The sequence below is a fragment of the Bombina bombina genome, chromosome 9, assembly GCF_027579735.1.
Source record: "Bombina bombina isolate aBomBom1 chromosome 9, aBomBom1.pri, whole genome shotgun sequence".
NCBI classification, from domain to species: Eukaryota; Metazoa; Chordata; class Amphibia; order Anura; family Bombinatoridae; genus Bombina; species Bombina bombina.
Window position 1 is genome coordinate 189,749,327 of NC_069507.1, and position 144,179 is coordinate 189,893,505.

At 38.1% G+C, this 144,179-nt stretch overlaps 1 protein-coding gene and 1 long non-coding RNA gene across 3 annotated transcripts; one reads left to right on the forward strand and one right to left on the reverse strand.

Moving 5' to 3' along the window:
• Nucleotides 1–19,419: 19,419 nt before the first annotated feature.
• Nucleotides 19,420–98,257, reverse strand: ENTPD7 (ectonucleoside triphosphate diphosphohydrolase 7). Of its 2 annotated transcripts, none has more exons than XM_053692540.1 (13): nucleotides 98,204–98,257; nucleotides 93,603–93,705; nucleotides 91,916–92,098; nucleotides 66,868–67,073; nucleotides 56,378–56,528; nucleotides 52,502–52,605; nucleotides 43,816–43,872; nucleotides 32,058–32,176; nucleotides 31,473–31,639; nucleotides 31,055–31,379; nucleotides 30,892–30,977; nucleotides 28,161–28,322; nucleotides 19,420–21,519 (listed from the first exon to the last, which is right to left on the reverse strand). In XM_053692540.1, the coding sequence occupies exons 2-13, from the start codon at nucleotides 93,608–93,610 to the stop codon at nucleotides 21,300–21,302; spliced, it is 1,788 nt and encodes a 595-aa protein (XP_053548515.1). In that variant the 5' UTR covers nucleotides 93,611–93,705; nucleotides 98,204–98,257; the 3' UTR covers nucleotides 19,420–21,299. The 2 variants fall into 2 exon arrangements, with proteins under 2 accessions (XP_053548515.1, XP_053548514.1); XM_053692539.1 differs by having other exon boundaries at nucleotides 32,058–32,206.
• A 38,992-nt stretch (nucleotides 98,258–137,249) lies between these two features.
• Nucleotides 137,250–138,470, forward strand: LOC128639602 (uncharacterized). The gene is made up of 3 exons (XR_008399228.1): nucleotides 137,250–137,303; nucleotides 137,801–137,854; nucleotides 138,285–138,470. It is a non-coding gene; the product is annotated as an uncharacterized LOC128639602 (long non-coding RNA).
• The last annotated feature ends 5,709 nt before the right edge of the window (nucleotides 138,471–144,179 follow it).

Consider the following 144,179-nt stretch of genomic DNA (forward strand, 5'->3'; position numbering starts at 1 on the left):
TAAATGAAAGAAGTTTGGAACAACCAGGGCTCTTCCTAGTGCTGACTGCCCAGCCAAACTGATCAATCGGGGGAGAAGGGCATTGGTAAGAGATGACTACAAATAACCTAATGATCTTTATGGTTGAGCTCTAGAGCTCATGTATGGAGATAGGAGAAACTTGCAAAAAGGACAACCATAACTGCCACCCTCCACCGATCTTGGCTTTATGGCAGAGTGGCCATCAGAAAGACTCTCCTCAGTGCAAGACACATAAAAGCAAGCTTGTAATTTGCAAAAAAAAGTACCTAAATTACTCTCAGACTGTGAGAAACAAGATTCGCTGGTCTGATGAAATGAGGGTTGAACTGTTTGGTCTCAATTACAAGTATCATGTCTGCAGAAAACCAGGGATCATCTCAATAGAGAAGTGTGGTGGTAGCATCATGCTGTTAGGATGTTTTTCAGTGGCAGGGACTGGTCAGGATTGATGGAAAGCTAACCACAGCAAAATACAGAGATATCCTTAATGAAAACCTGGTCTAGAGCGTTTAGGACCTCAGAATGGGCTGAAGGTTCAACTTCCAACAGACCAATGACCCTAAGCACACAGTCAAGACAATGCAAGAGTGGCTTAGAGGCAACTCTGTGAATGTCATTGAGTTACCCAGCCATAGCCCGGACTTTAACTCAATCAAACATCTCTGGAGAGACCTGAAAATGTCTGTCCACTGAAGTCCCCATCCAACCTGACAGAGCTTGAAAGGATCTGCAGCAAAGAATGGCAGAAAATCCCTAAATGCAGGTGTGGAAAGCTTGTTGCATCATACCCAAAAAGACTTGAGACTGTAATCACTGCCAAAGGTGCTTCAATTAAGTTAATGATCTGAATACTTATGTCAATTTGATAATTCATATTTTTATTTTTAATCAATTTGCAAAGTTATAAAAAAAACATAATTTATGTAAGAACTTACCTGATAAATTCATTTCTTTCATATTAGCAAGAGTCCATGAGATAGTGACGTATGGGATATACATTCCTACCAGGAGGGGCAAAGTTTCCCAAACCTCAAAATGCCTATAAATACACCCCTCACCTCACCCACAAATCAGTTTAACGTATAGCCAAGAAGTGGGGTGATAAGAAAAAAGTGCAAAAGCATAAAAAAATAAGGAATTGGAATAATTGTGCTTTATACAAAAAAATCATAACCACCACAAAAGGGTGGTCCTCATGGACTCTTGCTAATATGAAAGAAATGAATTTATCAGGTAAGTTCTTACATAAATTATGTTTTCTTTCATGTAATTAGCAAGAGTCCATGAGCTAGTGACGTATGGGATAATGACTACCCAAGATGTGGATCTTCCACGCAAGAGTCACTAGAGAGGGAGGGATAAAATAAAGACAGCCAATTCCGCTGAAAATAATCCACACCCAAAATAAAGTTTAAATCTTATAATGAAAAAAACTGAAATTATAAGCAGAAGAATCAAACTGAAACAGCTGCCTGAAGTACTTTTCTACCAAAAACTGCTTCAGAAGAAGAAAACACATCAAAATGGTAGAATTTAGTAAAAGTATACAAAGAAGACCAAGTGGCTGCTTTGCAAATCTGATCAACTGAAGCTTCATTCCTATACGCCCAGGAAGTAGAAACTGACCTAGTAGAATGAGCTGTAATCCTTTGAGGCGGAGTTTTACCCGACTTGACATAGGCATGATGAAACAAAGATTTTAACCAAGATGCCAAAGAAAAGGCAGAAGCCTTCTGACCTTTCCTAGAACCGGAAAAGATAACAAATAGACTAGAAGTCTTTCGGAAATCCTTAGTAGCTTCAACATAATATTTCAAAGCTCTAACTACATCCAAAGAATGCAACGAGTTTTCCTTAGAATTCTTAGGATTAGGACACAATGAAGGAACCACAATTTCTCTACTAATGTTGTTAGAATTCACAACCTTAGGTCAAAATTTAAAAAGAAGTTCGCAACACCGCCTTATCCTGATGAAAAATCAGAAAAGGAGACTCACAAGAAAGAGCAGATAATTCAGAAACTCTTCTTAGCAGAAGAGATGGCCAAAAGAAACAAAACTTTCCAAGAAAGTAATTTAATGTCTAGCGAATGCATAGGTTCAAACGGAGGAGCTTGAAGCGCCCCCAGAACCAAATTCAAACTCCAAGGAGGAGAGATTGACTTAATAACAGGTTTTATACGAGCCAAAGCTTGTATAAAACAATGAATATCAGGAAGACTAGCAATCTTTCTGTGAAAAAAAGAACAGAAAGAGCAGAGATTTGACCTTTCAAGGAACTTGCAGACAAACCTTATCCAAACCATCCTGAAGAAACTGTAAAATTCTAGGAATTCTAAAAGAATGCCAAGAAAAAAGATGAGAAAAACACCAAGAAATGAAAATAATATATGATAATATATCTTCCTAGATACAGTTTTACGAGCCTGTAACATAGTATTAATCACAGAGTCAGAGAAACCTCTATGATTGAGAATCAAGCGTTCAATCTCCATACCTTCAAATTGAAGGATTTGAGAACCTGATGGAAAAAAGGACCTTGCGATAGAAGGTCTGGTCTTAACGGAAGAGTCCACGGTTGGCAAGTGGCCATCCGGACAAGATCCGCATACCAAAACCTGTGAGGCCATGCTGGAGCCACCAGCAGAATAAACGAACGTTCCTTAGAATCTTTGAAAAAGAAGTATAGGCGGAAAGATATAAGCAGGATGATACTTCCAAGGAAGTGACAATGCATCCACTACTTCCGCCTGAGGATCCCTGGATCTGGACAGATACCTGGGAAGCTTCTTGTTTAGATGAGAAGCCATCAGATCTATTTCTGGAAGTCCCCATATTTGAACAATCTGAAGAAATACCTCTGGGTGAAGAAACCATTCGCCCGGATGTAGTGTTTGGCGACTGAGATAAACTGATTTGTGGGTGTGGTGAGGGGTGTATTTATAGGCATTTTGAGGTTTGGGAAACTTTGCCCCTCCTGGTAGGAATGTATATCCCATACGTCACTAGCTCATAGACTCTTGCTAATTACATGAAAGAAACCTTGTTTTTGCTTTGTCACTATGGGGTATGGAGAGTAGATTGATGTAAAAAACAACAAAAAACAATTTAAACCATTTTAGCATAAGGCTGCAACATAACAAAATGTGGAAAAAAAAACAGAAGGGGTCTGAATACTTTCTGAATGTACTGTGTCTTTTCTTCACATACTTAAATTATGGAACGTCCCTTAATTAGAGACAACGTTATCAAGCTAAAGACTGCCTTTACAGCATCACCCTGGGGGACCTCATAGTACTGTTGAGGATTCTACTCAGACCAGAGTTTTAGAGAATTGTTCCGTAAAAGAGAAGTCAGGCTTAAAAATAAAAAAGGTAGTAATAGTATTGGTGAATATACCTAAGATTGTCTTCCATAGAGAGAGCAAATAAGGTTATAGTATAGTTCTATTAGACCTAGATGAAAAATGTAATGCTAGTGATCCTTTCTGTGTTTAGTTTACAAATACATTTATTTTATCATTTCAAGTTGTTTTTACCAGTTTATGTATCAGATCTCAATACTGAATTTACATGATTAGTGATATCTGATGCAAAAAACAAATGTAAAATTATATTTACTGGGTTTTAGCCCCATCTCGAATTCTATACTTAATAAACATCTACACATTATCAGGGATATCCAATGTAAAAAAACGAATATAAAATTACATTTACTGGGTTTTAGCCCTGTGTTGAGCTCTATACTGAACAAACATCTAATAGTGTATGATAAAATCCACTTGAAACAAAACAGTATGTATAAAATTAGGGATGCACCGAAATGAAAATTCTGGACCGAAACCGATACCGAAAATTCAGGATGCCCCTGGCTGAAAACGACTTTCTTCTTTTAACTACAGTGTGTGTGTAGCTGAGAGAGCTCCAACAAATGGGTGTGATCTGCAGTGAAACTGGTGGAGCTCTACAAGGGAGAGCGTGGTTATAGTCAAACAATACGAGGTGGACATGTGTTTTGTTTTTGGGTGGTTATCCTGCTATGGGCGTGGCTGCACCTGATTGTCTCTCATCGTATCTCCGCCTAGTTCCTGGTTCGGGTCTCAAACTGATCCATCAAATTATATGTCTGGAGCCCCAAATGGAGTCTGCCTGTCACCTATCACCAGACTTAGCTACGACCTTACGTGTGCTTTTTTTGTATATACTGTCTGGTGAGTGCTAATTTGTACCAACTGTGTGCGAGCTTGAGGCTTATGCATATATAGTGTGCACGCATATTTGCCTAAGGCGAATAGAATGTCTATGCACATAAGGTTGATGTATGAGCACTGTATATAAGGCTTATACATATTTACTGTGTGTGCTTAGGGCTGTGTCTGATAATATCAAGTGTTTATAAACTTATCCTCCTTTGAATACTGTATTCAGAACTTTGGTTTCCTTCTAAAAAAAAAAAAAAAAAAAAGGACACTGCTGGTTTCAAATATCATCATGTTATGGTACTTATGTGTGTGCTCTGTGTACCATGACAGTGCTGTGCTGCTCACCTTATGCTAAGGATAGACATTTAACTCAATAGAACAGGGGAGGGCTGTACATTTTTAGCCATTTTGGTCCTCTTTGGGCCGAAATTGGAATTGCACATTTTAGGCGGCCCAAATTTTAGTGCATTGCTAGTATTGTTCTTTATTTAGTTCTGTGTAACAGAATCAGATTTAACCGTTTTTTTTTTTTAATATCCAAATAAAGTATAGTCCTAGAAAACTATTATTATATGCAAAACAGTAAGTCAAGTAATGAACTCAAACAGCAGCTCTAGGCTGGCATCAAATTTGAAATATGATACACAATAATTTTACCGAAAATAATTTTAAATTTTTGGCCGAAACGTTTCTGCGGACGAAATTTCGTGCATCCCTATAAAATGACATAACGCCATTTTCATCTAAAAGTATAGATAGTCAATTGGATTAGAACAGCAGCATAGTGAAATAGTTATTACAAAAATCAGTTATTTGTAGAGCCCCAACAGATTCAACAGTGCTGTTAACGTAGCAGGAGAGCCATTTATTTATTCCTTTTAAATGTGGTCCATACTAAGATACATAATTTTACCTTTTTGCAGTTTAATGCTTCCAACACATCACATGACCACACAGGATTCTACTCAGAGTGCAATGTATTAATTTTGTAACTCTTCTAATACGCACGTAATTTTGTTACATAAAACAAAATCAAGATTAAAGGGACATGAAACCCCAACAAATTTCTTTCATGATTCAGATAGAGAACACAATTTTAAACAACTTTTCAATTTACTTCTATTATTTAATTTGCTTTTTTTCTTGTTATCCTTTGCTGAAAGATTTATCTAGGCCAGCTCACTTGCAGCAGAGAGCCTAGGCTCTAGCTGTTGATTGGTGGCTGCATATATATATATATATATATATATATATATATATATATATATATATATATATTGATTGTGATTGGCTCACCCATGAGTTCAGTTAGAAACCATTAGTGCATTGCTGCTCCTTCAACAAATTATACCAAGGGAATGAGGCAAATTAGATAATAGAAGTAATTTAGAAATGTGTTTAAAATTGTGTTCTCTATCTGTATCATGAAAGAAAAATCTGGATTTCATGTCCCTTTAAAGGGACACTGAACCCAAATTTTTTCTTTCGGGATTCAGAGAGCATGCAATTTTAAGCAACTTTCTAATTTACTCCTATTATAAATGTTCTTCATTCTCTTGGTATCTTTATTTGAAAAGCAAGAATGTAAAATTTAGATACCGGCCCATTTTTGGTAAACAATCTGGGTTGTTCTTGCTGATTGGTGGATAAATTCACCCACCAATAAACAAGTGCTGTCCAGGGTCTGAACTAAAAATTGCCTGGCTCCTTAGCTTAGATGCCTTCTTTTTCAAATAAAGATAACAAGAGAACGAAGAAAAATTGATAATAGGAGTAAATTAGAAAGTTGCTTAAAATTGCATGCTTTATCTGAATCACAAAATAAAAAATTGGGTTCAGTGTCCCTTTAAGCATTTCACTGCATGGCTCCTTTAATCAATCTTTCAAGACTGTCATAAGAAAAACAGAATTTATGTTTACCTGATAAATTTCTTTCTCCAACGGTGTGTCCGGTCCACGGCGTCATCCTTACTTGTGGGATATTCTCTTCCCCAACAGGAAATGGCAAAGAGCCCAGCAAAGCTGGTCACATGATCCCTCCTAGGCTCCGCCTACCCCAGTCATTCGACCGACGTTAAGGAGGAATATTTGCATAGGAGAAACCATATGGTACCGTGGTGACTGTAGTTAAAGAAAATAAATTATCAGACCTGATTAAAAAACCAGGGCGGGCCGTGGACCGGACACACCGTTGGAGAAAGAAATTTATCAGGTAAACATAAATTCTGTTTTCTCCAACATAGGTGTGTCCGGTCCACGGCGTCATCCTTACTTGTGGGAACCAATACCAAAGCTTTAGGACACGGATGAAGGGAGGGAGCAAATCAGGTCACCTAAATGGAAGGCACCACGGCTTGCAAAACCTTTCTCCCAAAAATAGCCTCAGAAGAAGCAAAAGTATCAAACTTGTAAAATTTGGTAAAAGTGTGCAGTGAAGACCAAGTCGCTGCCCTACATATCTGATCAACAGAAGCCTCGTTCTTGAAGGCCCATGTGGAAGCCACAGCCCTAGTGGAATGAGCTGTGATTCTTTCGGGAGGCTGCCGTCCGGCAGTCTCGTAAGCCAATCTGATGATGCTTTTAATCCAAAAAGAGAGAGAGGTAGAAGTTGCTTTTTGACCTCTCCTTTTACCTGAATAAACAACAAACAAGGAAGATGTTTGTCTAAAATCCTTTGTAGCATCTAAATAGAATTTTAGAGCGCGAACAACATCCAAATTGTGCAACAAACGTTCCTTCTTTGAAACTGGTTTCGGACACAGAGAAGGTACGATAATCTCCTGGTTAATGTTTTTGTTAGAAACAACTTTTGGAAGAAAACCAGGTTTAGTACGTAAAACCACCTTATCTGCATGGAACACCAGATAAGGAGGAGAACACTGCAGAGCAGATAATTCTGAGACTCTTCTAGCAGAAGAAATCGCAACTAAAAACAAAACTTTCCAAGATAATAACTTAATATCAACGGAATGTAAGGGTTCAAACGGAACCCCCTGAAGAACTGAAAGAACTAAATTGAGACTCCAAGGAGGAGTCAAAGGTTTGTAAACAGGCTTGATTCTAACCAGAGCCTGAACAAAGGCTTGAACATCTGGCACAGCTGCCAGCTTTTTGTGAAGTAATACCGACAAGGCAGAAATCTGTCCCTTCAGGGAACTTGCAGATAATCCTTTTTCCAATCCTTCTTGAAGGAAGGATAGAATCCTAGGAATCTTAACCTTGTCCCAAGGGAATCCTTTAGATTCACACCAACAGATATATTTTTTCCAAATTTTGTGGTAAATCTTTCTAGTTACAGGCTTTCTGGCCTGAACAAGAGTATCGATAACAGAATCTGAGAATCCTCGCTTCGATAAAATCAAGCGTTCAATCTCCAAGCAGTCAGCTGGAGTGAAACCAGATTCGGATGTTCGAACGGACCCTGAACAAGAAGGTCTCGTCTCAAAGGTAGCTTCCAAGGTGGAGCCGATGACATATTCACCAGATCTGCATACCAAGTCCTGCGTGGCCACGCAGGAGCTATCAAGATCACCGACGCCCTCTCCTGATTGATCCTGGCTACCAGCCTGGGGATGAGAGGAAATGGCGGGAACACATAAGCTAGTTTGAAGGTCCAAGGTGCTACTAGTGCATCCACTAGAGCCGCCTTGGGATCCCTGGATCTGGCCCCGTAGCAAGGAACTTTGAAGTTCTGACGAGAGGCCATCAGATCCATGTCTGGAATGCCCCACAGGTGAGTGACTTGGGCAAAGATTTCCGGATGGAGTTCCCACTCCCCCGGATGCAATGTCTGACGACTCAGAAAATCCGCTTCCCAATTTTCCACTCCTGGAATGTGGATAGCAGACAGGTGGCAGGAGTGAGACTCCGCCCATAGAATGATTTTGGTCACTTCTTCCATCGCTAGGGAACTCCTTGTTCCCCCCTGATGGTTGATGTACGCAACAGTTGTCATGGTGTCTGATTGAAACCGTATGAACTTGGTCCTCGCTAGCCGAGGCCAGGCCTTGAGAGCATTGAATATCGCTCTCAGTTCCAGAATATTTATCGGTAGAAGAGATTCTTCCCGAGACCAAAGACCCTGAGCTTTCAGGGATCCCCAGACCGCGCCCCAGCCCATCAGACTGGCGTCGGTCGTGACAATGACCCACTCTGGTCTGCGGAACGTCATCCCTTGAGACAGATTGTCCAGGGACAGCCACCAACGGAGTGAGTCTCTGGTCCTCTGATTTACTTGTATCTTCGGAGACAAGTCTGTATAGTCCCCATTCCACTGACTGAGCATGCACAGTTGTAATGGTCTTAGATGAATGCGCGCAAAAGGAACTATGTCCATCGCCGCTACCATCAACCCGATCACTTCCATGCACTGAGCTATGGAAGGAAGAGGAACGGAATGAAGTATCCGACAAGAGTCTAGAAGTTTTGTTTTTCTGGCCTCTGTTAGAAAGATCCTCATTTCTAAGGAGTCTATAATTGTTCCCAAGAAGGGAACCCTTGTAGACGGGGATAGAGAACTCTTTTCCACGTTCACTTTCCAGCCGTGAGATCTGAGAAAGGCCAGGACAATGTCCGTGTGAGCCTTTGCTTGAGGAAGGGACGACGCTTGAATCAGAATGTCGTCCAGGTAAGGTACTACTGCAATGCCCCTTGGTCTTAGCACCGCTAGAAGGGACCCTAGTACCTTTGTGAAAATCCTTGGAGCAGTGGCTAATCCGAAAGGAAGCGCCACGAACTGGTAATGTTTGTCCAGGAATGCAAACCTTAGGAACCGATGATGTTCCTTGTGGATAGGAATATGTAGATACGCATCCTTTAAATCCACCGTGGTCATGAATTGACCCTCCTGGATGGAAGGAAGAATAGTTCGAATGGTTTCCATCTTGAAAGATGGAACCTTGAGAAACTTGTTTAAGATCTTGAGATCTAAGATTGGTCTGAACGTTCCCTCTTTTTTGGGAACTATGAACAGATTGGAGTAGAACCCCATCCCTTGTTCTCTTATTGGAACAGGATGAATCACTCCCATTTTTAACAGGTCTTCTACACAATGTAAGAACGCCTGTCTTTTTATGTGGTCTGAAGACAACTGAGACCTGTGGAACCTCCCCCTTGGGGGAAGTCCCTTGAATTCCAGGAGATAACCCTGGGAGACTATTTCTAGCGCCCAAGGATCCAGAACATCTCTTGCCCAAGCCTGAGCGAAGAGAGAGAGTCTGCCCCCCACCAGATCCGGTCCCGGATCGGGGGCTAATATTTCATGCTGTCTTGGTAGCAGTGGCAGGCTTCTTGGCCTGCTTTCCCTTGTTCCAGCCTTGCATTGGTCTCCAAGCTGGCTTGGCTTGAGAAGTATTACCCTCTTGCTTAGAGGACGTAGCACTTTGGGCTGGTCCGTTTTTACGAAAGGGACGAAAATTAGGTCTATTTTTCGCCTTGAAAGGCCGATCCTGAGGAAGGGCGTGGCCCTTACCCCCAGTGATATCCGAGATAATCTCTTTCAAGTCAGGGCCAAACAGCGTTTTCCCCTTGAAAGGAATGTTTAGTAGCTTGTTCTTGGAAGACGCATCAGCCGACCAAGATTTCAACCAAAGCGCTCTGCGCGCCACAATAGCAAACCCAGAATTCTTAGCCGCTAACCTAGCCAATTGCAAAGTGGCGTCTAGGGTGAAAGAATTAGCCAATTTGAGAGCATTGATTCTGTCCATAATCTCCTCATAAGGAGGAGAATCACTATCGAGCGCCTTTATCAGCTCATCAAACCAGAAACATGCGGCTGTAGTGACAGGGACAATGCATGAAATTGGTTGTAGAAGGTAACCCTGCTGAACAAACATCTTTTTAAGCAAACCTTCTAATTTTTTATCCATAGGATCTTTGAAAGCACAACTATCCTCTATGGGTATAGTGGTGCGTTTGTTTAAAGTAGAAACCGCTCCCTCGACCTTGGGGACTGTCTGCCATAAGTCCTTTCTGGGGTCGACCATAGGAAACAATTTTTTAAATATGGGGGGAGGGACGAAAGGAATACCGGGCCTTTCCCATTCTTTATTAACAATGTCCGCCACCCGCTTGGGTATAGGAAAAGCTTCTGGGAGCTCCGGCACCTCTAGGAACTTGTCCATTTTACATAGTTTCTCTGGGATGACCAACTTTTCACAATCATCCAGAGTGGATAATACCTCCTTAAGCAGAATGCGGAGATGTTCCAACTTAAATTTAAATGCAATTACATCAGGTTCAGCCTGTTGAGAAATGTTCCCTGAATCAGTAATTTCTCCCTCAGACAAAACCTCCCTGGCCCCCTCAGATTGGGTTAGGGGCCCTTCAGAGATATTAATATCAGCGTCGTCATGCTCTTCAGTAACTAAAACAGAGCAGCCACGCTTACGCTGACAAGGGTTCATTTTGGCTAAAATGTTTTTGACAGAATTATCCATTACAGCCGTTAATTGTTGCATAGTAAGGAGTATTGGCGCGCTAGATGTACTAGGGGCCTCCTGAGTGGGCAAGACTCGTGTAGACGAAGGAGGGAATGATGCAGTACCATGCTTACTCCCCTCACTTGAGGAATCATCTTGGGCATCATTGTCATTATCACATAAATCACATTTATTTAAATGAACAGGAATTCTGGCTTCCCCACATTCAGAACACAGTCTATCTGGTAGTTCAGACATGTTAAACTGGCATAAACTTGATAATAAAGTACAAAAAACGTTTTAAAATAAAACCGTTACTGTCACTTTAAATTTTAAACTGAACACACTTTATTACTGCAATTGCGAAAAAACATGAAGGAATTGTACAAAATTCACCAAATTTTCACCACAGTGTCTTAAAGCCTTAAAAGTATTGCACACCAAATTTGGAAGCTTTAACTCTTAAAATAACGGAACCGGAGCCGTTTTAACACTTTAACCCCTTTACAGTCCCTGGTATCTGCTTTGCTGAGACCCAACCAAACCCAAAGGGGAATACGATACCAAATGACGCCTTCAGAAAGCCTTTTCTAAGTATCAGAGCTCCTCTCACATGCGACTGCATGCCATGCCTCTCAAAAACAAGTGCGCCACACCGGCGCGAAAATGAGGCTCTGCTTATGCTTTGGGAAAGCCCCAGAGAAATAAGGTGTCTAATACAGTGCCTGCCGATATTATAATATCAATATACCCAGATAAAATGATTCCTCAAGGCTAAATATGTTTTAAAAATGAATCGATTTAGCCCAGAAAAGTCTACATTCTTAATAAGCCCTTATGAAGCCCTTATTTACCATCGTAATAAACATGGCTTACCGGATCCCATAGGGAAAAATGACAGCTTCCAGCATTACATCGTCTTGTTAGAATGTGTCATACCTCAAGCAGCAAGAGACTGCACACTGTTCCCCCAACTGAAGTTAATTGCTCTCAACAGTCCTGTGTGGAACAGCCATGGATTTTAGTTACGGTGCTAAAATCATTTTCCTCATACAAACAGAAATCTTCATCTCTTTTCTGTTTCTGAGTAAATAGTACATACCAGCACTATTTTAAAATAACAAACTCTTGATTGAATAATAAAAACTACAGTTAAACACTAAAAAACTCTAAGCCATCTCCGTGGAGATGTTGCCTGTACAACGGCAAAGAGAATGACTGGGGTAGGCGGAGCCTAGGAGGGATCATGTGACCAGCTTTGCTGGGCTCTTTGCCATTTCCTGTTGGGGAAGAGAATATCCCACAAGTAAGGATGACGCCGTGGACCGGACACACCTATGTTGGAGAAATATTTAGTACTGGTAGGTGTAAAGTTTTGCAGCTTCCTGGAAAAGGTTAAAATCTCCCAGAAGTTTCCAGGGGTGCCACCCTTTCCTATATACTGTAACTTGCCCTCTCCTGCTAGCTAGTTAGGCAGGTGAGCTGTAGCTCTGCTAAATGTCTAGTGTGTTTTGTGTTTTGCTTATAGTCTTGTTCCCTTTATTGAGGATTGCTGTGGGTCATTTTCATTTCCATTTGGGTCTTTTATATTCTGCCTGGTCCCTTTCCAAGATCAGGTCTTGTTGCCCCTCGGCTAACAATCAGGAATCTATAAAACATCTTGATAAAGGGTTTCTCTGCAGAGGTGAAAGCTTTACACACTTCAGATATGATTCAGGATATTTTCTTACATCCATTTGGGTTTCAGGATATTATCCTGACATCAGTCCGTCAACAGTGTTTTTCCACATTCTTGGCGATATGATCACTAACCTAGAAATTATTCACTTTAATATGTTTAACATGAGATCACAGCAATTGAGTTTCCCAAAAAAATGGAAAACAGAATTTATGCTTACCTGATAAATTACTTTCTCCAACGGTGTGTCCGGTCCACGGCGTCATCCTTACTTGTGGGATATTCTCTTCCCCAACAGGAAATGGCAAAGAGTCCCAGCAAAGCTGGTCACATGATCCCTCCTAGGCTCCGCCCACCCCAGTCATTCGACCGACGGACAGGAGGAAATATATATAGGAGAAACCATATGATACCGTGGTGACTGTAGTTAGAGAAAATAATTCATCAGACCTGATTAAAAAACCAGGGCGGGCCGTGGACCGGACACACCGTTGGAGAAAGTAATTTATCAGGTAAGCATAAATTCTGTTTTCTCCAACATTGGTGTGTCCGGTCCACGGCGTCATCCTTACTTGTGGGAACCAATACCAAAGCTTTAGGACACGGATGAAGGGAGGGAGCAAATCAGGTCACCTAAATGGAAGGCACCACGGCTTGCAAAACCTTTCTCCCAAAAATAGCCTCCGAAGAAGCAAAAGTATCAAATTTGTAAAATTTGGCAAAAGTGTGCAGTGAAGACAAAGTCGCTGCCTTACCTATCTGGTCAACAGAAGCCTCGTTCTTGAAGGCCCATGTGGAAGCCACAGCCCTAGTGGAGTGAGCTGTGATTCTTTCAGGAGGCTGCCGTCCGGCAGTCTCATAAGCCAATCGGATAATACTTTTAAGCCAAAAGGAAAGAGAGGTAGAAGTCGCTTTTTGACCTCTCCTTTTACCAGAATAAACAACAAACAAGGAAGATGTTTGTCTGAAATCTTTAGTAGCCTCTAAATAGAATTTTAGAGCACGGACTACGTCCAAATTGTGTAACAAACGTTCCTTCTTTGAAACTGGATTCGGACACAAAGAAGGTACAACTATCTCCTGGTTAATATTTTTGTTGGAAACAACTTTCGGAAGAAAACCAGGCTTAGTACGCAAAACCACCTTATCTGCATGGAACACCAGATAGGGCGGAGAACACTGCAGAGCAGATAACTCTGAAACTCTTCTAGCAGAAGAAATTGCAACCAAAAACAAAACTTTCCAAGATAATAACTTAATATCTACGGAATGTAAGGGTTCAAACGGAACCCCTTGAAGAACTGAAAGAACTAGATTTAGACTCCAGGGAGGAGTCAAAGGTCTGTAAACAGGCTTGATCCTAACCAGAGCCTGAACAAATGCTTGAACATCTGGCACAGCTGCCAGTCTTTTGTGAAGTAAAACAGATAAAGCAGAGATCTGTCCCTTCAGAGAACTTGCAGATAATCCTTTCTCCAAACCTTCTTGTAGAAAGGATAGAATCTTAGGAATTTTTATCTTGTTCCATGGGAATCCTTTCGATTCACACCAACAGATATATTTTTTCCATATTTTATGGTAAATTTTTCTAGTTACAGGCTTTCTAGCCTGAATCAGAGTATCTATTACAGAATCTGAAAACCCACGCTTTGATAAAATCAAGCGTTCAATCTCCAAGCCGTCAGTTGGAGGGAAACCAGATTCGGATGTTCGAATGGACCCTGAACAAGAAGGTCCTGTCTCAAAGGTAGCTTCCATGGTGGAGCCGATGACATATTCACCAGGTCTGCATACCAAGTCCTGCGTGGCCACGCAGGAGCTATCAAGATCACCGAGGCCCTCTCCTGATTGATCCTGGCTACCAGCCTGGGGATGAGAGGAAACGGTGGGAATACATAAGCTAGGTTGAAGGTCCAAGGTGCTACTAGTGCATCTACTAGGGTCGCCTTGGGATCCCTGGATCTGGACCCGTATCAAGGAACCTTGAAGTTCTGACGAGACGCCATCAGATCCATGTCTGGAATGCCCCATAATTGAGTTATTTGGGCAAAGATTTCCGGATGGAGTTCCCACTCCCCCGGATGGAATGTCTGACGACTCAGAAAATCCGCTTCCCAATTTTCCACTCCTGGGATGTGGATCGCAGACAAGTGGCAGGAGTGATCCTCCGCCCATTGAATTATCTTGGTCACTTCTTTCATCGCCAGGGAAGTCCTTGTTCCCCCCTGATGATTGATATATGCAACGGTCGTCATGTTGTCTGACTGAAACCTTATGAATTTGGCCTTTGCTAGTTGAGGCCAAGCTCTGAGAGCATTGAATATCGCTCTCAGTTCCAGAATGTTTACCGGGAGAAGAGACTCTTCCCGAGAGCATAGACCCTGAGCTTTCAGGGATTCCCAGACCGCGCCCCAGCCCACTAGGCTGGCGTCGGTCGTGACAATGACCCACTCTGGTCTGCGGAAGCTCATTCCCTGTGACAGATTGTCCAGGGTCAGCCACCAACGGAGTGAATCTCTGGTCTTTTGATCTACTTGAATCGTCGGAGACAAGTCTGTATAATCCCCATTCCACTGTCTGAGCATGCACAGTTGTAATGGTCTTAGATGAATTCGTGCAAAAGGAATTATGTCCATTGTTGCAACCATCAATCCTATTACTTCCATGCACTGCGCTATGGAAGGACGAGGAACAGAATGAAGTACTTGACAAGAGCTTAGAAGTTTTGATTTTCTGACCTCTGTCAGAAAAATCCTCATTTCTAAGGAATCTATTATTGTTCCCAAGAAGGGAACTCTTGTTGACGGGGACAGAGAACTTTTTTCTTTGTTCACCTTCCATCCGTGAGATCTGAGAAAGGCTAGGACGATGTCCGTATGAGCCTTTGCTTTTGACAGGGACGACGCTTGAATCAGGATGTCGTCCAAGTAAGGTACTACTGCAATGCCCCTTGGTCTTAGAACCGCTAGAAGGGACCCTAGTACCTTTGTGAAAATCCTTGGAGCAGTGGCTAATCCAAATGGAAGTGCCATAAACTGGTAATGCTTGTCCAGAAAAGCGAACCTTAGGAACTGATGATGTTCCTTGTGGATAGGAATATGTAGGTACGCATCCTTTAAATCCACGGTAGTCATAAATTGATTTTCCTGGATAGTAGGTAGGATCGTTCGAATAGTTTCCATTTTGAACGATGGTACCCTGAGAAATTTGTTTAGGATCTTTAGATCCAAAATTGGTCTGAATGTTCCCTCTTTTTTGGGAACTATGAACAGATTGGAATAAAATCCCATTCCTTGTTCTCTTATTGGAACTGGATGTATCACTCCCATCTTTAACAGGTCTTCTACACAATGTAAGAATGCCTGTCTCTTTATTTGGTTTGAAGATAATTGAGACCTGTGGAACCTTCCCCTTGGGGGTAGTTCCTTGAATTCCAGGAGATAACCTTGAGAAACTATTTCTAGCGCCCAAGTATCCTGAACATCTCTTGCCCAAGCCTGAGCAAAGAGAGAAAGTCTGCCCCCCACTAGATCCGGTCCCGGATCGGGGGCTATCCCTTCATGCTGTTTTGGTAGCAGTGGTAGGCTTCTTGGCCTGCTTACCCTTGTTCCAGCCTTGCATTGGTTTCCAGGCTGGTTTGGGTTGTGAAGTATTACCCTCTTGCTTAGAGGATACAGAATTAGAGACTGGTCCGTTTCTGCGAAAGGGACGAAAATTAGGCTTATTATTAGCCTTAAAAGACCTATCCTGTGGGAGGGCGTGGCCCTTTCCCCCAGTGATGTCTGAAATAATCTCTTTCAAATCAGGTCCAAATAATGTTTTACCTTTGAAAGGAATGTTAAGCAATTTTGTCTTGGAAGACACATCCGCTGACCAAGACTTTAGCCAAAGCACTCTGCGCGCCACGACAGCAAACCCTGAATTTTTCGCCGCTAATCTAGCTAATTGCAAAGCGGCATCTAAAACAAAAGAGTTAGCCAATTTAAGTGCTTGAACTCTGTCCATAACCTCCTCATACGAAGATTCTTTACTGAGCGATTTTTCTAGTTCCTCGAATCAGAAACACGCTGCCGTAGTGACAGGAACAATGCATGAAATTGGTTGTAGAAGGTAACCTTGCTGTACAAAAATCTTTTTAAGCAAACCCTCTAATTTCTTATCCATAGGATCTTTGAAAGCACAACTATCTTCAATAGGAATAGTAGTGCGTTTGTTTAGAGTAGAAACCGCCCCCTCGACCTTGGGGACTGTCTGCCATAAGTCCTTTCTGGGGTCGACTATAGGAAATAATTTCTTAAATATAGGGGGGGGAACAAAAGGTATGCCGGGCCTTTCCCACTCTTTATTTACTATGTCCGCCACCCGCTTGGGTATAGGAAAAGCGTTGGGGGGCACCGGAACCTCTAGGAACTTGTCCATCTTACATAATTTCTCTGGAATGACCAAATTGTCACAATCATCCAGAGTAGATAACACCTCCTTAAGCAGTGCGCGGAGATGTTCTAATTTAAATTTAAATGTCACAACATCAGGTTCAGCTTGATGAGAAATTTTTCCTGAATCTGAAATTTCTCCATCAGACAAAACCTCCCTCATGGCCCCTTGAGATTGGTGTGAGGGTATGTCAGAACAGTTATCATCAGCGTCCTCTTGCTCTTCAGTGTTTAAAACAGAGCAATCGCGCTTTCTCTGATAAGTAGGCATTTTGGATAAAAGATTTGCTATGGAGTTATACATTACAGCCGTTAATTGTTGCATGGTAATAAGTATTGGAGCACTAGACGTACTAGGGGCCTCCTGTGTGGGCATAACTAGTGTAGACACAGTAGGGGATGATGTAGTATCATGTTTACTCCCCTCATTTGAGGAATCACCTTGGGCAATATCATTATCTGTTGCATTACTGTCCTTACTTTGTTTGGACACTATGGCACAATTATCACATACATTTAAATGGGGAGACACATTGGCTTTCATACATATAGAACATAGCTTATCTGATGGTACAGACATGTTAAACAGGCTTAAACTTGTCAACAAAGCACAAAAAACGTTTTAAAATAAAACCGTTAATGTCACTTTAAATTTCAAACTGAAAACACTTTATTACTGAATATGTGAAAAAGTATGAAGGAATTGTTCAAAATTCACCAAAATTTCACCACAGTGTCTTAAAGCATTAAAAGTATTGCACACCAAATTTCAGAGCTTTAACCCTTAAATTAACGGAACCGGAGCCGTTTTTACATTTAACCCCTATACAGTCCCAGAATGAGGCTCTGTCTATAACTAGAAAGGCCCCCATCTGAAAAAGGTGTCCAACACAGTGCCTGCCGTTTTTCTAAACGTTCCCCAAGATTATAATACCAATAATTAGTTAGAATCTGCATAATATGCCTAGTAAAGCAATTGTTTTAGCCCAGAAAAATGTCTACCAGTTTTTAAGCCCTTTTTGAAGCCCTTTATTCTTTTATGTTTAACTAAGAAAATGGCTTACCGGTCCCCATGAGGGGAAATGACTGCCTTCCAGCATTACATGGTCTTGTTAGAAATATGGCTAGTCATACCTTAAGCAGAAAAGACTGCTAACTGTTTCCCCCAACTGAAGTTACTTCATCTCAACAGTCCTGTGTGGAAACAGCAATCGATTTTAGTTACTGTCTGCTAAAAATCATCTTCCTCTTACAAACAGAAATCTTCATCCTTTTCCGTTTCAGAGTAAATAGTACATACCAGCACTATTTTAAAATAACAAACACTTGATAGAAGAATAAAACTACAAAAAACTCTTAACCATCTCCGTGGAGATGTTGCCTGTGCAACGGCAAAGAGAATGACTGGGGTGGGCGGAGCCTAGGAGGGATCATGTGACCAGCTTTGCTGGGACTCTTTGCCATTTCCTGTTGGGGAAGAGAATATCCCACAAGTAAGGATGACGCCGTGGACCGGACACACCAATGTTGGAGAAATAAAGATTTTTCACAGACGTTGTTATGGTTAGTTAGTTACGCCAGGTTGTTGGGGTGTGGTATATACCTTTATGGCACATCTGCTAGGAGATAGAGTCTTCAGGAGTAAAAATAATAGTAATAAATTAATCATTATTATAGTCATGAAGACCTGGGTACATAGACTACTGCAGTTTTGTGTTCAGGTTCAATCTAGCAATATACAGTACTATCTTACATACGCCATCAGATAGGTATTTGCAGCAAAGCCGCATTGAAATAAATGGCTTGCAACAAATTTTAATATGAGTATATGTATGACTAAGACTTAAAGGGATAGGAAAGTCAAAAGATAGATCATGTAATTTTAAGACACTTTGAAATTCAATTCTATTTTCAAATGTGCTTCGTTTTCTTGGTAACCCTTGTTGAAAACGGATACGCACATATCCTACACTAGTGGGAGCTAGCTGCAGATTGGTGCCTACACACATTTGTCTCTTGTGATTGGCTAACTAGATGTCTTCATCTTGCTGCCAGTAGTGCAATGCTGTTCCTCCAGCAAAGGGTAACAAGAGAATGAAGCAAATGGGAAAGTTGTTTAAAATTTTATGTTCTATGCAAATCATGAAAGAAAACTTTGGGGTTTCTTGTCCCTTTAACATTAACCGAAAGCCATTTTGTCTATGCATTTTTTAATTTTTTTTAATTTTTCAATATTAAAATGGACTACTATTTTAGCTAGTCCCATTCAAGTGATCTTTGTTTCAAGGTCACTAACATAATAATACGTTTATATATTTTACATGTCTCTCTTTTAATTGGATATTGCTAGGTTATTTGTTAACGGCAGGAATAGAATGGACCTATATATCAAGCGAGGCACCATGGAGACCACTGAAAGGTTTCTACTTAATCACAGGAACTACAAGACAGATACCAATGAGTCCAGAATATGATTCTACTACTAGTGTGAGGAAATTGATTTATCATGTCTGATATATCTGACATACTTGTACATTGTATTTGTTTTCCCTTTTTTATATGTATGAAACAGACTTTAAGGACATTTTTTATTTTTCAATTATTTTGCTACATATATTAACCAGAATTGTAACATGCTATTTTAAATTTTATACAATAAAGAAGAATATAACAAAAAATGGTTTTATTAGTAAACATACATTTGTGGTTTTTGTTGTGGTCATTTTAAATAAGATGAGGTATTTCAATTTAAAGGGAAATGAAACACAACATATTTCTTTCATGATTCAGACAGAGCATACAATAAAAAAGTGTTTATTTTACTTCTTTTATCAAATTTACTCCGTTCTCATTGTATTCTTTGTTGAAGAGATATCTAGATAGGTAGAGTGCACATTTCTGGAGCGGTACATGACAGAAAATTATGCTGCCATCTACTGTTCTTGCAATGTATAACATTGTTATGAAACTGCTGCCATATTGCTCTAGTCACATATACACCTTCCTATCAGCTTTTCAACAAAAGATACCAAGAGTACAAAGTCAGATTGATACTAGAAGTAAATTGGAAAGTTTTTTTTTTAACATAAAATCAAAACCAACTTCCAGGTGCTGAGGAAAAGATGTGAAGAACTGAGCAACTGTATAAAATCTTTTGCTTTAGCAAATAAAAATCTAATGTTATTGCATTGCTTTTAACACAAACTCCAGTTCCAAAGGAATCCAAGGTGCTTAGAATATAATATCTGGCAAAGGGGAAAAAAATCACTACAGTTTACCAGCTGGGGAAAAAGTTACTAAACCACTCTATATTAAACCCAATTTTGTACCAATACCTAGCTAGTGGACATTTCCAGCCCTGATTTTTAATTGGTCCATACTAAGCCCTTTAAGGAGACAGTCAACTCAAAATGTATTATTGTTTAAAAAAAATAGATAATCCCTTTATTACCCATTCCCCAGTTTTGCAAAGAAACATGGTTATATTAATACACCTTTTACCTCTGTGATTACCTTGTTTCTAAGCCTCTTCTGACAGCCCCCTGATCACATGATTATTTATCTATTGCCAATTAGAGCTGAGTCCTGCACAACTCCACTGTAAAGAGCACAATGTTATCTATATGGCCCACATGAACTAACAGTCTCCTGTTGTCTCCTGTTGTGAAAAGCAAATAAAAAAGCATGCGATAAGAGGCTGTCTGTGGTAACTTAGAAAAAGGCAGACATTTAGAGGCTTAAATGTTATAAAGTATATTAATATAGCAATGCTTGTTGTGCAAAGCTGGGGAATGGGTAGTAAAGGCGTTATCTATCTTTTTAAACAATAACAATTTTTGTGTTGACTGTCTAAGCCAAGCAGAGAAGTTCTTCAAATCTTGGTCTGTTCTAAGTCTACACATTTCAGGATTATTCGTCTGTATGAAGACAATGACCAGATAAATGTAACAACATATGTAGGTCGTTTAGAGATGCCCTGATTTTACTACTCCTTTATTGGTAATACTTTAAAAGCAAAAAACTCATTAAGTTCATTAATGAAGTATATTTTTTAAACCATTTTACACAAAGGAAGCACCTTCCAGTTTGTATAAAAAGTGAAGAGTTTATAGTATTGTCAAAAAAAACGGAGCTCAAAAAAAGAGCTGCTGCAATAAAACCAGCAATAAGGAGATCATCGCTGTAGAAACACTTAAATGAGAACCAGCTCTCGGCTAATACACAGGGGCATATTTAACAATGTGCGAGCGGACATGATACGAAGTAGCGTATCATGTCCGCTGCACATCGCTGCCCATCGCTAAATGCAGACAGCATACGCTGTCGGCATTTATCATTGCACCAGCAGTTCTTGTGAACTGCTTGGTGCAATGTCGCCCCCTGCAGATTTGCTAGCAGGGGGTGTCAATGAACCCGATCAAATTCTATCGGGTTGATTTCTGTCCGCCGCCTCACAGCAGGCAGACAAGTTATGGAGCAGCGGTATTTAGACTTCATAACTTCTTGATAACTTCTGTTTACGGAGCTTGATAAATATGCGCCACAGTCTTACTTTAATGATGTGGTTTCACCTTCCTCTATCAAAATCAAGAAGTCGTGTGCAGAGGCTCGAGCCTGTCTCCTGTGTATGCGTCTAAGCCTCAAAATGTACAGGACAATAGAGATTAAAACCACCAAGATGCAAGCAAAGAATAGATAGTAGTTAAAGACAAATGAAAGTCTGAAACAGCACCAGTGGGCAGGCCGGGAGCTTTCCTGGCGAATATCCCTGTAAGACCAATGAAACACAGTATTATATTAAAGAAAATATTAAGCAAACAAAACATAAAATAGTAAGATATAAAAGATAATATTTATTTAGGTAAAATATATGGCAAACTACATATTGCTGGAAAACAAGCACCACATAGTACTTAAAGGGACAGTCTACCATAGAATTGTTATTGTTTTAAAATATAGATATTCCCTTTATTACCCAGTGTTGCATAACCAACAGTTATATTAATGTACTTTTTACCTCTGTGATTACCTTGTATCTAGGAACCTTCTTCCAGCCCCTGATCACGACTGACTGTTTATTATCTATTGTCTTAAATTTAGCATTGTTTTGTGCTAAATCTTAAATAACCCCCTGTGCCTGAACACAGTGTTATCTATATGGCCCACGTGTACTTTCTGTCTCTTTGTGTTGAAAAGAGATTTAAAAAGCATGTGATAAGAGGCAGCCCTCAAAGGCTTAGACATTAGCATATGAGTCTGTCTAGGTTTAGATTCAACTAAGAATACCAAGAGAAAAAAGCAAATTTGATGATAAAAGTAAATTGGAAAGTTGATTAAAGTTACATGTCCTATCTGAATAATGAAAGTTTAATTTTGACTAGACTGTCCCTTTAAAGGGACATGAAACCACCATTTTTTCTTTCATGATTCAGATAGAGAATACAGTTTTTAAAAGCTTTTCAATCTACTTTAATTATCAAATTTGCTTTGTTCTCATGTTACTCTTTAAGAGATATCTAAATACATAGCGTGCACGTGTCTAGAGAACTACATGACAGGAAATAGTGCTGCCATCTAGTGCTCTAGCTAATGTATAACACTGCTACAAAACTGCTGCCATATAGTGATGCAGACACATGCACGCTCCTGAGCTTACCTTCCTGCTTTTCAACAAAGGATAACAAGAAAAAAAAATCTGATAATAGAAGTGCATTGGAAAGTTGTTTAAAATTGTATGTTCTATCTGAATTATGAAAGAAAAATGTTGAGTTTTATTTCCCTTTAACTTCCAGAAAGATTTCTAATTATGCATAATAACGTTTGCAATGTACTTTAATTATTCTGCCATCTTTTATTGATGTTTAACTATTAAAATTGTGTGTTAAACTTGTCTGCGGAGAGGCTGGAGTGGATCATGTAGAATTGTGAACCCTAACCCTGGAACATACCACACAGTGATCAGTACATGAGGCTCATTTATATCTGTCCCGAACTGGCTACAGCAAGGAATATAAGACAAACAATATTCAAAAAGGCTTTTAGGTGGTATGTTGCTAGACTGCAAAACATGCACATTTTGAAAACAAATTATTTGTTTTAAATAGGGATATGCAAATATTAGTGAAAAGAAATGCTGAAAAAGGCCTCAGTAAAAGTGCAATATTTGTGTTGCACTTTTACTCAAATGAGCCGAATGTTGCACCCACCGCAGAAGCTATTTACTGCATTCGTTACACTAATTTGGATTGTTTGAATAACCCTATTTTAAGATGCTTTCAAAGTGATGGTAAATCCTAGCATTTTTTTTTTTAAATATTAGTACTTACCATCACTAAAAATAAAGGCCACCTTCATTCATCAGTTTAAAAAAAACTTAAAATTATGCTTACCAGATAATTTTCTTTTCTTCTGACGGGGAAAGTCCACAGCTGCATTCATTACTTTTAGGAAATACAGAACCTGGCCACCAGGAGGAGGCAAAGACACGCCAGCCAAAGGCTTAAATACCTTCGCCACTTCCCTCATCCCCCAGTCATTCTGCCAAGGGAACAAGGAACAGTAGGAGAAATAGGGTGAAAAATGTGCCAGAAGAACAAAAAATCAAGGCCGCCCCAAGAAAAAACACGGACGGGGAGCTGTGGACCCTCCCCGTCAGAAGAAAAGAAAATGATCTGGTAAGCATAATTTAAGTTTTTCTTCTTAAACAGGGAGAGTCCACAGCTGCATTCACTACTTTTGAGAAATCAATACCCAAGCTTATAGAGGACACTGAATGCAAATGGGCAGGAACAAAAAAGGCGGCCCATTCTGATGGCACCACAGCCTGACACAACCCAGACTCACAATAAAAAAACTACTTCAACAGAAGCAGGAAGAACAAAAATATGGAGAGAGGACAAGGTAACTGCCCATCAATTAGAACCATAATGATCCCAGTTAGAGATCACTCTAAATTCTGGACTCCACTGAGCACAAAAGCCACTGAGAAGACAAAAGTCCCACTCTCTAGAAGCACACAAAACAATAACCTCTCCATGAACAATGGCAAGGGAAACAACAAACAACCTCCCACACCACATGCTCCCTAACTGAAAGAAGGGAAGAATCAGATAAGAATGTCCGAAAGAACCTCCAGAAACAATCTCCGAAGATTTAAGAACAAAACAGAGAGAGAAAACCCTAGCATAACTCAAAAAAAGCGGCGACCAGGCTGCAAGAGGACAAGGTCCCATATAAAATACTCTACCGACGGAGGAGAGCAAAGAAAGGAAAAATTCCAGATCACCTCCTACATGGATCCAAAAGCAACCAATATAAAGCCTTAACCTGAACCAAAGTCCCAGAAGGCACAAAAGGATGAAAGATAGAACAAGACTACCTTGCAATAGACAGCTACGTAGCACAGAGAAACTGAATCCCCGTAGGTCATAAAAAAAACCAAAAAAAACAGGAGCAGAACAGGAACGGAATAGTAACATCAGTTTACGCCACAAACGAAAGCCGCAGGCTTCCATCGGTAGGCAGTCCGACTAAACTTCAGTGCACCAGGACATCCCTGGAAAGGAACAAGAGAAAAAACACAGAAAGCAGGGCGGACCAACTCCTCCCCTACTAGAAGACGGGGCAAGGCAGGACAACCCCTGACAATTAAGGAAGAACCAACTACCCCCTAAGGGAAGGTTCCCGACCAACAGCAAGGCCTCCCAACCTAAGTAAGGGTCCTGCGGGAGACAAGATACGTGGGCGATGCCCAGACAGAGCAGTCAGAATTCCTGACCCGTACTCCGATCTAACAATCCTAACACCGAAGCGACTGTCAATGTCCCAAGGACCAGAGAGATTAAAAAATCCCAGCATCGATAAAGCCCAGAGAACACTAATGAATCTCCAACCACTAGTTCTTAAGGAAAAGAACAGGAAGAAGGCACCAACACCCATAGACTAACTCGGGATCCAAGTTACCTATCCTCATTACCCCTCAGAAACCCGAAGGTAGGGTACACTGCAAACAAGAGAAAACCTCGACCCACTGAACTCCTAGAGACAGATGAAGGAAAAACTACCTTAGGAGGAGTAAACTGTGTAGGCGCAGTAGACCAGATCCTTCCAAATAGAAGGAAAACTAAGAAATCAAAGAATATTCCAGTAAAGACATTTTTAGAAAAACCGCCCCAGTAGGAATAAGGAGAGTTACCCAGGCCTGGGAAACCAAACCTGCTACCGGACATATTCAAGACTATTAAAATCTGGAAGCAGAACAACCAAATGCCAAGTCAAAGACAAGGGCGAGGTTAAAAATCCGGACACCCAAAACCAGGAGCCGGTTTAAAAGACCAAAACCTTGCGGAACAACAGAACAGAATTTGGAAATTAATCCCTGATTGAGAAATATGAAAGTCTCTAAAGATCCAAACTGGATCAACCCCCGTAAAAACTATAGCATAAGGAATTAACGAATGAACAATCATCCTAAAAACTCCTAGAAGGCAACGGCAAGAGAGACTGCATAACGATCCCCTCCCAAGTATAAGGATCAAAAGAAGGATACTGCAAGGAAAAAACGGTCCCGAAGAACTGGGTCTCCTCACCAGAGGACCGGAAGTCCTACCCCAAAGACAAGGGGAAGCGAAAAAGGGCAGAAAACCTCAAAAAGAGGAGAAAAGCACTGGCGAAGGAGATCTTACAATAGGATAATTCGAGCCACAAAGGAGTACCAATAGAGGGGAACAATCACCCCTCATCAGGTACTGAAGATCTCCAAGCAGTCATCTGATCCCCCTCAGAAGAGAGGACTTCAGTTCCTGTCCAAAGGACCTCAGGAACTACAAATACACTGCCACAGCAAGATTCGTAAACCCAGCTAGCCATGCAAGCTATGCAGGGACAAAACACTTAGGATAGAATACAAACCAACGTCAGACGGCCCATCAAGATGAAACAAACTAGGACCGGCCTGACATCTAGAACAAGAAGTAAGCAAACTTAGTACCCTAACAGGACCAGCCTGTTGACAAGGATACAAAATGTCTGATACAGAACAGAGTGAACTAGTACCCAACCAGGACCAGCCTGCAGACCAGGGTACAACAAACTATTCAAGAGTTTAACTGAAAGTTCCAACCCCTGGCAGACTAGACTAAACAGACAGACAAACAACCGACAAATAAGCTCTGAGGCTTAAACGTTGTCTTAACATTGTTTTTTTTTTTGTGTGTGTGTGTGTGAGACTTCCTCCAGAAGCAACCACCATCTCGACCATAAAATCGCTAGTATCAAAATCCCAGAGAAGAAAAGAATTTCCAAAAGGAAGATTATAATAGTCTCGAGCTCCGGAAATAAAAGAAACACATCCTAACCGGATCAAAATAAAGTAGGCAGCACCAAAAAGGAATAGAAACACTAACAGGGCCTCAAGAGGTCAACTGGGATTAGATACACAAACAAAAGATAATCAGGAGTAGGATTCACATCCCTCCTCTTGTCTAGCACTGTTCACCTTCAGAATCAGAAAACTGAGGATCCGGAGGCAAATGGAGACTAAAAACCTCCCAAGCCTCCAGTACCTCCCGCAGCAATAAACGCAGGCACGTCAGACTGACTCGAAAGACAAAACTCATCTCCGGCGCGGCATCTGAAGGCCCCGATCCTGCCGGCTGTCCCCCTGAAGCCTCAGAGTGAACCGCTCCCCCCAGAGGAAAGACCCGCCAGGAAAAGAGGACACGGATAAGCTCTTTGCCGACGGCCCTCAAGAAGCTGTAAATGCGCCAACGCCACTAATATGGCCATGCGCAACCGAGCAGCAACCCCTGGTGGAAAGAAGCCTCCATCCGGAGAAGGGGTAACGGAATTTGGGACAAGTGCTTGCGTAGGAACAGAAAATTCCAGGGAACGTGCCTCATGGGACACAGCATCTTCAGAGGCGGATGGCTCAGCGGTCTCCAATCTCTCCACAGAGGGAAAAAAGAACACTATTACAACATACGGAATATAAATGATTGGGCTGGATTACCCGGGCCTCCACACAATCGAAGCAGGAAACAGAATCTGAGTCAGAAAAATCCTCCTCTGAAAAATCAGAATCCTCCATAACTTGACCAGACAAATTTGGACAAAAATAACTGGCACCTCACCCCCCCCAATGGCTGGGGCACTCACCACCTCCTATGACCCAGACAAGCAGAGAAACAGGTCCTCTCCACTGCCACTCCGTCACAATACAGAAATGGAGAATGAAAAACGTGACCATGCCCGGTCACAAGGTGCGACATGTAGGCCAAAGAAAAGCACGCCAGTCCACAAGAACTGCGTAGCTCGACATGTAGGCCAAATAAAAGCATGCCAGTCCACAAGAACTGCGTAGCTCTAAAAAATTGTACGTTCCATAATAGCCATGAGCCCCAACACTTCTACACATAAGCAGACAGAATCACATAACAAACATGATTAAAGTCCCCTACTGCTCAATAACCCCCTTTAGGAGATATTAACCCTTTATTCCATAAAGATAAAGGAGTCCCACTGAGACCCTGTCTTCTATAATTTACATTACATCCACAATGAAAGTAAATTAAAACGATTTTACCAGAATCTATGCCGTGGAACAGTAACACGGTCCTTCAAGTTTGACAGATAGTAGCGTCGCTTCTGACATGGACTTCAGTGAAGAAAGCAGGCAGGGAAACTCGTCAACGCTGATCGCTTATGGAGCTGTTTATATGAGTCGGGATGGTTTCGCAGAAAGATTCTCCCTGCATCTCCGGACTCTAACTTTCATCCATGCTCTCACTGAGAGGACTACTTAAAACTCCCGTCCCATTTCGAAGAGTACTACTCCGTAATCTTTTGACACTTCTCTGCCAACCTGTGACGAAAGGAAAAGAATGACTGGGGGATGAGGGAAGTGGGGGAGGTATTTAAGCCTTTGGCTGGGCTGTCTTTGCCTCCTCCTGGTGGCCAGGTTCTGTATTTCCCAAAAGTAATGAATGCAGCAGTGGACTCTCCCCGTTTAAGAAGAAAAAAAAAATAATGAAAAGGTGCCATTATTTCAATGAGATGACATTTCCACCTCTTAGCCAATAGCCATGCGTGCCTATCAGCATTATGCTGTAGGCACTCGCGGCTAAGAGGTCGAAAAGTCACTTCATTAAAAAAATAAATAGCACCGTGTGCCGCCGGAGCCGCTAGGCTTAGTAGTGAAACCGGGGCGAAATAAAGCCACTTTTTCATACATTTTTTATTTATTTTTTAAAACTGATGAATGAAGGTTATTTTTAGTGATGGTAAATCCTAGCATCACTTTAAAACACGTATTTCGTGTGCAGATCTTCTGTAATGCAGTACTATACTGCCGATACCTTCTATAAAATAAGATAACGCATGACTTAAATCTATTCTCTTCCTTGCTGTTACCTGAGTGGAAGGAATCGAGTTTTGTAGATCATCGCTCCAAGGGTCCATTGCACTTCCTTATCATACACTAAGTAAGCAGTCTTAAGGTTTGGATAGTCATATGGAAAATGGAAACCATCATGGAGAACTTTGTACATCCAGGCAGACTTAAAACATTGATACCTGAAAGAGTTAACATTTCTGGTTATTAAAGTAGGTAATATATAAAAAATATCTGGAGTAAATCAGAAGACAAAAAATCTTAATAAAACATCATCTGATGATCAGCACAAATGCAGCATTTTTTTCCTTCTATGTTCAGCATCATGGATGATCAAGAGAAATCACATATTACTGATTGAAAGGCGATTCAATATTTAAAATATGAAACCCAGTTACCCAAACAATTTATTTTGTGATTCGGACAGAGCATATTATTTTAAAAAGTTTCCAATTTTCTTCTTTTATCAAATTTGTTTTATTCCCATGATATTCTTTGTTGAAGAGATACCTAGGTTAGGCATCTGGAGCACTACATTGCAGGAAATAGTACTGCCATCTAGCACTCTTGCAATTGGATAACGTTCTTGCAAAGCTGCTGTCATATAGTGCTCCAGAAAAGCTTACGGCTCTGCTTTTCAACAAAAGATACCAAGAGAAGAAAGAAAAAAATGATAATAGAAGTAAAATCACATGCTATATCTGAATCATGAAAGAAAATGTTGGGGTTTCATATCCCTTTCATGTTTTTCAGTATGTCAAATCAGTGTTATGATACAAATGTACTGGGCTTACAAAATTAGGTAATTGAATCTCACATAGTGGAATTTCTCTTTCTTGGCATATTCTTAAAGGGACAGTCAACACCTGAATTTTTGTAGTTTATAAAGATAGCTAATCCCTTTATTACCCATTCCCCAGTTTTGCATAAACAACACAGTTATAATAATACAGTTTTTTCCTCTGTGATTACCTTGTATCTAAGCCTCTGCAGTTTGCCCCCTTATTTTAGTTCTTTTGACAGACTTGCATCTTAGCCAATCAGTGCTGACTCCTAGGTAATTCCACGTGCATGAGCACAGTGTTATCTAAATGACACACATGAACTAACGCCCTCTAGTGATGAAAAACTGTCATAATGCATTCTTAAAAGAGGCGGCCTTCAAGGTCTAAGAAATTAGCATATGAGCCTACCTAGGTTTAGTTTTCAACTAAGAATACCAAGAGAACAAAGCAAAATTGATGATAAAAGTAAATTGGAAAGTTGTTTAAAATTGCATGTCCTATCTGAATCATGAAAGTTTTTTTTGGACTTAACTGTCCCTTTAAAGCAGCATTCACCAAACCAGACCCTGTATCTCAAATTAGATCGACAAAAACTCTAGCACGACCTCTCATTCTATACAGTCCGTAATAAATATAAAACAGTACAAAATGTAAGGATTGGAAAAGAAATCTATAGGAAGTATACACAATATTTAAACACTCCAAGTTATTACTTTACCAGAGTGTCTAAATTTCACAGTGTACTATCTACTGTAGGGTGTTTAGCTCAAATAAAAACTAGAGGGTTATTTTACTACAATGAACGGAAACGGTAGCATAAATTAGACGTTGTTTCCTTTTGTTTTTTTCCCTTCTCCTCTCCCTTCCCTATTTTTTCTCTAATCTGACGTGTTGTATGTATGTGCGAGGAAGCAGCAAACGTAATTAATAATTTGTTCTTCCTTCTCTTCTTCATCTTGCTCTTTTTCGTCTCACTTTTCTCCTTTTTAATCCTTTTCTTTTTATCGTAATGTTCTATATACTATCAACAGCAAAAGCAGTTGCTCAGTGTTTCTCTCTCTCTCTCTCTCTCTCTCTCTCTCTCTCTCTCTCTCTCTCTCTCTCTCTCTCTCTCTCTCTCTCTCTCTCTCTCTCTCTCTCTCTCTCTCTCTCTCTCTCTCTCTCTCTCTCTCTCTCTCTCTCTCTCTCTCTCTCTCTCTCTCTCTCTCTCTCTCTCTCTCTCTCTCTCTCTCTCTCTCTCTCTCTCTCTCTCTCTCTCTCTCTCTCTCTCTCTCTCTCTCTCTATATATATATATATATATATATATATATATCGTATTGCCCATTTCTGGAATGTTTTATTTAAAAAGGCAATAAAAATATATTTTATAAAATTTTATATTTAAAATAAAAACCTAGAGGGTAATGGCTAAAAAGTGGACCGTTCTATCTCAATCATGGTTCCACTTCATTTAAAAGACTAATACTAAGCATCAGCTGAGGAATGGCAGTAAATGTGATAACAAAAAAATGGTACCAAGAGAATGAAGCAAATTTGATAATAGAAGTATATTGGGAAGTTGTGTAAAAAGTTATGCTCTATCTGAATCATACAAGAAAAATGCTGGGTTTCATGTACCTTTAAATAATGTTCATGCAACAGCTTTAAATACAACAAACTTGCTGCTTGCCTGAGTCTCTTTAAATATCAGTTAGCATAAATATAAATGACTGCATGAAACAAACTAGAACTGCACCACACTCTCAAAATAAAGCAATTTATTTACACAGTTTTATATTATCATAACATATCCATACTTTGTAGAGTATATTGCAATTATATTTGATGGAACTGAATGTAGAAGGAAGAAGATCTGGGCTTTTGCGTCCTATGAATTAGGAGACAGAAAGTGAGTGCACACCTCGTATCCAATAAGAGATAGGTTATATTACTATATTTTATCTAAAGCAAAATAACATGACTTACGTTAACCGATGCACATCAGCATGTGGAGAATACAGGTGATTGTTAAATCTCTCTTTTAAGGTTGTCCAGCTCATACTACAGAAATCCTGTAAGGACAAAGAAAGAATGTGAAACACAAGGTGTGTATAAAACCAATAAAACATTTGCTGAAATGACAAAATACCTTCGCTGCTTTAGAAAACTTGCGGCTGCTATATATACCGCCCATACGAAGAACATCATCTGTACAGTAATAGAATTCAGAAAAACCATAAAATTCACTGTTAGAAAAGTCTATGGGTGGCTGATAAACACCATTGAGATAGGCTTGAGAGTCATTGGACTTTAAAAGCAGAGGTTCCAGCAACTGCCCACATTTATTCCAATCTCCTTGCCCAAGAACATGAAGATCCTGCTCCTGTCTACGTATTTTATCTGTAAGACCAACAGGTAAACAAGGATCCAGAAGTGGTGAGTTGGAATTGGTGCCGGTCTGCTCCTCCAGTACTCTAGGATTAGGGAAGAAATATTAAGAGAAACATTAGCCCTTAAGTGCCAAATGCCATGGTTTTTCTTGCGGAGGCAAAAATGATATATTTTACCTGTTTTTGGCTACTGTGCCATTGAATAACATTTCTTCATAACGTACCCGTGCAAAGTTCCCTCCAAATCCCATAAATGTTTTAACATATACACGGTACACATGATCTGTATGCTGCAGGTCACAACCTAAGTTGAACTCTGCCAAAACGGTTTTTGCTTCTTCCTGCTAAATTATCAAACAGAACAGAAATTATTAGGTTATGGTTTATAATGAAGCATGTTATTTGTCTTATTTAAATCCGATTGATAATGCAATGATGTTCATCTTTACAGGTAGAATGAGATTCAGATTTAACCCCTTAATGACAGCCAACAAACGCTTTATGTTGGCTGCTGTTTGCGAATTTAGGGGTGTAATAGCGGGGGTCTCGCCTACAGTGGCAAGACCACAATATTTCTACATGCCTCAGGCAGACGCAGGTTAAATAAATAAGTCAGGTATGTAATCACTGGACATAATATCAACTAAAAAAAGTCAACAAAAAATTATTTCCTGACTTTTCACTTATAGTCAACAATTTGTATTGTTACCTTGTTACCCTGAAATTAGCACTTCTGGACTTACAAACTCTATAAAAACTTACATAGTGTGCAGAAGGGAAGGTCATGGTGGTTGGAACCTCATAAGCAATCTGAAGAGAACCGCCGCCCATGTCTAGGATGCCTACTGTCCGCTTGCGAATGATGGTTTCCTCTTGGTTGGCTATAGTCACAGCAACAACAGGATCATTGTCTTTGTAATAATAATTAAAACATGACATTAAAATATTACATATCAATTTTTCCACAAACCAGCAAAAACACAGCATATGGCTTGTCAACTATCAGATTATCTTTAGCATATGACTGTTTAGTACAGTGAGGGCCAACTTTTTAATAAATGGCAGCAGCAGATCAATATTTTAGAAACGTGAAGAGCCACCTATTAATTATGGATATTAAACACATAAGTAATAGATTTCCTAAAAATGTCTAGTGTCAAAGTGCTTACAGATTTAGGTAATGTTGCAGGGTACCCACTATCTGCTGATCTCCCCTTCAGAAGGCTCATTTGAGTTTGCCCACTAACCAGAAGTCCCCAAACCACATATATTTAGTTCTGCTTTTTCCTGGGACCACTAATACTATGGCACACATTCACATTTCTACTTTTTACATGGGGCCACAAAAACTAGTGCAAAGGGCCACATGTGGCCCAGGGGGCGCCAGTTGGCCACCCCTGATTTAGTATATACATGTAATTCAAAACGTTTATAACTTAGGACAACAGATACTATTTAAAAAATAGATTTTAAATGACACATTTATTTTGTAAGACATTAGCATAACATAAAATCCTAGCTGAAAACTGCTTAAAGGCACATTGAACTCAAAATGTAACTTTTATTATTCAGATAGTGCATGCAATACAAAAAAAAAGTGTTACAGTTTACTTCTATTAGACAATGTGCTAAGCTCTCGTGTGTCTGTGTCTTTAGTATTCTATGGCAGGAGTGTATGCAACAATGTTCAACACTGCTAAAAAAATTGTTAAAAACTGCTGCTATAGAGTCCTAAAAACAGATGTGTAATATAAATTTACTTCACAGATACTCAACTAATGATGTAACACGGAAATATGAAAACATTCTTCAATGTTCCTAGATTGGGAGAGCAGGATGATAGAATAGTCTTCAAATGAATAGAACAAAAACAAAATGTATTCTTACCTGATAAATTTCTTTCTTTCTTTCCGGATATGGAGAGTCCACAACGTCATTCAATTACTAGTGGGAATTTCACACCTGGCCAGCAGGAGGAGGCAAAGAGCACCACAGAAAAGCTGTTAAGTGTCACACCCCTACCTATAATCCCCAGTCATTCGACCAAAGGGAAATGGAAAAAGAATAACACAAAGGTGAAGAGGTGCTTGAGCTTTAGTAAAAAATAACTGTCTTAATAAAGGGTGGGGTCGTGGACTCTCCATATCCGGAAAGAAATGTATCAGGTAAGCATTAATTTTGTTTTCTTTCCTAAGATATGGAGAGTCCACAACATCATTCAATTACTAGTGGGAACCAATACCCAAGCTAGAGGACACAGAATGAACATGGAGGGAGAACAAGACTGGCAGACCTAAACAGAAGGCACCACCGCTTGAAGAACCTTTCTCCCAAAAGAGGCCTCAGCCGAGGCAAAAGTATCAAATTTGTAAAATTTGGAAAAAGTATGCAGAGAGGACCAAGCACAGAAGCTTAATTTTGAAAGCCCAAGAAGAGGAGACAGCCCTTGTGGAATGAGCTGTAATTCTCTCAGGAGGCTGCTATCCAGTAGTCTCATAAGCAAAACGAATCATACTTCTCAACCAGAGGGAAAGAGAAGTAGAAGTAACCTTCTGACCGTTACGCTTTCCTGAGAAACAAACAAACAGGGCAGAAGACTGGCGAAAATTCATAGTCGCCTGTAGGTAGAATTTTAGCGCATGCACAACATCCAAGTTGTGCAACAGACCTTCTTTTTGAGAAGAAGGATTGGGACAGAGAGAAGGAACAACAATTTCCTGATTAATATTTCTATCCGTAATCACTTTAGGAAGAAACCCCAATTTAGTACGAAGAACCACCTTATCCGCATGAAAGATAAGGCAAGGCGAATCACACTGCAAAGTCGAGAGTTCTGAAACTCTCTGAGCAGAAGAGATAGCAATAAGAAACAAAACTTTGCAAGATAGCAACTTAATATCTATGGAACACATTGGCTCAAACGGAGCCTGCTGCAAAACTTGAAGAACAAGATTAAGGCTCCAAGGAGGAGCAACAGGTTTAAACACAGGCATGATTCTGACCAGGGCCTGACAAAAAGATTGAACATCTGGCACATCCACCAGACGCTTGTGTAACAAAATAGATAATGCAGAAATCTGACCTTTCAGAGAACTGACTGACAACCCTTTCTCCAGACCTTCCTGGAGAAAAGACAAAATTCAAGGAATCCTGACCCTACTCCAAGAGTAGCCATTAGATTCACACCAATAAAAGGTATTTGCACCATACCTTACGGAAAAAAAATAGAGTAACAGGCTTGCGAGCCTGGTTCATGGTCTCAATGTTAGAAGATCCACGCTTAAACAGAACTAAGCGTTCAATCTCCAAGCAGTCAGCTTCAGAGAAACAAGATTTGGATGGAGGAATGGACCCTGAGTTAGAAGGTCCTTCCTCAGAGGAAACCTCCAAGGCGGTCGAGATGACATCTTCACTAGGTCTGCATACCAGATCCTGCGAGGCCATGCAGGAGCTATTAGAATTACTGATGCTCTCTCTTGTTTAATACGAGCAAAACCTTGTGGAAGGAAAGCAAACGGAGGAAACAGGTATACTAGACCGAACACCCAAGCAACCACCAGAGCATCTATCAGAGCGGCCTGATGATCTCTTGACCTTGAACCGTACCTTGGAAGCTTGGCGTTTTCCAGAAAAGCCATCAGATCTAACTCCGGCACCCCCCATTTGAGGGTTAACCTGGAGAACACCTCCGTATGGAGAGCCCACTCCCTGGGATGAAATGTCTGTCTGCTCAGGAAATCCGCTTCCCAGTTGTCTACTCCAGGAATGTGGATGGCAGATAGACAACAATTGTGAGCTTCAGCCCACTGAAAAATCTGTGCCACCTCCTTCATGGCTAAGGAACTCAGAGTTCCTCCCTGGTGGTTGATGTAAGCCACTGAGGTGATGTTGTCCGACTGAAACCTGATAAACCGGGCTAAATAAAATTGAGGCCAAGCCATCAGAGCATTGTAAATCTCTCTGAACTCCAAGATGTTTATGGGGAGAGCAGACTCCTCTCGAGTCCATAGTCCCTGCGCCTTTAACGAGTCCCAGACTGCTCCCCCAGCCTAGCAGGCTGGCGTCCATGGTCACAATCACCCAGGAAGGTCCCTGGAAGCATGTGCCCTGAGACAGATGGTCCTGAGAAAGCCATCACGGGAGAGAGTCCGATCCGAATGGTCTCCGTTCCATTGACTGAGCATGCATAATTGCAGAACTCTAAAATGGAATCAAGCAAAGGGAATGATGTCCATGGAAGCAACCATCAGACCAATTACCTCTATACATTGAGCCACTGCTGGCCGAACAGTAGACTGAAGAGAGGCAAGATGAGAGAATTTTTTATTTTTTGACCTCCGTCAGAAAAATTTTCATATATAGGGAATCTATTATAGTCCCTAAGAAAACCACCCTTGTAGCTGGAACAAGGGAACTCTTTTCCAGATTCACTTTCCAACCGTGGGAACGTAGAAAAGACAACAAGATCTCTGTATGAAAGTTTGCTTGTTGAAAAGATGGCACCTGAACCAATATGTCGTCCAGGTATGGTGCCACTGCAATTCCCCGAGACCTGATCACTGCCAAGAGAGTACGCAGAACCTTTGTGAAAATTCTGGGAGCTGTGGCAAGGCCAAACGGAAGAGCCACAAACTGAAAGTGTTTGTCCAGAAAGGCGAATCTCAGGAATTTTTGATGATCCATATGGATGGGAACATGAAGATATGCGTCCTTCAGGTCTATGGTCGTCATTAACTGACCCTCTTGGACCAAAGGAAGAATGGAACGAATGGTTTCCATTTTGAAGGACTGTACCCTGAGAAACTTGACACACTTTAGGTCTAAAATGGGTCGAAAAGTTCCCTCTTTTTTGGGAACAACAAACAGATTTGAATAGAATCCTAGACCTTGTTCCCTTACTGGAACTGGAACAATCACTCCCAGGGAGGAAAGGTCCTGAACGCAGTTCAAAAATGCCTCTCTTTTTACCTGGTCTGCACATAATCTTGAGAGGTGGAACCTGCCCCTGGGAGGGAAAGTTTTGAATTCTATTTTGTAACCCTGAGATACTATGTCCACAGCCCAAGGATCTGGGACATCTCCTCTCCACGCTTGACAAAACAAGGAAAGTCTGCCCCCCACTTGATCCGATCCTGGACCGGGGTCCGACCCTTCATGCTGACTTAAGACTCAGCTGAGGTTTTCTTTGATTGCTTCCCTTTATTCCAAGATTGATTATGCTTCCAAGAAGATTTGGACTGATCCTGCTTGGAAGAGGGAGAGGAACACTTTTGACCTTTGAAGTTACGAAAGGAAAGAAAATTACTTTGACGTCCTTTGAGTCTGTTCTTCTTGACCCTTTTCCACCCGTAATATCAGAAATTATTTCTGCCAGACCAGGTCCGAACAAGGTCTTACCCATGTAAGGAAGTGCCAGAAGCTTGGACTTAGAGGTAACATCAGCTGACCAAGATTTTAGCCACAATGAACAGACATCTTGGTTCCCAGTCTAATAACTTGCACGTTAGAATCAGAAATAGAATTGGCTAGTTTGAGAGCTTTAATCCTATCTTGTATCTCCTCCAACTGAGTTTTTACTAAAATTGATTTAGACAAGGCGTCGCACCAAAAAGATGTTGCACTTGCTACTGTGACAATACAAACTGCAGGTTGCCATTGAAGACCTTGATGAACATACATCTTCTTTAAAATAAGCTTCCAGCTTTTTGTTTATGGGATCCTTAAAGGAGCAGCTGTCCTCTATAGGGATTGTAGTTCTCTTAGCCAGAGTAGAAATAGCCCCTTCTACTTTAGGCACCGTGCGCCAAGAATCTTTAATGGAGTCAGCAACAGGCTGGCTTCTCCCATTGTGAAATAATCTCTGTCACACGGTCTGGGAAAAGAAAAAAATCCAGAGGAAAGAACATCATAGTATTTATTAAGTTTACTAGCCTTCTTAGGGTTGACAACGACAGAAGTATCTGAGTCGTCCAAAGTATCCAATACCTCCTTTAACAGTACACAAAAGGTGTTCATCTAATACTGAAGAAGTAAACTTCAGATTTAATCTTGAAGGAATAATACTGTCAGAATCTAAAATTTCCCTCTCAGAGGCTACCGACGTATCACCTCATCAGACTTATGAGGGAGGGCAACCTGCATAGCAGTAGGTGGAACAGAAACCTTACTATCTGAATGTCTAATTTTCCTCTTGCGTTTTCCAAGCATAGGAAAAGCAGATAATGCCGCAGATACAGCAGAAGATACATGTGCAGCAAAATCTGCAGGCAAATAAACTCCTCCAGGAGGCTGAGAGGAACTGCAGGGCACTGTATGTGACGCCATAGAGGCTTGGGACGTTTAAAGAGAAAGCTGTGGCATTGCCTGAACAGCATCATCCTGAGAGACATTGGGCTCAGAGGGCAATAATTTATCTTTAAATTGAAGTGTTCTAGCTAAACATGCAGCACAGAATTGCATAGGCAAAACAATTTGTGCCTCAAGGCATAACAAGCATTTATCAAAAGACACAGAGTCTTAGTCCATGTCCATAATACTAAAGAAAAAACTTCCCAAATTGTAGACATTTTTTAAAAACACAAGAGCTGCTGGTGCAATGCTGAATACGGAGAGCGTATTGCTCTCCGCATTCAGCAATGTCTGTCGGACCTGATCCGACAGACATTTGATAAATAGGCCTCCTAGTCTCAACATACATAATGTGCCTGCCCACTGCCAAAGAAAATCCTGTATAAAAGATTTTAAAAATGTCCCCATCTACTACATATGACATATTCTTCTGAAGTGCAAGTTTTCAAGACCTAGAAGACAAAAGCACTTACCTGCAGTCTAGCTGTCCGGCAGGAAGACAGCTCACAAGGCGTGAAAGGACACATACTCCTTACAGAGACCTGTAGAAAAAACAGAATTTATGTTTACCTGATAAATTTCTTTCTCCTACGGTGTATCCGGTCCACGGCTTCATTCTTACTTGTGGGATATTCTCAATCCCTAAAGGAAGTGGCAAAGAGAGCACACAGCAGAGCTGTCCATATAGCTCCCCTCAGGCTCCGCCCCCCCCAGTCATTCGACCGACGGTTAGGAGAAAAAGGAGAACCATAGGGTGCAGTGGTGACTGTAGTTTACAAAAAATAAATTTAAACCTGACCAAAATGCCAGGGCGGGCCGTGGACCGGATACACCGTAGGAGAAAGAAATTTATCAGGTAAACATAAATTCTGTTTTCTCCTACATTGGTGTATCCGGTCCACGGCTTCATCCTTACTTGTGGGAACCAATACCAAAGCTTTAGGACACGGATGAAGGGAGGGAACAAGTCAGGTAACCTAAACGGAAGGCACCACTGCTTGCAAAACCTTTCTCCCAAAAATAGCCTCAGAAGAAGCAAAAGTATCGAATTTGTAAAATTTGGCAAACGTATGCAGTGAAGGCCAAGTCGCTGCCTTACAAATCTGTTCAACAGAAGCCTCATTCTTGAAAGCCCATGTGGAAGCCACAGCTCTAGTAGAGTGAGCTGTAATTCGTTCAGGAGGCTGCCTTCCAGCAGTCTCATAAGCCAACCGGATGATGCTTTTCAGCCAGAAAGACAGAGAGGTCGCAGTCGCCTTTTGACCTCTCCTCTTGCCAGAATAGACGACAAACAAGGACGATGTTTGTCTGAAGTCTTTAGTTGCTTTGAGATAAAACTTTAAAGCACGAACCACATCAAGATTGTGTAACAGACGTTCCTTGTTAGAAACTGGATTAGGACACAGAGAAGGAACAACTATTTCCTGGTTGATATTCTTATTGGAAACCACTTTTGGAAGAAAACCAGGTTTGGTACGTAAAACGACCTTATCTGTATGAAACACCAGATAGGGTGAATTACACTGCAAAGCAGACAATTCAGAAACTCTTCTAGCAGAAGAAATAGCTACTAAAAACAAAACTTTCCAAGATAGTAACTTAATATCTATGGAAATGTAGAGGTTCAAACGGAACCCCTTGAAGAACTGAAAGAACTAAATTTAGACTCCATGGAGGAGCCACAGGTCTGTAGACAGGCTTGATTCTGACTAAAGCCTGTACAAACGCCTGAATATCTGGCATGGCTGCCAGACGCTTGTGTAACAAAACAGACAGAGCAGATATCTGTCCCTTTAAAGAACTAGCTGACAGACCTTTCTCCAATCCTTCTTGGAGAAAAGATAGTATCCTTGGAATCCTAATCTTACTCTATGAGTAACCCTTGGATTCGCACCAGCAAAGATATTTCCGCCATATCTTATGGTAAATTTTCCTGGTGACAGGCTTTCTAGCCTGGATCAGAGTATCTATAACTGATTCCGAAAACCCACGCTTAGCTAGAATCAAGCGTTCAATCTCCAAGCAGTCAGTTGCAGAGAAACTAGGTTTGGATGTTCGAATGGACCTTGAATTAGAAGGTCCTGCCTCAAAGGCAGCTTCCATGGTGGAACCGATGACATATTCACCAGGTCTGCATACCAAGTCCTGCGTGGCCACGCAGGAGCTATCAGAATTACCGAAGCCTTCTCCTGTTTGATCCTGGCTACTAGCCGGGGGAGAAGGGGAAACGGTGGAAAGACATAAGCTAGATTGAACGACCAAGGCGCTACTAAGGCATCTACCAATGTCGCCTTGGGATCCCTGGACCTGGAACCGTAACGTGTAACTTTGGAGTTCTGACGTGACGCCATCAGATCCAGATCTGGAATGCCCCATAGCTGGGTCAGCTGAGTAAAAACCTCCGGGTGGAGTTCTGACGACTCAGATAATCCGCTTCTCAGTTGTCCACTCCTGGGATGTGAATTGCTGATAGATGGCAGGAGTGATCCTCTGCCCATTTGATGATCTTGGATACCTCCCTCATCGCCAGGTAACTCTTTGTTCACCCCCTGATGATTGATGTACGCTACAGTCGTCATGTTTATCGGGAGAAGAGATTCTTCCCGAGACCATAGACCCTGAGCCTTCAGGGACTTCCAGACCGCGCCCCAGCCTAAGAGGCTAGCGTCGGTCGTGACAATGATCCACTCCGGTCTTCGGAAACTCATTCCCTGAGATAGGTGATCATGAGACAACCACCAGAGGAGTGAGTCTCTGGTTTGCTGGTCCATCTGAATCTGGGGAGACAAATCTGCATAATCCCCATTCCATTGTTTGAGCATGCACAGTTGCAATGGTCTTAAATGAATTTGAGCAAAAGGAACCACGTCCATTGCCGCAACCATTAGTCCTATTACCTCCATGCACTGAGTTATGGAGGGTTGAGGAATGGATTGAAGAACTCGACAAGTGTTCAAAAGTATTAATTTCCTGACCTCTGTCAGAAAGATTTTCATTTCTACCGAGTCTATTATTGTTCCCAGGAAGGGAACCCTTGTGAACGGGGACAGAGAACTTTTTTCTATGTTCACCTTCCACCCGTGAGACCTTAGAAAGGCTAGAACAATGTCTGTATGAGCCCTTGCTTTGTGAAAGGACGACGCCTGTATTAAAATGTAGTCTAGGTAAGGTGCTACTGCAATGCCCCTTGGCCTTAGCACCACTAGAAGGGACCCTAGCACCTTTGTGAAAATTCTGGGAGCAGTGGCCATTCCGAAGGGAAGAGCCACGAACTGGTAATGCTTGTCCAGAAAGGCGAACCTCAGAAACTGATGGTGATCTTTGTGGATAGGAATATGCAGGTACGAATCCTTTAAGTCCACGGTAGTCCTATATTGACCCTCCTGGATCATTGGTAAAATTGTCCGAATGGTTTCCATTTTGAATGATGGAACTCTGAGGAATTTGTTTAGGATCTTTAAATCCAGAATTGGCCTGAAAGTTCCTTCCTTTTTGGGAACTACAAACAGGTTTGAGTAAAATCCCAGTCCTTGTTCTGCTGTTGGAACTCGGTTTATCACTCCCATTTTTAAAAGGTCTTCTACGCAATGTAAGAATGCCTGTCTCTTTATTTTCTAAAGATAAGCGAGACATGTGGAAACTTCCCCTTGGAGGAAGGTCCTTGAATTCTAGAAGATACTCCTGAGAGACAAATTCTAGTGCCCAGGGGTCCGGAACATCTCTTGCCCAGGCCTGAGCAAAGAGAGAAAGTCTGCCCCCTACTAGATCCGGTCCCGGATCGGGGGCTACCCCTTCATGCTGTCTTGGTAGCAGCAGCAGGCTTTTTGGCCTGTTTACCCTTGTTCCAGCCTTGCAATGGTTTCCATGCTGGTTTGGGCTGGGGTGCGTTACCCTCTTGCCTAGTGGCTGTAGAGGTAGAAGCCGGTCCGTTCCTGAAATTGCGAAAGGAATGAAAATTAGACTTATTTTTAGCTTTGAAAGGTCTATCCCTGTGGAAGGGCATGGCCCTTTCCCCCAGTGATATCTGAAATAATTTCTTTCAACTCTGGCCCGAATAGGGTCTTACCCTTGAAAGGAATATTAAGCAATTTTGTTTTGGACAACACATCCGCCGACCACGATTTTAGCCAAAGCGCTCTACGCGCCACTATTGCGAAACCAGAATTTTTCGCCGCTAATTTAGTTAACTGAAAAGCAGCACCTGTAATGAAAGAATTAGCCAACTTCAGGGCGTGAATTCTATCCATGACTTCACCATAAGAAGTCTCCTTCTGGAGCGAGTTTTCTAATTCCTCAAACCAAAAAGCAGCTGCAGTGGTTACAGGAATAATGCAAGAAATTGGTTGAAGAAGAAAACCTTGTTGAACAAACATTTTCTTAAGTAAACCTTCTAATTTTTTATCCATAGGATCTTTGAAAGTGCAACTGTCTTATATTGGTATAGTTGTGCGCTTAGCTAGCGTTGAAACTGCCCCCTCTACCTTAGGGTCCGTCTGCCACGCGTCCCTTCTGGGGTCAACAATGGGGAACATTTTCTTAAATATAGGAGGGGGAACAAAAGGTACTATGCCACAGCTCCCACTGTGGACTTTACCTTCCTTAGGGATTATTTTAGTAGGAAATAAGCATCTCTCGAGTCTTTTCTGATGCCTCTGGACTCTCCACGTGAAGCTGCATGAACTGCCTAAGCAAAACAACTATGCAATTGAGGCTTGAAAATGAGGCCTCCTCCCTCTTCATTCCAGAGTGGAGGGGCCTTTCTGACTAGAATAGGTGTCCAAATAAATGCCAGGCGCAAAATAAAACCCCAAAAAGTGTTTTAAAGTCTGAAAAAACACCTTATTTATAGTGAAAACATGCTAAAAAGCAATCGATTTAGCCCACAATAGTGTCAACCAGCATAGAGCCCTTAATATAAGCCATAATTTTATACAGAGTCTAAGAAAAATGGCTTACCTATCCCAGAGGGGATTGCTGACAGTCTTCTAGCATTACTAGGTCTTGTTAGAAAAATGACTGATCATACCTGAAGCAGTTAAGTCTGCAAACTGTTCCCCTCAACTGAAGTTCTCTGGTTTCAACAGTCCTGCGTGGGAACAGCAATGGATTTTAGTTACTGCTGCTAAAATCATATTCCTCTCGGCAGAAATCTTCATCACTTTCTGCTGCAGAGTAAATAGTACAAGCCGGCACTATTTTAAAATAACAAACTCTTGATAGAAGAATAAAAAACTACAACTAAACACCACATACTCTTTACCACCCCCGTGGAGATGCTACTAGTTAGAGCGGCAAAGAGAATGACTGGGGGGCGGAGCCTGAGGGGAGCTATATGGACAGCTCTGCTGTGTGCTCTCTTTGCCACTTCCTGTAGGGATTGAGAATATCCCACAAGTAAGGATGAAGCCGTGGACCGGATACACCAATGTAGGAGAAAGAAAGAACAGAGTAATCAACTCTGGCTTTCTGTACCATGGGCAGCAATGTGTTAGGAAACAAAGCAAGGACTACCTCACAACTTCCTAACTGTTTAAAAGACACCACTACACTACTGAAGAGATTGACGTGGACTCAGCTAAACCCAAATCCTTGCTTGCAGGGAAAAGTACCCGAAAAAGTAATTCATTTCTTCAGACACCAAACTTCACCTCCTCCATTGACAGAGGCAAAGAGAATGAATGGGGATTATTGGTAGGGGAGTGACAATTAACAGCTTTGCTGTGGTGCTCTTTGCCTCCTCCTGCTGGCCAGGAGTGATATTCCCACTAGTATATGAATGACGTTGTGGACTATCCATATCTTAGGAAAGAAAGCTTTTATGTCATTGTACCATTCTGGGATATTTCAGGTAAATTATGCAGGGCCTAGCCCAGATCACTTTGCTATTATAAAATGCCAACCTATTGAATAAATAATAAGAAACCCTTGCCTGCCCCTCTCATCCCTGTGCAAAACTTTTAGCTAGGCCTTCATCAATAATACTACGGTTAGGTTCCACCTAAGCTAAGGAAGTGTCTGAGATATCACTGTAAGAGCAATGAGATATCATCTATAGTATTTAAGGAAATGTATAAAGCAAAGCTTAATTCAGAGAGACAAACAAGACAATCATTTAGTTATGAGCATTTAAACAATAACTTAATTCCGTAACTTTTTATATTATGTCACTCACCTTCAACGTGGTCAAAACGTCCAAGAACAAAGTTAATACTGATCCATGCATAAACTCCTAAAAGATACAATAACATGCTGTTTGTATTTATGTCTAAAGAAAAGGTAAAAAGAATTACAATTAGCATTAAAGCTTTTTTTGCATCTAAAAGAGGGTATTTTAAGTGTTATTTTTTTTATCACCCACAGAGCAATCAATCAAAGGGACAGTAAACGGAAAATACAGAGACTATGGTTTTACGGTCTCACGCTGTATATACCTCATAATTGTTCAGGGTTATAATGGTGAGTGCAGATTCTTTGTGCTTTTATCGTATGCATTTACTAAACAGAGTACACTATATCTGTCACTCTGTCCTCTTTTGGGAACTTTATTCCTGATCAGGTTTGAAGAAAAGGAATAATCCAAGGAGGTAATTATACTCCAGACAGCAAAGTAAAAAAAAAAAAATGAGTTCAGCAAATTGGATGACAATTGTCTGCCCCAATTGAGTTGTTATTGCACATGCGCCATCTCCAAGTACATAACATCCACTGTATAAATCACTGTGCCGGGTGGAGCATAAGTACTACACGCGCAAGCACAAACTGGGAGTGAGTGATAACAACTCATCTGGGACAGGCTGCCTATCTCTCTCATCTGTACTGCCCAGTACAGAAAAACACAAAATTAAAAAATCATGTGGTTATGGGGACAGCTGCAGGAGCCTTCCTGGACTAAGAAATCTTTTTCTTTTTTTACATTCAAAAATAGCAATTTATCTTATTAAGATAGATAAACTACTTAAAAACAACTTTATCAATATCTACAGTAACAATTTAAAGAGATGTACAGTTAAAAATGAAACTTTCAAGAGTCTGATAAAGCATGGAATTTTAAATAATTTGCTTCATTCTTGTGTTATCCTTTGTTGAAGAAACAGAAATGCACCACTGGGAGCAAGCTGAACACATTGGGTGAGCCAGTGACAAGAGACCCACACACACATACATATATATATATATATATATATATATAGATAGATAGATAGATAGATAGATAGATAGATAGAGCAGGCAATCGGCAGCTGGTTCCCAGTAATAAACAGCTGCCCCCCTAAGCCTACCTATGTATGCTTTTTAACAAACGATACCAAGAGAATGAAGCAAACTGGATAATAGAAAACAGTTAGTTTATTAAAATTGTGTGTTCTATCTGAAAAAAATGAAAATTTCATTTTGACTTTTCTGTACCATTAAGAATAAATAAATAAAGTACAAAAATCAAAAAAATTTTTTACAATATCATGCATAAAACATGATATCCTAATATATAAAATGTATGGAAAAGGGCATAGGATCATAGCATAAGGTATTTATCATATCAATTACATATTTTTTGTATATGTCTTCCATACATAAATACAAACTGACCTTTACATAAATAAATACGCACAAAGTAAGTGAATGCTGCAATTAAGTACAATTGAAAAAAAATGATGTATGAAGTTTGCACGAGGCAACGTGAACAATAAATCACATCATACAACAGGGAGATAACCCAGGTACTCTTCTATATGTTCTAGTCACTATTAAACTTGTAAAAGTCATATTGTTTTATAAATCTGCCTCGGTAGCTCATGTACAGGTGTTCATACCCAACTCTGGACGTCTGATGCCCATTGCTTGTTCAGCCAATAAACACTTTGGGCTAGATTACAAGTGAGGCGCAAACGGTTTTGCGCTAGTGCAATTGTGTTTTTGTGAGGCATTTTCATTGTGCTGATATAAGTGGAGCGAAATCCTTTCCAAAATCTCAGAGCTATGGATAACTGTTTTCCGAAACTATAAAAAGTTGCACAAAACATTTCAAAAATACATTACAAAGTACAGTTACGTTCATATTAACACTGTCTAAAAAATTATTTTAAAAAAAATTGCACAAAAAAAAGTTATAAGGGCACAAAGATTGGAGATCTTGGGAGTGGGTCAGTGAAGAAAAAAAAAAAGGCATGCAAATGGCTTTAACATAGAGATACATACATATACATGTCTGAAGATGTATTTGTTTGTGTATGTATGTATGTATGTATGTATGTATGTATGTATATATGTATATATATATATATGTGTGTGTGTGTGTGTGTGTGTGCATATATATTAATTTATTTATAGTGTATACATGTATTTACAGTCATATATACACATAGAAAAAACATAATTTATGTAAGAACTTACCTGATAAATTCATTTCTTTCATATTAGCAAGAGTCCATGAGCTAGTGACGTATGGGATATACATTCCTACCAGGAGGGGCAAAGTTTCCCAAACCTCAAAATGCCTATAAATACACCCCTCACCACACCCACAAATCAGTTTAACGAATAGCCAAGAAGTGGGGTGATAAGAAAAAAGTGCGAAAGCATAAAAAATAAGGAATTGGAATAATTGTGCTTTATACAAAAAAATCATAACCACCACAAAAAGGGTGGGCCTCATGGACTCTTGCTAATATGAAAGAAATGAATTTATCAGGTAAGTTCTTACATAAATTATGTTTTCTTTCATGTAATTAGCAAGAGTCCATGAGCTAGTGACGTATGGGATAATGACTACCCAAGATGTGGATCTTTCCACGCAAGAGTCACTAGAGAGGGAGGGATAAAATAAAGACAGCCAATTCCTGCTGAAAATAATCCACACCCAAAATAAAGTTTAATGAAAACATAAGCAGAAGATTCAAACTGAAACCGCTGCCTGAAGTACTTTTCTACCAAAAACTGCTTCAGAAGAAGAAAACACATCAAAATGGTAGAATTTAGTAAAAGTATGCAAAGAGGACCAAGTTGCTGCTTTGCAAATCTGATCAACCGAAGCTTCATTCCTAAACGCCCAGGAAGTAGAAACTGACCTAGTAGAATGAGCTGTAATCCTTTGAGGCTGAGTTTTACCCGACTCGACATAGGCATGATGAAATAAAGATTTCAACCAAGATGCCAAAGAAATGGCAGAAGCTTTCTGGCCTTTTCTAGAACCGGAAAAGATAACAAATAGACTAGAAGTCTTTCGGAAAGACTTAGTAGCTTCAACATAATATTTCAAAGCTCTAACAACATCCAAAGAATGCAACGATTTCTCCTTAGAATTCTTAGGATTAGGACATAATGAAGGAACCACAATTTCTCTACTAATGTTGTTGGCATTCACAACCTTAGGTAAAAATTGAAAAGAAGTTCGCAACACCGCCTTATCCTGATGAAAAATCAGAAAAGGAGACTCACAAGAAAGAGCAGATAATTCAGAGACTCTTCTGGCAGAAGAGATCGCCAAAAGGAACAAAACTTTCCAAGAAAGTAATTTAATGTCCAATGAATGCATGGGTTCAAAAGGAGGAGCTTGAAGAGCCCCCAGAACCAAATTCAAACTCCAAGGAGGAGAAATTGACTTAATAACAGGTTTTATACGAACCAAAGCTTGTACAAAACAATGAATATCAGGAAGATTAGCAATCTTTCTGTGAAAAAGAACAGAAAGAGCAGAGATTTGTCCTTTCAAGGAACTTGCGGACAAACCTTTATCTAAACCATCCTGAAGAAACTGTAAAATTCTCGGTATTCTAAAAGAATGCCAAGAAAAATGATGAGAAAGACACCAAGAAATATAAGTCTTCCAGACTCTATAATATATCTCTCTAGATACAGATTTACGAGCCTGTAACATAGTATTAATCACAGAGTCAGAGAAACCTCTTTGACCAAGAATCAAGCGTTCAATCTCCATACCTTTAAATTTAAGGATTTGAGATCCTGATGGAAAAAAAGGACCTTGCGACAGAAGGTCTGGTCTTAACGGAAGAGTCCACGGTTGGCAAGAGGCCATCCGGACAAGATCCGCATACCAAAACCTGTGAGGCCATGCCGGAGCTACCAGCAGAACAAACGAGCATTCCTTCAGAATCTTGGAGATTACTCTTGGAAGAAGAACTAGAGGCGGAAAGATATAGGCAGGATGATACTTCCAAGGAAGTGATAATGCATCCACTGCCTCCGCCTGAGGATCCCGGGATCTGGACAGATACCTGGGAAGTTTCTTGTTTAGATGAGACGCCATCAGATCTATTTCTGGAAGTTCCCACATTTGAACAATCTGAAGAAATACCTCTGGGTGAAGAGACCATTCGCCCGGATGCAACGTTTGGCGACTGAGATAATCCGCTTCCCAATTGTCTATACCTGGGATATGAACCGCAGAGATTAGACAGGAGCTGGAGTCCGCCCAAACCAGAATTCGAGATACTTCTTTCATAGTCCCTCCTTGATGATTGATGTATGCCACAGTTGTGACATTGTCTGTCTGAAAACAAATGAACGATTCTCTCTTCAGAAGAGGCCAAGACTGAAGAGCTCTGAAAATTGCACGGAGTTCCAAAATATTGATCGGTAATCTCACCTCCTGAGATTCCCAAACTCCTTGTGCCGTCAGAGATCCCCACACAGCTCCCCAACCTGTAAGACTTGCATCTGTTGAAATTACAGTCCAGGTCGGAAGAACAAAAGAAGCCCCCTGAATTAAACAATGGTGATCTGTCCACCACGTCAGAGAGTGTCGTACAATCGGTTTTAAAGATATTAATTGAGATATCTTTGTGTAATCCCTGCACCATTGATTCAGCATACAGAGCTGTAGAGGTCGCATGTGAAAACGAGCAAAGGGGATCGCGTCCGATGCAGCAGTCATAAGACCTAGAATTTCCATGCATAAGGCTACCGAAGGGAATGATTGTGACTGAAGGTTTCGACAAGCTGAAATCAATTTTAGACGTCTCTTGTTTGTCAAAGACAGAGTCATGGACACTGAATCTATCTGGAAACCCAGAAAGGTTACCCTTGTCTGAGGAATCAATTAACTTTTTAGTGAATTGATCCTCCAACCATGATCTTGAAGAAACAACACAAGTCGATTCGTATGAGATTCTGCTAAATGTAAAGACTGAGCAAGTACCAAGATATCGTCCAAATAAGGAAATACCACAATACCCTGTTCTCTGATTACAGACAGAAGGGCACCGAGAACCTTTGTAAAAATTCTTGGAGCTGTAGCTAGGCCAAACGGCAGAGCCACAAACTGGTAATGCTTGTCCAGGAAAGAGAATCTCAGGAACTGATAGTGATCTGGATGAATCGGAATATGCAGATATGCATCCTGTAAATCTATTGTGGACATATAATGCCCTTGCTGAACAAAAGGCAAGATAGTCCTTACAGTTACCATTTTGAATGTTGGTATCCTTAGTTAACGATTCAATATTTTTAGATCCAGAACTGGTCTGGTGGAATTCTCCTTCTTTGGTACAATGAAGAGATTCGAATAAAACCCCAACCCCTGTTCCAGAACTGGAACTGGCATAATTACTCCAGCCAACTCTAGATCTGAAACACATTTCAGAAATGCTTGAGCTTTCACTGGCTTTACTGGGACACGGGAAAGAAAAAATCTCTTTGCAGGAGGTCTTATCTTGAAACCAATTCTGTACCCTTCTGAAACGATGTTCTGAATACAAAGATTGTGAACAGAATTGATCCAAATTTCTTTGAAAAAACGTAACCTGCCCCCTACCAGCTGAGCTGGAATGAGGGCCGCACCTTCATGTGGACTTAGAAGCTGGCTTTGTTTTTCTAGAAGGCTTGGATTTATTCCAGACTGGAGATGGTTTCCAAACTGAAACTGCTCCTGAGGATGAAGGATCAGGCTTTTGTTCTTTGTTGAAACGAAAGGAACGAAAACGATTATTAGCCCTGTTTTTACCCTTAGATTTTTTATCCTGTGGTAAAAAAAGTTCCTTTCCCACCAGTAACAGTTGAGATAATAGAATCCAACTGAGAACCAAATAATTTGTTACCCTGGAAAGAAAGGGAAAGTAGAGTTGATTTAGAAGACATATCAGCATTCCAAGTTTTAAGCCATAAAGCTCTTCTAGCTAAAATAGCTAGAGACATAAACCTGACATCAACTCTGATAATATCAAAAATGGCATCACAGATAAAATTATTAGCATGTTGAAGAAGAATAATAATATTATGAGAATCATGATCTGTTACTTGTTGCGCTAAAGTTTCCAACCAAAAAGTTGAAGCTGCAGCAACATCAGCCAATGATATAGCAGGTCTAAGAAGATTACCTGAACACAGATAAGCTTTTCTTAGAAAGGATTCAATTTTCCTATCTAAAGGATCCTTAAACGAAGTACCATCTGCCGTAGGAATAGTAGTACGTTTAGCAAGGGTAGAAATAGCCCCATCAACTTTAGGGATTTTGTCCCAAAATTCTAATCTGTCAGACGGCACAGGATATAATTGCTTAAAACGTTTAGAAGGAGTAAATAAATTACCTAAATTATTCCACTCTCTGGAAATTACTTCAGAAATAGCACCAGGAACAGGAAAAACTTCTGGAATAACCACAGGAGATTTAAAGACCTTATCTAAATGTTTAGATTTAGTATCAAGAGGACCAGAATCCTCAATTTCTAAAGCAATTAGTACTTCTTTAAGTAAAGAACGAATAAATTCCATTTTAAATAAATATGAAGATTTATCAGCATCAACCTCTGAGACAGAATCCTCTGAACCAGAAGAGTCATTAGAATCAGAATGATGATGTTCATTTAAAAATTCATCTGTATAAAGAGAAGTTTTAAAAGATTTTTTATGTTTACTAGAAGGAGGAATAACAGACATAGCCTTCTTGATGGATTCAGAAACAAAATCTCTTATGTTATCAGGAACACTCTGAACATTAGATGTTGATGGAACTGCAACAGGTAATGGTACTTTACTAAAGGAAATATTATCTGCATTAACAAGTTTGTCATGACAATTAATACAAACAACAGCTGGAGGAACAGCTACCAAACGTTTACAGCAGATACACTTAGCTTTGGTAGTTCCAGCACCAGACAGCGATTTTCCTGAAGTATCTTCTGACTCAGATGCAACGTGAGACATCTTGCAATATGTAAGAGAAAAAACAACATATAAAGCAAAATTGATCAAATTCCTTAAATGACAGTTTCAGGAATGGGAAAAATGCCAAGGAACAAGCTTCTAGCAACCAGAAGCAATGAAAAATGAGACTTAAATAATGTGGAGACAAAAGCGACGCCCATATTTTTTTAGCGCCAAATAAGACGCCCACATTATTTGGCGCCTAAATGCTTTTGGCGCCAAAAATGACGCCACATCCGGAACGCCGACATTTTTGGCGCAAAAGAACGTCAAAAAATGACGCAACTTCCGGCGACACGTATGACGCCGGAAACAGAAAATATTTTTTGCGCCAAAAAAGTCCACGCCAAGAATGACGCAATAAAATGAAGCATTTTCAGCCCCCGCGAGCCTAACAGCCCACAGGGAAAAAAAGTCAAATTTTTTAAGGTAAGAAAAATGATTGATTCAAATGCATTATCCCAAATATGAAACTGACTGTCTGAAAATAAGGAATGTTGAACATCCTGAGTCAAGGCAAATAAATGTTTGAATACATATATTTAGAACTTTATTAAAAAAGTGCCCAACCATAGCTTAGAGTGTCACAGAAAATAAGACTTACTTACCCCAGGACACTCATCTACATGTTTGTAGAAAGCCAAACCAGTACTGAAACGAAAAACAGCAGAGGTAATGGTATATATATATAAGAGTATATCGTCGATCTGAAAAGGGAGGTAAGAGATGAATCTCTACGACCGATAACAGAGAACCTATGAAATAGACCCCGTAGAAGGAGATCATTGAATTCAAACAGGCAATACTCTCCTCACATCCCTCTGACATTCACTGCACGCTGAGAGGAAAACCGGGCTCCAACCTGCTGCGGAGCGCATATCAACGTAGAATCTAGCACAAACTTACTTCACCACCTCCATAGGAGGCAAAGTTTGTAAAACTGATTTGTGGGTGTGGTGAGGGGTGTATTTATAGGCATTTTGAGGTTTGGGAAACTTTGCCCCTCCTGGTAGGAATGTATATCCCATACGTCACTAGCTCATGGACTCTTGCTAATTACATGAAAGAAACCTTAATATATATATATATATATATATATATATATATATATATATATATATATATACACACATACATACACATATATAAGTCCATTATAGCCCTTTACCATTAAGCAGATAAAACATTTATGCAATAAATCATATTTAATAAAGATTTTAACTATGTATTTACTGTAAATATTTCACATTTACGAATACGCTATATTGTATTGTGATTTGTGTTTTTTCCAACAATTTGTTTTTTTTACATTGACTTCTATGGGGAATGCGCAAAGGCAATGGAGTTGGGTCTCGGGTGTTAGTTTTTTTCCAACTTTTTTTTCTCCATTGATCTCTAAATTTGTTAGGTTTTTCGCACTATTGGGGTTAACGCTAGCGCAAACTGTTTTTTTGGAAATTTTAATACGAACGCGACCCGACAAGTGAAAATCCCACCAGAGTTTTCCCTTACGCCAATTTTTAAAAAAAATACTGCGCCACTTGTAATTTAGCCCTTTATCTTTTATGTCTGTATGAACAAGCGTGTCCTTGTATTTGTATTTTGTATACTCTTATGTCAGATAGCAAGTATATCCTATGAATTAATAATCTCCACAAACCACAATATCATATCAGTTGATTAAAACATTATTTAGATCATACCTTCCTGTTTCCCTGAGATGACCTCAGCATGGGTCTCTGAAAAAATGAAGTCAAACTCCTGTGGTACGTCCTTTACCAAGTCCTGAAGGATTGCTGACTGTTGGCTGAAAAAAAACATAACTATATTCAAGCCCTTCATTTTCAGCACCATTTGTACATATTCATAATAAAAAAATAATAATTAATGCAAGGGAGAGATGGACACAACTTAAATGGACATACATACATTTTATTACAATTCAGTTTATTCCCACCTCTCTCTAGTCATGGGTCCTCCAGCCATGTTAAAATCTACCTTTCACTACATTCTAGTGCAGATGTGCAGTAACTACCCTTCAGATACCTGCAGTGTGACCAAGGTTCCAAAATGGCAGCACCTATAATTATAGGGAGTTGCATGAAATATATTTAAAGTGATGGAATGTGTGAATGCCGTATGGCTAGAATGCTGATTGGAGAACAATTCAAACTGTTAAATCACCAAAAAAAAAAAATACTTTTGAAGTGGGTGGCTGGAGCGCAGGTTTTTTCAATTTCAGCTCTACATTAAAAAGTAATTTAAAGCGCATCTTCATTAAAACAGATTAATTAAACTCCATCTAAAGTATTGCTAACTTTCCGAATCTGTTGACACAAAGAGGGAAGTTTACCATCACAGATATGACAAAGCTAATTAGCAAATTTTAATGCTGGGTCCAAACATTAAGATTTTCTACATACTTCTCTATATACTGTATAACCATTAGCTCCTAAAACATGTATAGATGGGATCTCCATATTCTAGGTGGCTTCTAAGATTCAAATAAATTTGAGTATGGATTTATAGGGCTCTATTTATTAACAAGTAGACAGACAAGGTTGCCAGCCAGGTTTACTGCCCACAGTAATCACTGTGCAAGAATTTTATTTTGCAGCCTTGGCCCCTGCTCCTGAGCAATAAACTGCATGGAAGCAGGGCTTGTCAACTATTCCAGACCGTGTGTAGAGTATTCCCTCAATCAGAATAATAATAAACTTAAAAGGTACCCCTCTCATATGGTTAGTGTGATCCAATACTCGATAAGAGCAAGATCAACCACATATGAGAGTGTAACAGTTTCAATTGCAACTACCACTACAGAAATATTTATAAGAGAGAATTGGACAATACTCATTGCAATATGTATATAACACTGGTTTATTTGAATATTAGATATTGTACTCAGCTGTTCCACTCATCTTTTTTAAAACCTTTTTATTGCGCTTTGTTATATACTGGACGTCCAGATAGATAGCTTCTCTTGTGTTTTAATTTTACTTTATATATATTATAGGTATTGTGCTTTTTTATGACCACACTTGGACAGAGTTCATATATTTTATATTATTAGCGACAGAGTATATAATAGAGTCTGTATATTAATTTATCAGTGTTAAGACCCTAACACTAATCATTAACCCCATTATTCTGATTGAGGGAATACTCTACACAAAGTGTTACTCAGCTACCTTTTATTATTACTATATAGGGATTTACTTATCAAGACTACACCTACCTATTGTAATTTGCTTGATCGAGCTCATCCTTAGAGTTAAGTTATTTTTATAAATTCCTCCTTATACACTACACTATATATATAAAATCTATTTATATGGTTATCCAGTGTTTTTATCTTTAATTTATAACTGTTCAGATTTTCTTATCCCTAATTGTATTAAAATTAAATACGGATATTAAATTTATATATTTAAGGAACTTGACCACTGTCTGTTTTAAATATTCATTTCTTTTATTGCTCTCTGGTACTTACTAGTATTTTTGGAATCTACCATAATATGAACTGAGAATTTCTCATATACATATAGATCACCTAACTTAGCTTTAAGCGCCAATACTACTTTCTATATCTATCCTCTACCCTTGGGCCTTTTTGAGAGGGACCTTCTTTGTATTTGGCTTAGGTTGAAATAAGCGCTGATTCTTTCCCCTTACTAAAACTATTCCAGACCGATCAGCCACAAGTGTTTTTGGTCTGCCACCTCTGTGATGGTGCAGAGTTTTGAAGAAATGTTCTTATGATTGCTTCTTAAAATTAGGCTCATGAGCGCGTTTGCACCACAAAGACTGCAAAGTTGCATCTGCAGCTTAATATATGGAGCCCATACAACAGGGGTTATCAACTTTGGAATGCCAGAGGTTTTAGAACTACATTCCCCATGATGCTCAGCCAGCCAAGTGTCTGAGCATCATGGAAAATGTAGTTCTAAAACCTCTGGAGTGCCAAAGTTGATCACCCTTGCCAAGGACCAAGCACAAACAAGCAATGGCTCTCTCTTTTCAACCACTCCTTTTTATATCCCTTATCAACTACACCCCTACCTAGTAGTTATACCCATGAAGCATGGCATCACACAGCCTAAAACCTATATTCGGTCCAGATCAGAAACGCTACTGGAATGGTAAAATAAACAAATGTAATTTATTAAAAGAAACACAAACTTTATTATATCTGCAAAATAAAGTCCTAAACATCCACATAAATTGTACAAAAACATTCTAGTTATCAAGTACATAATAACAAAATATGTACTGTGAGTGACAAATACATTGTGTAAAATGATTTATATACAACTAGTACTAAAGCCCGTGTACACGGGCCATTTTTTTCAGAACAGCGGTCCCACCCCTTGCTCTCTCCCCCCTTTCTTTTGCTCTCTCTTCCCCCCTCTCTTTTGCTTTCTTTCCCCCCTCTCTTTTGCTTTCTCTCCCCCCTCTCTTTTGCTCTCTCTCTCCCCTCTTTTGCTCTCTCTCTCCCCTCTTTGGCTCTCTCCATCCTTTCTTTTGCTCTCTCTCCCCCCTCTTTGGCTCTCCCCCCCCCCTCTTTGGCTCCCCCCCCCCTCTTTGGCTCTCCCCCCCCCCCCTCTTTGGCTCTCTCCCCTCTTTTGCTCTCTCTCTTCTTTGGCTCTCTCTCTCCCCTCTTTGGCACCCCCCCTTTGGCTCTCTCTCCCCCCTCTTTGGCTCTCTCTCCCCCCTCTTTGGCTCTCTCTCCTCTTTGGCTCTCTCTCTCCCCCCTCTTTGGCTCTCCCCTCCCCTTTGGCTCCCCCCTCCCCTTTGGCTCCCCCCCCCCTCTTTGGCTCTCCCCCCCCCCCTCTTTTGCTCTCCCCTCCCCTCTTTGGCTCTCTCCCCCCTCTTTTGTTCTCTCCCCCCCTCTTTGGCTCTCTCCCCCCCTCTTTGGCTCTCTCCCCCCCCTCTTTGGCTCTCCCCCCCCCCTCTTTGGCTCTCTCTCCCCCCCTCTTTGGCTCTCTCTCCCCCCCCTCTTTGGCTCTCTCTCCCCCCTCTTTGGCTCTCTCTCCCCCCTCTTTGGCTCTCTCTCTCCCCCCTCTTTGGCTCTCCCCCCCTTTGGCTCTCTCCCCCCCCGCCTTCTCTTTGGCGCTCTGTCTTCGCGGGACCCCGCCCGGCCACGCCCCATCGCGGCAACACCCGCCCGGCCACGCCCATCACGATGCCCGGTCACGCCCCTCGCGACGCCCGGCCACGCCCCTCGCGAAGCTCCCGTCGGCCACAAACAGCTGTGAGGTCTGGGGAGCGCGTTGCCGCTTCTCACACAGCAGACCTCACAGCTGTTGAGTAGCTCGCGCTCCCTATCTCACAGCTGCTTGTATGCTGTGTACCTCGCGCTCCCAATCTGTCAGCTGTCAGCTATGCCGAGGTGCGCGAGAATAGAATCTAAGGCCAAGTGTTTGTCTGTACTGCGCATGACGGCTTCAGACAAACACTTGTCTTTTATAATATAGGATTAATCAGTGTACTGTTTTATAGAAGCTTGGTTTTTTTTCATGGACAATAAAAACTATGCATTTTTTTATAAAGATAATCCGATATCGCTTGGTACTCACCTTTCAGGCAAAACCCTCATCCCAGCGGTGCACAGAATATATAACGGAGTCTCTTTGTGTTTTATTTTTGGGATATAAGATGCTGCAAAACTAAGTAAAGGTTTCATATAGTCACTGGCTTTTTCTGGAGTTAATGCCATGGTGGATATACCTGGAAAACAAATTAAAATGAAAGGTTATAAGAGACAGGATGATTAATTGGACAAACACCTAGTTAAAGTGAATGTCAAGTTTGATGAATCACTGCCCGATGAATCACTGCTGGAGCGGCTTTCAAGATTAAAAGGTAAGTATTTTAACAAAATGAGTGAAATGTAAAGTTTGATGAATGAAAGTGCCCCTGTTTTTAATAGGGTTTTTAAAAACCGGGCACTGATTCATCAAACTTGAGATTCACTTTAAAGTCAGTTATAGAGTGACAATGAACTAAACACAGCGGTGATTGGCGACTATGCACATATGCTCCTCCCCCTATTGGCTCACCACTCATGTTCAGCTCAAGACTGATGGTGCATTACCACTGCGGAGCTAACTATCTGAAAAAGGGTTAAACACACAGGGCTAGATTACAAGTGGAGTGCAACCAATAACGTGTTATCCTTAGTGCAATCCTGTGTAGCGCAGACATGAAATGTTCCATTTTATTAAATACACTCATGTTAAATTATGTAATTTATGTGTGTTTTGGATAGCAGAAAATGGTATAATATTAGAAAATATCACACTGCCCCCACTACTTCATAATGCCACCCGCTACTACATAATGCCACATTTTGCCATAATTGCTAGCAAAAGTTTCTGTGGAGAACACAGTGTATAATATATTAACATAAAAGTATTTAACTCATATTTATACATATTAAATGCAAAATAAAATATTATTGATATACAAGTTGTAACAAGGTGTTGGACTGGAAAGGGCTCAAATGTGTGTGTCTGTGTGTGTATATATGTATATGTATATATATATATATATATATATATATATATATATATATATATATATATATATACACACACACATACATACACACACACACACACGCACACACACATATATACATACACACGTCTCAAGCGCTAATATATTACTTTCAACTTGTAATAAGAGAGCAAAAACAAAAGCGCTATTGATTTAACTTGAGTGATGTTTGTGCACAATAGAGCTAATATTTTGGAGCTCACAATTTTGTACAAGCCACATTACATTAATAAAAGCACCATTTACAGTGGCCACAAGAGGGCACCACAAACCTATAAAATACATATTTGTCAAATGTCATGAGATTTCTAAGCCAGAGATAGGGCCAATATTTTCACAAACATGTTCACGTTGCCAAGAAAATAATACATGTTTAACAAAATTAAACACACAAAATTAAAATACAAAAAGGGACATTAAAAGGGAAAATATGTTCACAACTGATCCTGCATGCTCATTGGCTGAATGGGACAACTCCCATAGCTGTAATAATGGTGCACACAACCATGAAAAATAAGTTTACTGAACACACAAATATTTAATTAAAAAAAAAAAATATATACAACATACGATTTAAAACAACCACTTTGAGATGCAGCAAAATACTTTTCATCTATCTTTAAATACTTTGCGCTAGAGCACTAATTCAACGTGCAGCGGTAAATGGGCAATCACCTGTTTACGGACGCACGTTAAATAACCAGCCATTAAAAGTGTCTGGTTAATGCTACCACGAGTTTGCGGTAGCAATTAGCGCTCCGAAAATAAAATTAACTTGATGTTAGCAATTTTAGACACAATTAATGATCTTAGTTTGGCCACACCTAATCTTATCTCTCCTACCACTTTGGGATATACGGGTCCATATTAGACCTAGCAGCCAGTTTTTGTTTATCTCAGTCGTCATGGCAACAGACGATGTGATGCTGCATACTGCATTTTGGATAGGAGATATCATTACTCTATGGCTTTGTGGTAGACATACTATAATGTAGTCCTTTGCCTTTAGCTCATTCGGGTAAGTCTCTGCTGGGTCTTGGTCATATTTGCTCTTATCTCCACTACTTTGGGTTATTATGAGTCCATATTGTACTCAATAGCTGTGTTTTGTTTATTGCCGTTACCATGGTAACTAACGTTATGACGCACACTCCGCAATTTGGTAGGAGATATAGGCACTATATGGCTTCGTCCTTATTTCTTTTTGTTTTTAACTGCTGGTCATGATAGGGCTATACATTGTATATACTTTTGTAATTATTTTTGTTATGTTTATTTATTTACAGATGTCCGGATACACGTTGCCGGGGTGAGGATGTCAGTGGATGGGTGTGTCTACCCGGGAGTGTGTGGATTCCGGCACCTTGGTGTGTTTTCTACAAGTAAGGTGGTGGGTAAGATAGTTTGTACATTTTTATGTCCGAGGACGGACTAACTGTCTGAAAACGTTCACAGTAAAGTGACAATTCTGGAACAAATTCCCTGTGTATATGTGTAACAAAGGATGTGATTATTGACACAGGTGGTAGACAAATGGGAAGTTATAAAACGAACAACAAAGAGACAAGGACTTTACATATGCAAAGTACTTCACTCTTCCCAAGAAAGTCAGCTTGTCCCAAGTAAAGAGAGATCTCAGGATATAAACAGGACAACTGAGAGGGATAGAGGTCAGTTGGGATGGAAGGTTGGTAGGTATACACACACACACACTGACACTCTACACACACATGCACTCACATACACACACATGCAACCACACACACATGCAACCACTTACACAAACACACACATGCAACCACACACATGCAACCACTTACACAAACACACACATGCGACCACACACAGTCATTCTAGAAATGAAGAAAGGGTTTTGGTAAGTGCACACAGACACCCTGCAATAACTGATAGATAGAACACATTGTGTGTTTGGGAGTTTGACTGAAAACCTCTGTCTCTGTAGCATTTCTGTAATTTGGGCTAATTCTAATTAAAGCTCTCTCTCTGGTAAAGAACTGAGTGTCTGGAAAATCATTTAGCCTGGAATTACTATTAGTAGTATAGTGGCTATATTTCTGTGGAACTACACACACAATATTTACTGTGGTGGTAAAAAGTGAATAGTGCACAAGTGTGTAGTGAGGTGACACTAGGGGTTATTACACAACGCAGAGGACGTTATCCAGATCAGATCCAAAGTGGATTTATAGAATGTGGTCCTGTTGGATTAAAAAGGATAATTGTGCAATACGTGTATTAGCAAAAATGCTTCTAAAAAAAGCTGTATCTGTTTCAAAACTGTATTTAAATTAATAGAAAGGTCAAACATTAAAAGTGCATAAGTGCATTTACATTTGAAATAGAAGTATTTTTGCAATTTACTTCCAGTAGCAAAAATGCTTCTAATAAAAGTTCTGACTGTTTTTCTGTAACCTCCGCACATATGCTGTGAGGGACGTGCACCAGCATTTAAACCATGCACGCTGAGAGAGAGGTGTGTGTTCCTTATGAAGATGTAATCTGTGTCATACAAGCTACTACTGCCCTCTGAGCAGGTGAGGTGTTTGCATACTGGTGCAAGTGGCCCTCACAGAATACGTGCGTATGCTGACGAACATCACTAATATCTAGGGATGCACCAAAATGAAAATTCTGGACCGAAACCGATACCGAAAATTGAGGATGCCCCTGGCCGAAAACCGAAACAAAACCGAAATTTTTTTTTTTTTTCTTTTTTAACTACACAGTGTATGTGTGTAGCTGAGAGAGATTGTAGGCGGGAAAGCTCCAACAAATGGGCGTGGTCACTTGTACCGTAGGGCGTGATCTGCAGTGAAACTGGTGAAGCTCTACAAGGGAGAGCGTGGTTATAGCCAGACAACAATACGAGGTGGATATGTGTTTTGTTTTTTGGTGTAGTTATCTGTGCGATGGGCGTGGCTGCACCTGATCGTCTCTCATTGTATCTCCGCTTAGTTCCTGGTTTGGGTCTCACATTGACCCGTCAGATTATATGTCCGGAGCCCCAAATGGATGCCTATCACCAGGACCACCGGACTTAGCTACGACCTTACGTGCAAGGTGGTTATAGAAAGTTACTGTGCTTTTTTGTATACACTGTCTGGTGGGTGCCAATTTGTACCAACTGTGTGCGAGCTTGGGGCTTATGTATAGTGTGCACGCATATTTGCCTCGGGCAAATAGAAAGTCTACGCACAAGAGGCTGATGTATAAGCACTGTATATAAGGCTTATACATATTCACTGTGTGTGTGTGTTTAGGGCTGTGTCTGATAATATCAAGTGTTTATAAACATGTTACTTATCCTCCTTTGAATACTGTATTCAGAACTTTGGTTTCCTTCTAAAAAAAAAAAAAAAAAAAAAAAAAAAAGGGCACTGCTGGTTTCAAATATCATCATGTCATGGTACTTATGTGTGTGCTCTGCTGCCCACCTTATGCGAAGGATAGACATGTAACTCAAGAGAACAGGGGAGGGCTGTACATTTTTAGCCATTTTGCTCCTTTGGGCCGAAATTGGAGTTGCACATTTTCGGCGGGCCAAATTTTGGTGCATCGCTAGTATTATTCTTTATTTAGTTCTGTGTAACAGAATCAGATTTAACCGTTTTTTTCCCAATTATCAAAATAAAGTATAGTCCTAGAAAAGTATTATTATATGCAAAACAGTAAGTCAAGTAATTAACTCAAACACCAGTTCTAGGCTAGCATCAAATTTGAAATATGCTACACAATAATTTTACCGAAAGTAAAAGGCAAAAAAAACGAAAACCGAAATAACCAAAAATTCCATTTTCGGCCGAAACTTTCTGCGGCCGAAATTTCGGTGCATCCCTACTAATATCTTTTATTACAAGCATAATGCAAAAATGCTTCTATTGCAAATTGAAATGTACCTATGCACATTTTATTTGTGACCTTCCTATCCCTTTAAGTCTGCAATGTGCATCAGCATTGTAAACACAGTACTTGCTCAGAGAGCCTAAGGTGCTTGTACCGTTCTTTGTATCCCATACAGTAATCTATAATATACAGTTACCTATACTATGTACCTCTGTAAGATGATATACAGTAACCTATACTATGTACCTCTGTAAGATGATATACAGTAACCTATACTATGTACCTCTGTAAAATTATATACAGTAACCTATACTATGTACCTCTGTAAGATGATATACAGTAACCTATACTATGTACCTCTGTAAGATGATATACAGTAACCTATACTATGTACCTCTGTAAGATGATATACAGTAACCTATACTATGTACCTCTGTAAGATGATATACAGTAACCTATACTATGTACCTCTGTAAGATGATATACAGTAACCTATACTATGTACCTCTGTAAGATGATATACAGTAACCTATACTATGTACCTCTGTAAGATTATATACAGTAACCTATACTATGTACCTCTGTAAGATGATATACAGTAACCTATACTATGTACCTCTGTAAGATGATATACAGTAACCTATACTATGTACCTCTGTAAGATGATATACAGTAACCTATACTATGTACCTCTGTAAGATGATATACAGTAAGCTATACTATGTACCTCTGTAAGATATACAGTAACCTATACTATGTACCTCTGTAAGATGATATACAGTAACCTATACTATGTACCTCTGTAAGATGATATACAGTAACCTATACTATGTACCTCTGTAAAATTATATACAGTAACCTATACTATGTACCTCTGTAAGATGATATACAGTAACCTATACTATGTACCTCTGTAAAATTATATACAGTAACCTATACTATGTACCTCTGTAAGATGATATACAGTAACCTATACTATGTACCTCTGTAAGATGATATACAGTAACCTATACTATGTACCTCTGTAAGATGATATACAGTAACCTATACTATGTACCTCTGTAAGATGATTTACAGAGGTACATAGTATAGGTTACTGTATATAATCTTACAGAGGTACATAGTATAGGTTACTGTATATAATCTTACAGAGGTACATAGTATAGGTTACTGTATATAATTTTACAGAGGTACATAGTATAGGTTACTGTATATCATCTTACAGAGGTACATAGTATAGGTTACTGTATATCATCTTACAGAGGTACATAGTATAGGTTACTGTATGATGATATACAGTAACCTATACTATGTACCTCTGTAAGATGATATACAGTAACCTATACTATGTACCTCTGTAAAATTATATACAGTAACCTATACTATGTACCTCTGTAAGATTATATACAGTAACCTATACTATGTACCTCTGTAAGATTATATACAGTAACCTATACTATGTACCTCTGTAAAATGATATACAGTAACCTATACTATGTACCTCTGTAAGATGATATACAGTAACCTATACTATGTACCTCTGTAAAATGATATACAGTAACCTATACTATGTACCTCTGTAAGATGATATACAGTAACCTATACTATGTACCTCTGTAAGATGATATACAGTAACCTATACTATGTACCTCTGTAAGATGATATACAGTAACCTATACTATGTACCTCTGTAAGATGATATACAGTAACCTATACTATGTACCTCTGTAAGATGATATACAGTAACCTATACTATGTACCTCTGTAAGATGATATACAGTAAGCTATACTATGTACCTCTGTAAGATGATATACAGTAAGCTATACTATGTACCTCTGTAAGATGATATACAGTAAGCTATACTATGTACCTCTGTAAGATGATATACAGTAAGCTATACTATGTACCTCTGTAAGATGATATACAGTAAGCTATACTATGTACCTCTGTAAGATGATATACAGTAACCTATACTATGTACCTCTGTAAGATGATATACAGTAACCTATACTATGTACCTCTGTAAGATGATATACAGTAACCTATACTATGTACCTCTGTAAGATGATATACAGTAACCTATACTATGTACCTCTGTAAGATTATATACAGTAACCTATACTATGTACCTCTGTAAGATGATATACAGTAACCTATACTATGTACCTCTGTAAGATGATATACAGTAACCTATACTATGTACCTCTGTAAGATTATACAGTAACCTATACTATGTACCTCTGTAAGATGATATACAGTAACCTATACTATGTACCTCTGTAAGATGATATACAGTAACCTATACTATGTACCTCTGTAAGATTATATACAGTAACCTATACTATGTACCTCTGTAAGATGATATACAGTAACCTATACTATGTACCTCTGTAAGATGATATACAGTAACCTATACTATGTACCTCTGTAAGATGATATACAGTAACCTATACTATGTACCTCTGTAAGATTATACAGTAACCTATACTATGTACCTCTGTAAGATTATACAGTAACCTATACTATGTACCTCTGTAAAATGATATACAGTAACCTATACTATGTACCTCTGTAAGATGATATACAGTAACCTATACTATGTACCTCTGTAAAATGATATACAGTAACCTATACTATGTACCTCTGTAAGATGATATACAGTAAGCTATACTATGTACCTCTGTAAGATGATATACAGTAACCTATACTATGTACCTCTGTAAGATGATATACAGTAACCTATACTATGTACCTCTGTAAAATGATATACAGTAACCTATACTATGTACCTCTGTAAAATGATATACAGTAACCTATACTATGTACCTCTGTAAAATGATATACAGTAACCTATACTATGTACCTCTGTAAGATGATATACAGTAACCTATACTATGTACCTCTGTAAAATGATATACAGTAACCTATACTATGTACCTCTGTAAAATGATATACAGTAACCTATACTATGTACCTCTGTAAGATGATATACAGTAACCTATACTATGTACCTCTGTAAGATGATATACAGTAACCTATACTATGTACCTCTGTAAGATGATATACAGTAACCTATACTATGTACCTCTGTAAAATGATATACAGTAACCTATACTATGTACCTCTGTAAAGTTACACACAGTAACTCTAATCTATACTACTTTTCTCTGTAAAGATACATATGGTAACCTATTCCACATTCCCTTGTAAAGTTAATGAGGTAAACTATACTATGTCCCTCTGACAAGTTATTGAGGTGATCTGTACTATGTTCCTTTATAAAGTTAATGAGGTAACTTATATTATATTCCTCTATAAACCTGATGAGGTAACCTATACTATCTGTAAAATAAATAAGGTAACCTATACAATCTGTAAAGTCAATGAGGTAAACTATACTATGTTCCTCGGTCAAGTTATTGATGTGTTCTATACTATGTTCCTTTATAAAGTTAATGAGGTAACCTATACTGTCTGTAAAGTTAATGAGGTAACTTATACTATGTTCCTCTGTAAACTTAAAAGGGACAGTAAACACCAGAATTGTTGTTGTTTAAAAAGGTAGAGAATCCCTTTATTACCCATTCTCCAATATTGCATAACCAACACAGTTATAATAATATACTTTTTACCTCTGTGATTACCTTGTATCTATGGCTCTGCAAAATGCTCCCTTATTTCAGTTCTTTTGACAGACTTGCATTTTTAGCCAATCAGTGCTTGCTCTTAGGAGCTTCACGTGCCTGAGCTCAATGTTATCTATATGAAACACATGAACTAATGCCCTCTAGTGGTGAAAAACTGTTAAAATGCATTAAGATTAGAGGTGGCCTTCAAGGTATAAGGAATTAGCATATATACCTCCTAGATTTAGCTTTCAACTAAGAATACCAAGAGAACAAAGCAAAATTGGTAATAAAAGTAAATTGGAAAGTTGTTTAAAATTACATGCCCTGTTTAAATCATGAAAGTTTTTTTTTCTTGACTGTCCCTTTAACAGAAGAAAGTAGTATTGGTTACCTCATTATTTTATAGAGGAACATAGAATAGATTACCTTGTACCTTAACAGAAGAAAGTAGTATAGGTTACCTCATTATTTTATAGAGGAACATAGAATAGATTACCTTGTACCTTAACAGAAGGAAGTAGTATTGGTTACCTCAATGTTTTATAGAGGAACATAGAATAGATTACCTTGTACCTTAACAGAAGAAAGTAGTATAGGTTACCTCATTATTTTATAGAGGAACATAGAATAGATTACCTTGCACCTTAACAGAAGAAAGTAGTATAGGTTACCTCATTATTTTATAGAGGAACATAGAATAGATTACCTTGTACCTTAACAGAAGAAAGTAGTATAGGTTACCTCATTATTTTATAGAGGAACATAGAATAGATTACCTTGTACCTTAACAGAAGGAAGTAGTATTGGTTACCTCAATGTTTTATAGAGGAACATAGAATAGATTACCTTGTACCTTAACAGAAGGAAGTAGTATTGGTTACCTCAATGTTTTATAGAGGAACATAGAATAGATTACCTTGTACCTTAACAGAAGAAAGTAGTATAGGTTACCTCATTATTTTATAGAGGAACATAGAATAGATTACCTTGCACCTTAAAGGGACACTCAACTTAAATTAAATTTTCATGATTCAGATACAGCATGTAATTTTAAACAACTTTCCAATTTACTTCCATTAAAAAAAATATGCACAGTCTTTTATATTTACAATCTTGCAGTCACCAGATTCTACTGAGCATGTGCAAGAATTCACAGACTATACGTATATGCATTTGTGATTGGCTGATTGCCATCACATGGTACAAGGGGAGTGGAAATACATAACTTTGATATTTGTTATAAAAAAAATCTACTACTCATTTGAAGTTCAGACTAAGTGCTATTGCATTGTCTTGTTATCTTGCATTTGTTGATTATGCAAATCTAATATGTTGACTGGTCCTTTAAAGGGATAGTATACTGTAAAATAGTTTTTCCCTTAATGTGTTTACAATTGCTTTTTTTACCAACTGCAGAGTAAAAATGTATGAAAATTAGCTTTTTAAGGCTTATTTGTGTATATTAAAGCTCTGATTTTGTGTGTTGAAGCCACAACCTAATAAAATGGGTTGAGCTTGTAGGTATAATCAGATCTCATTACTGTATCACATTGTGTACATATACCTGCTTCTTTATCTTATATCTGTCCTTAAAACAATCACCAGTACTTTGAGAGAACAATGGAAAATCAACATTTTATTACCTTATCTCTGCTATATCCCACTGGGAGTGTAATTTCTTCTGCTGACTGTGTTTACAAAGCTTATCTATAGCTGGTACGCGCGGCCACAAACTTTCAGAATAGGTGGGGATACCACATGCAAAATCAACAATTTCAAATGCCAATATAAGGGCAAAGGAGCTACTTGTAAACAATTTAATACACTCCAGCAGGTAAAGTGGATCATTGGGAACAAATTAAACGGGAGAAAATTTTTGAGTAAACTGTCCCTTTAAGGTACAAGGTAATCTATTCTATGTTCCTCTATAAAATAATGAGGTAACCAATACTACTCCATCCCCCAGTTATGCTGCATATTCTGCAGTAGGAATATTCCAAACAAAAAAACGTACCTGGTCTGATCTTCTTAACTACAGGTTTGCTGCTGCGGTCTCTCATCTGCTTAATATCAAGAAGGTCATGAGGATCTCCATTGTGTGGGGGCCAAAAGTATACAAACACCCGGGAGCCACTGCTGCCGCAGTCAACAACAATGCCGTAGTTTAGTTTTGGGTCCTTTATATCTGTAGCTTCTAAATCCTCTATCTGATCCAATTGCCTGTTAAAGGGAAAATACAGATATAACCTTACTTCGTGCTGACATTTATGGAACCTGAAAAGGAGATCTAGAGGGGCAGTTATTCCTTAGGAATGGAAGATAAGGGATTACTTACGCTTACATATTACAAAGTAGTAATTACAAAAATGAAAACAATGCAATAAATGTCACATTCAGTTCTAAATTTAAAAAAATAATAATTTGACTGTTTAGGCAGATTAAAAGAGCAATAAATACAGTAGAATTGTATGATTGACAGAAACATAATAAAAAGACAATGCCCTTACTTTGAATTTCAAGAGTAGCATTTTTTTTTCTGGCAAATTTCAAAGTTTATTCCATTTTGCACTCCCTCCTATCATGTGACAGCTATGAGCCAATCACAATATGCATATATGTATCATCTGTGAAATCTTGCACATACTAAGTAGGAGCTGGTGCCTCAGAAAATGTGCACATAAAAAGATTGTGCACATTTTGATAATGTAAGTACATTGAATTTTTTTTTAAATTGGATTATCTATCTGAAGCATGAAAGTTTAATTTTGACCTTAGTGTTCCTTTAAAGGCACATTCAAGTAACTTTTTATGAAAAAAATAGAGCAGATGTTTTAAACAACACAATGTATGTGTCTTATCAAACTTGCTTTATTCTCTTGGTATCCTTTGTTTAAGGAGCAGCAATGCACAACTGGGAGCTAGCTGAGCACATTTGGTGAGCCAATGACAAGAGGCATATATGGGCAGACACCAATCAGCAGATAGCTCCTAGTAGTGCTTTACTGCTCCTTAGCACTACCTAGGTTTTAAATCACATGCTCCATCTAAATCACGAAAGAAACATTTTGGGTTTCATGTCCCTTTAACAATTTTTTTGAATAGTGAAGTAATTACTAAGTAATGTGGTAAATAAGACTTTAAGAAGCTTTTAGTATGAAGATAATACAATTTTAATTAATGAAAATTTGAAGAAATGTTTAATATTTTTGTGTGCAAGCCAGGGGCGCTGATGAGTTTATGGAACGAAGGGGCAGTGGCCAGAAAATGTTTGGGAACCGCTACTTTATACTTAGCTTTGACTACCTAAAAGCTTCTCTACAGCAGCTATATAACTGTTTAGGACTTGCTACAGGAAAGAGGTCAGTGGCAGCAATGAGGGCAGTAATAGGGTACTGTCATTATTACCCCAAAAAATTGTTTTGCGAAAGCGATATTTATGCTTCACTGGTATTACAAGTTTGCATTGCTGGGAAGCATTGTGCTCATGAGAGAGTGCTTCCATAGGCTCTAATGGGAGCCTCGTTCTCATGCCAGAGACACGGCTGAGACACGGCTAAGACACGGCTGAGACACGGCTAAGACACGGCTGAGACACGGCTGAGACACGGCTGAGACACGGCTGAGACACGGCTGAGACACGGCTGAGACACGGCTAAGACACGGCTGAGACACGGCTAAGACACGGCTGAGAAACTAGCACAGCGAAGGGGGTAGGTCGCGCAGCAATAGCAGAATATTATTAATATATATGCATATGCTTATATACATACTGTATGTATATATATATATATATACACACATTAACACAAATATATAAGCATATATACACACAGAGATAGATATAGATTATATATATACACAGAGATATATATATATATATATATATATATACACACACACATAGATACACATATATATATATATATATATATATATATATATATATATATATATATATATATATATATATATATATACACACACACACACATAGATATATATATATATATATATATATATATATATATATATATATATATACACACACACACACATAGATATATATATATATATATATATATATATATATATATATATATATATATATATATATAAAAATCAGGAGACAGCACTCACTGGTCTTGACAATACTGGATTTCGACTGAATAAATCCAGTATTGTCAAGACCAGTGAGTGCTGTCTCCTGATTTCCATATTCTAGCACCCTGGCATTTGGAACTAAAGTGTTAGTGAGAGTGCACCTGCCAATACCTGCTGTATATATGTGTATATAGATATACATACACATACACACACACACACACAGTTCCCATGGACTGCAATGTAAAGGCACTTTTCAGTGCTGTTTTTTTTTTTTTTTCTAACACCCTACAGTTGCCAACTTTAGCCCACAAAAACTGCTAAGTGCAGTTACTTTATTTAAATTTAAAAAAAAATCTACTCTTTATTTTTAGTAAAGTATATTACACTAGATTTCGGGGGCATTTGGTGGACATTTATAAAATTAACCATAGATCTGATCTTTGGTTAATTTTATAAGCGCTAATTGCTACCGCGAGCTTGCGGTACAATAACCAGCTACCTTTGCAAGAGTGTGATAAATTAGCGCTCCACTTGTAATCTAGGCCTGAATCGGATGTTGCGATCAGATTCATTGTTTACCTAGAATCGAGCCAAGAACATTGTGACTTGAAAGATTTAGCATTTTCAAAACAAAAAAGTCATTTCAATAATAAACTGAGGTAGAAAAACAAAATATTTTATTGCTTATTAGCCCACTTTATATTTTAAATTCAAATTTGAATATAGGACCGGCTTCGGACTGCGCATGTTATTGATGTCTATCATCTAAATTCTCTCCACCCACATTTTTTTCATCTGCTACTCCGTGACATGCAGAGCGGTCCTGCCCCCTCCACACATCACTAAAGAAGGGAAAAACAAAGAGGGCGGAAAGAAAGTAACGTATGACAGATTGAAATAATTTAAAAATAAATCAATATTTACAAACTATTAATAATACGATTTAAGTTACAATAACTATTGTAAACTATATACTTAGATTCATATTGTTGATCTTCACTTTCATTTTACTACAAATCGAATCTAATGGGGGTGCGTGACTCAGTCCGGCTGTCGTGAGAAATATGAAACAAAAATAAGCTATATTTTTTCAGGGGAGGGGGCTTCAGAGGTCAGCAGACTTCCTAGTGTCCAGGGCAGCACAAAAATGAAATACATCCCTGGTGGTACTAGGCCTACTTTATGGCAGGTAGTTAGTATAGGTAAAGTATATCTACCTAATGAGACATTATTTGGGTTTATTAAATGACTCATGGCACAAATATTGAAAGTTGAAAAAGGTGTGCTGATCTTAAAGGGGAAGTCAAAATTAAAATTCTTATTCAGAAAGATCATAACTGTCCAATTTACCTCTGATACTATATTTACTTTCTTATCTTTCTTATTATCTGTTATTTGTAGAGTGCCAGCAGATTTCTTGGAATCCTTTAGTTGAAGAGCAGACCAAAGTAAGGTCAGGAGCCTGCCCGTGTCCTGAGCACTCTATGGCAGCAGAGTTTTTAACATTGTTATGCATTGTTGTGCCTCGGAGGACAGCACTGTTTACAACATTATTTGTATTAATGTTATACATTGTTGTAAACACTGCTACTTTATAGAGCTGAAGACCATGTAGCTAACACCTACAAAGGGGTTAACACATAGTTAAAGGGACAGTCAACACCAGAATTATTGTCTAAAAATATAGATAATCCCTTTATTACCGATTCCCCAGTTTTGCATAACCAACACTGTTATATTAATATACTATTTACCTCTGTGATTACCTTGTATCTAAGCCTCTGCAAACTGCCCACTTTTGGCAGACTTGCATCTTAGCCAGTCAGTGTTGACTCATATATAACTCCTAGGTAACTTCATGTGCGTGAGCTCAATGTTATCTATATGACACACATGAACTAACGCCCCCTAGTTGTGAAAAATTGTCAAAATGCATTCACATAAGAGGCGGCCTTCAAGGTCTTAGAAATTAGCATATGAGAATACCTAGGTTTAGCTTTCAACTAAGAATACCAAGAGAACAAAGCAAAATTGGTGATAAACGTAAATTGGACATGCCCTATCTGAATCATGAAAGATTTTGGACTTGACTGTCCCTTTAATGTCAGCATCAGAGGAACAATATACTACTGGGAGCTAGCTGAACACATCTAGTGAGCCAATGATAAGAGACGCTCCCTGTAGTGCAATGATGCTTCTGAGCTGCTCCTCCTTTCCTCTTTTTACTCACCACCTTATCACCCTCCCTTTTCATATCCAATACACCCAACCTCTTTCTCCTGTGCGCTTAATTTCTTTATCACCCCATTTGCTTAAAAATTAAGGTATTATACTCAAAACTGAAACACAAAAGTTTAGATAGAAGCATTTTTGCAATATGCTTGTACTAGCAAAATGGTTCTAGTGTAGACTATCACTGTATAAGAGCTTTCTCTGCAACAGAGGATGGAGCATACTGAAATATGCTCTGTGAGCTGGCTGCTCTGAGAGGTGGCAGTGGCTTGTACCCTGCGGCCTATGACAGCACACTTAGATCCAGCACATACAATCTTACTGTCTGTCACCATTATGTCATCTGAATGAAATAAATACACTTGAGCTAAACAAACTACAGTATTATGATGCAACACGTCAGAAAATACGCAAATTAATTTCTTCTATCAGCTTGCTGACATTTCTTTTCTAAAACATCTGAGTTTGCAATGCCCTTGTATGTTTAAAGCTTTTATATCTAAGTGTATTTACATATCCCCTTGTGTTACACAGTAAATAGATTAATAACCTGTAGATTGTAAAATCTTCCTCTTCTATTGGTTTGTTTTGCTTATTTCATGAAGCTGTGCCTTTGTGTACTCCATACTCGTGTACCCAATACTATACAACCTAGCGGAACGTAACAAATGACAATAAAAAAACAATAGTAGTAACAGTAATAAGGAAAAACTGACACATCCAAACAAATTCTCTGGAGATTCTCATATGTGTCCCCAAAGAGATTTAAATGAACACTCAATGCAGTAGAACAGCATAATTAACACATGCATAATAAAAAGACAATGATTTAACACTAACTCTGAATTTCAAATAAGCAGTAGATATTTTTTTCTGACAACTTTATTTTTTTTCCCCATTTCCAGCCCCCTGTATCATGTGACAGACTTCAGCCAATCACAGACTAGTATACGTATACCCTGTGAGCTTGTGCACATGCTCAGTAGGACCTTGTTCCCAAGAAAGTGCGAATAAAGAACCGTGCAAAATTTGATAATGGAAGTAAATGAGAAAGTGTCTTAAAACGTCATGCTCTTTCTGAATCATAAAAGTTTGTTTTGACTTGAGTGTCCCTTTAAGTAGAGTAAAAACAGAATTTATGCTTACCTGATAAATTACTTTCTCCAACGGTGTGTCCGGTCCACGGCGTCATCCATAACTTGTGGGAACCAATACCAAAGCTTTAGGACAAGGATGAAGGGAGGGAGCCAATCAGGTTACCTAAACAGAAGGCACCACGGCTTGCAAAACCTCTCTCCCAAAAATAGCCTCCGAAGAAGCAAAAGTATCAAATTTGTAGAATTTGGCAAAAGTGTGCAGAGAAGACCAAGTCGCTGCCTTACATATCTGATCAACAGAAGCCTCGTTCTTGAAGGCCCATGAGGAAGCCACAGCCCTAGTAGAGTGAGCTGTGACTTGTTCAGGAGGCTGCCGTCCGGCAGTCTCGTAAGCCAATCGGATGATGCTTTTCAGCCAAAAGGAAAGAGGTAGCAGTAGCTTTTTGACCTCTCCTCTTGCCAGAATAAACGACAAACAGTGAAGACGTTTGTCTGAAATCCTTTGTTGCTTCTAAATAGAACTTTAAAGCACGGACTACATCTAAATTGTGTAACAAACGTTCCTTCTTTGAAACTGGATTCGGGCACAAAGAAGGAACAACTATTTCCTGGTTAATATTTTTGTTGGAAACAACTTTTGGAAGGAAACCAGGCTTAGTACGCAAAACAACCTTATCTGAATGGAACACCAGATAGGGTGGATTACACTGCAGAGCAGATAATTCAGAAACTCTTCTAGCAGAAGAAATAGCAACCAAAAACAGAACTTTCCAAGATAACAACTTGATATCTATGGAATGCAAGGGTTCAAACGGAACCCCTTGAAGAACTGAAAGAACTAAAAATTTAGACTCCAAGGAGGAGTCAAAGGTCTGTAAACAGGCTTGATCCTGACCAAAGCCTGTACAAAAGCTTGAACATCTGGCGCAGCTGCCAGTCGTTTGTGTAACAAGACAGATAGAGCAGAAATCTGTCCTTTTAGAGAACTCGCTGACAATCCCTTATCCAAACCTTCAATCTTAACCAAATTTTCACCACAGTGTCTTAAAGCATTCAAAGCATTGCACCCCAAATTTCAGGCTGTTAACCCTTAAAATGTGGAAACCGGAGCCTTTTACAGTTTTAACCCCCTTACAGTCCCAGCCCCAGCCTTTGCTGCGACTTCACCAAACCCAGGGGAGTATACGATACCAAATGAAGCCTTCTAGGAACCTTTTCAACTAATTCCAGACCCACACACATGCAGCTGCATGTACTGCTCTCAAAAGTAAATGCGCAGTAATGGCGCGAAAATGAGGCTCTGCCTACTACAGAGGAAGGCCCTTCCTGACTGGGAAGGTGTCTAAACCAGTGCCTGACGTAAAAAAACGGATGACGCCGTGGACCGGACACACCAATGTTGGAGAAAGAGGGTACAGTAAGAAAGACTTCTTCAACTCAGACTTGTTACTCAATGGGGAAGGGCTTGGTCACTTTGGAATAAATTGTGTCCAAACAACAAATAAAGATTTAAGTCTCAGATAAGATCAAACTTTAAGAATAAGCCAAATAGTGAACATCAGACTGCCTATAAATGGTCACCCCATTTAACTTTTTTTTTACCATTAATCTAGAAGCAAACAGTACATTTTATAATGAATTGAATAGCATTAAAACAAGCACTCCATTACCAATATATATAACATGCCATTTGTTGTATAGATTTTATAATGGTTATAATGCACATTACTAACAGCTATGAGAATGTAAAATACTCCACAGAGGACACTAACAGAGAGGAGATTATATTCTGCTTACATCTTCAGTGTGTCTGGCTCACCGTCAATGCTCATCTGTTATATTTAATGATTCTACTGAAAACAGAACCACTACAGCATTTGGGATTTGCTTAGTGTGCAGAAATTAAAATAGAGTCACTGAACAACTAAGAAAATTCAGAGAAAACAGACTGCATTTGTTATTAGTATAAACATAACACAATTAGGGTCCCACAGCACAATGTGATTATTGTAACCCAGGCATCAAGTTTCCTATCAGTAACAATTCTGACTCTCTCTAGGGTGTTGGGCAAAGAGCAATAACCAATCGTAAACCAATTGCACAACCATTCAGTGGTGACTTAACTGGAATTTACTTTCTCTGTGTCTCGCTCAAGAGTAAAACCACAATCAAGTTATGTTGTAGGAACTTGTTTCTGCAAGCAGAATTCAGACCACAGAGCAGGTAAGAGAGAAATACTTCATGACTGAGTGGTCTTTGTCTAATTGAATTAAACGAGAACCCATCTGGTGTTCAAACATGTTGTCAGTTCTCTTCCAAATGTTACTAAATCTGAGACTTAGCTGTCATCTTGTTACTTAGCTTGCACTCAGTGATAAACCATTGTGGGGCTGGTGTTCTTTGTTATTGCCTGTGCCAGTAACTCTTTATTTTGAGGTTATTATCACTGGCAAAGTAAAGATTGGGGAACAAATTCTTTAAATAAAAAAAAAATTATATATATATATTCTTACCTGATAAATTCCTTTCTTTCTTGGTAGTGAGTCCACAATACCTTACTCTTGGAAATTGCATCACCTCGCCACAAGGAGGCGGCAAACAAACCCTAAACAAGGACTTTAAGTATCCCTCCTACTTCCCCCTCCCTCCCAGTAGTATGTATAGCTAAGGATAGGATGAAAAGTAACAAAGACAGTAGGGTTAAGAGGTGCAAACAAGGACTGCTGCCACTAGAAAACATTTTGGGGCGAGTTCGTGGACTTTCACTACCAAGAAAGAATGGAATTAATCAGGTAAGAATAACTTTTGTTTTCTTTCTAAAAAGTAGTAGTGAGAGTCCACGAGACCTTACTCTTGGGAACCAATACTCAAGCTGTGGAGTCCAAGAAAATTTGGGTGGGATAATATAAAAGGCAAGCCCCAATTTACTAGAAACCACCGCCTGAAGGACCTTCTGGCCAAATGCTGCCTCCCCTGAAGTTTAAAACATTGAAATGATAAAACTTGGTAAAGGTATGCAAAGATGACCAAGTTGCAGCCTTGCATATTTGTTCCACAGAAGCCTCATTCTAGAAGGCCCAGGGAGTAGAGACAGAGCGAGTGAAATTAACAGTAATTCTGGTAGGAGGTTGTTGTCAAGCTCCTCAACCAATTGCCAAAGGCACTGCAGTAGCCTTTTGGCCCTTACGTTTACCAGAAAACAGGACAAACAGACTGGAAGACTGACAAAACAGCCTTATCCTAATGAAACACCAAATAAGGTGGATTAGAATAAAGAGCTGACCATTTAGAGACTCTGCGAACTGAGGAAAAAGCTAGCAAGAACACCACCGTCCAAGATAACATCTTGATATCCAACGAATGCATCAGTTCAAATAGAGGATGCTGTAAAACTTTGAGAACCAAATTAAAGTGAATGCAAATTTAGATGTTAAAGTGCCCGGTTTTAAAAAATCCGATTGAAAACAGGGGCACTTTAATTCATCAATATTTACATTTCACTCGTGTTGTGAAAATACTTAACTTTTAATCTTGACAGCCGCTCCAGCGATTCCCCCGGTCGTCACAAGCCTCTTCATAAGTCAGAAATGACAGATCGGTCATCCTCCAATCACAGCTTCCTCCCACGGGGGAATCAGTGTCTGATTCAACGTTGTGATTGGAGGAAGCTGGATTCTTCATTTTAGACCTGGGAAGAGGCTTTGCGACGGGTGGGGGAAGCGATGCAGCAGCTGTCAAGATTAAAAGGTATTTTCACAACACGAGTGAAATTTAAATTTTGATGAATTAATTAAAGTACACCTGTTTTTAATCGGATTTTTTAAAAACGGGCACTTTATCATCTAAATTTACATTCACTTTAAGACTCCAAGGAGGAGCAATAGCTTTAATTACTTGTCTAATTCTGACAAGAGCTTGCACAAAGGATTGAATATCTGGCAGACAAGCCAATTTCCGGTGGAACAGAATAAAAAAATATGGCTCTTAGTAGAACTTGCAGATCCAGGCCCTCCTGAAGAAACTGCCAAATCCGTGGGATTCTAACAGAATGCCAGGAGTAACCCCGATCGGAATACCAAGACAAATAAACCTTCCCACCTTATGATAAATAGGTCTGGTGGTAGGCTTACAAGCCTGAATCAAAGTATTAATTACAGAGTTTGAGAAACTTGGCTGCAAAATAATCAACCGTTCAATCTCCAAGCTGAGAGAGACTGCAGATTTTGATAAAAAAATGGTCCTTAAGCTAGAAGATCCGGTCTCTGAGGAAGGTACCACGGAGGATTGCTAGACATCTGCAATAAGTTGGCATACCAGGTTCTACTGTGCCATGCCAAAGCTATGAGAATTATGTGAGTAAGAGAATAATCAGAGAAAACAAATAAATCTAGCTAATACTACCAAGGAATCACTAAAGCATCTGTCAACTCCGACTGAGGATTCCTTTATCTCCACTCGTACCTTGCAATCTTGTGATTCAGAATAGATGCCATTAGAACTATGTCCGGAGAACCCCATCAGGCTACCAACTGATTGAAAATCTCCTGGTTGAAAGACCATTTCCCTGAGTGCAAGTGTTTGAGATGGAACATTGATTTTCCTCTGCCCAGTTCAGGATGCAAGACACTTCCTGCATTGCTAGTGGACTGCATGTGCCTCCTTCATTTATGTACGCTACCGTTGTTATGTTGTTGGATTGAAACCGGAAAAAACAGAATTGTGCGAAGCAAAGGCCATGCCAGTAAGGCATTGAAAATTACTCCAAGTTCCAAACAACTGATTGGCAAAGTCACTTCCTGGGATGATCAAAGACCTCTGAGAACCCCATAACACTCCCAAACATGACAGGTTGGCGTCTGTGGTAATTATTACCCACATTGGATGGTGGAACCCTATGCACCAAGATACCGGACCTGGAGACGTCCCCCAAGAAAGTGCTTGTCATGTGGGGGGGGGGGGAGTCTAAGTTAACCAATTGAGACAGATCGGAGTGCAAATGAAATGGCATCTGAGGCTGCCACTCTGAGGCTGCCACCATGAGGCCCATGACCTACATGCTCTGGGCAACTGAAGGAAATGGTAGCAACTGGAGGTTCCAACAGGCAGATTGAAGCTTGAGCCTGTGTTGATCTTTAAAGGAAAAGTTTTATAGCCACAAGTCTATGATTACTCCCAAAAAACACACTCTCGTTTGAGGTATGACAGAGCTCTTGGTGACATTGACCCTCCAACCATGACTGAAAAGTAACCAAAGTAACCTCTCGGTGTTCAGGCTTAAAGATGATGCCTGAACCAAGATATCTGGGAGCAGTAGCAAAACCAAATGGCAGAGAAGTGAATTGGTAAGGCCTGTTTAGAAAGGCACGTTGTAGGAACCGATAATGATGATGAACTGGGATGTGAAGATATGTATCCTCCAGGCCTACAGTTGTCATGAACTGACCCTGAAGCACCTAGGGAAGAATTGACCTGATAGTTTCCGTCTTGAAATAAACTTGTTCAGAATCTTGAGATCCAAAATGGGTCTTAATGTTCCCTCATGTTTTGTAATAATGAACATGTTTAAATAAAACCCTTTTCCCTGTTCTGCTAATGGTACAGGGACAATGACCCCCATGTCCTCCAAATCCTTTACGCATAGATGAAAAGCCTTCTCTTTTCTGGTCTTTTAGAAATGTGAGTCAGAATGAACCTACCCCATGGAGGCAGAGATTTAAATCCGATCCTGTACCCCTGAGCAACAATCTCCAGCACCCAAGGGTCCTGAATGGACTGAGCTCATGCCTCCTGAAAAAGGCTTAGTCTGCCCCCACCGGAGAAGAATCCGGATCAGAGGCCGCACCTTCATGCAGACTTGGAATCAGTGGCAGACATTTCAGGCTGCTTGGATGTGTTCCCAACTGGATTTGGTCTCCAGGTAGTTTGGATGGTTTGTTCTTCTGTGAAGATGAGGATCTCTAATTCTTGTTCTGGTGAAAGGAAAAAAAACGTCAACCAGGTTTACCCTTGGGCCTGGATTTCTTGTCCTGAGGTAAGAAAGCTCCCTTGCCTTCTGTCGCTGTAGAAATGATTGAATGCAAGCCAGGACCAAAAAAGATTCTTACCCTTAAAAGCAAAAGAAAGCAGACGAGATTTGGTTACCATGACAGCAGACCATGAATTGAGCCAAAGAGCCTATCAGGACAAGACAGCCAGGGTTGTGTTTTTGGCATTAATGCGAATTATCTAAATAATCACGTCACAAATAAAAGAGTTTGGTGTTTTCAAATACAGAATACAATCTTAAATTTCCTCTAAGGAGGATTCTAAAGAGAACAGATCAGATAGAGAATCACACCAGAATGCTGCAGCACCTGCAGTTGCAGCAATACTTACAGCAGATTGAAAAAGCAAGCCTTCTTAAAAAAAAGCCTTCCTAAGGTCCTTGAAAGACGTACCTTCTTCCAGAGGGATGGTAGTCCTCTAAGCAAAGGTAGAGATAGCACTGTCCACCTTTGGAATAGTACCCCATAGTTTCATATTGGACTCAGGTAAAGGGAAGAGCTTCTTAAACTTAGGTGAAGGAGTGAACGGGAAAACCAATTTTTCCCATTCCTTAGAATTGATATCAGAGACCAATGATGGAACCGTAAAGGTCTCAGGAACCCTAGACTTGGGTCTAAAAATTATGCCCACCTTGTGTACCGTTTTTTTCACAATCATATTCGAACCTTGAGCTCCTAAAGTTCTTAGTACTGCCTTAAAGGGATAGTAAACACCAAAAATGTTATTGTTTAAAAATCCCTTTTTTTTTTATACTAATCTCCAGTTTTGCATAACCAACCACGTTATAGAAATATACTTTTTACCTCTGTAATTACCTTGTAACTAAGCTTCTGCAGACTGCCTCCTTATCTCAGATATTTTGACAGACTTGCATTTCAGGCAATTAGTGCTGACTCTTACATAACTCCACGTGCGTGAGCACGTTATTTAATATGAAACACATGAACTAACACTCTCTAGCAGTGAAAACTGTAAAATGCATTCAGATAAGAGGCAGCCTTTAAGGCCTTAGAAATTAGCATATGAGCCTACCTAGGTTTAGCTTTCAAACTAAGAATACCAAGAGAACAAAGCAAATTTGATGATTAAATTAGATAAGTTGTTTAAAATGAAATGCCCTATCTGAATCATGAAAGTTTAATTTGGACTTTACTATCTCTTTAAGTGAGGAACACAGATATCTTAAACTGGAAAGAAAGATCCTCAGATTCCTTATCTAAACCTACAGAAGTCATCTAATGATAATTTATCCTCTGAATCAGAAGATGAATTGTCCAAATCAGGATCCTGAGATTGTCTGACAATCCAAGGGCCAGCAGGAGTGATATCCTTGGAAAAATAGCTTATTTGCGGGCGGCATTGCAGCAATCACCTCAGTAACAGCAGATTGTAGCAGAGTTTTAAATACTGGGTCAAATTCAGTCACCCTACCCTAAGTAGTATACATGGGTAGATGTCCCCCAGTAGCTATAGAGCTGGAACTCTGGGAATGATTCTGCAAAACAGACGCAAGGGAAGAGCTGCAAAGCTGGGCAGGAGGGCATACCATGACCAACTTGCATAACAAACATTTATCAGACGGAATAACAATATCTTAAGGACTACCCTCAGATGAAAGTAAATCAGTAGCTGTAGGCACCTCTTGCTCCATGATGGATAGCTAAAGTGAGAGACAGCACCATGATCAGGTTTCAGTAAAAAAGGTGGTTTAATTATCCTTAATAGACCCCCTTTTTAAATAAATATGTGTAAAAAGAAATAGTATTGCAATCCCAATAAGCTATATATTAAAGTAGTAGCAATGCACCAATGCTAAACTACCACGCAATTAGCCCAAAAATGACTGATAATATGTGCAGTAATGCTGTAGCACCCCCCCTTACTGCTTCAATATAGTGTCTCACAACCTCCTGATGTCCCTTAGAAGAATCGCTAGAGTGGTGCCATGACTTCCTGCTCCCACCGCTGAGTGAAGGGAAAGAGGCAGGGTGAGCTAAGCGCTCTCCTGTGGCGGGAAAGTAATTAACGCCCTCCCTGCCACAGGAAAGTCCAGCGCACAATGCTCCTAAATGACTCACCGCCGCTTCCTCAGTGCACAGGAATGTCTGACATGTGACCGAAGCGCTGAGGTACCGGAGCTGAAAGTGGAATTAAAGGGCCATGCCCCAAATAATTATAACTGTATAATAATAATAATTCACCAAGCACACCCCTTCATAGCCCGAGTGACCAAGAGCAGACCTTTAAAACCTTAAGACAAGGACCTGAAATAGTGAATTCACCCTGTGCACAATCCTACAACTGTGCACAAGCTGCTGAATTCTTCCTACCCTTGGGATCCTGCTCACCCAGGACATAATATGTGGCTAGAATAGGTATTTACTAACGACATCTGCCCTGAACCAGTTAAGCACAGTCTTCTTCTCTTGTCTGTCCCTGAAAGACAGATTTAATGCATTGGGGATAAGTTCTGTTCTGTAACAGACAGTGTAGGTCTTAAAGGGACATTGTACACTAAATTTTTCTTTACAATGTTAAATGTTTTGTAGATGATCCCTTTATATAGCCCATACAGGGTTTTTTGTTTTGTTTTGTAAAAATTTAATTATACTTATTTTTAAATAAGATTGTGCTGATTTTCAGCCTCTTAACCGAGTCCCAAAGTTTTACAAGTAGACTGTTGTCTACCAAATTTAGCTTGCTCCTGTTTGTGTAAAGGGTCTTTTCATATGCATGGAGGGGGGGTGTCTGCTTTTTTTTTTTGCTTTCCAGTCCATTTCAGTGGGTGTCCCAGCCTAACCTTTTCAACTGTGCTAAACTGGGAGCTGCTAATTAAGTTTTTAAAAGGTTTTATAATGGATTTTTAGATCAGTATCTGTAAATATTATTCTTTATAGTAGTGTCTATTACATGCAGTTATATGAAAATTGGTGTATACTGGTCCTTTAACTTGGAGAAGTACATACACCTGGCCAGAACAGGGGAATGCTTGGGAGCTTCCCAGCAACACCCTTGGCCTGCTTATGGGCAAGACTTTATGGAAGTGCTTTAATTTCCCCCGCTGTACACATTTGAACCCTCTCTTCCAGGAACTGCCCATTGAGGGAAAACAAGAGAATAAATATTCTCAAATTAAACTACAAATTGCAGAACACCTCTATCCATGCCCTCTCCTTGACGAGACAAACATCTAATGGAAGGGAATAGAAAGTAGGAGGGTTACGTAAAGATCTGGTGTAGGGTGTCTTTAGCTCCTCCTGGTGGCCAGGTGATGTAATTCCCAAGAGTAAGGTCTTGTGGACTCTCACTACCATTAGAAAGTGTGAGGGTGAGGGAGGTGTCTGGAACTCAGTAGGATTAAGCATCGGTAGGATAAGCATACCCAAGCATCACAGCAGAGGTCTTTGGTCTCAGCGGTAGGATAAGCATACCCAAGCATCACAGCAGAGGTCTTTGGTCTCAGCGGTAGGATAAGCATACCCAAGCATCACAGCAGAGGTCTTTGGTCTCAGCGGTAGGATAAGCATACCCAAGTATCACAGCAGAGGTCTTTGGTCTCAGCAGTAGGATAAGCATACACAAGTATGGACCTTCAGATAAGGAGCAGGAACAAAGTAATAAGGATCTTCTGAGGCAATAACTCAGTACAGAATGATGTACTGAGCAGCCTTTTATAGGAACTCCCACACCTGTGCCTACCAGGTGGGAGTCCTAACAATCAGAGGCTGTGCTTTTAAATCTAGGCAGCGTGCAGCCTTGCGCGATTAGAGAGCTGCAGCTATTGATCGGACTGGTCACGCCGTCTCTACACATGGGGCGCCGAAACGTAGCACCAGGGGCCCGCATTCGCCGCGGCAAGGGGCCAGGGTAAGGACCATGACAGAAGGAAATGGAAACTTGGGAAATATGTGGTTATAAAAAAAAAAATGGAAGGAGAAGAGAGCATGAGCAGAGCTACAATAAAGAACAGCAACAGGGACATTATTACAATGCTCATACCTGGTAAACATCTAGGCAGAAAGAATATAAACAGTACATAGATCTAATAGTTTTCTTCCAATAAGAAGTCTTAATGAATGATGCTCAGATTACTCTAATGTGATACATTTATGTTGTAATGCCCCAGAGTTCTCCACAGAAAATGTTGCCAGCCGAGTAGCATTGTCAAGTAGTTGAGTCAGGGGTAGTGTAATACTTCACAATATTATAAAATTTTCTGTTATTTATAAATGTTACTTAAAGTGAAGGTAAACTTTGATGAATGAAAGCCCGTTTTTTTTAAAAATACTATTAAAAACAGGGGCACTTTCATTCATCAAAGTTTACAAAGCAGCCGTACCTCTCTTCTTTTGCACAGTCAGAGCAGCTTCCCCACCCGGAGATCCTCTCTTCACACGTCATCAATGACTAATCCAGCTTCCTCCAATCACGGCTTTCCCCCCAGGGTAGTCATTGCCTGAGGCCATGCCGTGATTGGAGGAAACTGGATTAGTCATTGATGACATGTGAAGAGAGGATCTCCGGGTGGGGGAAGCTGCTCTGGCTGTGAAAAAAACAAAGGTAAGTTTTTATTCAAAACGGCTGCTTTCTAAACTTTGATGAATTAATTGATTAATAGTATTTTTTTTTTTAAAAAACGTGCTTTCATTCATCAAAGTTTACCTTCACTTTAAGCTATCCAAAGAACACATGAATGGCAGAATGCAACATAAATTGCTTTAATGATGCATTGAAATAATGTAATTTTTCACTTAATATTGGCTTAAAATATAGCCTGAAGATCAGTAAAATCAGCTGAGTGATGTTCCCATTAAACAGGGCCTGGGGACAACTACAATAAAACAAAACCTGTTGACAGGTAAGTGCTTACAAGTCAGCTATAATATACTGCATGCTGGATCCTCTTACTGCAAATAATCTCTCTCATAAACAACCTCCAGAGAGGTACCCAATTACTCTATACGCTTCACTCATTTATATAGCCTATCTGGGAGTATTTTTGTACCAAAGTATTGTTTATCTTATTTTTAAATAACATTGTGCTGATTTTCAGACTCCTAACCAAGCCCCAAAGTGTTAGATGTATACTGATGTCTACAGATTCAAGCTTGCTCCTGTTTGTCGAATAGGTATTTTCATATTAAATGAGGGGGGGGCCTGATCATCTTGTTTTCCCAGCCCCTTTCACTGGGTGTCCCAGCCTAACCTCATCATCAGTGCTAAACAGGGAGCTTCTAAGGAAGTTTTTAAAAGGTTTTATACTGGATTTTAACATTAGTATCTGTGCATATTCTTCTTTATAGTAGTGTCTATTACATGCAGTTATATGAAAATTGGTGTATACTGTCCCTTTAATATCCACATCAGAATTGTCAACATTGTCTTGTTAAAAGGACAACATTATTCAGAAAGAACATGCGATTGTAAACAACTTTCCAATTTACTTAAATTATACATTTTTGCTCAGTCTTTTTATAGGCACACATTATTAGTTACCTATTGAGCATGTGCAAGAGTTCTCAGTTTATACGTATACGAGTTTGTAATTGGCTGATGACTGTCACATGGTATTGTAGGCAGGGAAACGAAAACTGAAATTTCGCCGAACAAAAAATCTACTGATAATTTGAATGTCAAAAGTACATGCTGTAAAATAAAAATTTCTATCATGCATATAATATGAGAGCAATAACATAACTTTTTGATATTGAAGCTAACAGGAAGTGTGCAAGCTAAAAAAAAAGGTTTAAAAAAATAAATAAAAAATAAAAGTAATTTTTATGTGCAGCAAAGAAAAAAAATGACCTTTCATTAGCTGATAACAGAATTCCCCACTGTCTTATTTATGGATAACGACATACCTGTTGTTTTTACATTAAAGGGACACTCAGGTCAAAATAACCTTTTATGATTCAAATAGAGCATGCAGTTTTAAGACACTTTCCAATTTACTTCCATTATCAAATTTTGCACAGTCTTTTTATATTCACACTTTCTGGGGAACAAGATCCTACTGAGCATGTGCACAAACTCACAGGGTATACATATACTAGTCTGTGATTGGCTGATGTCTGTCACATGATACAGTTGGCCGGAATATAGGAGAAAAAAAAAAATTAATGTCGGAAACAAAATCCGCTGCTTATTTGAAATTCAGAGTATGTGTTATTGCATTGTCTTTTCATTATGTACTTGTTAACCCTTTAACGACGCATGTCATACAGGGTACGTCGCACACAACCTGGTCTTTAAAGGCCAGCGACGTACCCTGTACAACATCAGGGTTTAAAGCGGCTGGAAGTGATCCCGATCGCTTCCAGCCGCTTTCAAGGTTTGCTGTGATGCCTCGACATTGAGGCATCACTGCAATACCTTTTTTCCAAAACCGATGCAGAGAGAGCCACTCTGTGGCCCTCTCTGCACCGGTAGCGATGGGCCCGATCGTTGGTGGGTGGGAGCAGCTCCAGGGGAGGCGGGTGGGCGGCCCATCGCTACCCGGCATCTGGTTCCTGAATGTGCAATGTGCACGCCGGGAGCGTGCGGGGGCCTGCAGGGAGCACGCAATCGCACAACAGCCACTGCCACCAATGCATTAATGAATGGGAGAGAGGGAGAGGGGGAAATAATTGTCAAAAGGATCTGGGAGGGGGAGAGGGAGGAGGGTATTAGGGGGGGCATCTACACTACAGAAAATTTTTTAATTACATACAAAAAAATAAAAATAAACATTTTTGGAGGCAAATTGGGTACTGGCAGACAGCTGCCAGTACCCAAGATGGCAGCAAATAGGATGTGGGCAAGAGTTATAGAGCTGTTCGGGGGGGGGTCCATCACAGCTAAACAGATATTTAAAAAAAAAAAAAAAGCCTTTTATTTTAGTACTGGCACAATTGTGGGGTGGGGGAGGGAAGAGAGATGTTTGGGAGGGATCAGGGGGTGGGATCTCTCAGGTGGGAGGCTGATCTCTACACTAAAGCTAAAATTAACCCTGCAAGCTCCCTACAAGCTATCTAATTAACCCCTGCACTGCTGGGCATAATACATGTGTGATGCGCAGCAGCATTTAGCAGCCTTCTATTTACCAAAAAGCAACACAAAAGCCATACATGTCTGCTATTTCTGAACAAAGGGGATCCCAGAGAAGCATTTACAACCATTTATGCCATAATTGCACAAGTTGTTTGTAAATAATTTCAATGAGAAACCTAAAATTAACATTAAACCTAAAATTAACATTTTTTTATATTTGATCGCATTTGGCGGTGAAATGGTGGCATGAAATATACCAAGATGGGCCTAGATCAATACTTGGGGTTGTCTACTACACTACACTACACTAAAGCTAAAATTAACCCTAGAAGCTCCCTACATGCTACCTAATTAACCCCTTCACTGCTGGGCATAATACATGTGTGGTGCGCAGTGGCATTTAGCGGCCTTCTAATTACCAAAAAGCAATGCCAAAGCCATATATGTCTGCTATTTATGAACAAAGGGGATCCCAGAGAAGCGTTTACAACCATTTATGCCATAATTGCACAAGTTGTTTGCAAATAATTTCAGTGAGAAACATGAAGTTTGTGAAAAAAATTATGAAAAAGTGAATTTTTTCTTTATTTGATCTCATTTGGCAGTGAAATGGTGGCATGAAATATACCAAAATGGGCCTAGATCATTACTTTGGGATGTCTTCTAAAAAAAAAATATATACATGTCAAGGGATATTCAGGGATTCCTGAAAGATATCAGTGTTACAATGTAACTAGCGCTAATTTTGAAAAAAAGTGGTTTGGAAATAGCAAAGTGCTACTTGTACTTATTGCCCTATAACTTGCAAAAAAAAAGCAAAGAACATGTAAATATTGGGTATTTCTAAACTCAGGACAAAATTTAGAAACTATTTAGCATGGGTGTTTTTGGTGGTTGTAGATGTGTAACAGATTTTGGTGGTCAAAGTTAGAAAAAGTGTGTTTTTTCCCATTTTTTCCTCATATTTTATAAAAAAAAAATATAGTAAATTATAAGACATGATGAAAATAATGGTATCTTTAGAAAGTCCATTTAATGGCGAGAAAAATGGTATATAATATGTGTGGGTACAGTAAATGAGTTAGAGGAAAATTACAGCTAAACACAAACACAGCAGAAATGTAAAAATAGCCTTGGTCCTTAAGGGAAAGAAATTGAAAAATGGCCTTGTCCTTAAGGGGTTAATTATGCAATTCTACTGCAGCGAGTGGTCCTAGCATTAATTGCAGGGCTTTAAATCTAATATTATATAAAAACACATAGAATATATATTAAATTATAATATATTAAATTTCTAATGACACTTTTGAGAATGGCATGGAACCTAAATAATTTACTTCCCAATGACTTACATTGTATAACTGGATTCATTTTACACCATATTTTATTTTACAACTATTCCTTCAGGAACAGAAGCCCAGCATAAACTGAGAGCTACCTCTATGCATGTGTATATATACAGGGCTTGTAATTTCCACTAGTCCCAGATGAGTAAGATATTGCAGCAGACAAGTAAAAATGTTTTACCTTTTTCCTATCTTTAACATTGAGTGGACTAGTAACCTTTTCCCTCTCAGTTAGTAGCTTTTAACCCCTAAATAGTAAACTATAGTGATATTTTTTATACATACTAAGGTCACGGGTTAAAAGGTTACTAGTCCACTGTTATAACCCATTTAGGCAATATGCTTTCATTATTTATTTTGTGAATGTTCCCTGCAATGTCATTTCTGAATGCAACCAGATTCACAATATAATGGAAACAAATATATTCAAACTCTCATCCTTTCTAATCAGTGCACTTCTTGCAGGCGAGTATACAAAATCTCCATACTGAAAAACGTGGATATATTGTTTATCAATACTGAAACAATGTCTAGTGAGTTGAAAACTTTGCTAAGACCTTTTTAAAATGCCAACACCATGAAATCTTTGTATTAATGTTTTCAATATTTTCTTTTTTTGCACACAGCGATGAAAGAAATATAATGAGTTACTGTGGATAATTACCAAATGGCTCTAATCATATGTTTTAGGTTTTGCTTAGATCTAATGAGCCCTTCCTAAAACCTGCAGCTGCTGAACTCTGATTCACTGCAGCACGTCTCAGAGCTGGTATCTGGGATTGGATACATGTCTGACCTTGAAGGCAGCTGCATGCCTCACAAGTGGGCAGTGTGAACCTTAACACCTGGCATCCCGGAATCCCCCACAAGCTCATTAAAGTACAGGCTGATGTGCAGGGGAGGAATCCAGTCTTCTGAAAAGAGACTATAGAAGCTATTTCATATTATGTAACAGTACTGATCTGGCACTGTCACACAATCTCATTCATATCAGTGGGGATTTGCTTGCAGCAGCTGTGCCGATTTACACTCTATACTGTTCAACAGCTATATCAGTTATGAAATATAACCCCCTTCAATACTTTGGATTTTAGAGCTGTATACATTGGCACCAATTGCATTTCCGTATAGCCAGATACAATTTTGCAGAAAGGAATATCAGTTTATACAGACACCAGTGTTCTTCACAGAAAATATGTTCAGCCTGCTGGCATTATGAAGTAGTCAGGAGGGGGCAGTGTGATACTTGTGACATTTCCTGTTATTTATAAAATTCTACTTAAAGGGACAGTATACACTCATTTTTATATAACTGCATGTAATAGACACTACTATAAAGAATAAGATGCACAGATACCGATATAAAAATCCAGTATAAAACTGTTTAAAAACTTACTTAGAAGCTGTCAGTTTGGCTCTGTTGAAAAGGCAGCTGGAAAGTCCACTGCAAGTGGCAAATAAGACACTCCCCCCCTCCCCCTTCTTTTGCATATGAAAAGACCCTTTACACAAACAGGAGCAAGCTGGAGAAGGTAGCTGACGGTATTCACATAAAACTTTGGGGCTTGGTTAGGAGTCTGAAAATCAGAGCAATGTTCTTTAAAAATAAGCAAAACTATACATTTATTTAAAAAAAAACTTTATGGGCTATATAAATAGATCATCTACAAAACATTTATGCAAAGAAAAAAATGAGTGCATAATGTCCCTTTAAAGGGACACAAGTCAAAATTAAAATGATTCAGATACAGCATGCAATTTTAAACAACTTTCCAATTTACTTCCATTAACAAAAAGTGCACAGTCTTTTTATATTTACATGTTTTTGGTCACCAGCTCCCACTGAGCATGTGCAAGAATCCACAAAATATACCTATACGCATTTGTGATTGGCTGATGACTGTCACATGATACAGGTGTTGAAATAGACATTTATTTTTCTGACAAATTTTAAAATTATATCTACTACTCATTTGAAGTTCAGGTCTTGTTATCATGCAAATCTACTGTATTTACTGGTCCTTTAAGCAATCCAAAACACAAACAAAAATGTTTAGCCGGGTTGTCAGTAAAATCAGCCTAGTGCTGTGCCCATTACAAAATCCTGGGGAGAACACAGACACTGTAAATGTGAAATGAGTATTCCTTTCTGCAAAATTACAGCTGCTTATGTGAAAATAAAATATATCACAACATAATAATTGTATTTCAAAAGAATCACAAAACCTAGAACTGCTTTGCAGCTAAAATGATGTTGCTCGTTATACCTTGTAACTATCGTTTTCTATTAAAGGGACATTCCAGTCAAAATATAAATGCACATAGATTTATTGCATCTTTGAATAGAAACATTATTTGCAATATACATGTAATGGCAAAAATGCTTCTATTAAGAGTTATCACTGTTTTAGTGTTAACATTTTTCTCTGCACGTGCATGTGAAGCATAGCTATATATTTTCACTGCACCCATATTTTAAATAATGCAGCTGCTCAGATCATCAGCGGGGCTTGTAATCATGTCAGCAATTAACACATTGAGTCATTACCAGATGGTACAAGCACCTTAGGCTCTCTGAACAAGTGTTGTGTTTAAAATGCTGGTGCACGGTGCATACTTAAATACACTTTTGAAACAGCTATAGCTTTTATTAGAAGCCTTTTTGCCAATGCATTTATATTACAAAATCGCTTCTGTTTAATACCTAAATGCACCCATGTGGTTTCCAATTTTGGCTGGAATGTCCCTTTAACTAATTTCATTATTGAAGTGACAGTAAAATCACAATTAACCCTTTCATGTTTAAGACAGAGCATATAATTTACTTATATTATCAAAGTGGCTTGGTTCTCCTGGTATCCTTCTTTGAAGAATAAACCTAGCTAGTTTTATAGGACCTCGGGAGCGTGCACATGTCTTAAGCACTCTATGGCAGCTCATATTAGCCTACACAGAGTGGTAAAGACACATGTACGCTCCTGAGCTCCTGTGAGTCTGACTTGGTTTACTCTTTACTCTTTCAAAGGATTCCAACAAAACAAAGCAAATCTGAAAATAGTAAACTGGAAAAATGTTTTATATTGTATGCTCTGTCTTATCCATGAAAAGTAAATTTTTACTTTACTGTCCCTTTAAAGGGACCTTAAAGTCATTTTCTCATTTATGAATTGACAGATTTATACAATTACAAAACGATTACATACAACATACATGTTTAAAACCCATTTAAGACTGTAATTTTGTCGATAACATATGTACTGTTTTCCAGGTCGGGGATACACCCATTGAAAAGCCTCTAATTTCCCCTGCTGTGGCCAATTAGAGACAGATAAATAAGCTCATAAACATATCAACCAATCACTGTACAGAACATAGAAATGTCAGGGTTTTGCATTCCACAGAATGCACTCCAGCCTCTGCAGGGAGTGGGAAAATTTAAAGTGACAGTAAAGTCAAAATTCATGATAGAACATGCCATCTTAAACAACTTTGCAATGTATTTCTATTATCTAATTTGCTTTGTTCTATTGGTATTCTTTGTTGATAAGCATACCTAGGTAAGCTCAAGAGCAGCAATGCACTACATTGACCTGGCTGCTGATTGGTAGCTGTACATTTATGTCTCTTCTCACTGACCCACTTGTGTTCAGCTAGCTCCCAGTAGTGCATTGCTACTTCAACAAAAGATACCAAGAGAATGAAGAAAATCTGATAACAAGTAAATTGTTAAGTTGTTTAAAGGGCCATTGCGGGCTAAATTTACGTGCACATAGAAGAATTACATCTTTGAACAGAAACATATTTACAATACACATGTATTGTAAAAAAAATGCTTCTAGTAAAAGTTATCACCGTTTTCTTTCTCTGCACGTGCATGTGAAAAATAGCTAGAGATATTCTCAGTGCACTAGCTTTGTAAATATTGCAGCTGCTCAGAGCACCAGTGGAGCTTGTATCATGTCAGCAATTAGCAAACAGAGTCATTACCAGATGGTACAAGTACCTTTGCTCTCTAAGGAAGTGCTGTGTTTAGAATGCTGGTGCACGGTGCATACTTAAATACAATTTTGAAACAGCTATAGCTTTTATTAGATGCACTTTTGCTAATACATTTATATTACAAAGATACTTCTATTCAAAACTGAAATGCACCCATGTGGATTCCAATTTTGTCTGGAACATCCCTTTAAAATTGTGTGCTTCATCTGAATCATGACAGAAAAATTACAGAGATATTGGCAAATTAATAATGCAAAAGTTTTTAATTTTTTTTATTTTATACAACTAAAAATGTTATGGGGAATTGCATTTTAAAGGGACATGAAACCCGACATTTTTCTTTCATGATTTAGGTAGAACATACAATTTTAAACAACTTTCCAGTTTACTTCTAGTATCAAATTTGCTTCATTCTCTTGGCATCATTTGTTGAAGGAGCAGCAATGCGCTACTGGTTTCTAACTGAACACATAGGTGAGCCAATGACGACCGATATATATGCAGCCCCCAATCAGCAGCTAGAACCTAGGTTCTTTGCTGCTCCTGAGCAACAAGAGAAGGAAGCAAATTAAATAATAGAAGTAAATTGGAACGTTGTTTAAAATTGTATGCTCTGTCTAAATCATGAATGTCTAATGATGACTTCAGTGTCCCTTTATATGTAATGCAAGTACCATTGGATACATGAGTCAGGGTATATAATGACATTAATTCCTGGTGACATAGAAATATAGACACATAAAACAGACTAAACAAACACAAAAGGGTAAACTAGTTATATAACAATTTCAGATGTTTGCACCTACTTTCTTCTAACTAAAATCTACATAGATGTATTGTTATTTCCCAAAAAGAATTAAAAAATGTTTTTAAATTGCTTGTGGTCTTTTTTTTACTTTTCTGCAAATTCATCATATTCCTAGCATTACTCAGATATTACTTTTGTAAAGTACACGTCACAATCTAAAATTTGTACTTTAAGAATCATTACAGTATAATTGACAAATACATAGTAAAAACAATAAGCTAACAATTACTTTGAATTTCAAATGAACAGTTTGACAATTTTGAAATTTCTTCCATTTCGTTGCCCCTTGTAGCATAGATTTTAACTGCAGTTAAGAACCATACACCCAATAAATCTGCCTGTATTTCCTTTGAGTTTAATTTTACCTTTTCTTGTCCATGCATGATTTTAGATTATACTAACCTCCTGAATTGCTGATTCTGAAATGCTCCAGAGGTCCAAAGCCTGGGGTATAAAATCCCCACAACAATCAGTACAAGGACAAATAGAAGAATCACCAAAACATTCATTCGATGGCGAGAACAATTGATCACAGATGGCCAAATGACGTGCCATGATGTATGACACAAACAGGAAAACCAATTTCTGTTAAAAAGCAATAAAAGAATATCAGTATAATTACTAGACAGTACTATGCAAAGAACCTATATTTTATAACTTGTCTAAAAAATGATTTCTTTGTTTTAAGGGGACATGAATATGGCAAACAAAAAACAGTGAATTATAGTAGCATGCGTAAAGGTTCTAGTGTTATTTTTTAAGGCCAATTATAGTGAAAAATTACAAGCTCTAATGTGTGCGACTGCTGCTGACAACTACTCGAGACATTGTAGTACTGTGGGCCATACCAAATCAAGTTTTAGAATAAGCAAATCAATATAATTTACAAAAACTAAGCAACCTTGCAGTGTATTATTAGTTGGATTCGCAGTGATGAAAAAGTTAAAACATTACTTCCAAATCCTTTTAAGATCTGATTATATTAACAGCTTTTAAAACTCACTGTGTTTCTGGTAGTTTGTTGTGTGATGCAATCTAGGAACATGTATTACACACTGATAGCACAACACCTATGTGTATTTAGATACTAGTAAGAATAAGATCATAGATAGTCAATGAGCAAGGGGTATTTTAGGCAATTCATTCATATCTTATTGCACTAGAATTAAATTTCACTTCCTGAATTGAGGATGATACATCAAAACAATCCTATTTCATTTATGTTAAAGGCACTCAAATAATATCCACAATTGTAGGAGTCTGGATTTTTAAGCAACTGCAAAAATCATCTTTCATCTAAAATGTCCCTAGCATGGTGAACAGATCATCAACCTTGTTAATTTTAGGACATTTTAGGACACGTATATTTTCATGACTAATTTTAACAAACAAAAAATGATCCTCAGAATGTACCAGATGTTGGTTTACATCGTCAGATGGGTCAGCTTCAAAATAAATTGTTTTGAACTAGCCACAATACAAGGGACATAAAAAGGACACAAAGAAAATGCTGTAATGTGTTAGTATTTTATTATTGCTCTATTGCTTTCATATAACTACAGTTTAACCGTATAAAAAGGTTTAACACATAGTTAAATTCAGCTCCACGGGAGCAATGCACTGCATGGACCTACATGAACAGCTACAAGTACTGAATTGCTCCTCCTAAGCCTACCTAGGTAGGCTTTCCTCAAAAAGGTTTCTAAGAGAACAAAGTAAATTTGAAAATAGAAATTGAAAAGTTTCTCAATGTTGCATGATCTGAACTATGACATTTTATTTTTACTTGTATGTCCTTTTAACCTGTAAGCTTCCAAAGATTACCTGCCACACACTGTCGTTCGTACAAGCTGTTGCCGTTGCTCTTGCAGACATGGGGGGGGGGGGTGGGGGTTATACCTTAATTTTATAATGATGTTATGTAATCTAATTTACTTAGTTTGAACTGGTGGCCAATTTCCAATATGAAACCAATATTAAGGAAGTAATTATGAAAATGTTTTCTTTTCTAATGAATGTGCAATAAAAACTACTCTAAATTATATAAAATGTCAACTTCAGCTACCAACATAATAATAAAAAATATTACCTGTCCATAGGCAAATTTCTTTGCTGAGCCTCTGTTTCACATGTCACCTTTTGCTTAATCTGCCCCAGGAAAGCGAAGTCATAATGTCAAGCACTGCCTTCTCCTACGTAAAGGAACAGATTCAGATATTACACCTGTCACAGTAGGCCTAATCTTGCAATTCTTTTTTCCATGTAATACCTAATACTGACTGCCAGTTATGTAGATTATTAACTACAGAGATTAACTGTATTTATTGCTTAGCTGACCTATTGACTACAGTGAATAAGCACATCATCACATCCTTTTTCTTATATATAGGCATAGCATATATCAATGATTAAGTACTGCATTGCAAATGAATGAGATGTTTTAAAAGCAAGTAATACTGACGTTGTTAGTAACATTTACAAACGCAGGCGATGATAGTGGGAGCTCCACAGTCATATAGAGGAAGCCACTCTCCTTTTTGGACGCACTGATCTGTGTTGGAGTCCGTTTACATTGAAGCTCTTACGGGAGTTCTATGAGGAAAAGACTCAAAGCTGGGACCTTACATATTCTTTGTTTTTAGTGTCTACAACGTACACTTCATTGCTCACCAAACGATTGGAATCTAGACTCTACCCCTTTCAGGTCACTAAGATCGGGGTAGGTTAATTCTCTATGTCCACTAAGAGGCGGCTGATTATTTTACTGGATCTTTGCCTCAACTATACCCAGATGTGTTACTGTTTTATATATAGCCGTATTAACCCTCCGTAATACCAATATTGAACATTTAAACATCTGGTTATGATATTGCCATATTAAGATGTATTTAAATGTACTAAGTCTGTAAATAGATTAGCAAAGTTCTTACATAACTACATCTTTATCCAAATTGTGTAATTTTAGACAACTATGTCCAAACTGATAACCCCAGTTACACTTCATTAGTAGGCTATAGTTGTCTATAGTTTTATATTGTTAGATTTATGAACGCGATTCCGACTTTTGAGCCTTTCCTTAGACAAATATGAGTTGCTACCCTGATGGCTTAAAAGGGACATGAAACCCAAAATTGTTCTTTCGGGATTCAGATAAAGAACCACTTTCTAATTTACTTCTATTATCTAATTTGTTTCATTCTCTTGGTATCATTTGTTGAAGGAGCAGCAATGCACTACTGGTTTCTAACTGAACACATGGATGAGCCAACGACAATCAGTTTATATATGCAGCCACCAATCAGCAGCTAGAATCTAGGTTCTCTGCTGTTTATGAGCTTGCCTAGATAAACCTTTCAGCAAATGATAACAAGAGAAGGAAGCAAATTAAATAATATAAGTAAATGGGAAAGTTGTTTAAAATGGTATTCTCTATCTGAATCATGAAAGAAAATTTTGGGGTTTCATGTCCCTTTAAGTTTGTACTTATTTGCTACTTGCAAATGACGTTCTTTATATTTTTGCATATTCAGTATGTTTTACTTATCTACCGATGCTTAGTTTATGTTATGTAATGGCTGGGAAAGTTGGATAAATACTGTAACAAGGCTAGCTCCCTATTAGGTGTGAGACTGCAGATATATATGGGCTGACATGCTCAACTTGACTTTCTTTCAAGATTTAGATAGAGAATACAATTTTAAGCAATTTTCCAATTTACTTCTATTATTTAATTTGCTTCATTCTCTTGTTATTCTTTGCTGAAAGGTTTATCTAGTTAAGCTCAGGAGCAGCAAAGAACCTAGGTTCTAGCTTTTGATTGGTGGCTGCATATATACTGATTGTCTCACCCATGTGTTCAGTTAGAAACCAGTAGTGCATTGCTGCTCCTTCAACAAATGATACCAAAAGAATGAAAGAGATTAGATAATAGAAGTAAATTAGAAAGTTGTTAAAATGTTATTCTCTATCTGAATAATGAAAGAACAAAATTGGGTTTCATTTCTCTTTAACTCCAAAAACCTTTATATTTATTATTTCTGTGTCTTTGAAACCAGCATCCATAGCCACTGTTTAGCATGAGCCTCTTATACAGACTTATACATGACAGATTTTTCTCTCCTACCTGTCATAACACATTTGGCAGATCATTACAGATATTAAGTTTAACGTACCTCCTTCCTAGTTTAAACCGGAAAAACAAAAACAGGGAATATACTTTGGTTTAATGCAGATCAGATAACTGGCTTCCTTATTATTTCACACTTGGTTGGCAAATCTTAATTACTTAGATTAGCCCATGCACATACAGATAGGTTGACTTTTTATATACACCTGAGCAAGATATCCTAACTCAAAAGCACTCTCTGTCAGCGGCCGAGAGAGTTTCACTGCTTTCATGTACTGTATCATATATAGGAAGATATAAATTATGCATTGTGTGCTCTTATTTTGTATAGAAGTATAACGTGCTTAACCTAACAGATTATAACATATACCTAGAGAAAAAGTACAAATATTCCTGTGAGTTACTTCTGCTAATCCCTTCTGATATTCTCTCCAACACCACTTGTAGTCATTCAGATCCACTAGGCCCATGTCTTGTCTCTATGAGTCTCATACTGGTAGAGGCATCTGGTCAGTGATTTGGCCCCTTCATATTTTATATATGTATACTTGCTACCGTGGCTTGTTTAGCTGAGTTAGACATTTTAGACTGATAATACGCAGCATTCAAATTTACAGCAGATACGCTCTCACATAGCTCATTTTTTAACCTTTGACACTTGAATATTAGAATGAATTAAGCAAAATGGAACACAAAATAAATAGAGGTTAGTCGTTTGAGATCCAAGAGCGGTCTCCTTTGTCATAAATAATCTCCTGTAATTTTGCAATATACTAAGGGGGTCCAAAAGTGGCCCTAGGTGTCTTATGGGAGGTTTATAAATCAGTAGGCATACGATTCGTATTTTATATTTTGGGATCTATACTTAGAAACGTCTCTTGTTCATCTGTAAAAATGCTTTATTTGTTGCGTGTATATTAATATTTTTCTATGTCATGTCAATAAAGCGAATATAGCAATAAAGTGAGTCACACTAATTTTTTTTTGTTTCCCAGAGCATATAAAAGTTATCTCTATTATTATAATTATCGGTTATTTGTAGAGCGCCAACAGATTCCGCAGCGGCAGCGCTATAAACAAATGCGGAGTACAACAAAACAATTATAGGGATCACATGGGTAGAGGGCCCTGCCAAGAGTCGCACTGTTGTAGTCAGCTCTTAAGAAGGTGATCTACAAACAGCTGGACTCTTAGGCTTACATGCTAAGGGGGTTCAGGGGATAGCAATGGAGGAGAGGAACTGGTATAAAGAAAGGTTAGTGTAGGTTGTATGCATCCCTGAACAGTAGAGTCTTTAGGGAGCACTTGAAGCTTGTAAAACTACACTATACTATAGTCTAATTAAGTGTGCAATAGCATAATGTCTAAAAAAAAACAATGTACACACTTTAATTAAAAAATACTTTATTGCTAAAAAATGCTAAGCATCATTCATCTGAGCCTTCAGAGAGTCATAATCTTTTGCTGGGGTGGGGGGTGCATATATAGGTGTGCATATATGTGTATTTATATGTATGTGTATATATGTTAGAAAATGGTGCCGATAAACTTGCAAAACACAGGGTTGCCACAAACCTTTAACTTGTAAAAAGAGCAATAGCTGCAAAGTGCAATAAAACGAGGTACGCCTGTATTAAGGAATCACTTAATAGCATGCATTTCTGTTCCTGCAGCATCCAATCAGCCCCCGCTTGAGCTTTTATAAAACAATACAATAGGCCTATATAGCCAGTCATCCACCCTATTGTTCTCTGAGGGATTGCTGTCTTGGGAAAGCACATGAGCAGCGTTATAGAGTATATTGGTGCAGGCATTGCAGACTCTGATTGGCTGCAGTATAAACAGCTTTTTTCTGTTTTTATGTGGTAGAAGTGGGGACTGGTTGACATATATTATGGTATGGATGTCACAAAAAAGTTGAAAACCTCTATTTTTAATTCAGTCATAGAACCACTTCTGATGTTTATACAGGGTGCAAAAAAAAAAGAAGCTATAAATTAACTATAGCCCCCACACAAAAAAATGTGAACTCACTGCCCCACAGCTGTTTTCTTGTTCTACACAGCACTAACCATAGGCAGAAAGAATCTATATGAGGCAATTTACCAAGCATACCCTACACATAACTGAATATTATACACAGATTCACAGAAGAACACAATCTCTGTAGGCTTTCAGGTGTACAGAATTTGACAGGACAGAGCAGACCAGTAAACATTTGTAAAGGTAATAGGGGCCAGTCTAACATGGATAGTGCATCTAATTGGTTAAAGGGCCATGTGTTAGGTCTCATATGGGTATAACCCTGACAGGTGCAGTAGGTAATGGTGTTTAATTAGGAACCAACCTTCCTCTTCCGCACGATCACCAGCTGATCCATTCCTATTGTATATTTGTGTAAGCAGCTAGGAACTATATGTCTGGGATACCCACTTAGCAGTATTATAAATCTAATTACACAGGAAGTTGCCCTATTTCCCACAGATCCCATCCCACTTGTAATCTACACATGGGAATAGCCCACAGTGGCATGAGCGCAGCATACACAGGTTGGCACATCTCACCTGCAGCCATAAGCACCAATCGCCGAAGAATTCCACCACCACAATGGCACTAGCCGGTTCCTGGTGTCACGTCATCACTTTCTTCCTTCAACAACTTTATTGATTCAGGAACAAAAATACAGGATAGTTTGATGCTTACACGAGAATGATCCTGTCAGAGCTCCTTGTGCATTATATAAAGCACGGTTCCATTAGCGGCTTGTATACAATAGCATAAACGGAGAGAGGCTATAAGTAGTAACATGTGTGTGGTGAAAATGTTAAACTCATTGGGTTGAACTTAGATATTGTTTCTAAAATCCATGAATTGCACAATCTCTATTTGTTTTTCATTTTTAAAATGTATTACAGTAACTAGGGACCATGTGTGGGTAAAAATGCAAAATCAACTGCGTTAAGCCACTTTTTTCATGCAAATATATATATATATATATATATATATATATATATATATATATATATATATATATATATATATATATATATATATATATATATACATATATATATATATATATATCAGGTAGCCCTCAGTTTACGCCGGGGTTAGGTTCCAGAAGGAATGGTTGTAAATCGAAACCGTTGTAAATTGAAACCCAGTTTATAATGTAAGTCAATGGGAAGTGAGGGAGATAGGTTCCAGGCCCCTCTCAAAATTGTCATAAGTAACACCTAATACATTATTTTAAAAGCTTTGAAATGAAGACTTTAAATGCTAGACAGCATTATAAACCTAATAAAATAATCACACAACACAGAATATATAATTAAACTACTTTAATTGAACAAAAACATTTGCTAAACAGCATTATAAACCTAATAAAATAATCACACAACAGAGACTTGACTTGCATTTTTCTGCAAACAGTTTTTTCTATGCATTTCAATCTGGACTGAGTTATAGACAGGAAGATCTTGTTCCTTTGAAATCTGCTCGATAGCGCAGGTCTGGTTAAACTGATTAATTTCAGCTTGCTTGGCTTTGCTGCAACACAAGCGGACAGCTCCATCTACTGGTTATTTTAATAAATGCACTGCTTCTCAATGCTTTTCAATAGCAGTCACATGACTGGGAAAAAAGGTTGTTATTCTGAAACGGTGTAAATTGAACCGTTGTAAAACTAGGGCCACCTGTATATCCCATCTTTCATGTGCATGATAGAAATTTCATTGAGTTTAGTACCATCTGCAAAGGAGTTTAAGGTTCATTTCCATTATAGAGATGGAAGAGGTAGATTTACTCATTTGTCTAAAAATTATGTGCCAATCTGACTCCGAGATTGTGTCATTCATTTCCCTTCCCATTTGGCCACATATGTTGGGAGACTATCTGCTTGGAGTGTAATTAATAATTTGTAATTTCGGGATAGTATCCCTGTGTGTGGGTGTGGTAATCAGCATAAAATCTCCAAGGGGGTAAGTGGACGACAGATGTTTGATCTGTTTGGATGGGATGATATATAATAGGATATCTGGTTATATTTGAACCAATTGCTGAATTGGGGTCCAGATATCTCTATTTGAGGAATAGAGGGTTAAACTGGCACTACGATAGTGAAAAAGGGTAAGAGAAAGAGCCCTGTAATGGATTCTGCTGCTGCCCCCTAAATAATAATATGAGAATAGACTATGATAAAGATACAGACAGGGGCTTAGGTAGCACTCATTCTTACCACTAGGTAGATAACGTTAACATTTATACTTTAATCGTAACATATTTTAAAAAACAGGGATATAAAGCCCTGACCATAAAGAATCACACAAAAAAATCATCAAAAAAGAAGAAACTGTGAGTCACTCCCTTGTTTCCTGGCCAATAACGGGATCCGTCGGCTTCAGGTGACAGGAGTGACTACCACGGTACTAAAATTAAACAAACGCTTTTCGGCCGTTACCCGGCCTTTCTCAATGTTAGCTTGACAGTGAATAATGAACAAGCCGAGGCTGAGCAGTTTACTGCCTTTTAAACTCACAACCTATTCTGACCAATCTTCATTCCGTATGATTGCCACTCCCCTTGGGAATCCAATGGGAGGGTTCGTAATAATCATTTTTCTCTCTTAGTTATTTTGATTGGATTTCTGTGGTAGTGAGAGAAAGACAGCTTCTCTGTAATTGGGTAGATTACGATGTAACTGTATGGTCATTAATTTATGCTGTATTGATACATTATATTTGATTATTTGATTATACGTCTGAAGTACACAATGCAGCTATAATTAGTTGCAATAAATTAGCATAGAGTGTCATAACAAAGCTATGTTATTGTGTACCGTTCTAACATAGTACGTGTAAATTACATCTTCTTTCTGTATCAGAATTCCTGATATTATGGTTATATATAACATATGCTTATAATAACTACGAATAAGTCTGCGATGATTGTAACTTATGGTGTCATGATATTTCATGTAGTTACGTAAATATTCTTTCTAAGAACTTTAACTTGGCAAAGTAATGCCAAGTATTTTTCCACAAAACTAGATGACTAAAACAACCTGTATTTCCATATTGAATCCATTACGAATTAGACAGTAGTATTGACATGTTACATGAATATTGATAGATATCATTCTAGTGAGTTGTATATTCAAAGTATAACGTCAAAATAATAATCTTCCATTGACCAATGCTAATGTATATGTGATGACTAAAAGGTCCTGTAATTACATACAGCGAACTCATTGCACATATTATCGCATCAATAATTCTGTAACTGGAGGGAATAAGAGTTAAAAATCTCCCTTCAAGTATTTAGACATACTTAGTTTGACGAGTCAGGTTGAATTTATAACCATACAAAGAAACATTAGGTGTAATCATATACTGTAATAAATAGTAATATCACTCTCAAAATAACATGAGACTACATTGTCACTTCGTTAGGAATTATTATAAATAACATCTACAGATAAGTATGACAAAATATGTTATCTCTGTCACATAATTATGTTAACTTCAGTAGCACGAGTACTGAACCTTACACCTCTAACATATAAAGGGTAAAGAGTCTCATCCGTATGTGTACTATTAATGGTAGCTAGTTTATAAGTCATCTCTAAGGAAAAATAACATAAAGATGTAAAATAGAAAGTAATATTTCACTGAATCGATTTTTCAATCTACTATCACTTGTATCATCAAATAATATGTGATCACCAAAGTAATAATGAGGACACTAATATATAATATTATGCTGAAATGATACAATTACTCTATATGTATACCCACTAGTTATTGAACTTGTTCATGCCATGTGGCATGACACAGTCCAGATTAAAGACCCATTTAGTTTCCATTCTTAAAAGTCTTTGTTCAGTTTCTCCTCCCCTTATTCCTGGCTTCAATTTTTCTAACCCCCAACATTTCATAGCATTGGTGTTCCCATTATGGACTTGTAGAAAGTGTTTAGCCACGCTAGTAATTAGTTTTTTATTTTCTACATTTTTATAGACTGTCCTGATGTTACTCAAGTGTTCAGTCATACGTTTGCCCAGGCTTCTTGTGGTGATACCCACATAAAAGAGGTCACAGTTGCGGGATATGCAATATATGACTGGTACTTTTACAGTTGATGTGCTCTTTAATGGTCCACGTATTTCTGAATCTGTCTACCACGATTTGTTTTTTAACCATGTGCTGGCAGACTTTGTAGTTTCCACAAGCAATAGAACCTTTATAAATTGGAGGTTTCTTAGTGTTCCTGTCAAAGTGACTTCTTATTAGTGTATCGCTAATATTGTTAGCTCTTTTAAAAGTGAATAAAGGTCTATCTGTGAGTAATGGTTGGAGTTGATCATCTGTTTTCAGGACATGCCATTGCTTATTAAGGATGTTAGTGATTCGATCACTTTCCGATGAATATGTAGATATAAATCTAAGCGGGGTACTATTTTCCTTGGTCTTAGGGGTAAGTAACTCATTTCTATTTTTGTGTAAAGCTCTATTATAGATTTTCTGGGCCATTCCATACGAAAAATATGTCATCTATATATCTTGACCAGTGGTGTATATGCTTAGTGAAGTACTTAAGACTTTCATGGAACACCACTGTTTCTTCCCACCAGCCAAGATATATATTTGCGTATGTAGGGACACAAGATGTGCCCATGGCCGTACCACATACCTGCTGGTAAAACCTGTCATCGAGAACAAAGAAATTGTGTGTAAGGACAAATTCCAGCATTTTTACCAAAAATTCTTTCGTTTCATTTGTCATAATAGTTTCTTTGGCTAAGAAATAGGAAATTGCCTTACAACCCCATTGTGTCTGTATACTTGTGTAGAGAGACTCCACATCACAGGTCACAAGGAGAGATTCTGTATTAAAGGGACACTCAAGTCAAAATTAAGCTTCATGATTCAGATACAGCATGCAATTTTAAACAACTTTCCAATTTACTTCCATTAACAAAATGTTCACAGTCTTTTTATATTTACACTTTTTGAGTCACCAGCTCCTACTGAGCATGTGCAAGAGTTCACAGCATATACGTATATGCATTTGTGATTGGCTGATGGCTGTCACATGATACAGGGGGAGTGGAAATAGACATAACTTTGCAATTTATTTTAAAAAATCTACTACTCATTTGAAGTTCAGACTAAGTGCTATTGCATTGTCTTCTTATCAAGCATTTGTTGATTATGCAAATCTACTGTGTTGACTGGTCCTTTAATGTCGATTTCATTGATTTTGTCAAGTATATGCATAGTGTCCCTTGTGTGGGATGGGAGGGATTCAACTAATCCACATATTTGCTAGCCTTCTCTGTTAGGGAGCCAATGCCGGATACAATTGGTCCCCTTGTGGTTTTTAATATATTTTTGTGTATTTTTGGCAGCAGGCAGAATGTAGCTATCCTAGGTTGTTTTACTTCTAAAAAGTTAAATTCTTTTTGGTCAATTATTCCTCTAGCGAGAGCTGAGCTAATGAGTTTACTGTAACTGTTTAAAAACATTTCAGTTGGATTACATAGGAGATTCTTGTAGTTTTGAGGATTACTTAGTTGGCGTTTGGCTTCTTCTTGGTACATAGTATTTGGCCAGATTACAATGTTACCTCCCTTATCGCTTCTTTTTATTTGAACATCTGTCATTTGTTGTAATTGTTTTAAAGCGATATTTTCTAACTTAGATAGGTTCTCCCCAGTTTTATTTACAGTAGCTGTGATAGATAAAATGTCATGACATACCAAATTTAGGAAGGTTAAAGGGATATGAAACCCAAAATTTTTCTTTCATGATTCAGATAGAGCAGGAAATTTTATTTACCCCTATTAACAATTTTTCTCCGTTCTCTTGGTATGCTTTGTTGAATGAGCAGCAATGCACTTCTGGTTGCTGACTGAACACATGCGTGAGCCAATGACAATCGGTATATATATGCATCCACCAATCAGCAACTAGAACCTAGATTCTTTGCTGCTCCTGATCTTTCATAGATAAACCTTTCAGCAAAGGATAACAAGAGAAGAAAGCAAATTAAATAATAGAAGTTAATTAGAAAGTTGTTTAAAATTGTATTCTCTATCAGAATCATGAGAGAAAATTTTTGGGTTTCATGTCCTTTTAATGCGTTTTAAGATGTACTATTAGGAGATATAAATCTGGACTTTGTTTTGAGAATTTTACGCCAATTATTATCTTATTTTTCTACTATTTATTCACACGTTTCTTCTAGCAAAGAAATTAAGTCATTTATTTCTGCCATATCGGCGGTATCTAGTTATTCTTTATCAGCATACAAATAAATGAGTGTCTTTAATAACCTCAAACTTATTAAAATTCAGTGTGGGTATGAACGTTAGGCCTTTTTTAAGGACTGATATTTGATGTGGTGTGAGAACTTTATCTGAAAGGTTAATGATGTTAAGTTCTGTCGATTCTAGTTCTTTTTGTATTGGGACTTCTGATTGAAGCGGACCTGCCTCCTGGTTCTGGATTTGTTTACCCCTTCCCCTTCTGGTTCTCTGCCTAAAGGGACACCTGTACTGTTGTTTGTTTTATGGGGTTTTATTCTATTCCTAAGAATTGTTTTGGGTCTCGTATCTGCATCTGAATAGTCTGCATCTGTACTGTCTCCTTCTCTATCAGACATGTCTGATTCTAAGTTAGCAGTTTTGTTATGACCCCAATAAGCATATGTTATATATAAGCATTTGTTATATATAGCCGTAATATCAGGAATTCTGATCCAGAAAGAAGACGTAATTTACACGTACTATGTTAGAACGGTACACAAAAACATAGCTTTGTTATGACACTCTATGCTAATTTATTGCAACTAATTATAGCTGCATTTTATACTTCAGACGTATAATCAAATACAATGTATCAATACAGCATACATTAATTAGTGAAATGCTACTTTGACCATACAGTTGCATCGTAATCTACCCAATTACAGAGAAGCTGTTTTTTTTCTCACTACCACAGAAATCCAATCAAAATAACTAAGACAGACAAATGATTATTCCGAACCCTCCCATTGGATCCCCAGGGGGAGTGGCAATCATACGGAATGAAGATTGGTCAGAATAGGTTGTAAGTGAGTTTAAAAGGCAGTAAACTGCTCAACCTCGGCTTATTCATTATTCACTATTAAGCTAACATTGAGAAAGGCCGGGTAACGGACAAAATGCGTTTGTTTAATTTTAGTACCGTGGTAGTCACTCCTGTCACCTGAAGCCGACGGTTCCTGTTATCGGCCAGGAAACGGGAGTGACTCACGGTTTCTTTTTTTTTGCACAGTTGTGGGGTGTGATTCTTTATTTTTAGGGCTTTATATCCCTGTTTTTTAAAATATGTTACGATTAAAGTATAAATGTTAACGTTATCTACCTAGTGGTAAGAATGAGTGCTACCTAAGCCCCTGTCTGTATCTTTATCATAGTCTGTCCTGATATCTCTACAATCTCTGCTTTTGGTTTTAGTTTGCTATCTTGAGGGATTGTGTAGCATAATTTAATCCTGTGTATTGTGGGTTCGCCAGAGTCTATGATTATAGAGGTTAACAGGAATGAGTGGTTATCTTATAGGGGTGTTAGCGTAGAAAAAAGGAGTAGATAGTGTTTAGAAAGTTTGTAGTTTTCTATTCCAAGACTTAATCGTTTCTAGTGGGAGGAGGGGTAGTGTTGGATATAATTTGTTTCTGTTAGTCGGGAGCCAGCATAGTCCTAATTGTTTACATTAGGTTATTTTGTGTTCTATGAGTACCCATTCCTTGTGGGGGGACCTGCTTGCACCAGTCTTTTATTCTCGTCAGTAATGTAGCTGTTCTGTAGAAGGTCAGGTTCGGTACTCCTAAACCTCCCTTATCTTTAGGGAGATACAATGTGTATGTGGCTATGCACGGCCTTTTATTTTGCCAGATAAAGGAGTTGGTGAGTTTTTGCAGTTGGTAAAGAGTGTTATTAGGGAGGGGTATTGGCATTGTTTGCAGAAGATAGAGGATTATAGGTAGGATCATCATTTTGAATGCATTTATTCTGCCAATCCACAAGATGGGTTTATGGCTCCAAGCTTGTAAGGTAGATGTTATATGTGATTTAAGGGGCTCGTAATTAAGGTAGACTAATTTATCAATGTGTGGAGACAGGTATATACCCCAGTATTTTATGGCTGTGGGCTGGTAACGGAACTGGGCTGATGTGAGAATATAAATGTCTGCTGTTGATAAAGCGATTCCTATGAATTCTGATTTGGTTACATTTATTTTGAAGTTGGAGTATTCTCCATATTGCTGAAGGAGTTGCATCAAAGCTGGTATAGATTCTCGTATATTTGTAAGGGTGAGGAATACATCATCTGCATATAGTGAGGTCTTACATTCTAAGGAACTAATTTTAACTCCTCTAATTTTAGGGTCATTCCGAATACGGTGTGCTAATATCTCTATTGCTAATACAAACAATATAGGGGATAAGGGGCATCCCTGCCTTGTCTCGTTGTTTATATAGAAGGGAGTGGAAATCTTGTTATTTAATTTAATATTAGCAGAGGGTTTGTTATATAGGGCAAATATTTTATGTATAAATTTTGTGTCAAATCTGAATTTTCCTTCAAGAAAGGACCAGTTCAACCGATCAAATGCTTTTTCGGCATCCATTGAGAGGAATACCGATGGAATTTGGTGTTTTGTGATATAATCTGATATATTTACAATTTTTATGGTATTATCTCTCGCCTCTCTAAATGGAGTGAATCCCGCTTGATTAACATGTATTAAAATCGGAAGTATTTTGTTTATCCTGGAAGCGAGTATTTTTGCGTAAATTTTTATGTCAACATTCAAAAGGGAGATTGGTCTGAACGCCGATGGAGTAGTGGCTGGTTTCCCTGGTTTGGGTAAAACTACAACATGTGCTTCCAGCATGTGGGGAGGGAATGAGCCCCCTTGAAATACATAGAAGAAAAAACAAAGAGCGCATCCGGATTCAAGTGTGTTTATTCAACATAGATACAACTGACACACAAATAGGATAACACTTACAAGATTCCAAGTATAAAAGGCAGATAAAAAAGATGTACAATTCGATGCTGACCGGACCAATAGCCACAAGCCCTCCAAGTGGTAGCTGGACCCCCACAGCAAACGACTTATTACAGGTACATTCAAAATTTCACCTATGCGGTGTGTATTTCAACCTCAACGCGTTTCCCCCGTTTAACGAACGTGCTTTCTCAAGAGGACAGGTACCCTTGAAATACATCCTTAAAAACTCTACTTAAGTTATGGGAGAGTGTGTCCGAAAAGATGAGATAATATTTGGCTGTGAAGCCGTCTGGGCCGGGGCTTTTGTTTTGGTTGAATGATTTAATTGTGTTAGTTATTTCTTGGGGATTAATTGGGGCATTCAGTGTTGGGAGGGCACAGTCTCTGAGGTATATTTCTATATGTTGGGGTTCGTGATGCAGGGCTGTTGATAGATGCAGGTTGTATAATTTGTATAATAGTTAAGAAATGCTTGGAGAATATCTGGTGTAGTTTTTAGTGTTGGTTTTACAGGTGTCTGTAGTTCATATATATGGGATCTGAGTCTTTTCTTTTTAAGGGCCCTGGCCAGTAATTTCCCTGCTCTGTTACTTTCGAAATGGAACATACTGTTTGTTTTGCGTTTAAGGGCTTGGTATTCTATTTGAAGAAAGTCATCTAATGTTTTCCTTGCCTCTGTCAATTGTTCTAGGATACTTTGGTCTGAGGGGGAGCGTTTATGTAAGTAATCTAGTTCAGAGAATTTGGTCGCTAAATAGTGGTACCTTGCCCGTTGGGTTCATCGAAATTGAGCTTGCAATTAAATAAATTTGCCTCGTAAAAAGGCATTTGTGTGCTTCCCAGATGGCAAAGTTGTTGTCTGTGGAAGGGTTGTTGATTTGAACATATTTAGTGATCATGTTGGTGAGTTTTTGTACTTTGTGTGTTAGTCAAGAGGGTGTTGTCTAGTTTCCAAAGGTATGGGCCTTGTGGTTCCTCGGACCATGTAAATTGTAATTTCACCCCACTGTGGTCTGACCAGGCGGTTGGGTGAAATTTCACAACTCATTATGTTGGATAGGCCTGTCTGATTTGTAAATATGTAGTCAATTCTACTATAAGTCTTTTTAGGGTGGGAAAAGAAAGTGTAATCCCTATTGTTCCGGTGGATGAATCTCCAAGTGTCATATATTCTATTGTTCTTCAGGTTTCTCCATAGGAGTGTTGCAGTCTTGGTGTTATGTCTGAGATGGGGATTGGTGCTGTCTAATGTGGCTTAAATGGGGAGGTTAAAGTCACCTCCTAGGTATACAGGGCCTTTCGACATATCTATAAGACGATTAAACATAGTATTGAAAAACATTTTTTGAGTCGTATTTGGGGCATATATATTAATTAGTGTGATAGGTCTTCCGTATAGAAGTCTGACTATGCCTATAAATCTGCCTTCTGTATCTGTGGATTTTTGAAGGAGAGTGAAGGGGTAGAATTTTTAATCAATATGCTAACACCTCCTTTCTTGGTTGGGCCAGAACTGTGGAAGTGTTGAGTATATGTGGGGCCTAGATATTTGGGTTCTTTATGCCGCCTGAAGTGTGTCTCCTGAAGGATTAGTATATCAATATGGCGTTTTACTATGTCTGAGAGAGCTTTGGTGCAATTACATGGGGAGTTCAGCCCTTTAGCATTTTGTGTCAGTAGTAACAAGGAACATTGAGATTTACCTTGTGTATTTGTCATGGGAAGTTATTTTTAGCATCAGTATTGACTTTGAATGATGGCAATATATAGTAGTATGTTAGGTTCAGGGAGTTCTGGCATAACAGGAGCGTATATAAAACTGTAGTACAGTTTTGCATCTATAATCACATATGGATACACATAACAATAAATAACATTTGTAAATTGCTGATAACGAAAATAAAAACAGTAACAACAACAACAAAAACATACACATTTCTCTCGGCCTAAAATAAGGCATAAAGAGAGACATACAAATGGGGTCTGCATTATGCAAGGGTCAAATTGAATATATTTAATGTAACAGTAGTGAGGTCTAAAACCTTACTACTTCGCTTCCCTTTGTTTAATTAAAGGATACGGGTTAAATTTTAAGTCCATTGATATGGTTGGATGTATATGGGCCTGAAATTAGGGTGATAACAGGCTTTCGGGCCCACAAAGAAAGTCAGTTTTATGAATTGGTACCTGAGTGCTCCAGAGGAGCTCAAATTGTCCATACAGTTCTTGACCCATTACAGGTGAGTGAAGTCCTGGAAGATTTTTCTTCATACTGGGTCGGATTCTGAAGTGGGTGAGTAGCGTTGAGTGATTGGGAGGGTAGCTTTCACGCCAGATCTCGTTGATGACCTCCCTTTCTTAGTTGTGCTGATGTGCCATTTATCTTGAAGGTTGTATGATCTCTAAGTCTTACCCAGTGCTTGGGTTGTAGAAGCATCAGTCTCACCTGGTGGGTCTATTCCTAGTTCATCGCAGAATGATGTGAAGTCTTCCGGTGTTCTGCATATTAACCATTTATTTCTATAATGACCATGAGCTGTGTAGGAAATCCCCAGTGATAGGGGATTCTTTTGGATCTCAGCAAGGTAGTTAAAGAGGCAAAGTCCTTTCTGCGTTGCAGGATCCGAGATTAGAGGTCTCATGAATTTGATAGGTTGATTTGAAGGCCCTGAATTTGATAGGTTGATTTTTTTTCTTGATTGTGAAAGGATCATTTCTTTTTCTTGAAATACCTTGAATCTTATTATTATATCTCGGAGAGGTGCAGTGTCAGGCGGTTTCGGCCGCAGGGCTCTATGTGCCTTTACCCAGAGGATGTTGTCTGTATATGACAATTCTTTCATGTTTGTAAATAGAGCTAGGAGGTACTCTGGTAAGTCTCGGGGTAGAATAGACTTGGGGATCTCTCTGATTTTTAAGTTCTTCCTCCTTACAATATTCTCTAGGTCGTCTATTTTTTCCATTAATGTATCGATGAGTTCTTGTTGATTTGCTAGTTTTTCATCAATGTTCTGGATATCCTCCCGAACTTCTTTGTTGTTTTCGTCCAGCATCTCTACTCTGAATCCCATTTGTAGACAATTCTTGTTTAATGTCCACCAGTTCTTCTCTGAGACAAGTTTTAAAGAGATCTGTGATATCTTGTTTGGAAGCGAGATTTGTTAGTAGTGGAGTTGGGATCTGTGTGTCGCTCTCATTCAGGTGTAACTCCTGGGAGTCTTGTAGGAGTTATCTGTCCAATCTTTTCTTTATTGGTATTAGTTGGTGAAGATGTAGGGGGTTCCGTGCTGGAGAAATAGGAAGGCACGGTATTTGTTTTCCCTGCAGAGGATTTGACCATTTTGTCTTGTTTAGGTAGCCTCCTAGTTGCTATTTTGGCTAGATGTATATTAATAAGATTCACTGCTTATTTATCTGCTGAAAGAGCTGTACTGCGGTTTTAGCTGTTTAAGTAGATTGTTCAGCACTTTGTATATATTTGAGAAAAAAGTATCTGTGATAGTGTAAAGTCTGATGAAACTTTAGATTCTGTGTTGAGACTTTATACGTCAATTGTTAGTATATCTTTGCTTATTGCAGCTACATTAACTTTGATGTAAAGGCTTGCCTTATTTGCCTGCTATTGTGTGCCAATAGCAGTATTAGGGGGTTGTTTCATAGAGGGATGTGCCTTTATGTATCTTATATTGTTGCCCTTTATTGAGTGAGCAATTTATGAGGGAGTTCGTCTAGTTCATAAGTGGGTATGGAAGCTCTATTCACCGCTCCTCTGTGTTGCAGTAACTTTAAGGGTCAGGCCTGTTAGAGATCCCTTCTAGCTTACTGTGTGGATCAGTCCTATTCGTAGTGTGCGGTAAATTATATGGTAGGTAATGGTATGCTTCTCTTCCGGCTTTTGAGAGGGTGTATGGTACTGTATGTCTTACCAGTTCCTTATTTAGACGTTCCGGTGTTGGAGCTCTCCTCACTACGTAGGCAAGATGGTGCCTATTTTCTATGTGGAGATGTATTTTAGAAGATTGGCTGCGTAATATGGAGCTGCGGTACCAAGCAATCTCTTGCAGGCGTTCAGTAAGATGTGGGTTGTCTAATCTTAAAAGGCATCCCGTGGCTGTCAAGCTGTTTTTTCTCTGGGAAGAGTAGTTTTAGTTGACCCTGTTAGCAGAGCTCCAGAGTTACACTGCCATCTTGGCCGCTGCTGGCTCCGCCCCCTAGTTTACTCCCTCAGTCGTTAGCATATTATAACTGGTTTATTTCTTAAGAAAAACAAAATAGTTTAAAAAAATAGTGAATGATGTGGGATTTTTTTTCCCATTTTTTTACTACTGTTCCAGCCAGGAGGGGTTTTCAGTGACATAAAAATATAGAATACATACTGTGCACATACTGCGCAATAATGTATTTAAAACATTTTATGTTTATTGCCCCTTTAACACAATGGCAACTAGAAGGGAACTTGTTTAGTAAACACTTGTTAAGTACAAACCTATAAGAAACAAGTTAGGCATGAATAAGAGCCTATTATTTTAGAGGAGGAATCTTTTTGTGACAATACATGCACTGATATTAAAGGGACATTATACCCATTTTCTAAATAATTCGAAAGAGATGCAGCATAACTGTAAAAAAGCTGACATGGAAATATTACCTGAATAACTCTATGTACCTTAAAGGGACATGAAACCCCAATTTTTTCTTTCGTGATTTAGAAAGAGCATGTCATTTTAAACAACTTTCTAATTTACTTCTATTATCTCATTTGCTTCATTCTCTTGATATCACTTGCTGAAAAGCATATCTAGATATGCTCAGTAGCTGCTGATTGGTTGCTGCACATAGAGGCCTTGTGTGATTGGCTCACACATGTGCATTGCTATTTCTTCAACAAAGGATATCTAAAGAACTGAGCAAATTAGATAATAGAAGTAAATTGGAAAGTTGTTTAAAATTACATGCCCTATCTGAATCATGAAAGTTTAATTTTGACTAGACTGCCCTTTAAATGTTCTTTAGGTCAATAGCAAGTGCTCTATAAACAGTTTTCCTTCAGCTTCATGTTGAAAACAAAAATAGGCATTCAGTTTCATCAGTGCTGATGTTACACTTTGCTTTCCATGATCCCATGAGATTTCACTGACACCTTGCAAGATTTCTTAATAAACTTACTTAAACTGAGGAGGGAAATAACATGACTATTCTGCACATGCCAGATGCACGCTCCCTTGCAAGTCCTGGGACTAGTATCCTGATTGGCTCCTTAAAGTTTCTTTATAATGTAATGTGGCTAATGAGGACTTTTTGAGTAAAATATCTTCCTTTTTTACATAGAGATAATCAGGTGATATTTTCTAGTCAGCATTTTACTGCAATGCTGCATCATTTTCAAGTGCTTCAACATTTAGGTATCATGGCCCTTTAAGTTATGGCTGGGCTTTGTTAAAACTTGAACGCTTTAGATGCAAGTATTTGTTGAGATGCCTCTTGAGTGCTGTTTATCTAATCTACTTTGCATTGACCACTTATAGACAGATATTAAAGAGCTCTTGCACATATCAAGCAACCACTGTGTATTCTGTATGTGTAAGGTTTCTAAATTCCATAGAATACAATGGGGGCAGAGGAATACAACAATTTTAAAGGGATAGAAAGGTCAAAACTGAAATGTGCATGGCTGCCTTTACATTTTAAATAGAAGCATTTTTTTTACAATATAGTTCCATTAGCAACAATGCTTCTATTAAAAGTTATTAATGTTTTAGCGGTATATGCACATATGCTACTTGTGACTAGAGGATGAGGATTCAAACACCATACCTGCTCAGAGAGCTAGTGGTGGTGTAAATTGTATCAGTCATGCAAGGCACCCTTGACTCTCTGAGAAGGTGTGGTATTTGATCACTGGTTAACGGGCCATTACAGCATATGTGCGTATGCCATTAACAAAACTGTAATAACTGTTACTAGAAGCATTTTTGCTAATGGATGTATATAGCAAAAATGTTTTTTTTTTTAAATTTAAATGCACCCATGCACATCACATTTTCATTTTGACCTTTCCCTTTGCATTTCATGAAAAATAAAATAAATAATGAAAGTGCACTGATTTTATTCCCCTCCCTGTGCATTATTAAAACCGTTTATAGGGAATCACATTTAAGCCAAAAAATGAAAGTTTGGTACACATGATATTTTCCAGTTCTATAGAGCACTAGATAGTAGGAAAAAATGTAGAGAGGGGTGTAGTTTAAATATAACTTCACTAAAGATTGACAACAGAAACATCACTAAAAAATAGATTTATTTACCTTATTTATTGATTGCAAACATACATAAGAATTACTCCAAAATACGTAATAAAAACCACATAAATGTGGGGGCGGAGCCTATAGCTGTTGCGGCAGGATGTGTTTTTGGAGAGTTCTTGGATTGTAATAGAATCTAAAAGGCTATTCACCACATATAACTCAATATTCTTTATTGTTGCAAGTTGTCCAGACTGCTGAGACTCAGGAGAAATCTGAGGGTTCACACTATAAAACCGGACCTGCCTATGTTCTTTAGCTTAACTGTACAGATTCGGGCCACCAGGCTTACACTGAGTGCTTGATTCTTAGTGCCGTTGGGGCTGCCCGCATTTTTAACCCCCCCCCCCCCGGAGTTTCTGACTCTGGGTTAACAAACCAGATATTTAACGCTTGTTATACACCTGCCTAGTGGGACAACGGAAGAATTCCAGTGCACCCTTCAGCAGATCCTGCTGGACTTTGAGCAAAAGTTTTGCGCTATACTAGATGAGGCTTTTCAACCCCAGCACGCCCCTTGCTATGGTAAGGAAGAGAGCGTCTACTACATACCTCCAATGATGGATGCTGAAATTTGCCCTGTCTTGATCATGGACCAGAGGACCTCTGACCTGGTGCCGCAACCTGTTTTCTCTGAGCTGCAGGATATTGCAGTTGAGCGTCATCCGACTTTACCAGCATTCGTGATGTCTGGCCTTTTGGACAGTACCCAACACCTCAAGAAAGCCCAACAGCTGGGGTGGTCGAATGTACTGACGCAGCAGCGAGCAAAAATCCGGAGACTTGATCCACAACAATACCTGTCACCACTTCTGCAAGCCGACAGCTCCGGTGCAGTCACACTACTGGCCAGGCTTACGAAGTCACCCAGCCCGCCACACTCTGCCTATCTAATTGTTACTGGAGAAATTAGCAGTCAAGCGGACAATGACTATGGGAGATTTACCTCAACTCCTTTCAGGGCTATAGATCTTCAGCATGGAGGCCGTATTGTATCCACCCCAGCCAGAACCCGAGGAGAGGAGTTGGTCAAATGTACTTAGGAACATTAACAGCTTGTTTTGCAGACAACGCCATAATTCATCACCCTACTACTGTTCTAGCACATAGCGGGTCCTAAATAATGTGGACGCCTAATAACAATAACACTATGCTTTTTTTTTTTCCAATATGATGCCTCTGCTCCCTATAATAGAAAGCACGTTATGTGAGGTTTTCTCTAACACAAATATGTTTATTTCAAAGTAGTTGGCTCAGTGAACTTCTAGCATTTAAGCATATAAAAATACGTGAGCACTCTACTTCTAGTTTGAGACTATACTTTATGCATGGTCTACATATATTATGTTTTATTCATTGTTTGGGCCTAATAGGTATGCACGATACCCTTGTTCCTTAGACTTGGAACTGTGTCTCCCTTTTTGCACATGGATTATAGATATAAATCAGGATGTATATATAAATGTAGGGGTATGTTTCTGTCTGTGTGTGTGAGTGGATGTCTACATATACAGTTATATATGGGGTGGTATGTATTTATAGATATTTGTCTTTCTGGTAATCAGGAGGATTATAGCATAACTAGCAGAGATGTTTAGTATGTATAAGCAAATATAAATATATCTAAAACGATTACTGGGATAGGACATTAGTTAGTTAGAGTCTAGGCTCCCAGTACATATCTCTAGTGATTTCTAGTTGGCATATTTCCCTTCCTGATATAACTAAGAAATATGTTGCTCTTGACCAATCAGTCCTAGCCTCCTTGAGTGGTAGACACAGAAACCCAAACTTTAATTGTAGATACCATGGAACTATATAGTAGGGGCATACAGTATATCATATATTTAGATTACAGTATTTTCCTTTATACCTCTCCATCAGGGTAACCATTTGAGGACCAAGAGCCTTCCTGTTTGTTCTAGGGGTCCAAGAGTGGCCCTGTTTGTTTTTGTTTTTTTGTTTCCCCACCAAAACCCCCCATTAAGTTAAAATATACAATTAGGGAGGTCCAAGAGCGGCTTCCACAGAACAATAGGGAGGATCATTTATCTTTCATAATTTATTGTTCAAGGGGAGATTCATATTATTTTATATTAGAAAATTGAGGTTTTATTTATCTGGTTGCAATTAGATGTTTAGGTAGTACAGTACTGATAATGTAACTTTGACATAGGCTAGATAAGTATGCTGCTTTATTGACCTGTGACATACCAGCATTACCTGTATATTTATGTACACATTGAAACTGTCTATTGCACCCTTCCTGTTATGTTTCTGTCGAATGCCTCAATAAAAATAATAATATAAAAAAAAACACATAAATGAATTAGAGTTGGTCGTTCCACATCGAGAATTAGTAGGGGCCATCATTCTTACTAAGAAAGCATTTCCTTGTACCACTATGTTAGAATCAAATTTCAAACTCCTGCAGAAATAGCATCTTACCCCTCTTCGGCTATCCAAAATATTTCCGGTGTGCTCAGCACAGAGTTGGAGACAGTGTGGAGAGATAGGATCTGACCTACATGTATGGTGGTTTTGCAGAAAAATGTCCATTATGCCAGGGGGCCTTTTTGCTTTGCAATTCTTTCAGATTACAATTACTGGTAACGCCGGCTAGCACTCTCATACATGTCAGGGGTGAAAGACTGCCTAAATCTCAGATAATAGTTGTCATTTCTATTTACAGATATGGCCAAAAGTGTTGGTACCCTTGCATTTTAGCAGAAAAAAAAGCCAGACTAGGGTTTGCATGTTGACAAGCCACAGTCCTTTTGGGAGAATATCCTTTGGACAGATAAAACAAAAGTAGAGCTTTTTGGCAAATGACAACTTCATGTTTACAGAAGAAAAGAATAAGCTTTCAAAGAAAAGAACACCATCCCTACCATGAAACATGGAGAAGGCTCATTGATGTTTTGGGGTTGCTCTGCTGCCACTTGCACTGGGTGCCTATAAAGTGCAAGTGGTCTTCTATGAGTCCAGATCTGAATCCCATCAAACATGTGGAAAGAACTAAAACTCACAGTTCGGAGAAGGCACCCATCAAACCTGAGAGAAATAAAGCAGTTTGTTCAAGAAGATTGGGCCAAAATCCCAGTTGAAAAGTGTAGAAAACTTATTCAGAGCTACAGAAAGATCTTAATTGCAGTTATTGTCTCCAAAGGCTGTGCTACAAAATATTAGGTTAGGAGTACTAATATTTTTTCTGTACCATTCTCATTTGTTTTACTGTTTAAAGTAATATGTGAAATCATAAATCAATGTTCTATTACATTTGAAATAAAGAATGGTGGATACCAAATAATTTTGTCAATTTGTACTTAGTTCAGAGAAAAAGTGAAAGGGTACCAATACTTTTGGCCACATCTATATGCAGCCACTAAGATTTGTGCTGCCAGGGGGAAAGACCGGAAGGGGCGTAGTCACGAACTGGTAATTCGTGTTACAACTCTTGTGGGATAGAGTCAAGCCCTACTACTACTAAGCTACTATCCAGCAAGCATATCCTTGGGGCCGTCTATTTTTGCGGCCATCGGATGCCCAAGCTTAAGGCTAGAGCAGCTTGTGAGTAGCACTCCATAACCATTCTAGGAGCAGCTGCAATACCGGTCACCAAACAGGAGATTGAAGTCCCTTTGTCCCAGGCCTACCTGATTAATATCGGCACCACTGGAACACCAGTGCATCACAGGGCGGCATCAACTGAAGCTTTAAGAAAGTTGATGACAGACTGACCTATCGATAGACTGCACCTGCACCTAGAGGATACCTAGAATGTAATGCCTCTCAGCAATTGGCGGGTCTGGATCGACACTCTCATGTGGAAACGTGATCACCTCTAGATCCAGAGTAGATAGGATGATCCATAAGCTCCAGGAACAAGTCGACTGCCGACACCACACAAAACCCTCGTAGCTCCTTGACTCGACGAGCAAAGCTGGGGAGGTGATTCCCAATACCCAGAATATCAGAAGCGGTCCTAGAGGCTGGAACGGTGTACGAGGAACTGGGTGACAACATACTGTTGGACACCGGGAACAACCAGAACAGTAGACGTCACTGAAACTGCCAAGTGGGAACACCAGGCCTATGCATAACGCATGATTGACTGTAGCTAAATGTTGCTGAGAGGCGACTTGTAAGTACATGGGTAGAACTACCTAGCTCTTTCTGACTGTGCATCACACAACGCTATACTCGGTGACCAAGCCGAGAATGCATCAGTCTTACCCCCAAGCATTAGATTACAAGTCAAAATATTGGAGGTCTGATTACTACCCGAGGTAAAAATGTACTAGGCCGCTCTGAGCGACCGGTACCCTGCTCCTATCTAACCCTACATGGTGAACTTTTTGAAGTTCCAGCCCCAGTTCCAGAAGTTATTCCAAGGTCCCCAGGTGGGGGAATGACTGAACTTGATCTGCATTAAGGAACATCAAATGCATACCCATTGTACTGGATTAAGGTACTTTCAAAGAAACTGGCTATTGTTATAAATTCCTATGGCAGGTGTTTATATGCCTGTATAGTGAGCATTGTCTCCAAACGACCAACTGCTTTGTCTTAAGAGGACTGTAAGGTTTAAACAATAATTTTACTGAAGTAATAGTCTCCCTTTTCTTTGTTCTTTACTGAGAGTGTAAAAAGGTTAAATTTGTGAAGAACTTAAATTTGATTCTCCTGCCCCACAATTTTGTGAAGCCTATAGTTACCTATTCTTTTTTAAAGGTTATATTTACAATGTTACAGCAAAGGCTTTATTTATTTATTTGCATGACTTGCTGGGAAATGATCACGCTGTAATAATGGTAAAAAGTGGAGTAACAAAAGCTTACCTGCTGTCTTTAATATCCTAAGTGTAAATTGCATAGATACTAGTTGGCATCATATGTTTTTTTCTGTTTAATTTCTGTACCTATGCACAAAATAACCATATTCACTATAGACACAGAGGTTTAATTAACCCTACACTACACTTTAAAAAAAGAAAATGGAGACACCCTCTAGAAACTTAATTTCACTTCCCAGTGCCACAGGCCCTACCTGTTCTCGGCCAAGGCCCCCGAAAACTTTTACCCGATCCTTCCCTTCATCCCCCCTTTTTGTGGGCGAGTACCACTGCATTACAGTATTGCAGTTTATTCGTATTTTTCTTTGAAGGTTTATTTTTCTCTTTTTTTTTTGTTTGTTATTTTTTTTTCTTCTCTCACACTTTGCGCACACCATATGGATAGATTTATCACTAATTACATAACACAATCACCTAACATGCCATCTAAAATTAGAGACAGGAAATAGAAGAAGTACTGATAATGCCTTAAATATGCCAATAATGGCAACTACTTCAGACACATCTACCCCAGACCTACAAGATATAGTCAAGCACATTTCAGAACTCATGATACCTCAATTTTAACAAATTAAAACAGATATAGGTAACATAACCGCTGAAATAAAACAGTTTACACACAGACTGAATGAGGCAGAACAACGTATCTCTGACTTGGAGGATGCTAATGTGCTACAAGACCAAACATCCAGAGAACAAACTATTCAAATAGCGAATATGCAACATAAATTAAATGAAATAGAAGACCGAGCACAACACAATAATGTTAGACTCCTTGGTATTCTGGAATCTAATGAGTTTCAGGACTTACTCAAATTTATTTATTTGACACTACCACAAAGTTTAGGGTTAGCACCTAATATACTACCCCTTGCAGTGGAAAGAGTACACCGTATAGGTACACCTAAAATACTGCCTGATGGTACATTTAAGACTAGACCTGTTATCACAAAGTTCCAAGACAAGTTCAATGTCATGTATCACTATAGACAAAGGATTCCATTTATATTTGAAGACAAAACAATACTAATGTTTCAGGATTTTTTGGACATCACAAAAGAGAAGAGAAATGAGACCTCTATGCACTAAATTAATAAATACTGGCATAAAGGCCACAGTTATTTACCCTGCAAAAATGAAAATTCTATTAGATGGTGATCGCATGCCATTGAGCAACCCCGAGGAGGTCAAGGAATTTGCTAAAAAGAAGAGTATTATTTTGAAAAATTGTAATGTATAAAACTACAGGTCTTCTTATTATTATTAGTTAAAAGATATATGTTCTTTCAGTTTCATAAGAGACGTAATCTATTGAAATACCAGTTAAAGATGTTGATATTGGGTAGGGGAAGTGGTGGGCACCCCCTGTGCACATAGGAAAAAAGGAGTTGCTCTCCTTTTTAATAAAAATCTTCAGTATAAAATTATGGGAACTGAACTGGACCCAGAAAAAAGATATCTAATCCTACAAGTTGAGGTTGAGGGAATGATTTTAACTTTATGTAATATACACAAGCCCAATAAAATAGACAAAATTTTCTGGGCAAATTTACAGTCGACGCTTTTACCTTTTTTCACAAAAAAATTAATTATTGCAGGTGATTTTAATTTAGCAGTGTTCCCCGCACTGGACAGGCTTAAACCTTCCTTGAACAGAAATAGTAACCAAGAATCTAAATTGCTTAAAAGTTTTTGTAATTTACTCCATGTTAAAGACATTTGGCGGATACAGAATCCAGACCTAAAGAAATTCTCATGTGAATCTTATACACATCAAACTATGTCCAGAAAAGACTATTTTATTAGTATCTAAAAAATGTTGGGCTTTGAAATGACGACTGACATTCAAGAAATAATTATATCAGACCATGCTATCCTTACCCTGAATTTTAAAAATAGGAATCCCCAGGAAAGTAAATTTAATAGGTTCTTTTTCCCAAGATACCTTGCATCCAATGTGAAATTTAAAGCATGGTTAAGGCTAAAATGGATTGATATTTACCAGCTTAATTCTTCACCTGAAATTAACATTGAAAAATTATGGGAAACGTTTAAGGCAGTAATAAGAGGGAAAACTAAAGCATACCTGGTGATTCAAAAACGTAAAAGTGTAGCGAGGGATAATTCTGGGAATCATATCGCAAAATAAAAAAGGAAAGAGAAGATTTATAGCCCAAAAATTGTCCCAAGAAGACCTTAGGATGAGTTTGGTTTTTTTTTTATAGACATGGTGGCAAAGCAGGAAAGTTTCTAGCTAATTTGACAAAATCTAAAAAAATGAAATATATGATTGAATCCCTTAAGACCCCAACAGGGAGAACTATGAACTCTAAGGAAATAAATCAACATATATTGCACTACTTTCAAGAGTTATATTCAGAAACCACAGTAAACATGCAAGCTAATGATAATTTCTAGAAAAAAAATCTGACTGGATAATACTAGACTAGATGATTTGAATAGTCCTATTTCCCTTATGGAAGTAATTAATGCTATCAAGAAAGCAGCGCCCAACAAAGCTGCGGAACCACACCAATTCCCTGCTGAACTATATAAAATACTGTCAGAAGATATTGCACCACTATTAGTAACTCTATTTAATCATTACTATACTAATAGTGCCCAATGTTCTAGATATTTTTCTGCTTCCTTGATAGCTTTAATTCTTAAAAAAAATAAAGACCCAGAAGAGATTTTGGATCCTATAGGCCGATCTCACTACTGAATAGTGATTAAAAAATTCTCATGAGTATCATAGCGAATAGAATTAAGCTTATTATCGGCCCTCTGATACATAAGGACCAAGTGGGCTTTATGCCTGGCAGAAATTCCTCTCATAATCTGAGGAAACTCCAATTGATTTTAAATGTTCATAATGTACAATCAGAGAAAAAGGAACTTTACAATAGGGCCTGACGCAGCAATAATCTCATTGGATGCAGAAAATGCCTTCGACTCCATTTCTTGGGACCACCTGTTTACAGCTTTAACAAAGTTTGGGGGTCAAAGGGGCTTTTCTACATTTTATTTGACTAATTTATAATTCCTCCGCTGCCTCTATTATTATTAATGATACCCCTTCAGACAACTTTCCCTTACGTAAGGGATCAAGACAGGGCTGTCCACTTTCCTCCTACCTATTTAACTTGGCCCTAGAGCCCCTAGCTATTTGTCTAAGAAAAGAAATTGAAGGGATAAATTTGGGCAAGAGAAAGGTCGCCACATTTCTGTACACCGATGACTTACTAGTTTTAATGATAAATACTAAAAAAAATATCCTATTACTAATCCAAATTTTGCACGACTTTGGTGCCTTTTCAGGCTACAAAGTTAATACACTAAAAACAGAAATGTTCTGGTTAAATAAATACAAAGATTCCTACCAAACTTGTCCCTTTAAAGAGGCAAAAGATGCACTCATGTACTTAGGTATTAAATTATACAAAAATATTAATGATGGTATGAATTCAACTACCCACCAATCTTCCTCAAAATAAAACACGATATGGAAATATGGGCTAAATTTAAATTAACCCAAACAGGGAAAATTAATCTAATATTCCCTAAATTGCTTTATCTTATGCAAAATCTTCCAATACTAATTTAAAAAAAAAGGATCTAATCGCATTTAAACAGCTATGTTTACAGCTACTATGGGGGGGGGGGGAAACTGAAAGCTATTGCGTTAAAAAAACTCTCCTTGTTTAGACATGAGGGGGGACTTGTACTACCAGATATTGAAATATATAATCTAGTATGCATTGGAAAGATTGCCCTGGACTGGTTAGTGAGAGCTGATTACTATGCAGTACAAACTTTGGAAGAAATCTTAGTCCAACCATTTTCCCTTCCCGCACTTCTTCACTGTACTCCCGATAAATGCCACATTAAAATTAGGCAGCTAGCTACCCGTTATACAAAATGTGATTGTGGGAATAGTAAACACAAAAAATGTGTAAATAGGGTCTCTATCACTTTAAAAGTACAGACTATGCAATACGTAGAGACACAAATGCTTAAATAAGAAATGAGCACTCTAAAATTCAATCAGTGACTGCTAGTCACAAATTTGCATAATCTGTAAAAAGTAACTGTTGAGATGTAATAAAAGTTACAATATATAAGATAATATGTATATAAACTTAGAGTCCGATAAACATGTGTGTTGCAGGGTTCATACAAATATAGATAGGCTGCTCTCCTCAGGGAAAAAGGCTATCCGCTTCAAAACAAATCTAAAAGAGAAGAAGAAAGGCACCAACATAGCGTAATTCTGCAAAGATATGCTAAATAAGCAATCATAGATCATATACACTCACGTGTAATAAAGCACTGTAATGTTGTGCAGACTGGGCAGACCGGATCCTCTGAGTTGTCAGGTAAACTCTCCTCTGGTATACATGACAACAAACTGCAAAAAGCGTGTGCTTCATTCTGATGTGTGTATATGACAACACACTGCAAAAAGAGTATGCTTCACTCTGATGTGTGTATATGACAACAAACTGCAAAAAGAGTGTGCTTCATTCTGATGTGTGTATATGACAACACACTGCAAAAAGAGTGTGCTTCACTCTGATGTGTGTATATGACAACAAACTGCAAAAAGATTGTGCTTCACTCTGATGTGTGTGTATATGACAACACACTGCAAAAAGAGTGTGCTTCACTCTGATGTGTGTATATGACAACAAACTGCAAAAAGATTGTGCTTCACTCTGATGTGTGTGTATATGACAACACACTGCAAAAAGAGTGTGCTTCACTCTGATGTGTGTATATGACAACAAACTGCAAAAAGATTGTGCTTCACTCTGATGTGTGTGTATGACAACACACTGCAAAAAGAGTATGCTTCATTCTGATGTGTGTATATGACAACAAACTGCAAAAAGAGTGTGCTTCATTCTGATGTGTGTATATGACAACACACTGCAAAAAGAGTGTGCTTCACTCTGATGTGTGTATATGACAACAAACTGCAAAAAGAGTGTGCTTCACTCTGATGTGTGTATATGACAACAAACTGCAAAAAGATTGTGCTTCACTCTGATGTGTGTGTATATGACAACACACTGCAAAAAGAGTGTGCTTCACTCTGATGTGTGTATATGACAACAAACTGCAAAAGAGTGTGCTTCACTCTGATGTGTGTATATGACAACACACTGCAAAAAGAGTGTGCTTCATTCTGATGTGTGTATATGACAACAAACTGCAAAAAGAGTGTGCTTCACTCTGATGTGTGTATATGACAACACACTGCAAAAAGAGTGTGCTTCACTCTGATGTGTGTATATGACAACACTGCAAAAAGAGTGTGCTTCATTCTGATGTGTGTATATGACAACAAACTGCAAAAGAGTGTGCTTCACTCTGATGTGTGTATATGACAACACACTGCAAAAAGAGTGTGCTTCATTCTGATGTGTGTATATGACAACACACTGCAAAAAGAGTATGCTTCACTCTGATGTGTGTATATGACAACACACTGCAAAAAGAGTGTGCTTCATTCTGATGTGTGTATATGACAACACACTGCAAAAAGAGTATGCTTCACTCTGATGTGTGTATATGACAACACACTGCAAAAAGAGTATGCTTCATTCTGATGTGTGTCATGACATCACACTGCAAAAAGAGTGTGCTTCACTCTGATGTGTGTATATGACAACAAACTGCAAAAGAGTGTGCTTCACTCTGATGTGTGTATATGACAACTAACTGCAAAAAGAGTGTGCTTCACTCTGATGTGTGTATATGACAACTAACTGCAAAAAGAGTATGCTTCACTCTGATGTGTGTATATGACAACTAACTGCAAAAAGAGTGTGCTTCACTCTGATGTGTGTATATGACAACTAACTGCAAAAAGAGTGTGCTTCACTCTGATGTGTGTATATGACAACTAACTGCAAAAAGAGTGTGCTTCACTCTGATGTGTGTATATGACAACAAACTGCAAAAAGAGTGTGCTTCACTCTGATGTGTGTGTATGACAACAAACTGCAAAAAGAGTGTGCTTCACTCTGATGTGTGTGTATGACAACAAACTGCAAAAAGAGTGTGCTTCACTCTGATGTGTGTGTATGACAACAAACTGCAAAAAGAGTGTGCTTCACTCTGATGTGTGTGTATATGACAACACACTGCAAAAAGAGTGTGCTTCACTCTGATGTGTGTATATGACAACTAACTGCAAAAAGAGTATGCTTCACTCTGATGTGTGTATATGACAACACACTGCAAAAAGAGTGTGCTTCATTCTGATGTGTGTCATGACATCACACTGCAAAAAGAGTGTGCTTCATTCTGATGTGTGTATATGACAACAAACTGCAAAAAGAGTGTGCTTCACTCTGATGTGTGTATATGACAACACACAGCAAAAAGAGTGTGCTTCACTCTGATGTGTGTATATGACAACTAACTGCAAAAAGAGTGTGCTTCACTCTGATGTGTGTATATGACAACACACTGCAAAAAGAGGCCTAGATTTAGAGTTCGGCGGTAGCCGTCAAAACCAGCGTTAGAGGCTCCTAACGCGGGTTTTTTACGCACTCCGGTATTTAGAGTTTATTTACCGCGACTCAAAATACACCTAACGCTCAACTTTCTACCGCCACCTCAGACCCAGTAGTAAACATATACCGCACAAAAAAACATCCACGAATCACAAAACAAATATTACACAAAGTACACTTACACTCATACAAACACAACACTATCTTTATTTTTCGTATTTTTTATTTTTTCTTTAAAATACAACGGATTAAAGTTGCGAGATCTCGGGTGTTTGAAAAAAATCCACACAAATCCATTTTCCCATTGACTTACATGGACATACGGGAAAAGACCCTCATATACCTACATCTAACGAATAACATTATCACAAACATACACTCATCGATGCATACAAACAATATACACCACATTACATACACAAAATATTTATTTATTACAAAAAGAACACGATTTAGTTACTTTTTCACACAAGCTCATGACGTCACTCACTTTACGAGGAAAACCAGTCTTAGAAAAAAAAATATAGAAATCTTTGGAGCCTCCATTGACTTCTATTGGGAAGACGTGCTCGTGCACGCGAAACCCTCATTTCCCTAACGCACGCAAATAGCGTAGACTGAAAAACTCCAAATACCAGCGCTAGAAAATACATGATTTCATGCGTTAGACCCAGCTATGATAAATAGATAAAGAAATGACTATTTCCCTATGGTGGACTTATGTTTTTTAATATTAAATATTCACCACACCATAAATATTTTTAACACTTTTAGATTACATCAACTACAAATCCCCATCACTAGTAACACATTATTATTTCAATAAAATTACATTTACAATTAAAATAAAAATCAATACACATTTCTGGATTCACAAACACTACACAATGGGAAACATCTCTCATTTACCTTTATTATTGCATTTCTGTTATTCAACTCATATGCTTGCAGCAACTGCATATCTACATAGGCTTAACACATGATCACTCATGGATGCACATACATTACTTTTAACATTCACTCATACATGTGCATTCAAATGATGGGGGAAAAACACATTACATTCTCTCTAGGAATCACAAAACACAACATATGGATTTTACTGTACTTTTAACATCATGATTCCATCACCAGAAACCATTAGGAATTACGTACAACACGAACATCATTACACCAGATTACAGATGTCACTTTATGGGAAGGAACAACAATGCCAGACCGCTATATACAAGTCAGCATATGTGGGACACAATCACAATATATACGTACATGTACATAACACGCATCACCCATCACGCAACCACAAAGCACACATTTAGATTTTATTCAGCACACAATAACAATGTAGCACAATACAACAACACAATGAGGATTTCACAACTACATAGGCAGGTTAATAATATCATGACGTCATTAGAAGATTCAACCATACACATCACAGATTCACCACTGTACCGCCCCTTTAGGAACTTTAACACTCAATACTACAATACAACATATACGTAAAACACACTTTTGAACAGCATTATTATGGAGATTTCAATGGGACAATTAAGAAATATTGTCAGATCGCACATCAATTATATATATAATACTACAGATGACAGCCGGAAGTTATTCAGTATTCGTGCAATTTTTATGGGACGCATACAATATCGTCAGATCGAAAATCAATTATATATATAATACTACAGATGACAGCCGGAAGTTATTCAGTATTAGTGCGATTTGAAAGGGACGCGTACAATATTCACATCTCGGCAATCACTTATATATACAATACTACAGATGACAGCCGGAAGTTATTCAGTATTAGTGCGATTTGAAAGGGACGCATACAATATTGACATCTCAGCAATCACTTATATATACAATACTACAGATGACAGCCGGAAGTTATTCAGTATTAGTGCGATTTGAAAGGGACGCATACAATATTGACAGCTCGGCAATCACTTATATATACAATACTACAGATGGCAGACGGGAATTTCGGAATTATTATTGCGATTTGAAAGGGACGCATACAATATTGACAGCTCGGCAATCACTTATATATACAATACTACAGATGGCAGACGGGAATTTCGGAATTATTATTGCGATTTTAAAGGGACGCGTACAATATTGACAGCTCGGCAATCACTTATATATACAATACTACAGATGACAGACGGGAAGTTCTGAATTATTATTGCGATTTGAAAGGGACGCATACAATATTGACAGCTCGGAAATCACTTATATATACAATACTACAGATGTTACTTTATCATTTACAAACAAGATTGCAGCAACATTGATCGATCACATTCGATGCACATTATACACAACTATGCACTTTCATTCATGTTAGCCTGGACGTGTGCTTGTTACTATAACATCGCGTTTAGGAAATATTGATTACGCATATGAACAAACATTACAAACATGCACTGTATGTGTGATATTTGACACTTTCACATTGAGAATCATTGTTTGAAACTAACATTTCAGCAAACAACAAATAAACGCCCACTGTCAAAGCATTGGCGCCGCTCACATACAAACAGGTGAATACAATCAGCAATCATTACAAACTCACTACCATTGGACTAATTGTACTATAAATCCCCCAAACAACATGGCCAATGCATCACTTGTGATCCACATCAGATCAAGTGCTTACCTTGTTACGCTGTTTTGAAAGATGGATGACGATGACATGGTAGACGCTGCTGGTGGTGCTATTGGCGAACTAGCTGTTGGTCGAATCAGGCAGCCTCGGCGGCTCAGACCGAGACGAAGGGGTCGTCTGGTTCGAGGTCCTCGTGTCTACAGGGTGAGACCCACCTTGGAAAACATGAGTGACTTTGAGGTTTTTGATAAGTATCGGCTCGATCGCGAACAGCTCATTGGCCTTTACGATCTTCTTAAACCTCATTTGGAGCCACGTATACAAATAAGGACTGCTGTTCCCCCCATGAGTAAGATGCTAAGCTGTCTATACGTCCTGGCCTCCGGGAGTTTTCAATCCGGAGAACTGTACATGCATGGCCTGGCTCAAGGTACATTCTCTGGGGTGTTTGATAACTTTCTGAACGCCATGGTACGTATCAGTAAGCAATACATAGGATTCCCACAGAATGATGGTGATTGGAGGCGCCTGAAGCGGGAATTCTTTGATATTGCTCAATTGCCCAATGTCTTGGGAGCCATTGATTGTACCCACATTGCGCTGCGTGCTCCAATTGATGACTTGCCCTTCAGAAATCGCAAACATTTTCATAGCCTCAACGTGCAGTATGTTTGTGACGCACGGATGAGGATTATGCATGTGTATGCGAATTTTGGAGGTGCTTGTCATGATGCCCGCATCCTCTCTCTGTCGTCCCTGTGGAGACAGTTTGAGGAAAGACAAATGCCCCCTGGTTATCTCGTTGGTGAGTATTAGTGCACAACATGGTTAATTATTTTGACAATTGCCCCTGTATTTTTTAACTGTTAGCGTCATGTTCAGCTATAGGATTAAATTTAACCATTTGTTATTTACCGACGCTAATGTCTATTTTTATTGAAATGCAGATATGTAGCATGTCTTACCTTAAGTGTTCATATAGAGAATGCAATGTAAACATGTAGTTAGCATTTTACACAAGGTTTGGTTTAGGAGAAATACGCATATGTAGCATGTCTTAGATGAAATGGCAAGATATTATCTCATGCAATTTAACCCTGTCATTGTCTTTTTCTGCTAATGTCTATTTTTATTGAAATGCAGATATGTAGCATGTCTTACCTTAAGTGTTCATATAGAGAATGCAATGTAAACATGTAGTTAGCATTTTACACAAGGTTTGGTTTAGGAGAAATACGCATATGTAGCATGTCTTAGATGAAATGGCAAGATATTATCTCATGCAATTTAACCCTGTCATTGTCTTTTTCTGCTAATGTCTATTTTTATTGAAATGCAGATATGTAGCATGTCTTACCTTAAGTGTTCATATAGAGAATGCAATGTAAACATGTAGTTAGCATTTTACACAAGGTTTGGTTTAGGAGAAATACGCATATGTAGCATGTCTTAGATGAAATGGCAAGATATTATCTCATGCAATTTAACCCTGTCATTGTCTTTTTCTGCTAATGTCTATTTTTATTGAAATGCAGATATGTAGCATGTCTTACCTTAAGTGTTCATATAGAGAATGCAATGTAAACATGTAGTTAGCATTTTACACAAGGTTTGGTTTAGGAGAAATACGCATATGTAGCATGTCTTAGATGAAATGGCAAGATATTATCTCATGCAATTTAACCCTGTCATTGTCTTTTTCTGCTAATGTCTATTTTTATTGAAATGCAGATATGTAGCATGTCTTACCTTAAGTGTTCATATAGAGAATGCAATGTAAACATGTAGTTAGCATTTTACACAAGGTTTGGTTTAGGAGAAATACGCATATGTAGCATGTCTTAGATGAAATGGCAAGATATTATCTCATGCAATTTAACCCTGTCATTGTCTTTTTCTGCTAATGTCTATTTTTATTGAAATGCAGATATGTAGCATGTCTTACCTTAAGTGTTCATATAGAGAATGCAATGTAAACATGTAGTTAGCATTTTACACAAGGTTTGGTTTAGGAGAAATACGCATATGTAGCATGTCTTAGATGAAATGGCAAGATACAGATTTATATATAATTTTTTTTAATTTCTTTATGTTTCTGACAACTTTTAATATGGATTATGGTTTTTAAAAAATATATTTATACAACAATATACTAGTTTAAGTATTCTGTTTGAATTATGTTCTGTTCTAAATTTATAGGTGATTCTGGGTACATGAGCCGGCCTTGGCTCATTACCCCCTTGCGTAGCCCAACTGATGTGTCTGAGGAGCGCTACAATAGGGCTCATAAGAGAACCAGGGCGGTGGTTGAAAGGATGTTCGGGCTCCTGAAGATGAGATTCAGGTGCCTGGACCGTTCTGGAGGAGCACTCCAGTACAACCCAAAGAAGGTGGCTAAGATCGTTGTAGCCTGTAGCGTCCTGCATAATATTGCACAGCGGGCTGGGATGCTGCAGGCCGTCCCGGTGGACAGAGACCTCCTCAGAGATGAGGAGGATGATCCTGTTCTAGAGGGGGAATTCCAGGACGAGGGACTTGATGTCAGAGCAGACGTCATCAACCGCCACTTTAGACGGTAAATAATAGAAGTTACACTGGAGTATTTTCAATAGATGTGAACTCTAGGGAAATGACAAGTAGAGAATTGTGCAAACATGTTAGTATTGATCAAATGTTAGAATAATATTTATTTCTCATAATATAGGTGATGCTCTGGGCATTGGGTCCTATAGCGAGTCTTTGCCACCTGGTTTTTATAGAGGACATCAGATGGTAAGTAGAAATGTATGGACTGTTGCTGGCATGATTTGTACACAAATACATAATATGGCATACATTTTTAAAAATATAACTTTGTTTACACATTACTTATGTACATAATCAGAAAGGGATACTCTAGAATGACTATGGTTCAATGTCACACAGAGGTTTGTTCTGCTCAATATGACTCATCTTCACACTTGATAGAAAATAACACAGGTTCATACACAGGCTTAGTAAGCTAGTGATAGATATTTATTATGAAATGGGGGGTGGGAGAGGGGTACAGAACTGATTCACACACTTGTATGAAATCTTTATATATAATTTCTTACATTAGGGAGATGACTTAATATAAAGACTGAAAGGGAACAATTTGAAGCCTGACAGTGAAGATTTCCAAGACTGACAGTGGGGAAAAAGCCAAGATTGAAATTGAAGTATACCAATGGGATCATGTCTGGCATATTTAAATTCTGCTGACCTTGAAAACCATACAAAGACATGTTCACATGGTAAGTGCAAACTATTTGATAGAATAAGGCTGTGGAGACATCCTATTGGAGACACTTAGATGATTTTCTATTTTGTAGATGGTATTTCCCAGTCCTCTATTTAATGAACTGATGAATAAGACACCTATTGAAGATCAACTGTTTACCCCTGAATTGACATTCAAAGACCATGCATTGTCCAGGTTGGTGTACCAATGCATGCTAGTGAAGACTGTAGAATATTAGTAGCTTACATACATTAGTCATATTTAGTTCTTAATTAGATATTTAGGGATCACAATCAGACACTTAGATGATTTTCCTTTTTAGATGGTATTTCCCAGTCCTCTATTTAATGAACTGATGAATAAGACACCTATTGAAGATCAACTGTTTACCCCTGAATTGACATTCAAAGACCATGCATTGTCCAGGTTGGTGTACCAATGCATGCTAGTGAAGACTGTAGAATATTAGTAGCTTACATACATTAGTCATATTTAGTTCTTAATTAGATATTTAGGGATCACAATCAGACACTTAGATGATTTTCCTTTTTAGATGGTATTTCCCAGTCCTCTATTTAATGAACTGATGAATAAGACACCTATTGAAGATCAACTGTTTACCCCTGAATTGACAATCAAAGACCATGCATTGTCCAGGTTGGTGTACCAATGCATGCTAGTGAAGACTGTAGAATATTAGTAGCTTACATACATTAGTCATATTTAGTTCTTAATTAGATATTTAGGGATCACAATCAGACACTTAGATGATTTTCCTTTTTAGATGGTATTTCCCAGTCCTCTATTTAATGAACTGATGAATAAGACACCTATTGAAGATCAACTGTTTACCCCTGAATTGACATTCAAAGACCATGCATTGTCCAGGTTGGTGTACCAATGCATGCTAGTGAAGACTGTAGAATATTAGTAGCTTACATACATTAGTCATATTTAGTTCTTAATTAGATATTTAGGGATCACAATCAGACACTTAGATGATTTTCCTTTTTAGATGGTATTTCCCAGTCCTCTATTTAATGAACTGATGAATAAGACACCTATTGAAGATCAACTGTTTACCCCTGAATTGACATTCAAAGACCATGCATTGTCCAGGTTGGTGTACCAATGCATGCTAGTGAAGACTGTAGAATATTAGTAGCTTACATACATTAGTCATATTTAGTTCTTAATTAGATATTTAGGGATCACAATCAGAAAAAGGAATACATATTATAGTTGATATAGAGGTATTTGAATGGACATGAAATATTACATTTATGTTCAGCATACATATATTGTTTACATGTGATATACATTATTATGTATAAATTTAATTTTTGAAATTTAAATATTATTTTTAATCAACAATATAATGGTGTATGTATTTCATTAATTTAAAATGAATGTAATGATTATGTGTAAAAAATGTTGATCAAAGTTAGAGCATAGACACCATATGATTTTAAATGTATTTTATGAATATTTTACAACGTGTGTATTAACTTTGTTCCATTTTTATTATTTGTCATTTCAGATTGGCATCTGATGACTTCATGGAATATTTAATTATTTTCTATTAAATATATATTTTTTTTTTTTAGCAGATTCTAATATATATCAATATAATCTGTAAATAAATAAAACTTGGACTCCCATGACTGATAGTTGGCTATTTGACAAGCACATGCATAAGAGAAAATAATGCATTAATAGTAGAAAATAAAATTCTTCAGAGAATATTAAAAGATATATTTTAACATTAATTGGGGAGTCATATTCTTCAATGCTTTTATATTGAAAAAGTATATATTAAAAATATTTAGGATATGTATTAATATTATGATTGTTTTAACATTTAATAAGGTGAAGTGGTTCAATTACATGAAAGTGACAGTGTTGTTGAATGTAAAAAGAATTGTATAAGATCATGTATCTTCCTTAGGTATCTCAAAACATTATTAGAAAATATTTTACAATTATTACATTTATAAATGGTAGGTCATTTAACTTTATAATTTTTAATAATTAGTTATTGGATGCCAGGTTAATCTATGTAATTTTCTAGTGGAGTCATTTAACTATACTTAGTAATATTATGTATTTATTACAATCTTACCTCTTGGGTTAGACATCAAATATCTATATAGAATGTAATTTCCCCTTTAGTTTATTTTGTCAATGTTAAATCAAAATACAATATGTTTGGGTCCTTAAAGGGGTCATTCAAAATGTATATTTTGTATACATTGTTACAAATATCATACAAGAATTTAAACATATTTAGAATGTACTATAGAATTACATTCAGTCTTTAAATATACTTGTTAAAATAAAAATAAATGCACATATCTTAGTCAATGATATAAGGCATCTATATGCAAACAACAATCAGCATCAAAATAGCCTATGTAGAGATGTATTTAATCCACGAATATATATAATTACAATATAATAATTGAATAACAAAACATATAAAGTTGGTCAAATATAAGATTATGATACAAAATGCATACATAACATATAGCTTAATGTCCCTCTACGCTGAAGGCTAAAAAAGACCTCATTTAATAAATATATTTCAGTCAGTGTGTAAAACAATCTAGAAGTTAATCTAAATTTGCTTTACTCATATGTTAGACTCATTTAGCAAAAGGAAGGTGCCTAGGTTTATGATATATTAAGCATTATTGTGAAATGTTTATTTAAAGGGACATGAACTCAAAATATACTTAAAGGTAGCCATTTAAAAAAACAAAGATTTATACATTCTGAATGAGTATTCTATTTTAATCAAGTTTAAAACTTGTCTCATATTATGAATGCTCATTGTGATGTTGCTATCATTACTTTAGAAATAAGGCAGTAAATAGCTAATTTATTTGCTTCAGTACTCTGGACAGAACTTGATTGTTTGGAATAATTGATGCAACAATCGTCAAGGACAACCCAGGTTTTTATTAAACAATTGTCCGTAATATAAAATATCATTATTGTTTTTCAAAGAAACATAACAAGATAACTTAACATTTGATAATCGTATTAAATAATAAAGTTGATTAACATTTCATGCTCAATCACCAATGGTAAATTTTTTTGGACAGTGTCCCTTTAAGAGCTTGAAATAGTGTATTTACTTCTCTTCCTATCTTTACATACTTTGCTTGAAAAGCATATCGAGATAGGCTCAGTAGATGAAGATTGGTGGATGCACAGAGATGCCTTATGTGATTGGCTCAACCATGTGCATTTAAATTTCTTATGTTGAGGATATATAAATACTAAGAGAAAATGATTTACATTTTAAAGTCTAAACAATCTTCTATCTCTACAGATCATTTGATACAATTGTTTGTAATGTCTCTTTAAAACTAAAGACGCCATTGCACAATAACATATATGAGCACTTCAGAGAAATACAAGCTCGAGGTTTATTTGCGAATAACAAAGCTGTAGTTTAACATTTATAAACAGATTATCAAAGTTACTGACATTCTTCCCGGAATTTTAACATTAATAAATATTGCGTGGGAAACGCATCTTCAAACACCAGATTAGCATATTTAAACATTAGTGTAATGTCACGCAATAGCACACAATCAATGTGCATTATAAATACATTTAATAGAGCAATGTCAATACTTCACAATAAATTTATTTAAAGAACAATAAAGACATACAATATTAAATGTGTATTTGTATTAAAGAAACAGACCGTTATTAAACCGAGAAATTTCTACAACATTAATAATGTGACAGGATTAGATTTTAAAGAGTATTTAATCATTAATATTTCACGGATCACGGATATTAAATCTGCGTCACACATATCCGCATGACAGGCCCATGAGTTACAAATAAGTCTACATGAAAAATGAAGTTACAGCACCACCAAGCGGTATGTGTAAGGAAGTTACTAAGATATGAAACATTAAGGAACGGCCAATCAGAGTTCATCACACAAACACAACTTGAGTCAGGATGGTCTCACAGACATTATAACAATATTTCAAACTTTTATCCAATCAGATGTACAGATAAATTGTCCCATGGTGCATCTCATGTTTACTTCACCATATAAAAGTCCATTACACGTTGCCATCTTTGTCAGTTCTCTAATGCCTGCAGGCAATATATATTATTATTATACAACCCAGCAGGCATGTCAGTTCCCAGGTTCACCAAGGAGGAGAGCGCTGCACTGGTCCACGCCGTCAAGGACTTTTATCCCCAGCTGTTTGGGAACAAGAGGAGCTCGACAGATGCGCCTGTTAAGAAGGCCCTCTGGGAGTCTATCACCAATGCGGTTAGATTGGTGTGTGACGTCCAGAGGACCCAGGATCAGATCATGAGGAGATTCGGAGATATGAGGTTGCGTTTATCGAAAAAAGTCAACCTCATAAGGGACTGGGTACAAGCCCGTAAAAGAGGGGGCCAAAGAAAGGCCCCGCGGAAACTGTACCTACTCCCTTATGAGGTGACTTTATGCGAGCTCCTCAATCTCCGGGTCCCCAAAAGATTTAGATCCTCGCCATCCTCGGCCTCCTCTTCTTCCCTCCCAGCTGCGGGATCTGAAGTCCTGACGCGGGGGACAGGGCAGATGCTTCTCCGTCCGGTGGCCTGGGAGGACCCGATAGAGAATCTGAACCAGGTAATTATCCAACTTCATATAATATTTATAATGTTAAAAATCCAAAAATTGTATTTAGTCAGATACTAAACCTATACAGATCTCACAACATACACTACATATGATGTTTAGATATCTGATTTTACATTAGTGATACATGAAATTGGAATGATGTTTCTTGCGCTCTACAGAATATGCGTCACAGAGCGGAAATGTAATTTCGCATCCACGTTAACATGGGTTTGCGGAAAGTGGCATTGCTTTATACATGTTGGTCAAATGACGGATGCGTAATTCCGCTTGGAATCATTGCGCAATGATCGCGAAAATGGCATTTCTCATCCACGTTAACATGGGTTTGCGGAAAGTGGCATTGCTTTATACATGTTGGTCAAATGACGGATGCGTAATTCCGCTTGGAATCATTGCGCAATGATCGCGAAAATGGCATTTCTCATCCACGTTAACATGGGTTTGCGGAAAGTGGCATTGCTTTATACATGTTGGTCAAATGACGGATGCGTAATTCCGCTTGGAATCATTGCGCAATGATCGCGAAAATGGCATTTCTCATCCACGTTAACATGGGTTTGCGGAAAGTGGCATTGCTTTATACATGTTGGTCAAATGACGGATGCGTAATTCCGCTTGGAATCATTGCGCAATGATCGCGAAAATGGCATTTCTCATCCACGTTAACATGGGTTTGCGGAAAGTGGCATTGCTTTATACATGTTGTTAAAAATTAAATGGAAAATCTTAGATTAGTGAAGAATACAGTATTCTTATTTTAAATATTATATCTAATAAAAAACGAATAATACTAATAAATTATAACATATGGCCATCAATTGATGATTATGTAATAACAAGCATATATTCTTAAAGATACAGTAAACAACACAACTGATTGAAAATAAGAGTCCAGGATATATTTATCATTCATTAAATTGCGGAAACTATTAACTCATGGGACTACCAAAGGATTAATATTTTTCTATTGATTTGTTATTAATGTAAATATTTTAAACATGGCATGATTAGTATTAATGATATGCAATCCTCATTTAATATATTACAGATATGGATGTGGCTGCTGGATCCTCAAGCCAGGGCTTGTCACAGTATGGTATGTCTCATTTTAATTGACATTTGTCTTAGAAACATGGAATGAACATTACATACTAAATACACATTGTTCTATATTTATATGTAATGTCTATTTAATAGATGAAAATTATATAATTATTCGGATATACTTAAATAACATATTTGATTTTAATTGCATGCTCAATACCATTCATTACATCAACATATGGAGTAGATAATTCATTAACAAACAACAACATTGTGGAATCTATTTAATTTTAGATTAAAGGGATACTGAACTACAATTATTAATATTGTCTTTCACATACAGTATGCAATATTAATAAACATAAAATATAATACTATCATCATATGTGACATATTCTATTGCTAAATGTAGTTTAAAATAAAGAAAGTACGTTTATGTGCATCTAAATATTTGTTGACCAACCTGGGTTTATATTGATGATTGGTGGATACCTTCAACAAACAATATTTATTGAATCCAATATTCCTTATCTGCCTTTAAGATTAATATCGAACAACATTCGAATTATAATAGGAGTCAATGTTAAATCATTTTTTACAGTTTGAACATAGAAATCAATTATTTAAATTAATCATGTCAGTGTCCCTTTAAGACAAAATAGATTCATTCATCATTACATTATTTTTATTAAAAACTATTGATATATAAATCTAATTATCTGTTGGAGTTACTTTATATATATCTGCATACTCTAACAGCACCATGATTACATATTAGTAATAATAAAGTTTGTTATGTATTGTGATAAATATGTGTTGTGTCCTAAACAAGATTACTGTACATTGAAAAAATGGCTCGATGTGACACATGTTTGTTTAGATTTGTCAACAGATGCTCCTCAATATGTGGTTTGTGTGTATTCTTGTAACTTCTTAAGGACATATGACGGAATTATTCCGTCATAAAACAATTGAGCTAAGTGAAAGCTGTGTCCTTAAAGGGTTAAGAACATTGATCATTGGGTATATTTAGATATGCAATAGCAGCATCTGAGATGAATTTGATGTCTAATGTAGTCTGACATTAAACATATGTTGAATACAGATATGTTTACAGAATCCCCTTGATTCAATCAAGCATTTTCTGGTGTAATGACTGCTCTATTATTCACATTTTAAAGTTGATTAATGTTAAAATTCTAGACAGATGTGATTTAGTGATATCCAAAATGTGTTTAATAATATATATCTATATCATTCATAGAGAGAGTTGGTGTGGGGAGCCCACAGGAATCCAGCAGTGACATAGAGCCGCCTTTGCGGGCTCCTGGTAAGTCCATTGACTCATTTATATGTAATTGAAGGTGTATTGCTAATCAATATTATGATCATGATTCCGATGAAGCATAACATTATAAAAAATCATAGAATTTATCTTCTGATTATATATTTATTTTTTATATTGAGCGATTAATAATTTCTACTTTATTATTCTACACATTTGTTATTCATAAGATGTCTAACATATGTTTTTTTCATTTTTTAATTTTTTTAACAACAGTCATCAAGTGATACACACATGAGAAATCTTAAATGTTCTATGTACTATGCTTTTATGAATTTAACATTAAGACAAACAATACATTAAGATTCTGATTTATTGACAATAACAAATCTATTGTCATTTGTATGCTCCATCAAAATGATGTAAATCATAACTTTGTGTGTGTATATCTTTAATGCAACATTGATGTGCGTATTTGAGCAACAGTAACATATGTTATAATATCTGATCTTAAGGTGTACACAACATGTTATGTTTTACAGAGATTGATGTCACATGTGGGATGGAGGAGGAAGAGGCTGCCTTGGAGTCTGATGGTATGTGAAATATATCTATCATGTTTCCAACATGTTTCTTTTTTTGAAATCATTTTATTGAAGACATTCAAAGTCTACAGCTTTTTCCCTTTAAAAAGGAATATTATTTGTCTGTTCAAATACACTACTGCCCCCTTTCTATATCAGGCAGCATGAAAATCTGCTTGTATATATTTTTTTAAGAATATATAATTCATGCCATCATTATGTCACATGCATATTCCATGCCAAAACACAATAATAAGTTTCACATTGTACAGACAGTCATTGAGATTCATCTGAGTGCCTATATAGATACCATATCCTCATTTCAGAATAGTTTACAGATTCAAACACACTTCGAGGTATATTGAAAACATAATCAATTTTAAATGCGTTGATTTGATGTCAGGATGTATGAGATGTTAATATATTTATTTTACATTTTCAGATGGATCCACCACTTCTGGTCATCTGGATTCCGCCCCTGCCCAGTCACAGACCCCTCCCCGTGCACACACCCCTGACCATGGCCACACCTCTGCACACACCCAGAGCCCTTCCCATCACCAAACCCATGACCATGCCCCGACCACTGCCAGCCCTTCCCATATTTCATATCCTGTCCCTCCCAAAAAACGCCCATACACCCCCCTTCGCCGCTCTCCCCGTATTCTGGCCCGTACAGCTGCCCAGACCCAAACTCCCCACTCCCCAGCTGTACGGCCTACCCTGGAGCAGCAGCTCACCACTCCCCAAGCCATTCCCATCCCTCCCCGAGCCAATCCCATCCCTTCCCCCTGTTTAAACCTTCATTGTCCTGGGTGTCAGATTGTCCTTCCCAGGCACAGCTGTAAGTATCATTCTAAATACACTTTATAAGATACTTAAAGGTACAGTGAAGTTCAATTGGTTAAATTGTGATTCAAATCCAGCATGCAATGTTAAGCCAATGTATCATAGAATACTCTTATGAATTATTCGTCATTCTCTTGATATATTTATTGAAAACAACTTATTCCTATAATTAGTTTAAACAAGAAACTAAATGTGGCCATCATTTCTTTATTGTTGGATGAATGTATCCATCAACCAGCATGCACAAACAAGGTTCATCAACAAATATTGGCTTCCATAAAAACCAACATTCTTGCATTCAAAATATAGCTTGACAATTAAAACATATAATGAATATGTGTAATTTCTAAAGATTTGTCATGTCATGCTCTATCTGAATCAGTCCATTAAATATTTAGGTTCAGTGTCCCTTTAATTGGATATCACTACATATACCAAACACCACTACTTGGATCCAAAATTTTATGTCCAAATGTGGATACATTATCTCTTGTATAACCCAGTGGGAATGTAATTTCTTCTGGTTGCTATGTTTACACAGCTTGTCCTCAATGCCAAAATGTTTAAGGATAGGTGTGCCTACCACAGTCTAAATTGAATTTTTAAATTGCTGATGTAAGTACAATGTAAATCCTTTAACAAGATTTGATACACTCAAGCTGTATAAGTGGATCATCTAAAACCAATTAAAGGGTTCAACATGTTTGAGTAACATGAGCCTTTAATGATTTCTGTCTGTCTGAATAACCTAATTCATGTGTAAAGAATATATGAAAAATAATTGATGTAAATAATTATTTGTCTTTATGATGACAATGTATGTATTAAAATCTTTTATTCTGTTGTGTAATTATCCTTAATATTAATTTTTATTTTATTTTAGGCTGTGACTCAGCATGGCTCATGCTAGAAGGGATAGCAAGAGTAGAGCAGGCCGTGTTGAGGAACGCAGCTGTCCTGAGAGGGATGAACGACACCATGCAGGCCCAGCTCCGGGTTCAGGACTTGACTCTGCGTGAAATTATGCAATTACGTTCAAGGCCTGAATCTGGAGCTGGACATGCACAGGACAATGAAGAGGATGACCAGTAAGTGGAGGATCTGGATATGCTCCATGGTGGCAGATAATAATCCTCCGTCCACATGTTGAATTTGTATTTATATTGTTGCCCTTTGGCCTTTTTATCAGTTTTTTGTTGTGCCTGTTGCACTCTTTTACCTTGTCATGTGTCTCCAATGAGGCTATGCTGGCCCTTGGCAACTCTCTTCATGGACTGTGATGCACTGTGTTACCTTGCCATGTGTCTCCAATGGGGCTATGCTGGCCCTTGGCAACTCTCTTCATGGACTGTGATGCACTGTGTTACCTTGTCATGTGTCTCCAATGAGGCTATGCTGGCCCTTGGCAACTCTCTTCATGGACTGTGATGCACTGTGTTACCTTGTCATGTGTCTCCAATGGGGCTATGCTGGCCCTTGGCAACTCTCTTCATGGACTGTGATGCACTGTGTTACCTTGTCATGTGTCTCCAATGGGGCTATGCTGGCCCTTGGCAACTCTCTTCATGGACTGTGATGCACTGTGTTACCTTGTCATGTGTCTCCAATGAGGCTATGCTGGCCCTTGGCAACTCTCTTCATGGACTGTGATGCACTGTGTTACCTTGTCATGTGTCTCCAATGGGGCTATGCTGGCCCTTGGCAACTCTCTTCATGGACTGTGATGCACTGTGTTACCTTGTCATGTGTCTCCAATGAGGCTATGCTGGCCCTTGGCAACTCTCTTCATGGACTGTGATGCACTGTGTTACCTTGCCATGTGTCTCCAATGGGGCTATGCTGGCCCTTGGCAACTCTCTTCATGGACTGTGATGCACTGTGTTACCTTGTCATGTGTCTCCAATGGGGCTATGCTGGCCCTTGGCAACTCTCTTCATGGACTGTGATGCACTGTGTTACCTTGCCATGTGTCTCCAATGGGGCTATGCTGGCCCTTGGCAACTCTCTTCATGGACTGTGATGCACTGTGTTACCTTGTCATGTGTCTCCAATGAGGCTATGCTGGCCCTTGGCAACTCTCTTCATGGACTGTGATGCACTGTGTTACCTTGTCATATGGCTCATATATTCCTTATTTTTAAAAGATTATTTATAAACGTTGTGTATGTTTTCTTACATACTAATAAAATAAATTTTATTTCACAAATCTTTGTCCTCATTCTTCCTGTTATTTTTTGCAAGCTCTAGTTTATGTTGTTTATCCTTAAAGGGACCTAACAAATCTATTTGTTATAATGAAATCATATATGTAAGACAATAGTAAATGACTTTAAGATTAACATCTCCAATGTAATCTTATTATTTGTGTTTATATTATTTTCTCTTAGCTCTATCATTGCCTGATTATGATTAGCAGAGTAATTTCTTTATATATGTATATATATTTTTGTATTTGTGTATATATGTATATTTAAATGTTCATATCCATGTGTGTATTTATAAACTCTGCATGAATTGATGCACCTTTACAAAATGATCTGAGTATTGATACAATGATATAATCCCTGTAAAGTGTTCATTTTATTTAAATAGTATTGACTATGTGTATGCTCTTTTTAAAAACAAAATAATGTCCCTTTAAGTGATGTTGATCACTATTGTAAATGAATGTATTTCCATTTGTAAAGCGTTTTTGTCCTTTTTACAAGAACAAGGACATATAATTTTATTAATAAACAATCTTATTGTAATGTTGACAGCACCTGTATTTCATTTTCAAATCTATATTATTGTCAAAGTGTAACCAAATCAATCTCTGTGTGTAATACAAATAATGTAGATGATGAATATTAGTTAACTAATATGTTAACAAAATACATCTCCTCCCATATATGGCTATAGGTAGGCTGACCATAATTAAACTTGAATAAATGACACGTTTAATCAATACATGTATAACTATTGTTATTCAACAACAATCCAAACATATCTTAAAACATCAATGGCATATGTATTTCTCATGTGTATCTTTTAAATGTTAAAGATATACACCATAGCTATAGTTCAAGGGACAGTCAAGTCCGAAAAGATGATTCATGATTTGGTGACATTCCTAGATAGCAATCTACACACATACTAGTTCATAAAATATAAATACGTTTCTTAATGATATGCCAAGATGTCACTGAGTCCTTGTATTGTCTGCGGTTTTTCAGCGATCTCGGATGCGCCATTTTGCTTAAGACGTCACCTGCCAGGCTGTCCAATGATTCCTTGTATTGACTGACGTTCTTACGTGATCAGGAATATGCCTTTTATTGGATTGCGTTTTGACGCGATCAAGGATGCGCCTTTTTTTTTTGGGCGTTCTTACGTGATCAATAATGTGCCTTTCATTGGATGGCGTTCTTACGTGATCAAGGAAGCGCCATGTTAAGACGGCACATGTAAAGTTAAAAAAACGTGTGATTGGATTGCGTAGTCCCGCAATATTTGTGCACGTTAAAAACGTTTGTGACTGCATGCAATTTTAAAAAGCTTGCGAATATGTATTATTTGCATCATGTTACATTGTTGACCCGTAGCTGATAAAGACCAACACATTCTCTTTTGCTGGATGTCTGGTTGAATCAACGAACGAAAGCAAAATGTTTTCATGCATAGGATATTTCTAGGCAAGTGCAAATCTCTACAGTCCATGTTTAATATGTTTGTCAACAATGTTCCTTTTTCTTAAAAATTAATGTTGTGTTTAATGTTGAACATATCTAATTAATAAATATGCGCTATTGTGTTTGAATAAAGTAATCAATATGCATTTATCATATGCTAAATATATGATGCCGACTTCTTCTAAATGTAATTTCGTTGTATATTTTATGAAAGGTTCATTAGACACTCACATTATAAATAAAAATATTTGATTTTGTCTATAGTTAGATAGTCCATTGTTTAACCAATAGGTTTATTTTGTCTTGTGTTGTAAGAAAATGTAAGTTATTTTCTTACTCCTCGCAAAGCCAATGAGTTTCATGTGAGTACCATCTCCAGCTTTGTCCAGTTTGTGTAAAGGTTCTTTTCATATGTTAATGATGGGGTATTGTGTTTTACGGTTGTAATGGTGGTTCATCTATATTTAAAATATAGCTAACCCTATTTTATTTGCAAGTGTTTGAAGCTTTTTAATATTGCTATCAGTATATGTTAATCTTGTTGTTTGTAGTAGTGTCTATTACATACAGTTATGTAAAAAATATAGGATACTGTCCCTTGAATGCAAATGTTGTTTTTTTGTATCATGTATGAGATCCACATAGTTTAATCTTCAAATATATTTTTGTTAGCATATTTCACCCCCCCACTCCTAAAAGGAATTTAAACCATATTCATTGTTAAAATAAAAATAGTTACAATAAAATATTAACACAATAATGTCTCTTAAAGAAAATAGACTTTATTTAACACGTCAATATAAATGTGAATTTCAAATTTTTTTTTTGAAAAAGTACATGTATATATAGCAACAAGCTTAAAATGTGTTAGCATATGTAATGTTGTTAAAGGGACAGTTTCGAAAAAATTTTTTTTTACATTATTCGAAAAGTAAATTCTGTAATAACAAGGATATCAAATGTTTCTCAACAATTGAACATTTGTCTGGGTTTATTTAAATTTGCTATCTAAACCTATGAGGTTGGTGTGCTCATTTCTTAAATCTTGAAGAGTGCTTGTAATCATTATACAATTTGAGCACTAGAGGGCATTTGGATAGCATTTGTATATGTAAAACCTTGTGCTCATACAGCATATTATTGACCATGTATTGATCATTGATATCTAAAATGTTGTTATGTCAGAACAACAAATAAGTGGTCATTTTTCATAGTCATAGATACAAGGGTAAGCACATAAGTCACACATGTATTTCTCCATGTTTTGTTGTTTCAAACTTTATAATGCGTAATACAGTGTTTTCTTTGTAATCAATAATTTTCTGACTGTCCCTTTAAGCTGTGTTATTGGCATTCAAACAGTAATATGCCATCATGGATAATTGTTATGGTAATTTAGTTAGCGATTCGGGAAACAGTTTGGACATCACATCACAGAAACCAATCAATATCATGAACAAGGATAGGTATGTGATGATGTGGTTTTCACACACTTATAACCCACACTCTGCAAAGAATCTTCCTCCATGGACCCGGTCCCATAGAAGTCGATTATATACAGAGTGTGGTCCACAAGTGTATGAAAACCACATCATCACATACCTATCCATTACCCCAAAAAAATAATTTAAGATGGAAAAAAATACTTACTTCCTCTTCCTTCCCCTCTTCCCACGGGGCTGAGGCTCTGGGAGAGGCAACTGCCGACTCCGAAGAGTCCTCCTTGGAGCTGTTGTGGGAGGAGTGGAAGGAAGAGTACTGGGACGACCAAGGTGAGGAGTAGATGGCTGAGGAGGAGGAGGAGAAGATGGATGAGG

Bases quoted from the DNA above. Each gene is read 5' to 3' on its own strand.
- ENTPD7 (XM_053692539.1), bottom strand. The intron at 67,074-91,915 runs GTTAGTATAATC...TCCCTTTAACAG, and splicing joins CAGAATCAGCAATTCAGGAG to GCAATTGGATCAGATAGAGG. The intron at 52,606-56,377 runs GTGAGTACCAAG...GTTTTTTTTCAG, and splicing joins ATGAGGGTTTTGCCTGAAAG to CCAACAGTCAGCAATCCTTC.